This window comes from Lynx rufus, unplaced genomic scaffold, assembly GCF_022079265.1.
Source record: "Lynx rufus isolate CCGP_SWC_20201006 ecotype Redwood Valley unplaced genomic scaffold, mLynRuf1.p SCAF_17, whole genome shotgun sequence".
Classification (NCBI taxonomy): Eukaryota; Metazoa; Chordata; class Mammalia; order Carnivora; family Felidae; genus Lynx; species Lynx rufus.
The window spans coordinates 48,688,138-48,818,297 of NW_025814831.1; the positions used below are offsets into that span (position 1 = coordinate 48,688,138).

Genomic DNA, 130,160 nt, shown 5'->3' on the forward strand with positions numbered 1-130,160 from the left:
GTTTAGGTTTGGCTGCAAACCTAGATTGATTTGACCTGAAAGTCTGGTCTCTGTCAGTAGATCTATAATTCATCATTGCTGATCAATGTTCAACAACCAGCTCTCTGGTGTGGGAGGGGAGGTCTGCTTTTTGGTGTTTGCCAGTTTCCACTAGAACACACATTCAACTACCAGCTACCAGACTATCAACTACCAAATGTTCGAGCCACAAACATGATCTCACTGATCAGAGAGTTGGGAAGAAATACACAAAATCAACTGTCGCTGCTATCACCTGCCTCTAGCACACCACAACTTACCTTGTAGGTTATGTTGTCATCAAATACATTTTGGAGCCTGGAGCAAACCTGCGTCACTCACCATTTAGTGGCAAGGTCCACAGTCTTCCTACTCCTCATATTCCCACACACTTACTCTTGTAAGATGCCTTCTTGGAGCACTTCTCCTTGGTACTTGACCTGGCCAAGCACTGCCATAAAGGCTTCCCATGCATTTTCTTTCCCGCCCCCCCCCCCCCATGCATTTTCTTACCTTATTTTCTCTATGCCATTTTGAGGACACTGCTGTTGTCTTTATCTCACAAAATGGGGAACCAGAGGCTCAGAGAGTTTAAGTAATTCGGTGAAGCTCACACAGCTCACAAGTGAGTATAGATAGACTAAGGCTAGATGTGAGTCTGTGACTCCTGTAGATGATGAAGTTTTCGGGAAGAACTGGAAAATAAATAAAGGTGGGAGAGATGTATTATTAGCCAAGTAAGATTGGACATAAATGAAGTTTTTCTCTATCATGCCAAAAAATAAAAAATAAAATCTATGAGTCACTTGTATCTGGATGATAGTAAATATCAGAATGATTAATTGTGTTCTCAATTTTAAAAGTCTGGATAATTTGGGAAGAGCAGCTGTGGTACAGTGGAAAGAATGTGGAGGAATTGAAGGGTCTGGATTGAATTCTGTAGCCAGTGGATAGGTAGATGGATGATCTTGGACATATCCCTTGACCTTTCCTAGCTTTGACAATTTCATCTCTAAATTGGTTGAATGGACATCAACTGAGACAATTTAAATGAATGGTGTTAATCATCCAAATGTTTATTTAATATTAAGTTTTGGTGTTGAACAGACACGGCTGAATAAAAGGAACTTCTTTTCGTTCATAGCTTTTCAGCTGTCAGGGAAAATGTTAAAAATTGAGAAATATATCAATTATTGTGTAATTTGGGGTTGATGATAAAAAGTGACACATTATTTCGTAATCTTAAAGAACTTTCAAAAATGTGTCCAAAAAATTATTTTAATAGAACTAAAAAGGTATGAATTTACAGATGAATATCTAGAATCAGTCTTCTCTAGGAGAACTTGGTCCAGTTTTATTCTGTTTCTTAGACCTGTTGGTTCTTGCTGATTTTAAGCCTAGGATAGAAAACCCCTGAATCCAGATGGCCTAAATTGTTGTTCTAGTCCCTTTTTAGGGCTATCTCTCTAAATTCACTTTATATGGAAATTGGTAGGTGTATCTAGCCACAGGCAGTTTTCTCATACATTGATAACGTGCAAATTACCAGCAGTATTAAGACTTGATGCTTAAGGAATTAAATCCTCTACATTCTCTTTTGACCAGAAGGAATGTTGAGAAAGAAAAGTATAGCTCTGTTCCCCCATGGATGTGATAAAGTCTGAGCCTTGCAAAAGAGCTTAAATAGTACAACTTGTGTAAGAATTCTTTGGGTGTAGTTAGTATAAACAAAGGGTCCTTGGCACGAACAGAGAACTAAGCAGCTGCAAGAGATTTGCTTAAAAAACCAAAAGATTAAATACTCTTAGAGAGAGAGAGAGAGAGAGAGAGAGAGGGAGGGAGGGAGGGAGAGATGGAGGGAGGAAATACCTGCTAAGGTCTCTGATATTTCCTTTTTCTTTCCTACTTCTAATCTTCTAGGATTAAATAATGGCTATCTGTTGTTAAAAAGACCAAAAGAATCTTCTACTTAAGAATGACCATATTGTCAGCATTTTCCCTTTATCTCTCTCAATTTAAGCAAGCATAGGAGTCTAAGGTTAAGTCACAAGAAATAAATCATTTGCATTCCCTTGCCACCATATCTATTCTCTATGAGATCATCAATGAAAGGATACTGATAGTAATTTAACCCCCATGAGAATATTATGAGTTAGTGGGAGTGATTGATGCATAAGGGAATTGCCTTGAAATGAAATAATTAAAAGTACATACCAGAACCAGTTTGTTTATTATGGAAACCCCTGGTAAGCAGGGGTAATAAATTTTGTTGTAGTCTTGCTGTTCTTTATGATACAGCAGCTACTCATATACCAAGTTTCCTAAGACAGAAACATGAAATTGACTAGACTTTCTCATATTTCCACACAATTCAACTGGTCACATCTTTCTAAAACAGTCCTTATTGTTGCAGCATAATTCTCAATTCAAAGCTGGGAAATGTGCAGTGTATAATTTCATCAGGAAATTTGTACAACTTTAAAATTTATTCAAATATACTAGAAATAAAATTGCTATTACATTTGGAAGCACATGGAATTGTCAAAATGTGATTTTTTTTACATGAAAAACCAGAACGTTTTTGTGTTATTAGGAAAGAGAATATATTAAATGATTGAATAAAGCACATAATTGATTACCATGATGTGGAAGGCTCTCCAAGATTATTATTAAAGGATAAAAGCAAGTTTTCACACCATATATGTAAAATGCCACTGTTTTTGCACTTGTATGAAACTATACTATATACATAGCATAGCATATACATGGGAACTCTATGGAGGAATTATGCTAAGCTGTCAACAGTAGCTATAACTAGAAAGTAAAATTATTGAAGGAAACTTTGGTATTCAATATAACATATTTCTGTAACATTTTAATTTTTTAATAACAAGCGTGTATCATATTTGAAATCAGATGAAGAATATTTTTAAAAATCTGTATATACAGTTGGTAAGTAAGCATATGAAAAGCTCAACATCATTAATAGTTAAAGAAATATAAATTAAACCACAATGAACTGCCACTATACATATCATAATGGTTAAAGTGAGAAATAGTGGCAAAATCAAATGCTGGAGAGCACGCAGGAAAAAAAAAACAGATCATTGATACATTACTGGTGGGAATGTAAAATGTTACAACCATTCTGGGAGGCAGTTTGACAATGTTTTTAAGAAATAGGGAGCGTATGTATAAGGGGAGAAGGGCAGAGGGAGAGAGAGAGTGAGAGAGAGAGAAAGAGAATCTTAAGCAGGCTCTACACTGAGTGCAGAGCCTAATGCAGGGCTCAATCTCACCATCCTGAGATCATGACCTAAGCTGAAATCGAGTCAGATGCACAACCAACTGAGCCACCCAGGCGCCCCCCAGTTTGGCAATTTCTTATAAAGTTTAACATACACTTAGCATATGACTCAGCAATTGCACTCCTTGGGCAAGAGAAAGAAAAGTTATTTTAACGCAAACACCTGCACAGGAATGTTTGTAGCTGTCTTATTCATAATCATCAATATCTGAAGACAGCTTAGTGTCTTTCAACTGGTGAATGGATAAACAAACTGGTGTGTCAATAAAATGAACTACTAGAAAGCAGTGAAAAGAAACAAGCCATTAAGACATTTGACAACATAGATGAATCTCAAATGCGTTACGCTGAGTGAAAGAATAGCTGTATGATTCCACTTATGTGACATTCTGGAAAAGGCACAACTATAAGTTGCTATCCAGGGATTAGGGGTAGGGTGAGGAAAGTGGAATCGCCGGGCAGTGCTTTAGGGTGATGGCGTTTTCCTGTATCTTGATTGCAGTGGTGGTTATACAACCCTAAGCATTTGCAAAACTCATAAACTATACACCAAAAAAAATGAATTTTATTGTATGTAAATTTAAAAAATACTTTAAAAATGCTATTGAAAAAAGATCTAATTGATGTTTTATTTTAAAAAGTTGACAAGTATTGATTAATCTTATAAATTTTCTGGGTTAAGAGAAACTGCTTTAAAAAAGAGAGAGAGAGAGAGAGGCAGGGGGAGAGAGAGTGCACAAGCCAGGGAGAGGGGCAGAGAGAAAGAGACAATACGTGGAGCTCAATCCCACAACTCTGGGATCATGACCTGAGCCGAAATCAAGACTCTGACACTCAACAGACTGAGCCACCCAGGCGCCCCAAGAGAACCTGCTTTTAAATTGACAAAGGTAGTTGCCAATTGTAAATTAACTGATATTCTTGCTACCTAAGGAGAGATTGGGAGTTCAGAGCCATAGCCTGCAAAATCTCTGTATAAGTGCGAACTGTATGAAGTGTGGGTCAACAGTTATTCAGGAGCAGACTATACAGGTTGTGAATGCTGTCCATTAAGGCTTTAATCCCCTTCACACTGGAAGGTTGCCTTGCCCACCCATCAATTAGATGCAAAAAATTGTTTGATTATGTTTGTCTCATATTCCTATGCTCATTCTTCCTTTTATTCAGACCATGAGTAAAGAAGGCCCTTAAGTGCCAGAGGAAGCAAGGTTCTCTCTCCTCTAACAGTTTTGTGGACCCTGACTGCATATATCTGTGTGAGCTTGAAAATGTAAAATGCAATGCATGAGAATAATCTCTTTAGCAGTTAGCATGGTATATGGCCAAATAAAAGCACTTGTTTCTGAGTATATTTTTCCTTTAAGTTTGTGCATCTTACGGAGGGGTAATAAAATAAAATAAATTTAAAAAATTTTTTTAAAAGGTAAAAGAAGGAAAAGGAGAAAATAACACGATAAAATCTGCTGGCCTAAGGCTGGAAGCCTGAGCTCTCCTCAGTCACCTCCATTTTCCAGCTCAGCCTAGAAGGGAAGCCTACCCTTTGAGCATGGCTTATTAATGAGTCAGCCTTGACAAATTGGGTTTGTTAATAGGAGAGACCAAAACAGATTGTTCCATATAAATAAGTTTTTATTTTTATTTATTTTAATTTTTAATGTTTACATTTGAGAGACAGAGAGAGACAGAATGTGAGCAGGAGAAGGGCAGAGAGAGGGAGACAGAGAATCTGAAGCAGGCTTCAGGCTCTGAGCCGTCAGCAGAGCCTGATGCGAGGCTTGAACCCACGAACTGTGAGATCATGACCGGAGCTGAAGTTGGACGCTTAACCGACAGAGCCACCCAGGTGCTCCTCATATAAATAAGTCTTTAAAGTGCCACCCTGAATTTGGTAATGATGCACCAGATGTTCTTAGTGAAGTGACCACTTCGCATAACAGCATATACCTAAGACTCTAAACTGAAGGAAGTGCCCTCCCCCAAAGGCCTATCATTTTATTTCCCTTCATTTAATAGAACGCCTCCCCCTGCCCCTGCCAGAAAATAACGGTGGGAAACTAGCTTGCTGTCTATTTGATTCCATCTGTTATTCTGTTTACTATGGCTGCCAGCTGCTTCAAGTAGGTGCTAAAAGGGGATCTTTTCAACCCAAATCATCAAATTACTGGGTCTGTTAAGCCCTTCCTAGGTACCTTGTCTTTGGAAGGGTAACAGCCAGAAAGCTCAGGAAAGAAAGTGTCACCAGTGCTTGAAACTGATCTGACGGAGGATGCTTCTTCTCATCATCTCTGTTTATATCTGGCATGTCTGTTTATATCTGGGCAGCAAGGGCTGGAGCTTTGGCTCAATGATTGCTAGCGTGGGAACTAGGCTCGATTGTTCCTACTGGTGCTGTGATGTGTGACTGTAACTTTCTGAGTCAGAGTTTTGTCACACTAAAACAAGGAGATTAGATGATGGGATTTCCTGGGGCCCTCAGTTCTAAAGGCCATGAGTTTATGAACTAAGGGGGAAAAAATGAGATCAAATCAGTAATGGAGCTTAAGGATATATAATGATGACTGGGATTCTTTCTGAATGATTAACTCACCTGTGTGTCAGTTCACCACTCATTCAATATGTAGAATACAAAGTAAAGAAGTGGCAGTGGACACAAATGACACTATCAAAGGAGGACAATCTGGAAAGATTGGAGATTTTCCTAAAGTTCTAAGGGCACATGTCATAGCAAATGTTAGATACTCAGGTTTCTGAGTCCCCCTGCCCAGCTTCAAATGTTAGTCTTAGCACTTGGTAGCTGTGTATCCTTAGCCAGATTTCTTTCTTTTTTTTTTTTTTTAATTTTTTAACATTTATTCATTTTTGAGAGAGAGACAGAGTATGAGCAGGGGAGGGGCAGAGAGAGAGAGAGGGAGACACAGAATCCAAAGCAGACTCCAGTCTCTGAGCTGTCAGCATAGAACCAGACGTGGGGCTCGAACTCACCGAGCTCATGGACCATGAGATCATGACCTGAGCCGAAGTCAGTCGCTTAACCAACTGAGCCACCCAGGCACCCCTAGCCAGCTTTCTTTCTTTGGGCCTCTGTTCATCAGGTGTAAAAAGTGATAATAAAATTCTCCTCAAAGAGCTGCTCTGAGGATTAAATAAAATAATTCATGCTTGCCTGCATTGTGAAACATTGGAAGTCAATTACTAACACCACTTCTGTTGCCGCTGCTACATATAGTCTTGAGGGAATGATACACTCCAGAACACGGAGCCATGGATGGTGTTGGGGAAAGGGACGGCTGTGGTGGAGTGACTAAGCCGCCAGACTTGGCTTCTGAAGCCTAGGGTTTTAATTCCAGATAACACAGAGATCAAGAATGTGCCCACAAACAAATTCCACAGTATAAATTACATTAGGCATGTACTGTCACTTCCTAGCTGGGTGACTTTGGCCATGTCACCCAACCTCTCCGAGTCTGGGTGTCCCCATGAGGGTATTAATGCTTATCTCTTCAGGATGTTAAAATGAGCTCTGTGAGATAGTGCATGTGAAATCATGCACTGTAAACCACAAACTCTGCAAAGGCAAGCGTTGTTAGGAGCTAGCAAGATGATGAATGAAAACCGAGGATAGAAATCTTTCTGAAAGGATACATCCGTTTCTCTGACATGTTGAAATAAGTTGCAGTTTTTTTTCGATGACTCAGGGTTATCTTCCTGAACATCTATTACCGAGAAAACATACCTGTCTGTAGCGCTAACCATACCTGTCTATGGCGCTTTACCACTTTAACCTGCCGTCACCTACATAACTTCCTTCCGTTTCCACAGAAAGGTACATAGCTGTTTGTCCCCATCCTGACCCTGGGATATTAGTACCCGTCGGCATCTTTCCTTGCAGCTCCCATGGTCTGGCCGTGGCTCCCACTTCTTTTCTCTCACACCACATAGTTATTATTGGAAGCAGATGTAAGAATAATATCAAACACTCATGTTGAATGCTAGGTTAAGGGGAGCTTTTGAGTAAGGAACGGGCATATTCAGGTATTTTATAAAGCTTTCTTAGCAGCAGTTGATCTGATAGACCAGGAGATGGGGACTGGGATCAGGACAGAGGAGTGTTATTTACTGACAAGGAAAGATAGTAAGAGCTTGTACTTGGAGGATGGCAGGAGCAGAAGGAGGTAAAGACTAAAGAGACTAGGAGACAAGACAATAAGTCTATAGAACTTTATTCACTCAATAGAACCTTTGCCACGTGTCAGGTATTGCGCCAGGGACAGGAAATATATCAGTGAATAAAATAGGTAGAATCTTGATCTCTGTGAAATTATGGTCTGTTCCATTTGTCAAGTAATTGGATGTCAGTGAGAAGGGAAAGTGGGAAATCACACAGAAGTGACTGAACTTTCCAGCTTGAGCGTCTGGGGAAATGGGGGTGCAATTGACAGCAATAGAAGGCAGGAGATGGAGTGGGTTGGGGTGAAAGGTGACACATTCAGTGTTCATAACAATGAACTTGAAGAATTGTTAGCTAATTAAAATGCTTTCCTAAAGTGAAATGAGCTCTGGGTTTAACTCTTGGGTTTTGTGACTGGCACCAGCTGATCTAGGCAGAGTGGTACAGTTTCTCCGTGTCTAATTCAAGAGACATCCAGAATGGACTGGAGACACTCATTCCTGGTCCCAAATTTTAGGAGACATTTTTTTTTTATAAACCTTATATGAGAAAGTTCATTAACATAGATAATATCTATAATTATGGTTTCATAAAAAAGACTAAATGTCAAGTTCACTTTTCCCATAAAGACCTTCTATAAAAGTTGAGAGCATACAAGTAAATCTTCATCCAGTTGAGGGATTTTTTGGAGGCAGCAAGACAAAATAATCCAAGTGCATTTATTCATAATAATATTACTTACTACAGGGATGGAATATAGGGATGGACATATTCCTGTACGCTGTGTTTCAAATATCAGATGTCTCTTGGAAATTACTGCCATGGGCTGAATTTTAGTTAATTCCTCACCAACCTCTCTGCCTGGTACATAACACAGCAGTATTCAGTGTGGTTCATCAAAGAAAGCTCTGTAGGCCACAGATATATACCAACAAAGTAAACATGCTACTAAGAAAATTTAGAAGTCCTACTTTTTTATTCTTCCCCAGGCCAGAGATCATTCTGCTTCCTCTCAGAAGCGGGCCACAGAGATGGTAAGATCATTGTTTCTCCCCCCAACCCCTTTGTAAAAAAAGTATATTGAATCTGTTCATACTCCTAAAGGATTTGTTTAAACCCTACTTAGCTATGTACCATAGCTATGGAAGAGACCATTTTATCTTGAAAAAATGTTAAGAGTAGGTTCAAACACTCAGTGACTTATAAATAGATTTTCCTTAGGTCAAAGTGGCCAGCACGAGCTATTTATAAGGTGTCTGTAGAACAGTGGTTTTCAACCTTGGCTGTACTTTGAATCACCTTGAGAACCTTAAAACATACTGATACCTGAGTCTGACCCCAGGGGTTCTGTTTTAATTAGTCTTTGAGAGGGAAAAAAATTCCCAAGGTAATTCTCACATGCAGCTATTGTTAAGAACCATAGCTTTAAAACATGGGATTTGGACTAAGACCGTATCTCAGCAGGCCTTGCCAACATAAGCTGGCTAAAAAATAAGGTCCAAATAGAGGTACTTATTTACTATGACTGCATGTTAAGTTAGTGCCTTTCATTTTGATATACTTTACGTTGGCAGTAGAAATGCACCCTAGCCAATTCATGGAGTATCTTTATCAGGTTACATTTCCATGGTAAAAACAAAACAATAAAAAGGAGGGCAGCCATGGGACATAGCCCACTGTATATCATTTAGAATTTGAGAGCTTATTCTTACTCATGCTAAACTTGGTAGTGCTATTACAGTATAAACATGAGTAGCATCTGATATGGACATTCCTCTGCTTGATGTATCTATCAATATATTAATGGAATCGAGTATCGTGAAGATTTTGTAGCCTTCACATTTCTGTCTTTTCTTCATTTATTTGTTGTTTTTGTTATTTCTGATGTTTATGCTTGGAAGATTTCTGGCTCATTTTTGTGCTCATGGTCATTCTGGATGACTTATGTACCAAGTTCCTATCACCAGATGCAAGAAACACAGCCACATTTACATTTGATGTGACTGTTGGGGCCATCAGATCCTAGCTCAACTACTGCTAGTTGTTATAGCCTGAGCAAGTCAATTAAATTCTCAGAATCTCATTTTCCTTATCTTAGAGGGTTGTTGTAAGGATTGCAAATAATATATTATACTGTCTATTGCATAAGAAATGTTCAATAAATTAGAGCTGTTATTACCTCCAAATCTAGATTGCAAATGCCTTAAGGGTATTGGGCCATATTTCTCTATATAGTTTGGTATTTATAATTCCTTAATCATGCATGAGATGGTTTTCAATAAAGATAACACAATTCCAACTTTATAAATTATAGGGAATACTAGATAGAACTGATTACCTTTATCAGTCTTACAGAATTAAAGGTACTGTCTGTGACCAGGTTACTGAGCAAAGTGACTGGACTACCAGAGAATCAGATCCACAGTCTTAGGAGGTTAAAAGTTTGGGTCCTGGAGTCAGACCACCTGAGTTTGAATTCTGCTTCAATTCTTGTTGGCTGAATTTTTTATCAAGTTGCTTAATCCCTCTCAGCTCCTTTCTTTGTCTGCAAACTGGGTGTGTTGAATGGATTAATGAAACAATGTATATATAGTCCTTAACTAGAAGCTGGTACATTATAAAGGTTCAATTAAGGCTTGCTATTCTTATTTTTGGCATTATTAGCATTGTTCTGACTTATGCTCTAAGTTCTAGAGAAAGGGACAATGGCCAGCAGGCCACATGCAACAGAAACGAGGTGACTCAATTTGGTAAGACGCACAGGATGTCTAGGAAAGAAGCACAGATGAAGCCAAGGACAACAGCCTTTGGAAACACAACCACAGCCACAATGCAATGGAGACAGCACACACTGAGGTCACTCTTGGGCAGTCGCTCAACTCATTAGAAGTTGACCTGCCCGTATTTACTCAACATTGTGTCAGATAGTGTGGGAGTATTCAAGGAAGTGAAAAGTAGAACCTTTGAGGAACTTGTAGTCTGGTTGGGGAGAGAAGTCTTCAAGAAGAATGGATACTGGTGTTAAGAGCTAACTTGTGAGGTTTGGCCTCTGACTGCAGTGAAGTTACAAGAGGAGAGAGAACAATGTTGGCCTTTTTGTACCATTCTGTCTACAGGAAAATAATGCCATTATCCATCAAACCTTCAAATATAATTAGTAATGAAGGTATCTTGGCTACCAATATAAATGGCCACACCTTTTAATTCCTTCTATTCCACAATAACCCTGATTGTAACTAATATGTGAAGAATCTGGGAGTAGATTACTCATGGAAAAGTATGGGAGTTATGGAAGATATCTTTTTTTAAAAAATTTTTGTAAAGTTTATTTATTTTCAAGAGAGAGAGAGAGAGAGACAGAGCATGAGTGGGAGAGGGGCAAAGAGAGAGAGAGGGAGACACAGAATCTGAAGCAGCTCCTGACTCTGAGCTGTCAGTGCAGAGCCGGACCCGGGGCTCCAACTCACGAACCTTGAGATCATGACCTGAGCTGAAGTCGGATGCTCAACTGGCTGAGCCACCCAGGCGCCCTGATTTCTTTTTATTTCTTTACTTTTGGGGGAAGATTTCTTTACAATACTTTTTCCCAATTCAAGTCAACAATGGTTGGGGCCTCTGGGTGGCTCAATCGGTTAAGCGTCTGACTTCGGCTCAGGTCATGATCTCACAGTCTGTGAGTTCGAGCCCCACGTCAGGCTCTGTGCTGACAGCTCTCTCTTTCTCTCTCTCTCTCTCTCTCTCTCAAAAACAAAATTAAATAAACATTAAAAAAAAAAAAGAACTTAAAAAACAAGAAAACAAATCAACAATCGTTTACAAAACAGCCAGGAAGGATGTACCAGGTATTATGCTAGACCCATGATGTTTAGAATGAGGAAGATTGGTCCTGCCTTCAGGGAAGGATGGTTCACATTCTAATGGTCATGTGGGACTGTCAAGGCCTATCTCTTTTTCTGTGCTCAGGCTTGTGGTAAAAATGATCTGAAATAGATGTACTGAGTCCTTAAGAGTGCATAAGAAAAAAAGAAGATGAAAGAGCCATTAAATGAAAACTATCCCTGAGGCCCTTTTAACCAGTTGAAAGGACAGATACAAAGAGACCATTTCAGTATTTTTGGTGAGGACTTGAGACACGGGTGTGCCCAGGTGTTACAACCACTCAGGGTGGTTCTCTGCCAGAACTCTGTGAGGCTGCCGACGTGATGTCTGAACTAAATCCCGGAGGGAATGAGAGATCATCAGGAGATAGGAAGGGTGTTCCAAGCAAGGAATAGCACAAACAGAGGCGCACTGCCGTCAGGCTATCTGTGAGGATGGGGAACTACCAATGGTTCAATATTGCTAAAGGTGAAGGGAGGAAAAGGCAAGAGATGACAGATAGAGGCCAAGCCACTGAGCCTTTCCAGCTGAAGATTCAGCCTAAAAGTGAGGGAGAATCCACCAAAGGGTCCTAGACAGGAACGTGTGATGGTCAGATTTGTGGGTTTATTTATTTATTATTATTTTGTTTTGTTTTGTTTTGTTTTGTTTTGTTTTGTTTTGTTTTGTTTTGAGAGAGAGGGGGTGCAAGTGAGTGTGGGGCAGAGAGAGAGAGAGAGAGAATTCCAGGAGGGGCAAAGAGAGAGAAAGAGAGACAGAGAGAGAAGTGGGCTCGCCCGAAGTGAAGTGGGGCTCGTGCTCACCCGATGTAGGACTTGAACTCATGAACCTTGAGACCATGACCTGAGCTGAAGTCAGATGCTTAACGACCAAACCACCCAGGCGCCAAGATTTGTGTTTTAGATAGATGTAGAGAAAGGAGTTAGCAAGGTATCAGGATAGGTACTGCTGCATGTAACAGTGGCTTAAGCCAATGAGCGTTTGTTTTCTTACATAACAAAAAGTCTGGAGGTAGGCAGATACTCACTAAGACAGTCTTCTCCTCTCTGTCTTTTTGCTGCACCATGTTTTTGTCTTCATAGTTGTCCCTTTGTGGTCAGAAGAGGGCTGCCCAAGCTCAAACCAACACATCCATGTTTAAGGCAACAAATATGGAGAAAGATGCAACTGTTCCCTTTAATCACCAAGTAGAAGCCCTCCTGGAATCACCAGATTTTCGGCACACAGCTAGCTAGCTAGTCAGGACTGTACCAGATGGTGACTGTCACTGCAAGAGGAGCTGAGACAGCACTCATCTTCCATCTAGGGTGGATTCATGCAAGAGAGGAGGTTGGGAATAAGGGGTGGGAATAAGGGGTGAGATGATGAGGACGGGAAATAGGACAATGGTAATAAAGAAGGAGTGGCTATTGCTGCCCTTAACAAAAACTGAAAACTCAGAAATTCAGAGTAGTGGATCTAGTTCAAGAAGTGGCTTGGAAAAGGGTGCCTGGGCGGCTCAGTCGGTTGAGCATCCGACTTCAGCTCAGGTCATGATCTCGCCGTTCGTGAGTTCGAGCCCTGCTCGAGCGCTGAGCTGTGCTGCCAGCTCAGAGCCTGGAGCCTGCTTCAGATTCTGTGTACCCCCCTCTCTCTCTGCCCCACCCCTGCTTGTGCTCTGTCTTTCAAAAATGAATAAACATTAAAAAAAAGTAAAAAAAAAAAAAAGAAGTGGCTTGGATATGTGTCATCCCACCTGGGGAGGGATATAAATGAAAACCTCAAGTGAAAGTTGGGAGGTCATTAGAATGTAGGGATCCCACCAAATGTATCTCAAGCAGTACTCAGAATCTCTAAGTAGCACATGGTTTTTCTTAGGCCTAACAATTTCAATTAAGCCTAAGCCTGTGGAGACGTGCTAATTTGCACAGCCCTGTTTTTTTCCACATGCTAATATACTCACCCTGGAATTTAATGGACAGTAAAGTTATGCAAAGAATCAGTGTGTGCAACCCAGCACCAGGACATTTTCTGCCAAGCCCACCTCCAACACAAACACATACACATACCAGTCAGTGCTATACATAGAACTTTCTCTTGAATCCCGACATCTATTTGCCACACTGTGGAGCAAATGTGTTTCCATTCTCTTGATTAAAATAACAGGAAGTATCATCATTCTTGAAGTCTTGGTATTTATAACAGACATATAACCACACGCACACAAATATAACTGTGGAGACTCTTGCTGAGGTCTATTGGCAAGGCGTCTGGTACCGTTCCTGCAAAAGTCCTGCGTTTAAATAATCTCACCTCTCGAGCCATGCTCCCAGCTACTGTGAAGATGGGATCCAAGAGGACTAAAACGTCTACAGAAGAAGTCCTCTGTAACCGCCAACCCAGAAGGGGCCTCTGCCTCTTTAGCTGGTCTGGCAGGTCATGGAAATTCTACTCTGGAACTGGATACAAGAGAAATATTTCTTCACTATTTACTCTGACCAGTGAAATCACTATGACAGATTTTTTTCTTTTTCCCGAGACACAGAGTGACATTTTAAAGGAGAAACCACTCTTTGGGTGCCATAGTCTTCTAAAAAATTATATTAGAATAAGAGCTCAGAGGAATGTCTGCCCAGCACAACTGTCTATAGCCTCATATTTCAAGAAGAATGCGGCCACTCTAAGCAGACAGGAAGCCGGGACTGCCCAGGTCAGCTTCTTTCCTATTGGGTCGAATTCGTTGGACTCAGCATCAGATTCAAAACTAGTGACACCCTCCTGGTGCAACGGCTCTTTTTGCCTGCTTTGCTGCTAAATCCGTGCCACACTGCGGTGTTGCTGCTTTTTCATAGTTATACTTTGTTCTCCAGACCAGATCAAGAGCACCCTAAGGTCAGCGGTCACACCTTGTATTCCATTATGTCTTGCAGAGTTGTGTTTGTCATGGTAAACTAACAGGAAATTGTTGGATGGATGGATGAATAAAACAATGACAAAAACTGGAAAACAGCGAAAGGTGGGCTGGGCTGCTGTCTGGTAAAGCAGATTACGAAACTCAGGTCAGATGAGCAGGAAAGGTGGTGTAGGGGAAAGAATGTTTCATTTGAGTCAGCCCACATGGATCCTAGCCCCACGTTGGCTTTCTTGCTTTCACCCATTCAACAAACATTTTTCTAAGCTTGTGCCAAGGAGCCGGGCAAGCGTTGCGGCAAGCCCTGAATAGCAGTCCCTGCTCTCAAGGTGTGGTGGTGGTGAGGGGGACATGAGGCAATCGGGAATTGTGGGAGATATGGTGTGATTGACAGCATGATAACGACGGGCACAGGGCACATGGAGATTCTAAATCAGACTGTGGTTTTCAGGAAAGCTTCCTGAAGGAGAAGGATTTTTTTATTCTAGCGTTGAAGGATGAGTGACGGGTAGAGGAGACTGATTGGGAAGAGCATTCTGGGTAGAGGGACGAGCATGTGAAGATGTTCCAAACCATAAAATAGGAGGCTGTTAGGACTAAAGTCTCGGCTGAAATGGCAGCTGTGTGGCCAGAGCCGAAGTTAGAGAGGTAGGCTACAACTGTCTCACAAAGAAAGGGCCTTGTGGCAGTATGATTTAGTGCCTCGGCAGAGGTTTAGAAATCAGGCAGAACTGTGTTCAGATCCCAGCTCTGGTACTTCCCAGCCTCGTGACTAACTGAGTTTTTTTTTTTTTTTTTAATTTTTTTTTTTTCAACGTTTTTTATTTATTTTTGGGACAGAGAGAGACAGAGCATGAACGGGGGAGGGGCAGAGAGAGAGGGAGACACAGAATCGGAAACAGGCTCCAGGCTCTGAGCCATCAGCCCAGAGCCCGACGCGGGGCTCGAACTCCCGGACCGCGAGATCGTGACCTGGCTGAAGTCGGACGCTTAACCGACTGTGCCACCCAGGCGCCCCTAACTGAGTTTTTTAAACTCCTCTAAGTCTTTGTTTCCTTAACACAGTTTCTAGCTTTATCACTTCTCTAGTGCAGCATAAGACATTATCCCAAACCGTAACAGCATAAAACAACACACGTTTATTAAATTCTCACAGTTTCTATGTGTCCGGAACCTGGGCCCTGCTGAGTAGGGTCCTCTGCGTCAGGGTCTCCCACAAGGCTGCAAAGTGTCAGCCAGAGATGAGGTGTCATCTCAGACATGACTGGAGAAGGATCCATTTCCAAGTTCACTTACATGGTGATTGTTGGCAGAATTCAGTGCCTGGCTGGCTATTGGCCAGAGGCTGCCCTCAGTTCCTTGCCATGTGGGCCTCCCCAGCGTAACAGCTTGCTTCATCAGTCAGTGAGAGACGAGACGGTTACTGAAGTGACTTCTTGTCACTATTACCACATTCTGTAGGTGAAAAGTCACTAGGCCAGCCCATACTCTGGGAGGTTGGAGGGGGGAGGGATGGGATTATACAAGAGAATGAATACCATGAAATGGGGATTTTGGGGGGATTTAGGGAGGGCCTATAGCTAGTAGCTTATAGCTTATTACCTATTAACCTGTAGCTTATATTACCACCGAACAAATGTTATTTTTATTATGCTGAATTGAGAGATCTGGAAAACCTAGAGAAAGCTAGTGAAGGATTTTCTATCAAAGAGTAACTTTTGGCAATCTTGGCTAAATCAAATCACCTCATGTCTTTGAGCCTTTATTTCCTCCTCCGTCCAATGAAAATACCCATGTCCCAAAGAAATGAGAATGTACATGTGCAAGCACAAGTACATTTTAGTCACAACAAATATACAACTCTTCACAGTGGGAGGAAGCCGACTGCTTTGGGCCAGTTTTCCATTTTGTGTTGATTCTGTGAGTCTCACAGTCTGATCCCTTCAGAGTTTTCAGGGTTTGGCCCTGTGGGCCCAGAAGGATTTGTATAACTGCAATAAACACCCACAAGAAGAAATGTGTCTTTTGAACATCCCTTACTTAAGGCGTTTCCAAGGGTTTGCTTTTTTTCCTTCTTTTTAAATACCTTTGTTTCCAACGACCCCATGGTGCGGGGAGGGGGGGGGCGGGCAAAGAGAGAAAACAGACTATCTGGGAAATTTCAAGCTCCTGATAATAAAAGTGGTAATAAAATCTCGCTGGCTCCTGATTCGTCACAGAGGGGATATTTGTGGTGGATGGGGTTCCCCCACACCTAGCAGCTGGTTTCGAGGCTGTGCGGTTTCCAGTCCCAGGGACCGGCTCAGGTTACCACCTCCCTGCTCACGGGGTGAGAGACCCAGCGTACCCCCACCCTGGCGCCTCGCCCATTTCCGCTAGGTGCCCAAAGAGGATGCTTCATTCCATGCCCCAAATGGAGCCGATCACACACACAGTAGTGTTTCATGGCCTTCCCAGGTGCCGTTTTCCCCGGGGAAGGTAAACAGCGCGCTCTCTCTCCCACTCTCTTTTTAAACGGCGCCTCTTGACCCTGACGAGTGGGTAATTTCGGCCGTGCAGCCCAGTCTTCCCCGTCGGTGGCCTTTGGACGGGGGGTCGGAATTTAGGAATTACACCTCCCCCCGCCCCCGCCCCCGTTCATCTCCATACAAAGGCACGCTTCTCCGCAGGGCATCTCCGGGTGGAGCCACGGAGCTGTGGCTGCGACTATGCCTCGAGAACGAGGGGCGCCCGGGACCCCATCACCACCCCGTCGCCCTGCCAGCCTGCAGCTGCACACGCCACCGCGGGGTTCCCCCTTGGCGCTGAAGTCCTCTCCTGCGGCGCCGCTGCCCTCGGACTTGGAGGGCCATTTGGTCTTGGGGGAGGGGCTCGTAGGCCCCGCGGAGCAGCCCCTGCAGGAGGGCGGGAGCGAGCCCGGCCGCTCTCGGGTTGCGGAGGCGGAGCGGAGCCGAGCAGCACTCCCGGCAGCCCTGGCCGGAGGCTTCTACCTCGCCAGCCCCGCTGCTCCCGCGACCGCTGCCTTAGAAAACTTTTAACGAGAACCAGATGTGGCAGCCGCTGTCGAACTTTCCCCGAGCCGGCGATTGGTCCCCGACCGAGGGCCGCAGCCAGTCTGCGCGCAGCGAGGGCCCGGAGTCCCCGCCCGCCCGGGCGCCCGCGGGGATCCAGGTTGGAGGCTGGCGAGGCGCAACTAGCGGGCTGGCGGGCCGGGCCGGGACGCGCTCTGCGGCGGGGCAGCCCAGGAGCCGAGCCAGCATGCTGGGGGACCGGGCGTTGCCGCCGCCGCCGCCGCTGCTGCCGCTGCTGTTATTGCTGCTGCTGTCCCGGGCCGCGGCGCTGCGCCCGGACGAGCTCTTCCCCTACGGGCAGTCTTGGGGGGACCAGCTCCTGCAGGAGGGCGACGACGAAAGCTCAGCCGCGGTGAAGCTGGCGAGTCCCTTGCGCTTCTACGAAGCTCAGTTCAGCTACCTCTACGTAAGTTCAGCCCCCGCTTGGTGTGGGAACCGGCAGATGTCTCGCAGCTTCTTCCCAGGGGTCCGTGTGGTGTGGCTCTCACCGAACCCCTGCCTTCCGAGGGGGAGGAAATAGTCCGCACGCCCTGCTGTCCCCGAGCGCCCCTGGGGTGGGAGCTGGCTTTGCAGCGATGCTGCTGTCTGACTTGCTTTTCTCTACCTCGAGAGGAAGAGCAAGAATTCAGACCCACAAATTCGCAGCCACAGAAGCGTCCCAGGCGGAAAAGGAGGTGGGGATGCTGGGGCGGCCAGTGGGGTTTCCAGTAAGGACCTCGAGAAGGCTGTGCGCGGGTGCAGAGCTGGTGTATTCCCTCCTCGGACCCAGAGGTCTCCTCCAGCGTGGTGCGGAAAGTGAGAAGATACTTTAGGGCTCCTGGACCTATCGCACCCCTCCGTGGGGGTAGAGGGGGTTGGTGGGACAGCGGCTAAAGTTGCGCTGGTCGCCCTGAATCAGGAATCGGGCTCCCAGCCGGTGGGGAAGGGGAAGCTTAAAGCCCGGGCCGGTTCCCTTCCCTCCATGTGGAGCAGGGTGGGCGCACACATTTGGACCTTTGGTGGCCGCCCGTGGGCCTCCTGCCGCGTACGCGACCGTCACCTTTGTCCCCCTCCTCCCACAGGTGGGCACCAACGGTATCATCTCCACTCAGGACTTCCCTAGGGAAACCCAGTACGTGGACGATGATTTCCCCACAGACTTCCCGGCCATTGCTCCCTTCCTGGCAGACATCGACACGAGCCAAGGCAGGGGCCAGGTCCTGTACCGTGAGGACACGTCCCGGGCCGTGCTGGACCTGGCTGCCCGCTACGTGCGCTCAGGCTTCCCGCGCACCGCCGCGCACTTCACCCCCACCCACGCCTTCTTGGTCACCTGGAAGCAGGTGGGCGCCTACGAGGAGACCACACGCCGGGCGCCGCCCTCGGAAGAGGTAACTGAACCAGGAGTGCTGGGCCGCTGGGCCAATGGAGGGATGGGTTCGAATTCTGGGCTGGAGCTCAGGGACTGGCCTGGAGTTTCTTCTGAGTCTGCTCTCATGCTGAACCTGCTGTATCTTGTGGTGGCACTTGGGCTGGAGTGACTGGGAAGTGGAGAAGGCTTCTTTAGGCATCCTCTGAGGATCTGAGAGGTGGCTACAGAATTCTAGCAAAGGGATCGGAGGGCCCCAGGGCAGATGCGGAAGGCCCTCCGAACACAAGGCGGTTCACTGTTCGGTTGTTTATTTTTAGAATCACCTCTAAGTATACAAGAATTATTTCTAATTATATGTTCATTGAAGGAAAAACATCAGCAAATACAGGCAATTTAAAGAACAACCTCTCATTTTCCTAGCACTCAAAGATAATCACTGTTAAACATTTTCATTTATATCTTCCGGAGGTTTTTTTCCCCTATTAATATCTGTATTTATCTGTGACTGTCTATTAACAATAATGGGTTCACACTGCACACACTTTTGTAAACTATTTTTTCCACTACATAGTATATTGTCAATGTATTTCATTGTCACGAAATACATTTCTCCGACATCATTTATAATATCTGTATAATATTCCACACAGTGAATTGACCACTGTGTTCAGTGGTCATTAAGATTATTTCCAGTTTTTCATCATTATGAATAATTTGGTGAAGCACTTTTTTTTTTTTAGCTAAACTTTTTGCACATATCCTTACTGGATAGTCTAGGAAGTGGAATTGACGGGCAAGAAAGAATACACTTTTTCTATTTTTTATTTATTTATTTATTTATTTATTTATCTTAAAGTTTATTTTTGAAACAGAGAGAGAGTGTGGGGGGGGTGCAGAAAGAGAGGGAGAAAGAGAGAATCCCAGGCAATCTCCATGCTGCCAGCACAGAGCCCAACGGTGGGGCTTGAAACCACGAATCATAAGATCGTGACCTGAGCCGAAATCAAGAGTTGGGCCTTTAACCGACAGAGCCACAAGCGCCCCTATTTTTCTTTTTTTTATTTTTTAAGAAAGGTTATTTACTTTGAGAGAGTGTGTGTATGAGTGTGTGTGTGTGTGTGTGTGCGTGCGTGTGTGCACGCACGCACGCACAAGTTAGGTAGGGACAGAGAGCATGAGAGAGAGAATCCTAAGCAGGCTCTGTGCTGTCAGCACACAGTCCCTCACAGGGCTCCATCCCAGGAACCGTGAGATCATGACCTGAGTGAAATTAAGAGTCCGATGCTCAACCGACTGAGCTACCCAGGCGCCCTGGGAATACACTTCCCATAAGGTTCTTGATGGCTTTTGCCAAATTGCCCTGCAGATATTAGTTTACGTGCACCCTAGTTTACAGGGGACTGCCCTCCGTTTGCTTTATAGTGTCTACCTGAGCAACTAAAACAACCCAAGCGCTCAGTCTTTAGGCTTGGCAGCAAGATCTAAATACTCCAAATGGACCTCAGGTGGGCTCAGGGTAGCTTGGCAAATGGTGAACTGCCTCATTCTTAGAATAGGTAAGGGCTCCTGTGAAATTAGACCTAAATCTAAAATGGCATACTCGAAGGGCTGAAACTCTTATAATTTATCTCTATTTTAACTCATTATGTTTCTTAGCTGTGGAATGATGGCACACATCCTCCCTGAAAGATCAAGATCAAGTAGCTTGTCCACACTCCCTGAGTAGTTCAAGGTGGTGGCTATTCTTGTTTTGTGTTCTGTAAGAGAAATAGGCCCAGAAGGCTATTCTGAAAAGATCTAGAAAAAAGTGTTTGAATTTGTGGTGGTTTTTTTTTTTTGACATTTAATTTTTGTCAGGCAACATTTAGTTTTGTTCATTGAGTAATTTTTTTTTTTTTTTTACAGATGTGGGTTTGACATTTCAATTATTCAATTCAACAGAATACATTCAATTCAAACAAATATATTGAGCACTTTCTTAGTGCAGGGCATTGGGCTAGGTGGGGGGTTGGAGAAAGATGAATAAGGTAAGGCTCCCCATCATTATGTTGCACTCATTCATTCACTCATCCATTCGTTTTTGTATATCAGTTCAAAACACTTACCTGCAATTAAATATACCACACCTATAATAAAAAACATAGAAAATAAGAAAACAAATATTATTTACAATTTCAGTAACCAGAGGTTACCACTGCTAATACTTTGTGTTTTCTTCCAGTCTCTTTTTGTAAACATATGTCTTATATGTGGCAGATATGTATGTGTGTGTATAAGTAATTTATATTTAAATGTAGTTAAGATTTATTCATCCAACAAATTGTTTTTTGTACACTAACTATATTTCAGAACTGGTATAGACACAATGAAAGGAAACACTCTTTACTCCCAAAGACCTCATAGTTTTAGTGAGGACATTGATTATGTGTAATATAATATGATAAGTGTAATAGCATCTTCACTTAAGAAGACTAACGCTGACCCTTCCTGATTAGGGGACTCAATCTGGGAAGGTTTTTTTTTTTTTTTTTTAATTTTTAATTTTTAAAAAATGTTTTTTATTTATTTTTGAGAGAGAAAGAGAGAGAAAGAAAGAATATGAGCTGGAAAGGGGCAGAGAGAGAGGGAGATACAGAATCTGAAGCAGCCTCCAGGCTCTGAGCTGTCAGCATAGAGCCCGCAGGGCTGGAACCCGTGAACCACGAGATCATGACCTGAGCCGAAGTCAGATGCTTAACCGACTGAGCCATCCAGGTGCCCCTCAATCTGGGAAGGTTTTAATGAGGAAGTAGTTTTGAATCTGAGTTGAGCTTAGTGGAACAGTCTCAGAAGAAATAGCATGTGACATATAACCCATGTGCTGTAAAATATGTTGTGTTTTGGGCATTGCATGTGGTGCATTATTACTGAAGAAGAACGGTTGTTGGGCATGAGGATGAAAAGGCCATGGGGTGGGGACAGATCATGTTCTGCTGGGAGTTTGAACTTGGTTCTTTGGCAGTGGGAAGGGTTTTGAAGGATTTTAAGCAGGGGATTGATTTTTTTTTTTTAAAGTTCTTTTTGTCTGTATTGAGAGGGTAAGGGCTCAAAGGAAAGATTACTAAAACAATTACTATATATGTTGTTTATTCAAGCTATCTACTTAATTCTTAAAACAATTATTTTATCATACTGTCTTCCCACAACAGTCCTACAAGATAAGAATTATGTTTGCATTTCACAGATAATGGCAAATAGAAGATAATACAGTTGTCCAGAATTCTCCTCGTTAGGCAAAGGCAGGCTTAGAGGACACATTTCTTGATTCTTAGTTTTTTTAATTGCCTTTATTTTAAAGTAACCTCTACACCCAGTGAGGGTTTGAACTCACAACCCTGAGATCAAGAGTCGAATGCTCTACTGACTGAGCCAGCCAGGTGCCCCAGTTGTTTTTTTTGTTTTGTTTTGTTTTGTTTTGTTTTACTGCTTTTAACCCAGATTTTTCATGCAAGACCCATTTCCTTGGCTCGAGTGATGTTGGTGGACACAATAATAATTGTGCTTTTTCCACAGACTTCCAATAAATAAGGCTTGGTGTGATCTTAGTACCAAAAGAATGCTTGGAATCATATTTCATTCAAAGGAAGAATGAACTTGCAATGAAATTGACTGCCAAGGATGCTATTGATGCCTTATTACTTCTAAATTAGTATTCCAATGCTCTAAAGAGAATTCAGCTGCATCTGTCTTACTTTTCAGTAGAATAAAGACAGATGATGTTGAATTGAGTGAGGCTGAATCAGGGAGACGAACAGTTACACAGAAGTGCTGGTTCGGTGAAATCACAGTAGAGTTTTACAATTCCATTTTTATCAGAGCTCATTTGAAACCAAAAATTACAATACAGACAAGGTGAATTTGTTCATTATTTTTTCAGTTTCATCTGTAGCATAGGAATACTGCTCTCTCACCCAACTTTCAGGTGGTTGTCAAGACAATGACAATATAAAAACATCTTGAAAGAAGATGTGGATTATGAAGGGTTATCCAGTGACTTTGGAAGTAATGATTCAGCCTCATTCTTAGTTTTCTCACCTGTAAAATGTGGGAGCAATGCCTACCTTACAGGATTGTTGTGAGAATTAGCTAATGTGGCATTTTTTAAACATATTTTTAAATTCTATTTATTTATTTTAACAAAGAGAGAGAGAGAGAAGCAGAGAGAGAGGGAGAAACAGAAAATACCAAGGAGGCTCCATGATCAGCGCAGAGCCCGACACCATGACCGTGAGATCATGACCTGATCCGAAATCAAGAATTGGTCGCTTAACTGACTGAGCCACCCAGGCGCCCCTAACTAATGTGGCATTTTTAGGTAGGATGACATTTTTAAGTAGTCCTTATATCCCTCTAGACCTAGTGGGTATGGTTGCTCAGCCAATCTGTGTTCCTTTGTGTTGGCTTGATAGGACCAGATTCTAGTTTTTTAATTTTTCTATCTTGTAAGGACACTGTGATGTAAGCCCTTTTGCATAAGGATTCTTTAAATACTAGGTTTTCTGAATTGCAACTTTTGTCTGGTCTCTTTTGGGTGGGAAGTACAAGAAGATTTGTAGATTCCATCTCTCTTTTACTTTTCTATTTAAAATCATTCCTCAGACATCGCCATATGCTCATTTGGCTTTGGGATTTGTTTCATTTCGAAAGGAGATAAGGGTTCTTCTGTTTGGAGAGAGGATGTTTTTTTCAGTTACCCACATTGAAGGTTCTTCTGAATACTTTAAAGAGCCCTGTGATTTGAGTTCTTATTTTAATAGTTCTTTGGAGATAGGTTTTGGCAAGCAGTAATCTGCCTTGCCTGAAGCACTGTGTGAGTTCTGTGTGGCTTTCTTGAACCCTGACACGCTAACCTGATGTCACAGAGTTGCCGGAAACTTGAAGATATCAAAGGAATGGCATCTTTACCATGTAAAACAATTTCAGTTGTTGCTCTTTCTTTCCATGGATATTCATGGTGGGTATGACAGGACATGGTACCTGATGTTGCAGGAATGGCCAGGGGTGATTGCAACTAAAAAAAAAAAAAAGAAAGAAAAAAAATGAGTAGTGTTTATCAGTTCAGGTAATCTGAGATTCCTTGAACTGTCTTAGGTACCTCACAGGGCAAAGCAGTCATGGTATTGGCCTTCAAAGAACTTGTTGATGGAGGTAAAGAGGACTAGTGTTTACTTTAGCTATGGTTTTGGGGGGAGGGAGGTATTGTTTTGTTGTTGTTTGAGTGATGGGAGTTATGGAGAACTGGGTCACACAGATCTGTGTGACGTGGGGGGATGTTCTGTTGGAATTTAAGTTGGGCTGGAAAGACGGAAAGAATGGACCTTGAGAATAAGGCAGCAGGAGAAATTGTTCCAAGTGAGGCTTTTCCTGAGGCCGGAGAAATGGATGAAGGGATTGCACAAGATGGGCGGAAGGTTGCACTTCGGAGGCCTCACTGTGGGGACAAGGTGTGTTGACTTGTGTCACAGGATGATTGTGGTTGATGGAAGGGGTGGGTCCACAGAGAAAATGGGAGGTAAAAGCAGGACTTTTTTGTAGGTCACTGACTTCTGGAGCTGAAGTCCAGAAGAGGAGAAGTCTGAGGTTCTATCTGAAAGAGTTTAACCTGACTCTAAGATATAGTTGTGAAGATGTACTAAACAGAGACATGTATGGAAATTGGTTAATGAAATGCTGAAGTTTTGCTAAAGGCTAAGAGTCAGGAATGATGTCACGTTAGACTAGAGAATTTATCTCTGTAGGATTTAGGGCATAAAAATGAATGAAGGGAAGTCTTGTGTGTGACGGCAATGTATAGGTACTGGGAGATGGAGAAATCTGTTAAAGAGTGGAGATTAGTGCTTGCACCAAACACTGGAGGCCAGAAGTCAGTGATGCCACCGCTGTAGAGAACATGTGACCCTAAGGAAGACAGACAGGAAAGAGAATTTTGTGACACTTATAGGGAGTTATCCTACTTCTTAATTTTCATTTTTTTTAAAGATTTTGGTAAGTAAGTATGTATGTATGTATGTATGTATATATTTATTTTAAATGTTTATTTATTTTTGAGAGAGAGACAGAGCATGAACAGGGGAGGGGCAGAGAGAGAGGGAGACACAGAATCCGAAGCAGGCTCCAGGCTCTGAGCTGTCAGCACAGAGTCGGATGCAGGACTTGAACTCACAAACCATGAGATCATGACCTGAGCCGAAGTTGGACACTTAACCAACTGATCCACCCAGACACCCCGAGTTTTTTTAATTTATTTTTGAGAGAGAGAGAGAAGAGGGAGCAGGGGAGAGTCAGAAAGACAGAAAAACAGAGAGAGAATCCCAAGCAGGCTCCACACTGTTAGCACAGAGCTCGATGCAGGGCTCAAACCCATGAACCACAAGATCATGACCTGAGCACAAACCAAGAGTCAGACGCTTAACCCTGACTGAGCCACCCAGGTGCCCCTTTCATTGTAATTTTTGTAATTCACTATAGGCAAACTTGTTTGGGACAAGGCTGGCTGGCGCTGTTCTGATTTTTTGCCAGATGACCGAAATCAATTGCATGAATTGTAAACTCAGAAGTTTGTAGAAGGGCATGTTTTATATCTGCCAGCATGGCTCTGCTGAGCGTCAGCACTGATTGGTGATGTCCCATACCTGCAGGGGAGATTCAGACCCTGCCTGGTTTCTACTGATGACTCTGGCTTGTCTCTCTTTCTGATAACAAGATGGCAGAAACCTTGAAACAAGGCAGCCACTGGCCCTGATCCTTCCTGTGCTGCCCCTCTTCCCACAGAGGTCACTCTCTCCTCCCTGGGATCCTAAGGAAGTTGGGAACCAGTGACCCTTTTGTGGGGTTTGGCGGCCCATCTGAAGGTTTGTCTTCAGAGACAGAGCATGTGGGGTTCTTGCAAAGGCGCTAGTCTCCAGGAATGTGAAGACCCTTCCAGTCTGGAAGCCAGTCGAGGGGTACTTTGGGAGGAGGACCCCTTCAGGACTGCATGAAGTGTGCTCTTTAGCAATTAGGTGTAGAATTTTGTGGGGCCGAGACAGAGAACTTCAAAAGAGATCATTTGGTGTGTGGGTGGTTTTTGTACAGCCAACCTCTTTTGGCCTGTACTTTGGGATCATAAATTCTATCTAAAACCCTCCTATTGGCCTGTTTTAGTGGAGACAAGTGGATTAAATAAAGGCTTATCACCTGTCTAGTAAGCACTTGGCTCAGGGATGGCATATAAAAGGCACTGAATACATTTTCATTGGAATGAATTTATTGACTGATTGACTGAAAGAATGAATAAAATAAAGTGCTAAATTCCCAGGCCCTGCAGTAAAAGCCAGACACTCCCCTTCACAGCTCTGTTTACTTTCTCCCTCCCTTCTTCCCCCATTCCCTTCAGTTCCCTCGCAGTCTCTAGGACCCCCCTCCTCCTTATCTTACAAAATTTCTCTAAACTCAGAACCCGGATGCTTCCTTCCTCACATTTGCCATAGGTAATCAATGCCAGGAGCTTTGAAAGCTTAGATTATTACAACAGGTCTTTTCTCCTTCCTCGAGTACTTTTCTTTCCCTAGCCGAACTTTGTTGATTCTGACAAATGGGGTACTCTGAAGTTACGGAATCAACATTAATTGATGATGTAGTATGTATTATGTAGAGATATGATGCAGAGTAGGCTTTGTTGACATTCAGCAGAAGTTATGGTTTCCTAGCTTTGAGATGTTCTAGAAAGCATCCTCTGCCTTTTGTTTTCGGAACAGTCAAGTTTGCTAATGAAACGATCCACAACTACAAAAATAACAAGTACACTAGTGCCTCCCCCCCCCCCCCATTCCACCTCTGCCATCTTTAAGTGTGTGTGCTTAAAGAAAGCAAGAAAGCAAGCAGGGGTGCCTCGCTGGCTCGGTTGGTAGAGCATGTGACTCTCGATCTCAGGGCCCCATTTGGGTGTAGAGATTACTTAAAAATGAAATCTTTAAAGGGGTGCCTGGAGGGCACCTGGGTGGCTCAGTCAGTTGAGTGTCTGACCTCAGCTCAGGTCATGATCTCGCGGTCTGTGAGTTCGAGCCCCGCGTCAGGCTTTGTGCTGACAGCTCGGAAACTGGAGCCTGCTTCAGATTCTGTGCCTCCCTCTCTCTCTGCCCCAACCCACTCGCATTCTGTCTCTGTCTCTCTCAAAAATAAATAAACATTAAAAATAAATAAATAAATAAAGGCATGCCTGGGTGGCTCAGTAGGTTAAGCATCCAACGCTGATTTCGGCTCAGGTCATGATCTAGCAGTTAGCGAGTTCAAGCCCTGCATGAGGCTCTGTGCTGACAGTGTGGAGCCTGCTTGGGATTCTCTCTCTCTGCCCCTATCCCACTCTCTCTCTCTCTCTCTCTCTCTCTCTCTCTCTCTCTCAAAATAAATAAATAAACTTAAAAGGAAAATAAAATCTTTTAAAAAAAGGAAACAAAGCAAGGTAAGTTTTTCCATTAGAGAACAAAAAGAAAGGTTGTGTGCCTTCTTTTTTTCTTTAAAAGTGTTTTAACACCTGAATTGCTTTGTCCTATAAGCAAAACCTCAAAACTGTACTTTGAAATTAAGCTTGTGAAAGGAAGAGTAAACACTAGAAGAGTCTGAGCACCATATGGAGAAGGGCCATGGACAGAACGAAATGCAGGACACTTTCCTCTTGTTTCCTCTTTTATTTAGTAAGATGTGATGTTCTTCTCTCTGCCTGCTTTTATCTGTCTAGCAAAATGGAGAAATAATACTCCTTACCAGTAAATAAGAGTCACATTATTTAGGAAGTAGTGTTATTTAATTTTTTTTTTCAATGTTTTTATTTTATTTTTGGGACAGAGAGAGACAGAGCATGAATGGGGGAGGGGCAGAGAGAGAGGGAGACACAGAATCGGAAACAGGCTCCAGGCTCTGAGCCATCAGCCCAGAGCCTGACGTGGGGCTCGAACTCATGGACCGCGAGATCGTGACCTGGCTGAAGTCGGACGCTCAACCGACTGCGCCACCCAGGCGCCCCGGAAGTAGTGTTATTTATAAATACTTCCCAGTCCCCTACCAAATTGTAAAAGGAGGGGGATTTAGTGAGAGAAGCCTTCTTAGAGTCCTAAATATAACGTGTTTTTAAGATAAGGAAGTACCATTAACAGACCATTTGGGGTTGGGTGGAGATAGCCTTATGTAGGTAAAAGCAAAAAGTGTCTGGCTGAAAATACAAGAGTAAGATGAGCTTTAAGGAGTGATTCTATAAGGACGTGGGTGTTGGGTTTATGGCTAATTCAGTCTCTCACTCTGGTCTGCTTTGGCTCCTCCTGTGTTTATTAACATTCACAGGCTGCCTCTGTGATGCCTCCCCAGCCCAACCCTAAGGTCTCACACACCCTCCTCTGGCCTCTACTATCTTCTCCGCCAACTCTCCTGAATTCCAGTCATGGCCGTTCCTTCTCCGAAATAGTGAGAATATCCTGGGCAGAGTCTCCCTTCCTTTGTTTCTTCAGCACCAAGCATAATGTCTCGTGCTTTGTAGGCACATAGTAGGCACTTGGCTGAATTAATGTGCGAGTGGATTAATAATGGAGTTTACAAACACATAAACAGCTAACTAAGCAAGATGAGGTGAATGCTAACGAGAAATACCCACAAAGGTGTTGTGGATGGTCGGAGAACAGAAATAAATCTACAGGGAATCACAAAATGCCTCAGAAGGATAGCGTTGGAATGTTAGGAAGGTTTCCAGGCACGGGGAAACATGAGCAAAAATACAGAAGCAGTAAAATACATGACACAGATGGGGAATGTTACGTAGTCCGATGAAGATGCAGTGGATCTAAACCTGGGGAAAGAGTTTAGGGCACTTACAAACCGCCCTGAATGGCACACTAAGGAGTAGTTAGGGTGGCCTAGTGGCACAGGGCATAGACTCTGGAGCCGGCTGGCCTGCCATCACGTACTAGCTACCAGCCCTTAGGCAGATCTCTTAGCCCTCAAGTCTTGTTTCTGATCTGTGAAGTGAGGGTAGGCTAACTCGTGTGCTGGTGTGAAAAGGCGGCAGAAAGAGGAAAGAGAGCAAGGGTGTGAGAACAGTAAGGAGGCCTTTAGATCATCCACTGGCTAACACCATGCCTGCCCATCACGGGTATTCAGTAACAGATGAATGAATGAATGAATGAATGAATGAATGATCCACATGAGTGCCTGGGACAGTGAACTAAGCCAGTGGCTGTGGGAATATACAGGTTAATTTTGGTCCTTGCTCTTAGCTCTTAAAGAGGTTTGGATGAGAACAATATGAAACCTTAAAAACGTTATTTTTGTAACCTGTGTTTCTTACCTATGCACGTTTCAAGTGTTAATCTAAATGATAAAAAAAAAGAATTATAATAGTATAGCTTACAAAATTATAACTTGGAGAGGAAATTGAGAAGAATATAATGTACAAAAGCAATTTGGAGGAATCCTAAGAAGGGGGCAAACCCTTTGTGTTTTATGATGCTTTGTCTGCATTCTGTTTTGTTTTTCTTTTCTGTTTCTTTTATTAAAAATATTTCCTATTTTTTGTTTTTCATAGCGGAACACTTTCCAGGCAGTTTTGGTGTCTGATGAGTCTGATACCTACGCCCTCTTTCTTTACCCTGCCAATGGCCTTCAGTTCTTTGGAACCCGCCCCAAAGAGTCTTATAACGTCCAGCTCGAGCTTCCTGCCCGGGTGGGCTTCTGCCGAGGGGAGGTCGATGACCTGAAGAGAGAGGGTCCCTACTTCAGCTTGACAAGCACTGAACAGTCTGTGAAGAATCTCTACCAGTAAGTAACTCAGGGCATAAGCCCTTCCCTGTCTGATGTTGAGGACCCTTTGGAGCTACCCAAACTCAAACGGCCATAAGACCATTAAATAATATCTTGGGGGCTTCCACTGGAGGCATCAGGTCAAAACCAGGAACTAGATTAGACCCTAGGGGGAACAAATTCACCAAAATATAAAAGGCCCTTTATTTTTCCTGCCCTATTGGGTATAGATACCGGAAATAGAACAGTGTTTATGTGTTTGCACAGCCACTGAGGCTTGCTATGGAAAACATTGCTCTTGGAGCCACATAAAAATGTCCAGTAATATAACTGCCCAGACTGAGATTTTTCCAAGTTAATCATTTCACCGGAGGAGATGTTGTGATTTAGTCTTTTAGGCAGATACACGTTAAAAGTTAAATCAAGTATAGTGTAATTTGGGGAAAAGGGAAAACCAAACACATTGGTAGCATTTTAGAGGTCTCAGGGTTTCTGTATGGCTTCATTAACTGAAACCATACTGGTTGGTTTTCCATGAGGTCGCCAGAACTGAGCACATTCCTCAGTGCCATCAGAGGCTTCCTCTGCCAGTGCAATAATACGCCCTTGTGCTATGTGTCAGTCCGCATCAACACCGTATCTGGGTCGGCACCATTTCATAACTTACTAATTTCAGGGCTTGTAAAAACTATCTTTGCTTTTATTCCTTTCCCTAATACTGGGCTAGAATCCAGGCGGAATACACTGTTTACTTAGCCTTCCTTAACTGTGTCTCCCTTCCATTATGTTATTCCTGGGCACTGCAGTACATCACACTTTTACATGCCATCCGCTCTACTCAGCTATCAGAGAGCAGGCCCTACAACCAGATCTGGTTACTTAGTGCTGACATGTTTTGAGGGCTTATTAGTTGCCAAACATTGTGTAAAACACTTTCCAGAAGTTGTCTTAGTTAAAACTCACAGGAATCCTGGGAGGTAAGTTCTACTATCTTCTCAATTTGATAAATGGGCTTAGGGAAGTGAAATTATGACCTCAAAGTAATTAAGTGGCAAGGCCAAAACTCAAGCACAAGTCTGGAGTCCCCAACTCCTTTTTTTATGCTGAATCCCGCTCTGCTTTCCCAGTCTTCTGACCAACCTTGGGCATCTTTAGGTCTCCATCCAGGCTGCCTTTTAGTTCAGACGTGAGAAAATTTAGCTGCTTGCTTTCTCTTGTTTCACCTTCCTCTTCGTCTCTGGAGGCCACAGATTCTCTACTCCTCAGATGTTATTAAGAGTTCACAGTGGGCAAAGCACTTGAAATGCAAAGATGTTTGAGACAGCAGCCCTGTACACTAGCAACCAATACTCTGGTACACAGACAAATAAATGGGTAGAATTTCAGAGCACTGGAATGAGTGTTGACTCTACTCCTGGTACAGGAGGCGGTGGCCAAAAAGTCTGTAGGAAAAAGCAGTTGCGCTCCCCATCATGGTGATAAAAACCCTTTGGAACTAACACACATGCTTACACATGTGCACACACACATGCACACACACGTGCAAAGACTTGCACGTGCATACACACACACGCAGCACTCCCATTTACCTCCCTCTGTGCCTGCCCTCATTTGTGTCTTTGATGCTTCTTCTGAGTTCCTTGCTGAGAACAGAAGATAGGGGACTAACAGATTTTTCTGAAGTATAGCTCATACTTAATATAAAATATAAAGTACAAACACACGGAATAATGTGAAATAAAAGCACAAATTACCCATTATCACTGCTTCAAGCAATAACCAGTATTAGCAGTCATTCTAACTTAAGAATTATGCAAAAACTTTCTAAAACCAAAATGGTTCTTTTGCTATACATGTAGCATTTTCCCATTTATCAATGTCTTATAGGTATCATTCACTAAGATAATCTGTTCGTCTTATCGTTTTAAGGCTATCGAACATTGCATCATTTTTATACCACACTATTAAGATAAAAACTTACTGATGAATTTGTTTTTTTATCTTTCCTTTTAGAAATATCATTGCAGTACACAGCATAACACACATTGCTCAGATTCTTATTTCTGGTAAAGATAACTTCTTAAGAGTGGAATTGCTGAGAAAGGATAGATACAGTTTTAACGCTTTGATGTACATCAACAAACTGCCGTTCAGAAATGTGCAATTTCTGTGCTCACCAATAGTATAGAACTGTGATCAACAGCTTCTTGTTAATATTTGTGAATCTGGTAGGTATCAATTGCTATCCTCACTCTAATTTCTTTGATTAGATCCTTAGTCTCATTTCTTTGATTACACCTTTTCATAGGTGTAATAGCCATTTATCCATCTTTGTGACTTCTCTGCCCATGCCCTTTGCTATTTTCTACTGGGGTGTGCAGAGAGCTCTTATAAATAAGAAAAATTACAGCAAGAGTATTAATTCTCTCATAAAGCTGTAGGTTTAGTGTCGTCAAAGATAGTACTCTTTTCCTTTGTTATTCTTAGAAAGGCTTTCCCTACCTCCCCATTGTGGAAATGGTCCTCAGTTTAACCTTCTATTTTACTTTTCCGAATTTAAATTTTCAAAAATACACAGAAAAGTGGAGAAAATAGCTGAATGAATACCCAGAAGCTCATCAGTTAGATTTAGAAGCTGTTGACATTTTGCCATATTATTCATCATTTTTAAAACACTTAAGTATTTTAAGGTAAATCACAAACATCATGCTAATGCTAAATACTAAATACTTCAGTATGCATCTCTAAATAATAAAATTATCTTCCTAGTCAGTGGAATCTTTGTCTTCCTCAAACTTGTCTTATAATTGTGAACTTAAAGGTAATGAATTATCTAATCCACAGTGTATTTGGCATAACTCCTCTTCTGCAAATTTAAATGCGAATGTACACATTTGTGTTTTTTGAAATTATACTTTTCTGTCTCCTGAAAGACAGTAATTACTAAGTACTAATCGTGTGCAGGGCCTCATGCTAGGCATTTTATGTGGTGTTCTTACTTAATCCTCCTAACAGCCCAGGGAGGAAGGCACTGTCATCCCACTTTGTGGCCTTGTTTTCCTTTGTAGAAAATAAATTAGGGGCGCCTGGGTGGCGCAGTCGGTTAAGCGTCCGACTTCAGCCAGGTCACGATCTCGCGGTCCGTGAGTTCGAGCCCCGCGTCGGGCTCTGGGCTGATGGCTCAGAGCCTGGAGCCTGTTTCCGATTCTGTGTCTCCCTCTCTCTCTGCCCCTCCGCCGTTCATGCTCTGTCTCTCTCTGTCCCAAAAATAAATAAACGTTGGAAAAAAAAAAAAAACTTTAAAAAAAAAAAAAAAAAAAAAAAGAAAATAAATTAAATTTTCTCTATCTCTGAGCTTTCCAAATGACCTCGGATTTTAGGATAAACTCAAACTGGTTACTTTCCCATCACGCACAACAACAAAAACCAGGATACTGATTTATATTTCATTAGAGAGTTGTTTTATTTAGCTGTTTTCTGCCATAATTTGTATTTTCCTAGTCTTTGAAACTTTTATAGTTTTTCTAACTTCAAGAAGAAATTTCATAGCTGCAACACCTCTGATGCGATAATATAAACTAACTATCCTCAGATCCTCAGGATTCTCTCTTCTTACTTAAGCGTTCCTTATTTGCTTGCCGGAAAAACACCAACATGGAATCTTAGAACATACCAAGCATATATAGCATACTGCACAAGAGATCACAGTTTTGTTTTCTCTGCTCCTCTTTCCCTAAAGTAACTATGAGAGCAGCAGCAGAAACAATAACAACAACAACAACAACAACACACACACACACACACACACACACACACACACACACACACAAGATAGAGAGTGGGAGAGGGGAAGGTGGACAGGAGGAGAGGAAGAAAAGGGCAAGGGATGGGCAGACAAGGAGGGAAGGAGACATTCTTAGAATTGTACTGAAGTTATTATTGCTATGGAAATCCATGTGAACATGATGAGTTCCTACCCAAATGAGCAATGATTCTTATAATGATTCGATAAATTTGTTATTCTCTAAATTAGTCTTATGCCTCACTGACCCCCATAATTTTTTTGATTAAAGGGGGAGCTTTGAGCTTGGTATTTTGCACATACACCAGAGGAGTATAGAAACTGGTGCATTCAAGCTAGCCAGACCCTTGTTTGTTCAAGTTTTTGTTGTTGTTTGTTTTTGTTTTTAGTTTTTTAGAAGTCTTTTGTGTAGTTCTCTTTAGAATGTATCATTGACTAAAATAATGGATCCTTGGGGCATTGGGAAAACTGAGTGGGGTCCATGTTCTTTTCTAATAAAGAAAACACGTGAGCTCTCTGGTTCCAGATGTTTTTGAACACCTCTCACCTATAACCCATGGAATTTTGATTAAACTATTTTCTTTTTTTTTTCTTTTTTAAGGTTATTTATTTATTTTGAGAGAGAGAGAGAGAGAGAGAGTGCACGTGCACATGCGGGGGTGGAGGGACAGGAAGAGAGGGAGAGAGAGAGAATCCTAAGCAGGCTCTGCCCGGTCAGTGCTAAGCCTGATATGGGACTTGATCCCACTAACCGTGAGATCATGACCTGAGCTGAAATCAAGAGTTGCACGCTTAACAGACAGAGCCACTCAGGTGCCCCAAAACTACTTTCTGATATTCCCCTTAACTTTGTTCTGCGTTTGCTCAACATTTTTTACACTTGGGCATGTATATTTCTTTGAGTGTTTTTACATTGACTCACAATTCTATGTGAGTTAGTTTATTGATTAATCCATGTGATTAAACAGTGAAATGTTTGTAACATTCTGAAGACCAGTGATCATTCAGATGCCGATTGACTCTAGTATATTGGTTTTCTGACATAACGTAGATATTTAGAGCATGGGCTTTGGTGTTAGTGGTGAATTCGTGTCCAAGCTTTGCCAGTTATTAGTTGTATGACCTTAAGAAGATTGGTTAGCCTCTCTAAACTATTTTCACCTCTGTAAAATTGGGCATAATGACTGCCCCTACCTTGTAGATTGTACTGAAGAACATTAAGCACTTGGTATATCACTAAATCTCAAAAGTACGTAGTTGTCACTGTTTTAAGTGTTTAACAAAGTTGTATAAGCATACATTTTTCCGAGTGTGTTAAAAGTAGAGGACGTATAAAATATTCCTGCATTCTCTATTTGTTTTCAAATAGCCAGATTTTAGATAAAACATGTGAATTTTAGAGATTTTTTTTCTTTTTTAAAACGTTTATTTTTGAGGGAGAGCGGAGGAGGGGCAGGGAGAGAAGGAGAGAGAGAATCTCAAGCAGGTTCTGTACTGTCAGCGCAGAGCCTGATGCGGGGCTCAAACTCACAAACCGAGAGATCATGCCCTGAGCTGACAGCAAGAGTCAGAGGCCAAATTGACTGAGCCACCTGGGTGCCCCTTAAAGCAGATTTCTAATTTGATGGTCCAGCATTCTGAAAGCTGATGTTGAGTAAGAGGTAGTTTACATCAAAATTCCAGTATAATCCTTTTAGTTAGCATATAAGCCTGGTTTTATTTGGTTTTATACACTGATGAAAACTCTGAATCTGATCTTAACAGTGTTTCAGTTTTAAAATAAATTGCTCACCTTTGTTGGATGGTGGGCGAATGGACACTTTGGTCATGCACTGTTTCCTTTTTATTTAGACAAAGCAACCTGGGGGCTCCTGGAGTGTGGGCTTTTCATATCGGCAGCACCCCCCGACTGGACAATATCAGGCCAGCAACAGTTGGAGGGGACCTTTCCAAAGGCCACTCTGCAGCTACCCCCGAGCGTTCCTTCGGCCTCCCTGAGGTCCTGGAAAGTGACTACACTGAGGACAATTTGGATTATTATGATGAGAATGAGAATGAGGGGGGAGTCGAATACGCTCCGAGTGAACCAGAGGAAGCACTGAATGGCCACAGCAGTGTTGATGTTTCCTTCCAATCGAAAGCTGAGTCAAGACCCATGGGGGGTGGAATGTCTCCACCGAATTCTGATCTGGCCTCCCCTTTGCCACATCTGACCTCTAGTAACTGGCCATTCTACCCTGAAACGGAATCTGCCACTTTGAACCCTCAACCCAAAGAGGGGAGACATCCGTGGGGGATGGACACCCCAGATTTAAATGTCCGCGTTGAGTCTTCTGAACAGCCAGGGACCAGAGGCCCAGCTCCATCAGAAATAGAAGGAGAGTCACTGGATCCTTCCCAGGGGACCCTGCCTCCGTATCCTGAAAACAAAAGCATCAACCCCTACACATATGGAGGGGCACCACCATCAGAAGCGGATGTTCCTCCAGCCCTCCCTGAAGGAAAGGTCGTTCTTCTAAACTATCCCTTGCCAGCTCACAGTATACCACTGGGTCGAGGGAGGCAAGTGTTAGGGGTGGAAGATGTCATCACTTCCAACACTGAGGGTAAGTGCGTGAGAAAACCGGGCGCTGAGATTTCATTTTTAAAATGCTGGTTTTGCCCAGAGTTATGATTTTTCCCTCCAGGGAGTTGGTGAAACGTTCAGCAAAATGAAGATTGGAACTGACTTTTAAACCTACGTTTCAGGAGACGGAGTATCTTTCTTCTGCCAAGTAAATCTTGGCAGGCAAAGTCTGTTGGAATCTCTTGACCATTAATAATGTTTTTTTTTTTTTTTTTTTTAAATGGGCCTGACGAAGTAAGTGGGGAAGAACTAGGTTGTTCGTGCCGGCTGTGCTGTCATAGTGTAATGAAGTGTTTCGGTTTGAAAGTTCAGCAAAGGTGAGGCGCCTGGGTGGCTCAGTCAGTCGGTTGAACATCCGACTTCAGCTCAGGTCATGATCTCGCAGTTTGTGAGTTCGGGCCCCACGTCAGGCTCGTCGCTGACAGCTCGGAGCCTGGAGCCTGCTTCGGATTCTGTGTCTCCCTCGCTCTCTGCCCCTTCCCCGCTTACCATCTGTCTGTGTGTGTCTCTCTCTCACTTTCTGTCTCTCTCAAAAATAAACAAATATTAAAAAAAAAAGTTCAGCAAAGGTAAAGTGTTCTGAGGCTTCATATACATTATAGTGACGGAAGGGTGAAGGCTTTAGTTTCAAGTGGCTGGTTGTGCTGGCTCAGACGCACATTCCAGATTCTTGCTCTGTTATGGGATAATGCTTGTGCTCCCCTTAGTTAGAGATGCATTGGTGGTGTGTGGGAGGGGAGACCCCTGGGGAAAGAAAGTTGCTAACCACCTGTGCCCTGTCATTTCTGGTTCATGGCTGTGCGGCTGCGGTATTCACCTCCCTGCAGTCTTGTCCTCATTTTATGACTCACTGACCAGTGTGAGGGGGCCAGGAAAGAAATGCCAAGAGGAGGCCGTGGTTAATTAATACAGACATGGAGCCATGTTGCCTTCTCTTCCAAATAGAGTCTTGTCACATCAGCTCTTTCTTCCCAGTCAGGGACGTAAACACATGAGTGGGAAACCGAGCACAAATTCATTCCAGTTCCAGGGACTGCTCATCTGACCTCTAATAGGAGGCGAGAGGCCCGAGGTGAAAGCACTCTTCAGGACCTCTGCCCTGCCCCCTGCCCCACCTTTGCTGTTTCCCATTCCTTTTGTAGTAAAAATGTGTTGACCTAGCAGAGGGCCTTCTGGGTTCTTCTGCTGTGGTAGCGATCTCGAAGGACATGCTCAAAGAAGCGCTTATTTTAGGAGGAAAGAAGCTATTTTGTGACAAAAGTGGCATTGTGTAATGATTAGAGGGAGAACACTGGTGTCAGACTTAGGTTTGAATCCTAGCTGCCTTGCTTGCTTGCGCGCTCACTTGCTGGGTGACCTGAGGCAGCTCATGGAACCCTCAAGCCTCTGATTTCTCCTCAGTTTGCTGAGGGGACTATGTGAGATAACAAAGTTCTCAGTGTCTGCACTACCTGATCCTTAATAAATGGTGGCTGCTTTTACTAATGATGGAAGATTTAAGGCAGTAGGAATGAGGTGGGTGGGGGTTGGCTAGAGGTTAGGCAAGGGGCTTGTTAAGTCACTATGCCTCAATTTGTGCCTAAGGGCCACTTTTCTGTCAAATGGAAGATGTGAATTTTATTGGAAGCCTTTTCAGTGAAAACTCCATACATCTAAAGAATATTTAAAGCCACGTATCAAAGATTTTTAGGAAAGGGAATTTGGAGGTAAAGATGCAGTCCTAAAACGGTCTTTTCACTTGTGATTTCCTGCCCTGGGAAGAGGTTGGAATATTAAGAAGCCGATCTGTGGAAGTGATTGATTAAAGGGTGGAGAAGAAAGGGGCTGCCTAGCCTGCTTTGAGCTGTGAGAGGTTGAGCTTGCTGGAGCGAGGGGAGGAGGCTTAAGGAATATAGAGAACAGAGGCAGCAGCCATAACCCTTCTGGGGCACGAACTATGGTATTTAGCAGCTGCTGGAGGGCGTCTACTGACGTCTTAGAAATGGCAAAATGCATATGAAAAAGCTGATTAGTACACTGAGACATTTAGGAAAAAAAAAATATCTAACTAGAAATTTTTGAACCGTGAGGAGAAAAAAAATCGGCAACCTCAGAGAGCACAGATAAAACTTGAGAGCAGAGAGGGAAAATCAGTTCTGATTTTCAGGCTTTAGGAAGACTGTGTGGATTATAGAAACGTGCACTTAGTAGATCCTTTTTTTTTTTTTCAAATGGAAACATTGGCACCCCAGAGGTCCATCAAGCAGAAATGGACTTCCTCTGGGATAGCTGGTGGAGGGGGGTAAGCAGTGACTCACACGGAAAGTTGCCTGCAAGTGCCCAGCCGTGAGCCACCTGCCTGGCTGTTTCTACTGACGGAGTGGGGGAGCATGGATTTGGGTGTTGGGTGACCTGAGCTTGAGTCCCAGCTCTACTGTGTGGTTTGGGCTAAGACATATACTCTGGCCCTCGTTTTCCTCAGCTATTAAATGGAGAAAATGTAAACCTTGTGAAGTGGCTGTGAGGATTGAAATTGAGTATGGCAAGCACCATGCCCAGTGCATTTTAATTTCCCCTTTAAAACTTACAGGTCATCTTGCCGAACCAAAATATTAAGATTTAAAGAACCCCCAAATATCTCTTCCTCTCTTTTCAAAATTTTTTTTCCCTTAGAGACTCTTTTTATAGACTTTTCTTCTTGTTGAGAAATCTAGATTCTTTTCAGAACCTGTGTACTTCACTCATGAATGTCCCAATCATGCTCTGTTTTGTTTTTTTTTTTTTTCATTTATTTTGAGAGAGGGAGAGGGAGGGGCCCAAAAAGGAGGGAGAGGATCCCAAGCAGGCTCTGCACTATCAGCGCAGAGCCTGACACGGGGCTCCAACTCACGAGCCGTGAGATTGTGACCTGAGGTGCCATCAAGTTGGATGCTTAACCGACAGAGTCACCCAGGCGCTCCTCCCCCCCAGTCACACTCCAGTTCTGGCCTCAAATGCATTGTTTGCTTTGTTCTATTTTCAGAGACCACAGAGCCAGCACTATAATGGAAATGCAAGCATCTTCTTTTTTTTTTTTTTTTTTTTTTAATTTTTTTTTTTTTCAACGTTTATTTTTTGGGGACACAGAGAGACAGAGCATGAACGGGGGAGGGGCAGAGAGAGAGGGAGACACAGAATCGGAAACAGGCTCCAGGCTCTGAGCCATCAGCCCAGAGCCTGACGCGGGGCTCGAACTCACGGACTGCGAGATCGTGACCTGGCTGAAGTCGGACGCCCAACCGACTGCGCCACCCAGGCGCCCCAAGCATCTTCTATCTAAGGTGCCTTGTTTGTGCAGGGAGCTCCAGGAGCTGGTCGACAGAGCAGAGAGTTACCTGAGTGCCTGCCTCACGCCCTGCTCTGACCGAGGCACTAGTGGACTTTTTGGCTGGCATTTTTCACATACCCCCTGGGACTCTAGGTGGAAACTTGCTTTAGTTTGTGCTGTCACGATCAGTCTTCAAAACTGCCCTGTGAAGTGGAGATACTGTCATTCTTCCCATGTTACAGAGGAAGAAGTTGAAGCCTGGAAATACTGAGTGATTTATCTGAATAAGAGAGAAGGGAGCCACGGAAGGATTGGCACATGCTGTTAAGGTGACACAGTGGAGGGCAGACCCACACGTCCCTGCAGTCTGGGAAGTCTTTGCGAAGGAAGAGGGCCTTGAGCCAGACCATGGCATCAGAGTCTGAGCTTAGAGAGGGAAACTGGGGAAGTGGTCTGGACAGAGGACTGACGTGTGAAAATGGAGAGCGAGAGAGTGGATGGGGTGGGGGAGAGAGGTAAGGACTGACCAGGACCAGGACTGACTGTGAGGTGGGTAGTGGGCACGACGACTTACAGAGCTCTTAGGTGTTCCTGTACCTGCTGGGGTGGTGCTGTGAGCACCTTCATCTAGCCTCAGTCTGCATGATGAAACCTCAGCCATCCGTACTCCACCATGGGATCCTGGTGTCCCCACTTACATGGCAGTCGAGCCGGGAAAGCCCAGGGTGCCACAGGGATTTCCCTGTGGCTTCTAGTCCAACTCTCCTTTTGGCTTTGGGAAAGGCTGCAGGAATGTGTTACTCACGCAGCTTCCACCCTGGGATGAATCAGAGCAGGCTCTGCCTCCCCCTCCAGCATCTCTCCCAGGGACACGTCCAGGTTGCTGAGCATCTGCGAGCACAAAGGCTTCCCATACCTGTGGAGACCCCTGCTGGTGTCATGACAGTGGATGTAAACCACTGCCCATACCGACCCCCACGCCTCGACTCCTAATAACTATGTGCCCAATGGCATCACATACACACACACACACACACACACACACGCACACACACCCCAGAAGAAAACAAACTGAAAACTGGAGGGAAAAGTATACCACTGTTTTGTTTTGTTTTGTTTATTTTTGAGAGAGAGGCAGAGCGCAAGCGGGAGGGGGCAGAGAGGGAGACACAGAACCTGAAGCAGACTCCAGGCCTAACTCATGAGCTGCAAGATCATGACCTGAGCCCAGCCGGACGCCCAACTGACTGAGCCACCTAGGTGCCCCTATACCACTGTTTTTCATTACAGAGTTGGATGTGGTTTTTCTTACTAGTCAATCATTCTACAAGGCAGGGAAACTTAGGAAGATCTTTCCTGCGGTGAAAATGTGGGTCCTTTTCTTGAGCAGTAAAAGCTGTTGAAAGTAAAAAAAAAAAAAAAAAAAAAGTCACTCCAGGTGCCAGGGGCAGCCTCCTGCTGGAAGTCCTCCTTCCCCTCTGTGTCCTATCTGCCTGGAGCCAGCCGCCTTCCACCTTTCACGTGGCTGGGCCAGAGCCCTTAGGGAAGGAGGGCAGGCCCAAGGCTGAAGACCAGCGCTTACGTGCTGCCAGCAGAATGAAGACTGAAGGACAGATCAAATCTAGAGCAGAGAAGCTTTCTTTCTTTCTTTTTTTTTTTTTAATTTAGGCTTCACGCCCAGCAGGGAGCCTAGTGTGGGGCCTAGCACAAGGCTTGAACTCATGACCCTGAGATCAAAACCTGAGCTGAAATCAAGAGTCAGATGCTTAACCAACAGAGCCACCCAGGCACCCTTATTTTCAATTTTCTTTTTTTTTTTAGAGAAGTTTTCCATTTTTGTGAAGAACTCCCAATGAAGATGAATCTCAGGAACTTTGGCAGGTGCCTTTCCTTCTCTTATGTATCCCCATCCCACTTTTCTTTCCATGAAGGATCTGAGAAGAGTGAAAAAGCCTTAAAGGGGAAAAAGAAATGAGATTTGAAAGTCCTCATGTTAACAAAGCCTTTGTAAACTGAGCACATTCAAACCTGGCTGGCCTCTGCCCTCCTGCTGTGCCGGGCACAAGCCAGCCGACTTGTCTCTAATGTTTTTGACTCTGTGTGACAGGTGCGCCCAGGCAGAGAGTGGGTCCCAGGAGGGTCTGGAAGACAGCCTGTGGGTAAATGCAGGAGAGAAGAAGCCATGGAAGATGATTTCTCCAAGTGTGGTCTCTAGTCCCCTAGTGTCTGATTCATCTGGGGCCCTTGCTTAAAATGCCGATTTCCACACCCTTCCTCCACCTTCTGAGCCAGAATCTGCATTTTTTTTTTAAATTTTTTTTTCAACGTTTATTTATTTTTGAGACAGAGAGAGACAGAGCATGAACGGGGGAGGGTCAGAGAGAGAGGGAGACACAGAATCTGAAACAGGCTCCAGGCTCTGAGCTGTCAGCACAGAGCCCGACGCGGGGCTTGAACTCACGAACTGCGAGATCGTGACCTGGCTGAAGTCGGACGCTTAACCGACTGCGCCACCCAGGCGCCCCCAGAATCTGCATTTTTAAACTAGGTCCCCTGGTGATTCCAAAGTAATGGAAAGAACATAGGATTGAGAGCCAGAAGATCATATCACCTCCATGGGCCTCAGTTTCTCATCTGTAAAATGGAAACAATATCTCTTCCCCAGAATAGGAAGAAGTGGATGAAAATACATTCAAAACTCTGATGTAAAGAGCCATATAAATGATCACTGAAGAAGAAAATTGTCACTTGTTTTGGGATACACTCATGGCACATCTCATCCAGCTGGGATTCAGATGTTGATTCTATACTTTCCAGCAGCTCAGCATCTTTGGTTGTATCTGCAATTCTCCTAGAAATTTGAGAAGGCGCATGGGCCAGAAGTCTGGCTTTTCTTGCCTTGGATAGATAGCTGCATGTCGGAGCCTATTTCTAGATCCAGTTCTGCCTCTTCATCAGGGAGGGGATTTAGCCTCTGGGCTGGTGGATCTGGGCCCAAGCTGGCAGTAAGCACTGAGTCCTGCTGCTTACCTGGCCAGGAATTAATAGGAGGGCATTGCCTGAAATCCCGCCACCCCCAGGAGCTGCTGTCAGCTGAAATTCATTAACTATGCTAATGAGCATCCTCGAGCTCAGAAATGGAAAGTTTACAAATGGCCTGAAGGTCATCTTCAGTGGGCACAAGAACCACCTGGGGAGTGGTTCAGGTGATTCTGATGCAGTGGTTCCCCACAATCCATGGAGAAAGCTCTCCTTCTGAGTGGTTGAATGGTGCCCTCTGAGGGTCCTGTCGGAGGGGGAAAGAGCTTCCTTGATGCCTCCCAGCTGTTGCTGGAACGGATCCCTCGCAAACCTGCCCTTCCACAGTCTGTCTCAGGCGATGGCAGCTCACCAAGGTGTGAACGTCACCATGGGCTTCTGTCTTTCCTCTCACCTTCTCCCCATTTCTTCTCCCTTTCTGCGCTCCATCCAACCCATCAGCAAACGCCGTCGGCCCCATCTTCAAAACACTCCGTGTTTGTGCCCTTCTCTCCACCAGATCTTCCAGCTGCCAGGGCACACACTCATTGGCTCGTTCCTGAAGTATGGCAGGTCAGATCTTGTCACTCTCCTGCTCAAGATGCCCGAGTGGCTCCCCTTCTCACTCAGACTAAAGCTCAGCTCCTTCCTATGGGGGCCCTTTGACAACTGGCCAGTACCTCCCCGGCCTTCTCTCATTGCCCCTGTTCCTCCCACGTGCCCCTTGTGTCCTGCCTGCAGTGCCCCTGCCTCCAGGCCTCTGTCCAGAGGTCACCTTCTCCCAAGGTCCTCCTTGATCCTGATGTTTAAAAGAGCGAAGTCCGCACCCCCACTCTCAGCCCTCTTGACCTTCCCCGACTTAAGATTCTGCACAGCTCGTAACAACCATCTCTGTACTAAGTATTTGAGCTGTTTGTTCAGTGCTGCCTAGAAGAATGTAAGCTTCAGGACGGCGTGTTTGTCTGCTGTATCCTTAATTCCTAGATCAGAGCCAGGCCCATAGTGAGTGCTCACATTATTTGTTGAATTAATAAATGAAAAAAAAAGTGCAACAGGCATTTCTTTACCTTTCGCCTGACAAGCTGATATTGTATCCAGTGTGTGCATCTGTGTGCACGCCTGTGTGACGGCAGGCATACGAAGGGATCCTAAGGGGAGCCTGTGTTTGCTCCTTTTGGGAGCGAACTCCACCTCTTTCCCTGTGCAGCTGTCACGGGGCTGGAAGGCTGAGCTTCTATTTGTGGCCCAATAACCTCCATCCTGTGAATGCAGTAGTCTCCAAAAAAACTGCATACAAATATCCCTGAACCAGTTTACCAATAACCCGTCCTAATTATAGTTTGTCTCGTAATGGCCTTTCATGGGACCCTACCCATTATTATTTTTTTTTTTTTTAGAAAAATGCAGTCTGGGGGGCGCCTGAGAGGCTCAGTGAGTTAAGCATTCGACTCTTAGTATCTGCTGGAGTCTCGCTTGGGTCATGATCTCAGAGCTGGTGCCCCCTCCCCCTCCCCCACTTGCACTCACAAATCAGCTTAAAAAAAAAAAAAGAAAAATGCAGTCAGTGTGCCAGTCTGGTTAAACTTTTGCACGGTTGCCTTTGTAAGTTGCTGGCTGCATTGCTGAGCACCTCTCCTTTTACCCATAGGAAAGCCATGCCTGCGCCTTGCTTTTTAATGAACCTCAGCTCTCCAAATCTCCAGTCCTCCTGCATCCCATCTCCCCCTGTGTGATGACCCACTCTTGTAAGAGGGATTGGGTGCCAGAACAAGTATTCACCAGAGAAAGAGAGGGAATACAAGACAGACCCGCTTTTCTTTAATCCGGGAGAACACTGTTTAGGGTTTGGTTTTATTTTTACCCGATTTAACCTGAATATGACTACTCGTTAGACCTGTGTCACATTGCTTTTCTACCTTGGTCCTCTGAAGTACGTTCAGGAAAAAATGTGATTTCTGGCAATGGAGGTGTGAGAAGGGGTGTCACCCTGATTTCAGAGAGCATTTCTGTGGTTTGCACAGAGCCACCTGAGCCACAGTCAAGGTTGACTTCTAGAGGTTGGGGTCCTCCTGCCGTTCCCCCCCACCCCGTGTCCCTCCCACCTTGTTCCAGAGGAGAGTCCTGATGGCAGCCGTGCCCTGAGCACTTGCCAGTGTGCCAATCCCTCCAGGCACTGCTTCTTTACACTTAGCTGTCACCTTTGGAGCCAGAGAAACCCAGGCTGACAAGTTCCTTTTTGTTTTACTCAAACTGGGTCCTAACTTCTTAAATCAATGGACGGTGATGACATCGTTTTCTTCACAGCAGCCTCTATAATACCCAATCTAGATTTTGGGGCGGGGTGGGGAGAGGGGAGTTTGGAGGGGGTTGTGAGTTCTATGTCCCTGTCCTAGTCAAAAAAAAAACCCTGTTCAGGATTATGCCTAAATGTCTATGTTTATCAAACTGGAATTTCTCATCTGTGTCATCAAGGCCCTAAATACCAAGTCTTGAGTCACTGACTTCATTCTCACCATGTTCCCAGATATTTCACTTGAGTCCAGTCACCTGCCCTGCCAACCCTCAGCCTGCTGCTTTGTCAAGAGTCTGTAAGCAGCGGTCAAGTACGGCCCAGAAGTTAATGCTCCTGCTGCTGCCGCCACCTCTTACCTGTGCTCTTTCCCACAACACACCGTAATCCCCGTCCGGATCATCCCAGCTCCTCTTCCATCAGGCCCGATTTATAACGTGTGCGTCAAGTCTTACTTGCGGAAGCCTAGGCTGATCAACCCCAAGCAGCCGATCAGATCCTTAACCCAGCTCTCATGGCCTATGTACTTGGCTTCCACTGCAGTCCAGCTGGAGCCAGACCTCCAGGGTTCAAGTCCTATGGCCTGTGTGACTTCAGGAAATTCACTTTAATCTTTAGCTTGTTTATCTGCAGAGCAGGGATCAAAACAGTCCCTGCTTTTGTGCAAATTGAAGGTGTTAATAAAGTACATAGATGGGGCGCCTGGGTGGCTAGGTCGGTTAAGCATCCGACTTCGGCTCAGGTCATGATCTCACGGTCCGTGAGTTTGAGCCCCGCGTCGGGCTCTGTGCTGACAGCTCAGAGCCTGGAGCCTGCTTCGGATTCTGTGTCTCCCTCTCTCTCTGCCCCTCCCCTGTTCATGCTCTGTCTCTCTCCGTCTCAAAAACAAACAAACGTTAACAAAAAAAATTTAAAAAAAAGTGCATAGAATGGTATCTGCCATAGAGGAATGGCTATTTAAATGGTAACTTTGCTCTCTTTTTACCTGTGGATACAAGTCTCTGCCTGGCTATGTTTACTTACCTGGGGTACATCTCCCCTCCTTTGGTTCCTTTGTTTGCTCTTCTTCCCTGGAGTAGTGTGCGCATGTTAATCTTTCCATTTTTTCCTTACCCTTCAGTTTCCTCCTTCTCAGACCTAGGTCCGGAGCACAGCTGCCACCTAGGTTTGCCTAGGAGTCTTCCTCCGTCTTCCTCCGGAGCTGGCACCCCACAGCGGCAGAGTCCAGCGCTGGAGTTCCGTGCTGTCCCTGCTTGTCAGCGCTCCCCGAGTCTCCACCCAACTCCTAACCCTCCCGCCCCATGTGAAGGCCAGGTGTGCGCAGCCACTTTGCCTCCTGGTGGCCACGCTCGGGCTTAACATCATCCCTGGTGTCTGGAGAGAGCCCTCTCTTCTCTATTAGCTCCCCCCCACCAACCACACGCCACTCTCCTGGCCATTTCCTATATGGAAATGGAATCTGCTCCAATTCCTTTGTTTCTCTCTCTTTTTTTTTTTAACGTTTATTTATTTTGAGGGGGCGTGGGGGGGAGGGACCGAGAGGGAGAGAGAGAGAATCCCAAACAGGCTCTGCACTGCCAACGCAGAGCTTGACGTGGGGCTCGAACTCAAACCATGAGATGATGACCTGAGGCGAAACCAAGAGTGGGATGCTGAACCGACTGAGCCACCCAGGTGCCCCTGATGGCCCTCTTTTTTTAATGGGCAGAATAAGTGGAAGATGGAAGGAGCCACTACTGGTCCACTGTGGTTTCCTAGAAGAGCTGTAATCGTGGCCCCCTCTCTCCTACTGCATAGCAATCTCGCTTGTGCCATAGCCACCACCAGAAACCCCACAAAGGCACAGGGCATTTAACAGCTGAATCCTCTCCTTCCCCCTCCTCCCTTCCTCTCCATACATTCTCCTTAGGGGTGGGTGTGTTCTTTAAGGCCCTTCTCTATCAGAAGAAAACCTACCTCTCTGGGCAGATGAGACAAGCTGCAGGGTATTCTCTTTAGGTACAGGATCCCCTAGAAGCAAAGAGTGCTTGGACCTAAGACCACGTTTGTTATTTCTCTTTTCAGTCTTCCTCTCTCTCCAGGTCGTTACTCTCAGGTTGAGTCACATAAAATTGCTGCTATTTGACCATTTTAGACCCACAAAATGGCAGTTTTGTACAGTTCGGCCTCACGCATACTTACTGGTTAGCTTTTGTGTTCTGCGCTCACCCCACAGTGCTGCGGCCTCCCCGGAGCTCACCAGCTTTGCGGTGAGCCCAGATGGGAGCAGTCCGTGGTACTTCTTGCCAGAAGACAAAGCAAGTTAATTCCCCTGGGTTGAGTGTTGTTCCTGTCTCTTAAACATCAAAAACCCATTTGTTTATTACAAGCTAAACTGATTTTATGGAGCAGATGTGGTGTCCACGATGAAGCTTGGCAGGAACGATGCTGGAATCACTTAGTCCTTGTAATGCGAATTTGTTTTGACTTTCCAGTCTTCACGTATAATGCTGCCGACAAGGAAACCTGCGAACGCAACCACGGACAGTGCTCCCCACACGCCTTCTGCACTGACTACACAACTGGCTTTTGCTGCCACTGCCAGTCCAGGTTTTACGGAAATGGGAAGCACTGTCTGCCAGAAGGTAAGAGATGCTGGCTTGACGGGGCTGGGGGCTGCTCTGTGCAGATTTTTGCCACTTGCTTGTTTCCAGCCGCCGCTGTGACTCTGCTTATGGACCTCGAATCTCCGACTGCCTGAATCAAAGCACCGGCAACTTGCAGGTGCTTGATCGAGAGAAATGAGCGCATTTGGGCTGGTTTCCCAATTTGAGGATTAGCCAGAAATCTTTCCTCCTTTTTGCCAGCTCATTAGAGTCAGAGTGGATGGGAGAGTGGATGGGAGAAAATAAATCGAAGACAGGTCTGTTTTGTACTTAGATGGATAATGGGTTGGTTAGGAATCATGAAAATGGCTAAAAGACTGAGTTTTGGGGATTGTGAGCGGAATTACTTTCTGGGTACCCATCCCCAACCTGGACCGTGGTCACAGTTGTCCGGATCTGCTGTCTTTCAGGGGTACCGCATCGAGTCAACGGGAAAGTGAGTGGCCACCTCCGCGTGGGCCACACGCCTGTCCACTTCACTGACGTGGACCTACATGCTTACATCGTGGGCAATGACGGCAGAGCCTACACGGCCATCAGCCACATCCCACAGCCAGCGGCCCAAGCCCTTCTCCCACTCACGCCAATCGGAGGCCTATTTGGCTGGCTCTTTGCATTAGAAAAACCAGGCTGGGAGAATGGCTTCCGTCTCACAGGTGAGCAGCAGTGCCCTTTGAGGGGGCTGATGTCTCCTGGCCACCATGCTTTGGTTTTTATTCTGTGAAAGAGGATCTGTTTGCTCAGTATTCTACAGGTGTGTAGCTGGGCCTGGTTTGGTCTCACGGGACTGTTTTCTTCCACATGTTCTCCAAGTCATCCTGAGAAATGGGATGATTCCATTTGGACCATTTATGCCCTTTCACCAGAATTGCTTGAAGCTTGTTTGTTAGGTTGTGTTTACTTGAGTTGTTACACACAGATCTGACAAACAGAGATGCACAAATGGTGATTACAGGGCATCTGGAGAGGAGTTTGCTTGTGAGTAAACTTCCTCCTCTCCCACCCCCGCGACTCTGACCCATAATGGTACCGACCGGTGATTGCCTCTCACACTCTAACCTGCGCACAGATCACCTGTAGCCCTTGTGAAAAGGCAGATTCTGGCTCTGTGGGCCTGAGCTGGGGTCTGTGATTCTGTTTTCCTAGCAAGCTTCCAGGAGACGCAGATGCTGGTCTAAGGACCACCTTAGGTGGTGTAGAGGATCTTTTTTTTTTTGGCTCTTTCCTCCCAACCTGAAAAGGCCGGTTTCCTACTGGATTTATCACAGATCAAGTGCTGAGAGAAAAGTTCTTCCCGCACCTCTAGAGCTATCTTGTTTTCCATCAAGGTTTGGAGTTACAAGTAGGTGGAGTATATTCCGTCACATTTGAATTTCAGGTGAACAATGAATTATGTGAATAACTTAGTAAAAGTATGCCCTAAATATTGTAGAAGACGTATTATACTAAAAACATATTATCTGAAATTCAAATTTAACTGGGTGTCCTAAGATTTTTTGCTTGTTTTTCTACTAAGTCTGGCAACCTCAGAAAGAGAAAGGTCAGGATGTTCCTAGTAGCTTCTTACGGAAAACAAGCTGTTACAAAGAGAAGCAGCGTGAAATGAGGCAGGATGAAACCACACTGTTTAGTAGAAACTTGGGGGAACTGATGAAATCGGCAGCTGATGGTACTCAGTCTTGGATATCAGATGGTCTCCGTAGGTGCCGTCTCCAACAGCAGTAGGAATGAGGAAATGCACAGTGGTGATCGTTACTGGCAGACGCAACACCCCTTCTTAGCTCCATGCTGAAGTCTTTCTTCCTCTCCAGGTGCCACCTTTACCCATGACATGGAAGTTATTTTCTATCCGGGGGAAGAGAGGGTTCGCATCACTCAAACTGCCGAGGGACTTGACCCAGAGAACTATCTGAGCATTAAGACCAACATTCAAGGCCAGGTGCCTTACATCCCAGCAAATTTCACAGCCCACATAGCGCCCTACAAGGAGCTTTACCACTACACGGACTCAGGTATGTGTAACCCGTTTTGACATCTATAAAATGGGGAGAGTGCATATCTCCCAAGATAGTTGTGAGGATGATGAGTTGTTTTTTTTTTTAATTTTTTTTTAACATTTATTTATTTTTGAGACAGAGAGAGACAGAGCATGAGCAGAGGAGGGTCAGAGAGAGAGGGAGACACAGAATCTAAAGCAGGCTCCAGGCTCTGAGCTGTCAGCCCAGAGCCTGATGCGGGGCTCGAACTCACGGACCACGAGGTCGTGACCTGAGCCGAAGTCGGACGCCCAACCGACTGAGCCACCCAGGTGCCCCGAGGATGATGAGTTTTTATGTGGGATGTCCTTAGAATGGTGTGTGGTACATAAAAGGAGCTCAATATCATTTTAGTGCTCTTACTAAATATGTAGTGTAAGTGTTGGCTGCTACACAAATGAATACTAACATTCCTATCCCAGTACTTTCAAATAATAATGGAATCAATGGTAACCTTGTCTCTGGGGGTGGGTTAGGGTTGTATAATTATATACTGTTTTTAACCACCTGTGCTCTCTGGGCCACGGAAAAATATTGACTATTGGAATTTTTACTTGTCCTGTAACATTGTTTCAGCCCGTTTTAAAATGAGGTGTTACACAGTGTTGTACAACTAATGTTAGGTTTGGAGTCAGAGGATAGGAATTCACATCATGGACTTATAGTTTAAACTAGCTGAGGGCTAAGGTCACTTGCCACCTAAGCGCCTATTTTCTCATCTTGAGAATGAGCAGAAGAATGCCTTTTCTCTCTACCTTCCGTGGTTGTTATGTGTAAATTGTGCTGAGTTCTGTAAAACCACCTGAATGCAAGACGCTGGCGTAGTCACAGCAGTCGTCCTGCGTCACAGCAGTTTGCTTTGAGCCGTGCCTTTCCTGCTTCTGTGTTGTGAGTGTTGGAAGCTGGGCAGAGGGTGAACAGAGGAGAATGGGCAGGAGAAACCCAGATCGTGCACAGAACAGCTGATGGCCAGAACACTGGTGTGGGCTTCCAACTCCACATTCAGATTGAAAGAACGTCCCTTCCCTTTGTCCAGAACTCTTCGGACTTAAGTTGGAAGCTGTCACCTCTGTGCAATCTTGAACATGAAAACTTGGGGTAGAGAGTCGGGCTGCCTCGTGTCCCAGTTCCAGCTCTATCACATACACAAGGCTGGTATGTGATAGGCTACCTCTTCACCTCTGCAAGGCCCCCTGCCCGTGATCTCAGAGGCCACCCTGCTGGGTTGAGGTACTAACAAGGCAGTGCTTGTAGAGCACCTGGCGTGGCTGGCACATCGTGGCAGAATTTATTCTTTGCTAGTAATGATGGCAGTGATCGTCCCTCCTCCTCCTCTGCACATTGGCTTTGTGTCTACTCACATTCCTGGAATTGTCGGGCAGGTTTTCCATATTAACTCAGGAACTTCCCAAGGGAACACCCTCCAGGAATTAGATGAAAAACTGTGCAGAAAAATCTACCCCACATGAAAATCTCTGGTATCTTCAAAATTGACCGGTTTGGCTGAATAATGTCTGTTGCAGCTGTGACCTCCACAAGTTCCAGAGACTACTCACTCATCCTCGGTGGCATCAACCAAACACTGTCCTACCGCATCTACCAGAACATCACTTACCAGGCATGCAGGCACGCCCCCAGACACCGGGCCATCCCCAAAACCCAGCAGCTGAATGTGGACCGGGTCTTTGCCTTGTACACTGATGGGGAAGGAGTACTTAGATTTGCTGTGACCAATCAGCTTGGCCCAGTTGAAGGTATGTTTCCTTCTGTTGTTTTGGCAAAAAATCACATCCAGCTTTTAAAAATTCCTTTTTGGGTAGCCTCAGAATGATTCACGGAGGTTACTAAGGGTTACCGAGTACCAGGCTCTGTGTTAGGTGCTGGGCGTAAGGATGTGTAGAGCAGGGGCTTGTCTTTGAGGTGGAGACAGAGGTAGAAATGGAACTTGTAGAACAGTGTTCCTACCAAACTAAGGAATAGAGCACAATATGTGAGGCTGCTTGGTGTGCCAAGCACACACCCCATGTGTGTGCCAGTCTCTGCTGGGGAGACATCTGTGAACAAGGTGAGGCCAAGTTAGGAGGGGGACTGATGCTGACAGGTATTTATAATACTGATAAGAGCATGGCACTATGAGCCTAGTCTGGAAGTGTAGGGAAGAGGTACCCAAAAAGGGACATTTTAGCTAGAACTCAAAGGGTGAGCTGGATTTCACCAATTCAAATCAAATCAAACCAAGGTAAGACAAAGAGCCAGTGCCTGGAAGAACAAAAAGAGAGAAAAACACAAGTTGAATCGTACCCCATGAGGAAAGCCTCGATGCTTTCACTCTGAAGATGTCTGTTCCTGTCACTTCTGCTCAGCACTGCATCAGAAGTTTTAGCCAGGGCAATTAGGCAAGAAAATAAAAGGCATGCAGACTGGAAAGGAAGAAGTAAAATGATCTCTGTTCTCCTATGATGTGATCTTAATATGTAGAAAGTCTAATTCATTAAACTGTTAGAACTAATGTGTTCAGCAAAGTCGAAGGATATAATTTTTGTATATCAGTCTTCTATTTCTGTATAGTAACAATGAGCAAACTGAAAAGGAAACTTTAAAAACAATTCTGTTCCTAAAATATTTAGGAATAAAAAAATTTTTTTAAGTGTAACACTTCTACATTGAAACCTATAAAGCAGTTTTGAAAAAAAAAATTAAGACCTAAATAAATAGAAAATTAGACCTAATGGCATCTTTATGACTCAGAAGACTTATTAGCATAGCAGTGCTTCCTAGCATAGATTCAACACAATCCTATCAGCTATCAGCTGGTCTTTCTGCAAAAACTGAGAAGCTGATTCTACAATTGATGGAAATTTAAGGATCCCAGAATAGCCAAAACAAAATTGAAAAAGAACGGTTGGAGGATTTCCACTTTAATCGGGACCATGTAGTCCTGGCACAAGGATGGGTATAAAGATCAGTGGAATAGAAGTGAGAGTCCAGAAATAAACACTCACATCTACAATCAATTGATTTTGACAAGGTTGCCAAAACAATTCATTGAGGAGAGAGAGTAGTTTTTTTAACAAGTGGTTCTGGGAAAGTTGGGATATTTGCATGCTAAAAATGATTATGGACCCCTGTCTTCCATCATACACAAAAATTAACCAAAAATGGGTCATAGACCTTCATGTAATTTAGCTACACTTTAGAAAAAATAAAGGGGCAAATTTTTATGACTCTGAATTTGGCAATAGCTGCTGCTTTTTTTTAATGTTTATTTTTGAGAGCAGGGAGGGGCAGAGAGAGAGGGGGACAGAGGATCCAAGGCAGGCTCCACACTGACAGCAGAGCCTGATGTGGGGTTCGAACTCAAAAAGTGTGAGATCATGACCTGAGCTGAAGTTGGACACCCAACCAACTGAGCCACCCAGGCACCCCAGCAATAGCTTCTTTATATATGATACTGAAAGCGTAGGCAATCAAGAAAAAATTGGGTGTCATCAAAATTAAAAACTTGTGCTTCAGAGGTTATTACCAACAAAGTGAACATACAACCCACAGAAAGGTATAAAATGTTTGAAAATCATATATTTAATAAGAGGCTTTATCTAGAATATATGAAGAATTCTCACAAACACAGTAAAAAGAAACAATATAAAAAATTTGGATAGAACATTTCTCAGAAGATACACAAACTACCCAGTAGGCACATGAAAAGATGCTCAATATCATTAGTCATCAGGAAAATGCAAATACAGTCAAAGCCATAATGATACTACTTTACATGCATGTGGATCGCTGTATTAAAAAAACATAACAAGGGGCGCCTGGGTGGCGCAGTCGGTTAAGCGTCCGACTTCAGCCAGGTCACGATCTCGTGGTCCGGGAGTTCGAGCCCCGCGTCGGGCTCTGGGCTGATGGCTCAGAGCCTGGAGCCTGTTTCCGATTCTGTGTCTCCCTCTCTCTCTGCCCCTCCCCTGTTCATGCTCTGTCTCTCTCTGTCCCAAAAATAAATAAACGTTGAAAAAAAATTAAAAAAAAAAAAAACATAACAAGAGTTGGTGAAGTTGTGGAAAAATTGAAACCCTCCTACACTGCTAGTGGGAGTGTAAAATGGTACTTACTATGGGAAACAATCCAGTAGTTTTTCAAAGTTAAAGTTACCACTTGAGCAATTGTCTTTTTTTTGTAATTTTTTTTGACGTTTATTCATTTTTGAGAAACAGAGTGCAAGTGGGGAGTGGGGCAGAGAGAGAAGGAGACACAGAATCCGAAGCAGGCTCCAGTCTCTGAACTGTCAGCACAGAGCCCGACGTGGGGCTTGAACCCACAAACCACAAGATCACAACCTGAGCCGAAGTCGGATGCTCTACTGACTGAGCCACCCAGGTGCCCCACCACTTGAGCAATTATACTCGTAGCTCTATAACCAAGAGAAAAGAAAACTTATGTCCCCATAAAAACTTGTACATGAATATTCATAGAAGCATTATTCAGAATAGCCAAAAGGTAGAAAAAACCCAGATGTCCATCGATTGAGGAGTGGATTTTTAAAATGTCCTAATGCATACAATGGAATATGATCAAGACATAAAAAGGAATGAAGTACTGACACATGTTACAATATGAATGAATTTTGAAAACAAGCTGACTTGTGAAGGTAACTAGTCACAAAGGACAACCTACTGCTTGATTCTATTTATATGAAATATCCCAAAGAGGCAAATCTGCGAAGAGAGTAGATCAGTGGTTGCCTAGGGCTGGGGCATAAGAGGAGGATAGGGAGTGGATGGCCAGAGAGTACAAGTGTCTTTTGCAGGTGGGTATTAAAATGTGTTAAACTTGATTGTGGTGATAGTTGCATAACTGTAAATATACTAAAAAAATCTGTGTTCTTTAGATGCATGAATTATATGGTATGTGAGTTATGTCTTCACTGAAAAAAAAATAGTGGGGTAAAAATAAAAAAACAAAAAAACCCCAAAAAAACTAAACAACAAAAAAAAAGCCGTGTTTCTCAAACTTGAGTTGGAATTAACCACACCTGTGAAGCTTGGTAAACATGCAGATAAGAATGTTCTAGGCTTACTAAGGCACTAAAGGGCATGAGGAACCTTAAGTACATATTGCTAAGTGAAAGAAAGCCTGAAAAGGCTACATCTGTGTGATTCCAACTACAGTTGACCCTTGAACAACACAGGTTTGAACTGGGTGGTTTACTTATATGTGGCTTTTTTTTTATACAGTACTGTAAATGTATTTTCTCTTATGATTTCCTTTTTTTTTTTAACTTTTATTTAAATTCTAGTTAGTTAACATACAGTGCAATATTGGTTTCAGGAGTAGGATTCAGTGATTCATCACTTACATACAACCCCCAGTGCTCATCACAGGTGCCCTCCTTAATCTCTGTCATCCCTTTAGCTCATCTCCCACCCACCCCCCTCCATTGACCCTCAATTTGTTCTGTATCGTTAAGAGTTACCTATGGTTTGTTTCCCTCTTTTTTTCTCCCCTTCCCATATGCTCATCTGTTGTTTTTTTTTGTTGTTGTTGTTGTCGTTGTTAAATTCCACATGTGAGTGAAATCGTATGGTATTTATCTTTTTCTGACTGACTTATTTCACTTAGCATAATATACTTTAGCTCCACAGTGGGGTGCATGTACCCCTTCAGATCTCTATTTTTGTATCCCTTGGGTAAATTCCTAGTAGTGGAATTGCAGTGTCATAGGGTAGTTCTATTTTAGCTTTTTGAGGACGGTCCATACTGTTCGGTAGAGTGGCTGCACCAGTGTGCATTCACACCGGCAATGCAAGAGGGTTCCCCTTTCTCTGCATCCTTGCCAACACCTGTTGTTTCTTGTGTTAATTTTAGTCATTCTGACAGGTGTATCTCATTTTTTTGACTTTCATTTCCCAGGTGATGGGTGATGTTGAGCATCTTTTCATGTGTCTGTTAGCCATCCGATTGTCTTCTTTGGAAACGTGTCTATCCATGTCTTCTGCCCATTTCTTAGCTGGATTATTAGTTTTTTTGGGTATTGAGTTGGGTAAGTTCTTTATAGATTTTGGATACTAACCCTTTGTCAGGTATGTCATTAGCAAATATTTTCTCCCCATTCCGTAGGCTGCATTTTAGTTTTGTTGATTGTTTCCTTCACTGTGAAGAAGCATTTTATCTTGATGAAGTTCCATAGTTCATATTTGCTTTTGTTTCCCTGCCTCCAGAAACGTGTCTAGTAAGAAGTTGCTCTGGCCGAGGTCAAAGAGGTTGCTGCCTGTGTTCTCCTCTAGGATTTTGATGGTTTCCTGTCTCACATTTAGGCCTTTAATCCATGTTGAATTTATTTTTGTGTATGGTGTAAGAAAGTGGTCTAATTTCATTCTTCATGTTGCCATCCAGTTTTCCCAACACCATTTGTTGAAGAGACTGTCTTTTTTCCATTGGATATTCTTTCTTGCTTTGTTGAAGATTAGCTGACCATATAGTTCATGTCCATTTCTGGGCTTTCTGTTCTGTTCCATTGACCTATGTGTCTGTTTTTGTGCCAGTATCATACTGTCTTGATGACTACAACTTTGTAAAGCAGCTTGAAATCTGGGTTTGTGATGCCTCCAGCTTTTTTTTTTCTTTTTTAGGATTGCTTTGGCTATCTGGGGTCTTTTGTGGTTCCATGCAAATTTTAGGATTGTTTGTTCTAGCTCTGTAAAAAATGCTATTAGTATTTTTATAAGGATCGCATTAAATGTGTGGGTTGCTTTGGGTAGTATAGACATTTTAACAATGTTTGTGCTTCCAGTCCATGAGCATGGAATGTTTTTCCATTGCTTTGTGTACTCTTCAGTTTCTTTCATAAGTGTTCTATAGTTTTTGGAGTACAGATCTTTTTTTATTTTTTTATTTTTTTTTATTTAAAAAAAATTTTTTTTTTCAACGTTTATTTATTTTTGGGACAGAGAGAGACAGAGCATGAATGGGCGAGAGGCAGAGAGAGAGGGAGACACAGAATCGGAAACAGGCTCCAGGCTCTGAGCCATCAGCCCAGAGCCCGACGCGGGGCTCGAACTCACGGACCGCGAGATTGTGACCTGGCTGAAGTCGGACGCTTAACCGACTGCGCCACCCAGGTGCCCCTGGAGTACAGATCTTTTACCTCTTTGGTTAGGTTTATTCCTAGGTATCTTCTTGTTTTTGGTGCTCTCTTAGAATTTTCTTAATTTTTTCTTTTCTCTGGCTTAAATTTATTATTAAGAGTACAGTATATAATATATAAAATATGTATCAGATATTTCCTTATTGGTAAGGCTTTTGGTCAACAGTAAGCTGTTAGCTTTGGGGGAGTCAAAAGTTATATGCAGATTTTTCAGCTCTGCAGGGGATCAGGAAATTGTTCAAGGGTCAACTGCATGTAACAGTCTAGGAAAAATGAAACTATAGAGAATAAAAGTCAGTGGTTGCCAGGAGTTCAGGGGGAGGTGACTAGGGAGAGCACAGGGGGTTTTTAGGGCAGTGGAACTACTACTCTGTATGCTTCTATGATGGTGAATACATGTCATTATACATTTGCCCAAACCTATAGAACTGCATGACACAAAGAGTAAGCCCTAATAAACTGTAGACTTTAGGTAATAATATCAGTATTGGCTTATCGTTACAATGACTGTATCACACTAATATAAGAAGTTCATGAACTGCATATTGGGGGGGGCGCTATGAAACCTTTACTTTCTGCTCAATTTTTCTGTAAACCTAAAACTGTTCTTTAAAAAAAAAAAAAGTCTGTCGATTAAAAAAAATTTTTTTTTTTTGGTGAGCCAGAGGGCGAACCTGCAAAGTCCAGGAACCCTAACAGATAGGAAATTGTCAGATGAAAGGGACATTTTAGTTGTGAAAGCCAATAGCTAGTGTTTTCCCCTAGAATGCAAGGCGTACCTAAGGAGTAAAGAGAGGGTCTCCCGTGTTTTGCTCTGTATCGATACTGTTGAGGCCAGACTCCCCTCCAGAGGTGATTCTGTGACTCAGCAATGGAGAGGAGGGCTCCGTAAGCCTCCTCAGGCTCATGAGCATCACTTCAGCAATACGATAACGAGATGAAGGCAGGAGGGCTGGACTCTTCGAGGATGCGGAGGTGACTTGAAATGAGAATCCTGAGTTTGTTGGTGTGGCTGTGTGGGTGGTTTGGTTTTAGGAAACGTGCTTGGGAGTACAGGCATTGGGAACGCAAAGATTTTTTTAATAGCATGAAAACGTCAGTTGACTTTAGAGAGATGGACATCCCACAAGGGAAAAGATGATTGCCTATTTCTCAAGAAAAGAGTTGAACACAAACAGCTGAGGAAAACACCCTTCACTTTGCTGGGTGTCGGTGTCTGGTCTGTAAGAACAGTGATTAGCGAAGAGCCTCCCAGGCCGTGGAATCCCGCTCAGATTCTAGAATTACGTAGTGAAAAGATAAATCTCTGGGTGTGTTTTTCCCGGAGGCACACCAGATGAGAGTAACAAAAAGAATGCCGGCAAACTGACAGGTACCAAGTTGCTCATTTGTCTTTAGAACTTTATGTGATTTTCCCTTCCATGCCAGTCCAATATAATAGCAAAGGACGGTTTACTTGGCTCTAAGCACTGTCATAAGTACTTTCAGAAATGAACTCAGTCCTACAAAACCCCCTGCCCAACAGGGGGATCATCATCCCCCGTTTTACAGAGACTGAGGTATAGACATGAAGTAACTTGCTCCGTCACAACTAAAACGTGTCCAGCTGGGACCCAATCCTGGGCCCCAGCTCTAGAGCCGGTCTCGTAACCTTGCCCGGCGCTGCTTTTCCACATGGACTCCGCTGGCCTCAGGACTGCCTCATAATTTGGGCCAAATTTCAAGAGGGCGTGTGTGTTTTAACCCTGTGTGTTTGCACCCCGTTTCACCCACCCCTGGGGAAAACTGCAATACTGTTGTTTATACTCCCTGAATAGGAGAAAAATGGGGTGGGGGGGAGAGAAAACAACAAAGGAACAAATGACAAAACCTTCCCCACCCCCCCACCCCCCCCCCTCCACCCCGCAGTACACAACAGTATCCTCTCAAGTGTTCCGTTTCTCTGGAGGGACTGATGATCTGTTTGGAATGTCTGGGACACCCCTCAGCTGCCCCATCTAATGTGGGCACTTGTGGCTTCCCAGGGCTCGGGAGGTACTGTCGTCCAGTCTTCCCAGTGAGCGGTCAGAGCCTGGGGCCTGGCCCACTTCCCAGCTGCAGCCCCCAACCACCCTCCAAGTGTTTGAGCTTCAGGTCTGGGTTGGCTGTCCTTCGTGGGGTCCTTGAGCAGGACGCCGCTGGGCCTCCTGCCCTTGTGCCCACCTCAGGGCTCCTTCTGGCGGGTCGAGGAGACTGGGCAGAGGGCCATGCAGCGAAGCGGAACGGACTGTTCCTTGATGGAAAACTGCTCTTCTCCTCTTGATTAAATGAGTAAATTAGTTCCAGATCCCCTGTCAGAGAGTCAAGCCGTTTAAAAGGGTGGGGGCGAAATAGAATACATGGTAAGGAAGATAGTGTTGTTCTTGCTATAATAGGAGAAAGCTAACAAGCCGTGGAGAGTGAGTAGCCAAATGGTTTTAGAAATGTATTTTTAAAGCCGTGTTTTTGGAAACCAAGTTCAGTGAGCAGGGCCTGTGCTCAGAAGGGCTCTACACTTGGTTTGAGAGCTCTGCGGCTGTTGAAACTCTTAATTTGTGAACAGGGCCCCATGCTTTCATTTTGCACTGAGCTCTGTGAATTACATAGCCCGTCCTGTCAGTGTAGTATATTTTAAATCAGTGTCACGTAACTATGGACATTTTGCCCCCTCGGTTTCAGGTAGGCCAGTGTTTCCCGTCCAAGTTTGCAAGTCAGCTTTTGCACTGTGTTGTTTTTTGTTTTGTTTTGTTTCATGCCTAGCAGGGCGGTGAGCTCTTGATGTCTATGCATTCTCACTGATCTTTACCAGAATGTGCCACAGTGCAAATTTGATGCTGGAAAGTACTGAACGAGAAGGGTAAGCATTGGTATTTCTAAATTAAAACATTTCAGAGCTCGCTTCCCCCTTTGGCTGGGTAGACCACGCACGTTATACAGCATCTTCTCCTAAAATGGAGAAATGAGAAGGAATTGCCTTGCTCTCAGCTTTCAGCGAGGATGTGACCCTTCTCTTAACCATAACCATGCTGTGGACTGTCTCAGGAACTTGGTCTGTACTACCCTATAACCCCAGCGTTCTGCTTCCATCCCATTCACCAAGAGATCCAGAGGGAAGAACGAGGGACGCCCAAGGGTATCTTGCTTGATTTGCGGAGCTAGACGCACGCTGACAGACTTAAGTTCATCAGGTTTAAAAAGTGCTGGAGCCATTTGTTGGTCCTTTTTTTCTTGGCAAAGATTCTGTAACATACACCAGCCAACATCACTGAGGCAGACCAAGGATAAACCCATGGCCCTCCTTTATTTACTTGCTTGGCCATAATTTGGGACTAAGAATATTGCGTTGTAAGAACACAGAGTGGTGTTTCTTATAAAGTGATACGGGGAATTGACCAGAAGGCAGCGGGTCCTTTCAGAGACTCAGCCAAGGCATCCCTGCTCCTACCAGGCTGAGAAAACTGGAAGAGTCAGCATGGACAGTGGGCAAGCCCTGGGGAGGTAGCTGGATGTCCTGAAGGACTGCAAGGGGGTCCAGTCTGAGGCAGGTGATGGCAGCAAGTGTCACCTTGAGTCTAGACTAGGAGTTACTTTGGGCAAGGCCCACCCACCTGAGGTAAGGAGGGTGGGAGATGTGGGTGAGCCAGAGAGAAATGAGAGGGAATCTAGGGGGAGGTGGTGCCAGAAAGTTCAAGTAGGTGGTGTTGCCAGTGTATCCACCAATGCCAAGGTTCTGGTCCCTGGAGCAGTGGGAGCTGTCGTGATCCGGGCAGAACTTGGGGTGTACCGAGCTGGCTGTCAAGACAGGGACCAGGCACAGGCAGAAGTCCAAGGCAGCAGCTCCAGTTATGACTTAGACGAAGCCCTCTCGGTAGCAGGGATGGCTTGATGTAAAGCCTGGGAGGTTTGGATAAAGCTCTTGAAATCTTTTGGATCTAAGATTAGAATTAATTCTAGGAACTGAGACATAAAGCTGAAAGCATGTTGAGAGTAGTGGCCCCACTGAGGAAGAAAAGGGGGGAACAGAGTCACTAGGGACTGGGCGGGCCTGCCTGTGGGGAGAGAAATTGCCTTCCACGTACATTATGTCAGGTTTGCTTTATTTTCTTCAGTTTTAGCAGATCTAAGCATTGTCTTTATTCCCATTTTACACCTGAGGAATCAGAGAAGTAAACGAAAGTGCCCAGAGTTAATGGATTCCTTGTGTCTGGGGCTCTCTCCAACACCACTTCTGTGCCCTTGGCTTAGATGAGCCCAGTTTATGAAGTTCCTTCAGTGGTGTCTGTAGCCAAGTGGTGGAAAGCACAGACTGCCTGGCTTCTTGTCCCCACTCCATGCACCTTGTCTTATGACCTTGGGCAGGTTACTTGGCCTCTCCATACTGTAGTAAAAAATGAAGATATTAATGTCTTCTTCACAGTGCACTCATGAGGATTTAAAGGGATGCTATATGTAAAGGGTTTAGAACAGTGCCTGGCAAATAAGTGCTCGCTAAGCATTACTACTCTACTCTGTCTAGAAATAAAACTTTAGGGAAGATCTCAGATGTTAACAGTTCTCACTACCCAGTGGGTGGATGGATCTCTGGCAAGGTTAATCCTGAAGAGGAAATACTGCAAAAATCATTCCTCTTTAGTCTTCTAAATCTTATAAAAGCAAGATTTCCCATTAATGAAATTTTGACTTCTAAAATGGTGAATTTTAGTGAGGTCTTGCCCACTTTAGGGACAAAAATTGGGGGTATGCATTCCTGCTGTATCATTTCCTGGCTTTGTGAGCTGGGGCAATTTTTCCAATGTCACTCACTTACCTGCAAAGGGAATGGGGATGACAGCCAACCTCACAAAGTTCGGAGAATCACATGAGGTGATAGAGTGAAAGCACTTTAAAATAAAAGTTGGTCATGTTTTGGATGTTTTTATTCCCTGGACACAAGCCTAATGTAAGTAATAAAAGGTTAGGTGTCTGTAGAGTAGGGAAGAGGAAGCCATTCTGGAATTTAAAACTGTAGGTTGGATAATCCAGCCCAGTTTTGGGGATTAATAATTTAGTAAGGTCGCCTGGTGGGCCCCCAAACGGATGAGGATATAGTCAGTCCCATGGAGTCTCTTTTTTTTTTTTTTAGTTATTGTCAAGTTAGCTAACATACAGTGTATACAGCGTAGCCTTGGCTTTGGGAGTAGATTCCCTTGATTCATCACTTACATACAACACCCAGTGCTCATCCCAATAAGTGCCCTTTTCAGTGCCCATCTCCCATTTAGTGCCCATCTCCCATCTTCCCCACCCCTCTAACCACCCCCCCCATCAACCCTCAGTTTGTTCTCTGTATTTAAGAGTCTCTTATGGTTTGCCTCCCTCCCTCTCTGTAACTTATTTTTCCATCCCTTCCCCTATGGTCTTCTGTTGAGTTTCTCAAATTCCACATGAGTGAAAACACATGATATCTTTTTCTGACTGACTTATTTCACTTAGCATAATACCCTCCGGTTCCATCCATGTTGTTGCAAATGGCAAGATTTCATTCTTTTTCATCTCTGAGTTGTATTCCATTACATATATATATCACATCTTCTTTATACATTCAACAGTTGATGGACGTTGGGGCTTTTTCCTAATTTGGCCATTGTTGATAGTGCTGCTATAAACATTGGGTAAATGTGTCCCTACAAATCACTCCTGTATCCTTTAGATAAATTCCTAGTAGTGCTATTGCTGGGTTGTAGGGTAATTCTATTTTTAATTTTTTGAGGAACCCCCACACTGTTTCCCAGAGTGGCCGCACCGGTTTGCATTCCCACCAATAGTACAAGAGGGTTCCCCTTTCTTGACATCCTTACCTACATCCTTTGTTTCCTGAGTTGTTAATTTTAGCCACTCTGACCAGTGTGAGGTGGTGTTTCAATGTGGTTTTGATTTGTATTTCCCTGATGATGAACAATATTGAGTATCTTCTCATGTGTCTGTTAGCCTTCTGGATGTCTTCTTTGGAAAACTGTCTATTCATGTCTTCTGCCCATTTCTTCACTGGATTATTTGTTTTACAGGTGTTGAGTTTGGTAAGTTCTTTATAGATTTTGATACTAACCTTTATACGATAAGTCATTTGCAAATATCTTCTCACATTCCTTTGGTTGCCTTTTAGTTTTGTGGATTGTTTCCTTTGCTGTGCAGTTTTTTTATCTTGATGAGGTCCCAATAGTTCATTTTTGCTTTTATTTCCCTTGTCTTCAGAGACATGTCAAGTAAGAAGTTGCTGTGGCCGAGGTCAAAGAGGTTGTTGCCGTTTTCTCCTCTAGGATTCTGATGATTTCCTGTCTCACCTTTACGTCTTTCATCCATTTTGAATTTATTTTTGGGCCCCATGGAGTCTTTGATCTCCTTTCTGTGCCATTCTCTTTACAACAACCAGATTGTGCTAGTGTGGTTTATTCCCTCTCTGCTCATGCAGTGGACTCAACCCCCACCCCAGTGAATCCTTGCTTCGATGGGAGCCACACATGTGACACGAAAGCTCGGTGCCATCCAGGGACAGGTGTAGACTACACCTGCAAGTGTGCCTCCGGGTACCAGGGAGATGGACAGAGTTGTGTGGGTAAGTTGTATGCGCTGTGTTCTTTCACGGGGTCCTCCAGCCCTGTGTTTATAGAAGATAGGTGCGTCTGCTTTTATGATCTCCACTGATCAACAAGACAAGTTTAGCAGCTATTAACCTAAATGCTGTTATTTAAAAACTGAAGCATATTCTGGTTAGGTTTGAGAGGATAGTTTGGACGTGGGTGTTTGGGGCTGGGATTGGAGAAAGAAGACAACTGTTGCAGTTCCTGCATATTTTGAGTTCTTAAGTTTTGTCATTTTAATCCTGTATTAAGTATTTTCTTATATTTACTAAAACATGTGTTTTCAGGTTGTCTTCAGGTTTCAGACATTGTTTTTTTTCCCCTATTATATCCCCACAATCCACCAATCCACAGAAATTTCTTTACATTTCTAAAAGAAAAGTCATTAGTGTGTTTTTCTTTAAAATTTTTTTTTTCAACGTTTATTTATTTTTTTTGGGACAGAGAGAGACAGAGCATGAACGGGGGAGGGGCAGAGAGAGAGGGAGACACAGAATCGGAAACAGGCTCCAGGCTCTGAGCCATCAGCCCAGAGCCTGACGCAGGGCTCGAACTCATGGACCGCGAGATCGTGACCTGGCTGAAGTCGGACGCTTAACCGACTGCGCCACCCAGGCGCCCCAGTGTGTTTTTCTTTTAAATGTTGAGTGGTTTTTTTTTAAATAAAGTCTAAAGAATGCTTAGAATATTGAAATATTTCTCCCTCGGACTTATACTTGACTGACTGCAGATAAATATTATAATCTGCAACATGCATTCTGGTTGATGCTTAGAAATCTTACCTTTGGACTTCTGTTTAGTCCACAATTTATTTGTCCTGTTGAAGCTTCATAGTAGTGAGGAAACATCGAGTGTTCAGACCTTTCACTTGTGGAACCCTTGATTTAAGCCGCGCTTTTCTGTCGTTATTTCTTCTTAGATGTAAATGAATGTGCAACGGGCTTCCATCACTGTGGCCCCAACTCTGTGTGTACCAACTTGCCGGGCAGCTACAGCTGTGACTGCCGGAGTGGTTATGAGTTTGCAGACGACCACCACACTTGTATATGTGAGTGCTAAGCCATTTCTCTTTTTGGCCAAAATAGTGCTGAACCTTGCTCTTTGATTCATTAATGTTTCCGCTCTAACGTACAGAAGCTCTGCCATATGGTTTCTGAAAACACTTTGCGCTGAAATAACCCTATGGCCCAGTTCAGCCCTGGGTTTGTATGTTGCTTTCCTTTCGGTGTTGAGTTATTGAAGGGTGTTCACCCAGTTGGGATTCCTGCGTGTCTTGGTATCTGGCCCAATCATATAACAAGACTGTGAACCTCTAATACCACCGGTTCTGGACAGAAGTAAAATATTTCTCAAATTTAAATGAAACAGATTTATGATTCAAAGATGCTCGCCCCACTGGGCCAGCTATACAACTCCATCTGTAATAAATGTACTCTTTCAAGGGTAAAAAAAAAAAAAAAGAAAAAGAAACCTTTGGACCTAAAAGTGGATCCACAGGAACTAGGATCCCAAATTCATCCCATTGGTAAAGCCAGACGATGATAGAGAAAGTACACTTTTTAACCCAGTGGGATGAAAGAGTAGCAGTGATCATAGAAACTGTGTGTGTGTGTGTGTGTGTGTGTGTGTGTGTGTGTGTGTGTGTGTGTATAGTTCTGGTGAGTTATAAACTTTATCAAGCACTATTTTAATGACTGATCTTCATGTCTAGAGTTTTAACCACAAACCCAGACCAGCACTTCTGAAACTTTAATATGCATACAAGCCATCCAGGGATCTTGTTGAAAGTCAGATTCTGATTAACTGGCTCTGGGATAGGGCCTGAGAACCTATATGCCTTCTAAGCCCCTAGATGTCCTGATGCTATGGGTGTGTGAATCACACTGGGAGGAGCAGTCTCACCCATCTGCAGGTCTGAACTCTCAGATGTCCTTGCCTTCTTCTCTTTTCAGTGATCGCCCCACCTCCCAACCCCTGTGCGGATGGCAGTCATTCCTGTGCTCCTGCTGACCAGGCCCGGTGCATTTACCATGGGGGCAGCACGTTCAGCTGCACCTGCCTGCCTGGTTACACTGGCAGCGGGCACCAATGTACTGGTGAGTACCTGCGGGTCGTCAGCCTCAGTGACTCTGGAAAGTTGCCTTGTATGCAACATCCCCACGTAACCAGAACCTTTCTCAAAAGGACTTCTCCCTTCCTTGACTCACACAGCCTTGGAATTGTCCAAAGAGCAAGAGAAAAGCTGTCCTTTGAGTCAAAAAGCAGAGCAAAGGGTATTTTCCCTTGGATTAGATTGGTGAGCATATGGTGGGGATGTTCCCGGAGCACTAGGAAGCCACTGCGAGCTTGTAGCCAACCTTCTGTTCCTTAGAGCTGGCGTAGGCTGGAGGAACTTCGGGAAAGCCTATTCACCTGTTGGGAAGTCTCCATCCTTCCATCTATGGTCAGTGACTTAGTCTAGCACTTCCAGTTGTGCGTAACTTTGAGTTGCTTATGATACTGGTTGAAGGGGTATTTTAAGTAATCTCTAAACATACATGCAATTCTTTCTCATTTTTTCCCTCTCACCTCTCTCTCTGGAGAGAAGGGGAGGGGGTGGGGAGAGAGAGAACTCTGTCTTAAGAGGATAGTAATGCATACATAAATACCCAAAACTTTTTTTTTCCCCCAGAAATCTAACCACATTTAAGCTGGTTAAGACTTGGTACAGTATTTTATAAAATCACTAAACTGGAATGCAGGACTAACTGTTAAAATTTAACTCGGTTAAATAATAATAATGTTTGAGGTTGTTACTGAACTAGGTATAATTCTCTGGGTATAAATATTCATGAAACTGGGATTAGTAGTACTTTTAATATAGAGATTATTTAAGAAATCTACATAATCCACAAAAGGTTTTCAAAATATATCCAGTGACATGATGGAATTGAAACTCCATTTCATGCTGTCAGTAATGCGCACAAAGTTAGGGTAAAATGAGACACCGGCAATGAGAGAATGGTGGGAAAAGGGTCTGTGTGGGGATTATAAACCTGGAACACAGGGTTTCCCCCTCCCTTCAGACTGCTGCTCGCATTGGCTGGGCCACCACTGATGTGCTAGAACAGCCGTGTGACCCCTGGGAGCTTCACAGCAGATGAAACAACATGCCCGCCCCGCCTCCTTACCAGATGTTCGCTTCTCCTCCTGCTCCTGATTCCTCTTCCCTTCCCTCTCAGCGGAGAGGCTCCCGGACGAGCCCACTGACGCCGTCCGTTCTGGACAGAACACGTGTCAGGGCAGCACAGCCGTCCTCTCCTTCCTCGTTGTGCTGGGCCATTTGGTATTGTCTGAACTGGCTCTTTCATGTTTCCACTTCTGTTGTACAGAAGTTCTGCTGTATGCTTTTCTTAAAAACACAGTTTATACTGAAATGACCCAAAGCCGTGGCTCAGTTCAGCCCTGGTTTGTTTTGTTTTTTTCTCTACTAAAAATATCCCCAGTTTTAGACAGAGCTCAACTGCTTCCCAGTGAGAATGAGGTAGAGTTGGAATTCACAGATGCTTCTCCCACTTGACCAGCCCAAGAGTTCCATCGGTAATAGATACACTCTTGACACACAGAGGGTAGCCTCCACAGGTATGGGGGTCAGGATGTGAGGTGCACAAACTCCTCATGGTTCTGTTCTTCATGCGGGAATAATGTTTTGTCCACCCTTGTGGAGCTTTACCATTCAGTCCCTAATCCCGTATAGAATCATTCTCTCTTCCTTCTTTTAACTTCTCTTTGTCCTGTAAAACTTTGATTATCTTTGGGATCATGTTAAAATTGGTTACTTTTCCATGTTGGGAACTTGTGAGTAATGCCATTCATTGTTATTACTGCCCTCTTGCTGATTTCTGCCATTTTTAATTGTCCCTATTCAATCTTTGCTTCTCTGCATTTGGGATTTTCTCTGGAACTCACAAACTTAAAACCCATCAGTTGCTTCCCTTAGTGTATTAGTTACCTATTGCTGCATACCAAATTACCCCCAAAATACAGTAGCTTAAAACAATGCACATTTATTTTCTATAGGTCAAGGGCCTGGGAATGGCTTAGCTTGGTCCTCTGCTTAAAAAGATCCTCACAAAACTGCAACAAGGGGTCTGGTAGGCTTGGGGTCTCCTCTAAAGGCCTAACTGGGGAAACATCCTCACATGGTTATTGGCAGGATTCAATTCCTTGAGGCCTGAGAGCCTCAGGTCCTTGTTAGCTGTGGCCTGGAGATGACCTTCAGCTTCTTGACACGCAGACCTCCAACAAGGTAGCTTACTTCATCAAAGCCGGTGGCAGAAAGTCTTTTAGCAAATTGGAAGTTATAATCACAAAAATGACATCCCCTCAGTATTGCTTTCGTGTATTGATTAGATGCAAGTTACTCAAGGGAAGGGGATTACATAAGATTGCAAATGCTAGGAGGTAGGGATCTTTGGGGGTCCTTAGAGGCTGTCTCCCAGAATCCATTACCATGGGTTGCCTTCCAAGCTTTTCAGACTGTGGAGTAGAAGAGAATGAATAGTCCTTTTCCTAAAGACCTATGCCATGCCTAAATCCGACTGGGCTAGTCATGAAGGTGATTTGCAGGATAAGTACATACGTGTGTGTGGGTGTATGCACATGCATGCACATATTTAAAGACATGCCACAATGTGCATGTGTACCTGTGGCCATAGAGAGAAAATAGCAAAATAGAGAAAAATAGAGATAGAAGCTCTGTTTTGTGGAAAGTGCGCATTCTTGAAGCATGCATGTTATTCTTTACTCCATTAAACTAGCAATAAAAGGCGTGTGGGTTTTTCTCTAGCCAGTTTGTTAAAAACCAGGTTCCCTGGAGAGGCTGGACTTGGCTTTGGGTTCTCAGTCTAGTCTGAGTCACCAGCAGTTACTACTTTTATCCAAGTAGAGTTCAATCTTTTCCAGCTTCCCTCAATCAACCCCGATTGCAACGGTTTCAGGGTTGATGTCCACCTTGTGTTGGTATGAGCCAGTATTTCTCAGGCATGTTTGTCCTCATAGATCTTGGTAACTTTGCCAGGTGAAGCAGTGTGTCTTGAGTTGGGCCCTTTCCAGGAGAAGCGATTGAGTTACGGGTGGGACATCCCTCAGCACCATCACTGCTCAGGAGGGACGTGAGGAGAGGCACTTAGGTTATTCTGTCTCTGGTTTTCTGTTCTAAAAAGAGAGATGTTAAGTAGGGTACGGTAAAGTTGGTGAAGCCACAGGAGAAGAGAACAAGGTTTGCAAGGAAGGAGTTTATTATGCTCATGGGTCCCAGAGAGAGGGTCACCACATACCACACAGGGGCACACCCAGCAAGGTGCTTGACCGAATAGGTGGGGAGCTAGAACTTGTGGGCCGAAGCCTTTATTGGGGTCTGGAAATTTCACTGGATGGTCTGAAAGCAAAGGGGGTTGGGGGGGATGGGTTAAGGGTAGCTAGAATCTGGTAATCCGGTGGTTGGGTTTGTTTTGAAGGGACCTCGCCTGATTTGGGTATGGGCTCAGAATTACGGCAGTGAAAGCATTGAAACACCAAAGCATGAATTCAAAATGGAGGGTTTTAACAAATGTTCCATACAGGTGTTTTACCAGCTTAACAGAATAGAATGGAGAATTGTGCTGACATTGAGCCGTGTTTCATTACCTGAATGGCAAAGGAGTTCTGTGCCCCAAACATTGTCGTCTTGACCTCAGTGTTCTGACAGCCCCTAAAGACCCGTGACAGGGATTGTTAGGCATAAATGGCAGCTCCCAGCCTGAGCGTAGCAACAAGGAGTTTCTCCCTTCCCTAGGGGCTGAAAGTGTTCCATGCTTTCTGTCCTGACACTTGACATCCTGTGATAGAGGGAAGAGCTCCCCTTCATTACACAAAAGCCCCAGTTCCCCCCACACCCCTCAATGTTAGCACTCCTTGGGAGGAGCCATAGCCTGCTCTGAGCCCAGGCTCTGGAGTGGCTGACTGCACTCATTTTCTGTCATGGTGTGAGGTCTTCCAAGGAGGTATGGGGGACTGTGTTTCAGGGAGCTTTACCTCCTCCAGCTTCTAGGGGACGGGGGCTCCTCACTTGTGATGCTTTCTGTCCCTTCAAGGGCTTTCTCCTGCTGGTCATTTACAACCATTAGTGTCCCTCCCCCTGACTCTAGTATCTGTGGGAAGATGACTGGCTTTCAGTCTGATCACAATTCTTAGGTCGTAGGCTTTAAGAACATAAGGAACCTGGTAGCTCTGGGGAGTCCCCTCTCCCTTAGTTCAAAAACAATCTCAAGAAACTGATCCATGAGTTCTAGAAATAGGCCCTGTGTCTCAGGAATTCCTGCTTCCTGTCATTGCCTGGGGTTCCTGTTAGCATGAGAAGTCCTTTTAGCATATGTATTATGAATAGCTTCAATTTCCTGCATTTAATTTCCTGCTGGATGTTCAGTTTTACAGCTTTGGTTTTACAGCCAGTTTTATGGCCTCTTGCAGGCCCAAGGAACTGGATGGTCACTGGCTTTGCCCAGCTAGGTGTTGGAGTTGTCCTTGTCAAGAGACTGAGGGCCAGACTCAAAGATAATTAAATATGACAATATAGAACCTATTGATTAGATTGGAGATAGAGTTTTTGTTGTGATTAGTTTGGTTTCTTTTTGGTTGACTGAGGAGCTAACCAGAAAACCTTGTTTGTTTCTAACCTTGTACTTTCCTGCCTTTGTAGGTGGAAAGAAGGTAACTAGGGAGGCCAGTTCATCTGGGCAGAGCCTCTCTGGGTGGCATTAAACTCCGTTCTGTAAAGCATTCAGGATGGTTTTGGACTTAGGGGAGCTAATGTATGTTGACGAAACTTCCTTAAGACTGAGGATAAGCAGAATGTGAATTCGCTAATTACGACATAAGAGATTCCTCTCCCACGAACATGTCTGCTCACCGGCACCTGGGAGGGTGGCTCAGTGAGCACATGGTCATAGCAAGGCTGGTAGTCATAACCCTAGAAGAGATTTCACCTGGGGCACGGGAGGCCGGCTGAGGGGCCAACTCTGTCCCCAGCTGATCCATGTCAAATTCACGCTGTGGCTCTTGGGCTTCCTGGGTTCTATGTGTCTCTGCCATGGGCTACAGCAAATTGATGCAATTCACTTCTGGGACTCACATTATTCTATGTTTCACATTGATCATCCCAACCCACCTTTTTTCATCCATTTTTTAAATCATTTTTTGGGTGTTTTCGTGAAAGTGACGGCTTTCTTTTCAGTGGAGCCTTGATCAGACTTACACTCTTTATCCTCCTTTTACTCTGGAAGACTTCCTATCTCTGCAGAGAGCTTATCTCAACCACTAGCCATTGGTTTTAATAGTTTGACTCTCATAGGTTTTTTGGGGGGAAAGGGGACTGTCTTGCTATTGTCTGCATATGCTGATTGCAGTAAATAAAAGGACTATAAGCTGGCATGTAAGGTTCTAGGATGTTGTAACTTAAAAAAATTTTTTTAAGTTTATTTTGAGAGAGAGAGCAGGGGAGGGGAAGAGAGAGGGAGGGAGAGAGAATCCCAAGCAGGCTCCACACCAACAGCATGGAGCCTGATGTCGGGCTCAGACTCAGGAACCGCAAGATCATGACCTGAGCTGAAGTCAAGAGTTGGACACTGAACCGACTGAGCTACCCAGACACCCCTAGGATGTTGCAGTTTTGAGAAATATGAAATTTAATCCTTACAGTACCATGTGGAGAGTGGGAGGGCCTGAACTGTTTGTACTGATAAACCTGACAAATTTAGATGTTCTTTTTAAATTTTTTTTTAAATGTTTATTTATTATTGAGAGACAGAGGCAGAGCGTGAGCAGGGAGGGGCAGAGAGAGGGGGAGACACAGAATCTGAAGCAGGTTCCAGGCTCTGAGCTGGCAGCACAGAGCCCGACACGGGGCTCGAACTCACAACCTGCGAGATCGTGACCTGAGCCGAAGTCAGACACTTAACTGACTGAGCCACCCAGGCGCCCTTAGATGTTCTTTTGAATGTGTTGTTCCAAACTTCTGATAATATTTTTCTGACGCTTTTCTATTTCTTCTAAAGGTAGAAAGTAGAGAAAATTTCTGATTCCTTGGGCATTGTAGATGGTAGGACTCTGATTCCGGGAGACTGGATGTGCTTCCAGACTTAGTTGAAAAAGCATTTGGAGCCTCACCGGGCTTCTCCGGATCTGTAGATTGGTGTTATAGGGACATGGTGCCAACAGGGCAAGACCGAAACCATTGTTACATGTATTTACTGCTGTGGTACTGAAAGGAAGTGAGTGATTTACAGCCCAAAGGCTAGTTCAAAGGTAATAACTTCCTGGAATTCACTGTGGATGAAAGATACTCTAGAAATACACCGCAGGATATTTTTTTTTCTGGAAGTGACCACACATTTGATTTCTACACTGTACATTCTTAGTCTAATGGGTTCGCTCACGTGTCCCTCGACTTTGTATGTTTAGCCCGCCTTTAGCTGTCAGCATATTTCTGCTCATGCCCAGAGGTCTTCTAAGGTTGACCCCTTGGCATTGACCCACATGTACTAGGGCCGCGTAGTAGCCCCAGTTGGGTGCAGTGAAGTCATGCTGTTCCTCCCTGCCCCCCCCCCACCCCATCCCTGTTCCTGCCTCTGCAGATGTTGATGAATGCTCGGAAAACAGATGTCACCCCTCGGCCACCTGCTACAATACCCCTGGCTCGTTCTCCTGCCAATGCCTCCCTGGATATCATGGGGATGGATTTCAGTGCGCACCTGGTAAGGTCTTGAGGGCTGCCTGAGGCACAGAAAACTCCTGGTTCCTTCAGTGTATTTTTTCTACAGCCTTTAGCCTGTTCTTATCGGGACCAAGGCTTTTCTAGGCTCTAGATTTTCTTCCTGTTCCCTCCTTCTAGTTTACTTAGAAGTCCCTGGTTATTAGTAATCTGGGAGGCCAGGAGTGTGACCCCACCCATTGTCCTACCTAGTGGCAGCTGTGTTCAACTCCCATCATGATCTGCTTTGCCTTGGTAAGTGTCATTTAGATGAAGGACTGGGATAAGCTTACTAAATAGGAGCCATATGCACCTAGTGAGCTGGTAGTAAGCCCCCGCGGTGACACTCTAGGAGGTCTTGGCCAGCACTGTGTGACCTAGTGATTGCCATTGACCTGGAGCTTCTCAGACTTAGACTCTGGACTTGAGAGGATGAACAGAGGTTTACTTGTTTTCTCCCAAGTCTCTTGGGATGTTTGGACACAAGCTACGGGTTCTTCATTTTACCCTTAGGGCTGAGGGAGGGGCGATTTTACAGTAGGTACGGTCAGCTCAGGACTTAACAGGGTGAACTGTGAGAATTAGGGAGACATTAGGTAGATAGTGGCAGAACTAAAATAAGAATCCAGGAGTTCACAATCTCAGTGCCCGGCTATTTTTTTTCCCATGTTATGCCGTCTCCCAAGTATAGGGAGGGAAAAATAAGCAAAGAACATCACCTCAGACGAGAGACTTTGAAGTTAGCTGGTAAAAGTGGATGGGTTGCAATGTCTTTTATTCCTTCTTTGTACGTCTCCTCCACCCTGGTCTCCGAAGACCCCACATCAGGACTGAAACCCTGTGAACGCCAGCAGCGCAGTGCCCACGCTCAGCACACCTATCCTGGCTCCCGGGTGCACATCCCCCAGTGCGATGAGCAGGGCCACTTCCTGCCACTGCAGTGTCACGGGAGCACTGGCTTCTGCTGGTGCGTGGACCCCAATGGTCACGAAGTCCCCGGCACCCGGACTCCACCCGGCTCCACACCACCTCACTGCGGACCAGCAGGTGAGCCAGGCAGGAAGGAGCTTGTACCGACCTAGGCCCGGGGCTTGAGAAGCTGAATGGCGCAGCCTGTGGGGCAGATTATAACTCCTGCCCAGACCGTGCAGACTCGGGGCTGACTGCTGTCCTTTCATAGCCTCCTTCCTCCTAGGACCACTCAGATGATCTGTGCCCACCTGTGCACACATTCAGGTGACAGGGACATAGACTGACATCACTGTTACACATTGGACTCCAGCCTTAGACTTGCCCGGTACAAGACGGGACGTTGAGATGAATGGTGTAGGTCAGGCTGAGGCCACTGCCCGAGACCTGTTACGGCAGCTTAGGGAGGCCTTGGAGCTAACGGATCTTGCCAGACCAGCCTTCTGTCCAAAGAGAACTGCCTGCACATGTTCCTTTATATCACTACACTCTGCCTTCTGAATTTCAGGAAGCAGTATGAAGGCCAGTTTAGTATTAACAGGAAAAATAAGCAGACACCTGTGGGTGGATCCCACTAGTTTGCTCTAAGCTAATGACCCCCGCTGTCCCTAGGCAGGCCCGGCATATCAGTGGGGAACCCCCTTGCCCCAGCCACTGTCCGAAGAGATGCAGGGACCTGTTGTGTTAGCCCGTGCGGTCTGAGATGCTAATGGTGAGCGTGTCTGTAACCATCTGAGGGCTCTCCGTGCTCCCCGGGGGGGTGGGGCCTGGCTATCAAGTGCTCACATGTCCTGCCAGCCGCAGGTTGCCAAGGCAGATTGTATTCCTTGCTGAGTTGTTAAGAGTGGAAAGCACGTTTTTAAAACTACAGAAGAACTTTATTATGAAGAATGTAGGATTGATCTGATTCCATTTTAGCCAAAAATTCCTATAGCCATGAGCTTGCTATTTTTACTACTGGAAAAGATAAATCTTGGCTTTTAACGTGAGAGTAAGAAGAGCTGGTGAATTAGCACCAGTTTTGATCCTGTCAACAATATCGCAATGGCCGGGACATGAGTAGTTCTAAGATTCACACAGGTAAAAATTGGTAATGTTTGATCTAGATGTATACCTTTGTTTCCGCAGTGACATTCCTAGTTCCTCTTGTCCCTATTTTTAGGAAAAGATTTGACAGGTCCAAGGGGGAAAAAAAGGAAAGAAAAATCCTGTTTCACTCCTTTAAAAAGTCTTGGTTCTAACTCCATCTGGGATTTAAAGAAATCAGATGGTTGGGACCTGCCTTAGGGAATGGTTCAGAGTTCTATTTACTAAGACAAGCATTTAGTTTTAAGGACCGTGATTCAGAAGGGAGCCAAGAGAATGAGAAGTTAATGACTGAAGGGAGGGACACATTGTCTTGTGCAGACTCTCCCCCCAGTGGCCCAGGCTCCTCTCTTGGCACTGGTTTGGCCTTGGCTGCCTTTTCTGACTAGTCCCATCTGCATAATGGGGTTGGCTTGAAGGGAGAGAAAAAAGTCTGTGTCCAAGATTTCAAACTATTTAAAACCCTGCCAACCGAAACCAGAAATCAATCTGTGGTTGGATTAAGAAGTAGCTTCAAATAGTAAGGAATGAGAGGGATGCACACGTATCAGTGATGTGCCCACTTCCCAGAAGCTGAGTGAGCCGTGTGTCTCCATTCCAGACAGAGCCGTGCCTCATCAGGTGGTCCCCTGAGCTAAGAACACACCCTCTGAGTTTGCGGGGCGGACCTGGAGCCGTGTTGGGAACTTCTGCGGGGCATCCCACCTTGAGGTGGCTCGTTAGTGTTTGAAGAAGTGACCTTTCCCTGTCCAGATTCTTTGAGACACATTTGGGTGAGGAAGTCTCCTTCTCCATTGTGTCTTATAAAGAACTCTGCTTCCCAAGGGTTATGAACTATAGAGGCCACCTGAAGGGCATCTGTTGCCACCAGACCTGGTGAGTCTTGGAGTTGAGCTAGTTGGGTTTGAGCTCTGAGGATTTTGTTAACCATCCTCCCTCTTGTCCGGAGGAATCGTAGGTACTAGAACCGAATTGTAACGTTTCCAACTTTGTTCTTGGAGGCCAGTGGAGGTTTTGACCAAAGGAGTGACATGAAATGACTGTGTTCGAAGTATTTTTTTGCTTTTTAAAAAAATGTTTATTTTTGAGACGGAGTGAGGGAGAGAGAGAGAACACAAGTGGAGGAGGGGCGGAGAGAGAGGGAGACACAGAGAGAGGGAGAAGCAGGCTCCAGGCTCGGAGCTGTCAGCACAGAGCCCAATGCGGGGCTCGAACTCACAAGCCATGAGATCACGACCTGAGCCGAAGTCAGACGCGCAACTGACTCAGCCATCCAGGTGCCCCAGAAATGACGTTTTAAAGGGACTCTTCTGGCTGCTGGCTGTTTACATTGGGGGGCGGGAAAGAGGGTGGAAGCCAGGGACCAAGTGAGAAAGTTTTTGTAATATCCTAGCAGGAGACCATGAGGCTCCGACCAGGGTGACAGGGGTGGATATAGTGCGAAGTGAAGATTTTCTGAATGTATTTTGAAGGCACAGCTGACCTTTTTCTGACCTACCAGATGTGGAGAGCAAGAGACAGAAAGGAGTCAGGGATGATTGGGCCCACACAATGGAAAATGGAGGTGCTATTTACTGATAGGAAAAAGTCTAGGGGACAGCAGTGCTGATGGTGGAAAGCAGGGTCCCCGTTTTTGTTCTGAGATTAGTGGCATACACCCAGGTGGTGGTATCATGTAGGTACTTGGCTGTGTGATTCCACAGACCACAGGCTTCGAGTTACAGGAATTAAAGCAGCAGCAGCTTCTAACGAGCTCCTTTAGATACTCCTCTGATAGATGGGGGTACAAGTTACTTCCAAAGGCCGCAGCAGACTCCCTGCAGAGAACCGCCACGTTTGGGACAGAGCGACAGCCCTGTGGAAGCAAGCAGGGAGAAAACTGCAGCTAGAGAAGCTACTCTGCAAGAGCTCACAGGAGTGTAAGCCGGGTGGTGAGCCAGGAGGGCGAGCAGAGGGGAGGATGCTGGACAAGGGAGGGGCAGAGCTATGGGCAGGAAGCAGGAGCCCGGGAGAAATGTTCAGCTTTGAGCCAAAGGGCTTCCGGGAACTGGAGCGTCTAACAGTCAGTATGGAGCTGTTGGCCACCACGTCCTCCATGCGCAACCCTACTAATTACAGTGAGTCTTACTCCATATAGTTTTCCAGTGAGCAGAGCTGAGGGCCACATAAGTAGGGTAGGAATAGGAGGCAGGAATAGTTTGGCAGTAGGGCAAAGTAGGGCAGGCAGTAGGTCAGGACTAGTTTGTAAGACGCGTGGCCAGTGTCAAGATTGTCCTCTCAGGTGCAGGCCTGGAACTTGAACCAAGTGGGAAAGAATAAATACTGCCTTTAAGTATCATGTAGGCCCCTGAGTCCCCGAGGAGGGTCCCCACCAAGGGCTCTGTTAGCAGAGGTCCTGGGCCCTGGTGGAAGTGTCCCCATGGGCCGGGCCCGAGTGTGCCCTGCACCCCTGATCTTAACCTCCTCTTGCTCCCTGCTGACGTGGCTGGCCTTTGTGACAAATCCTCCTGTCCCAGGAGCTTTTCTCCGTTCTCCGGATGCCTGTGGAGAGCTTCTTAGAGCACTTGACTGGTCCAACGTCCAGGGGCTTGGCTGAGGCCTTGTTGGCGGATACTAGGAGGAGGGAGGCCAGGTGTGGGGATCTTCAGCCACATGCTGCATTCTGTCCTTGGCTCACGATCAAAGGCTTTTTGTCCCCATCTGCTCAGAGCCCACCCGGAGGCCCCGGACTGTCTGCGAGCGCTGGAGGGAAAACCTGCTGGAGCACTACGGTGGCACGCCCAGGGACGATCAGTATGTGCCTCAGTGCGATGACCTGGGCCACTTCACCCCCCTGCAGTGCCACGGGAAGAGTGACTTCTGCTGGTGCGTGGACAAAGATGGCAGAGAAGTGCAGGGCACCCGCTCCCAGCCAGGCACCACCCCTGCATGTAAGCACCCGGGGGTCAGCCCTCACCCCGCTCATCCACTCTGAGGGCTTTCTGTATGGAAACTGCCAGCTGTGAGTGAAGCTGGGGAAAGGGGGGGCCCATAGGTCCAGTGAAAGAAGTCGCTAAGATGCCGTGTTGATTTATCAGCTGGTCTGTGATCCAAATCCCTATTTGGATTTAACGTTTGGTTTTGTCATTAGCAGTTTCTGTAATTAGAACATCTGGAACTCAGTTCAACAAGCAGTTCTTCCTCCCCAGCCCAGGGTGAGAGGGGACACGTGTCACCCTGGGGGCCCAAAGAAAATCGGACACAATACTGTTTTTTTGCCCTTAAAAAGAAAAAAAAAGTTTTTGCTTTGTTCTGAGGGAAGTGTTTTGTTGTCTTCCTCCCTAGTAATTGGCAGTGTTTTACATAATCCTTGGGGGGGAAAAAACCCCTAGAAATTAGAATTTCTTTTAAGGAACATCTGGAATACATCTGTCTAGGGTAAAAACCTTTTGATGTTTTTGGAGGTTCTGGTATGTGGAAAGTAACTTCTTCCCCTGTCCCCACCCACCTTTGTGTTCTTTCCTCTCCATTCTTCATACCCTCCTCCTTCCCACGGCAGGTATACCCACCGTTGCGCCACCCACAGCCCGGCCCCTGCCCCGGCCTGATGTGACCCCTCCATCTGTGGGCACTTTCCTGCTCTACGCCCAGGGCCAGCAGATCGGTCACTTGCCCCTCAATGGTACCAGGCTCCAGAAGGACATGGCCAAGACCCTGCTGTCACTGCATGTAAAGTGGATTTCTCCCGTGGGGGTGGGACCGTACGGGGCGTTCAGATCTGGGCCAGGGCCTGAGGTAGAGGGAGGTCCTGTAGGATTTCTGGGCTGTGGTCCAACTCCATGAGTCTGACGCCGCTGCCACACAAAGTGAGGGCACTGTCTGCCGGGAGTCCTGTCTGACTGACCAAGGCTTTCTCCATTGGTTCATGGGGTTTCAGAGAAGTGGAAAGGGAAGTTCAGAGTTACCAGGATATGGAGGCAGTATGGTGAGCCAAGGGAAAATGGAAAGAAACTCAGCCCGAGTCCCCAGGGTTCTCTCCATGCCAGGCATCTCCACAGAGGGTCCAGGACTAGCTAAAGGGTGTGGTTTCTGTGGAAAGAAGTTAATGACTGCCTCGTTGTTGTAGCCCCCTCCCCTCCGTTTTGGTTCTGTTGATCAGTCTCCTATCTTCTCTAACTCCTTCACAGATGAAGATTTGGGTGGAGTGGGACGCTGGGAAAGGAGTGGACAAGCTTTCCATAGGAGATGCTTGTCGCTTTCTGAGCCAGCAGCCTCCCTCCATTTTGGAGGACAGCTTTCTTCTCTAAAATGGAGAAAAGAGAAGGGAGTTCGCCAGAAAGGCACTGATGGTTATTAAGGAAAGCCGTCTGATTCCATTTCTAAACTTCATGCAGCAGGTACTTGCCCATCTGATAGAAGAGTATAATGTCCGTGTTTCCCTTTACTTATGTTATCAAGCTAATTCTGTAACTTTTGGGATTCCAAAAAAAGCTTAGAAGCAGGCAGTATTCAGAGAAAGAGGTTTGTTTTTTAAGATTTAGGTTTTGGAGTTTTCGGTGTGTTGGCAACCACTAGCATACTATTCTGTAAGCTTCTCTAAGAGAAACTAAGAAATCGTCAACACCTCAGTCTAACTATCGTAGCCAAGGCTGATGGTTTTACTGCATTTCTGCGCTTGCCTCTCATTCGGGCAAGGTGGTGGTGGTGGTGGTGGTGGTGGTAGAACTGAGAGAATGGCACATGGGTTATGAGCACGTCTTGGGGAAATTTACTTAAACTGAGCCTCCTTCTTCGAAGAAACCCTAAAGTCAGTACATGGGTTAATGGATCCCATGATTCCCTAGGTTACTGGAAGCACATGGATGTCACTCCTGCCTGAGACAGATGACTCACTTTTCAAGTAAAACTGTTCTTGACCTTTAGATCCCTCTAAATCAACTGCCCATTTTTTCCACAGGAGTCAAATCCTGCTTTGTACAGTATTTTTTATATTGACTTCTCTCCCGGAGGCATGTCAGGCCAGCCCCAGGAGGCTTTGTTAGGCAAGCAGGGAGCTGGTATGACCTCAGGGACAGCCAGATGGCCCCTAGATGTTGGCTTTGTACATCTGTTGGGCTTCTCAGACCAGGAGTCTGGGTTGGAAACTGAATGAAGCAAGTACTGTGCAGAGTTTTGTAAAGAAATACCACAGACTCAGCATTTAAAAAAGACTTATTTATTTAGCAATAGGGAAGGGAAGACCTCCCTAACCAGCGGTTTGGTGACCACCAGTCTCCAGTTCCTTAACCCATCCTTCTGGAGACTTTCTTCTACATATGATTACAACCAAACCATTTGCTTTATATAAGAAGCAGAGATAGGGATAAGGGATTAAACCTCAGGGGAAAGATCTCATGATAGTTATAGGAAAAGGGAGAGTAAATTTTGTTGTTGTATGTTGAATTAAAAATTTTTTTTAATGTTTATTTTTGTGAGAGAGCACAGGTGTACATGCGTGCACAAGCAGGGGAGGGGCAGAGAGAGAGCGAGACACAGAATCTGAAGCAGGACCCAGGCTCGGAGCTGTCAGCACACAGCCCGACGTGGGGCTCGAACCCACGAACCGTGAGATCATGACCTAAGCCGAAGTCAGACGCTGAACTGACTGAGCCACCCAGGCACTCCTATGTTGGTGAATTTTAGAAAGGCTGTTTCAGAAGTGCTGATACCATTCAGAAGGAGTTCGTTTTCACCCAGTACTGTATTAAGGACTTACTTTGCTGAGACTAATGTTTGTTCTCTATTCACTCAAGGGGCTGATTTCATGAAATCATTTTATTACTGCTGACAGTAATTGTGCTTATTGAGCACTTGCTGTATACTAATGACCGATGAGGATACTTTACAAGAACTTTTGGTAGAATTTTTATAGCAGCACTATAAAGTAGGTACTAGTATCTTCATTTTGCAAATGAAGAAACCCAGGCATAGAGAGGTTAAATACCAGTCATAGCTAGTCAGTGGCCAAACCTGGCTGGGACCCCAGAAGTCAGCCTCTAAGCCACCTGTGTAATCCTGCTGCATAGCTGCCCTTAGGACTACTGTGAGTCGTTCACTACAGCCATGTGGGCAGCAGCTGAGCACAAGCTCTGGGGAAATGCATGGAGTCCTAACTCTTCCAATTTCATGTTTTGGTCCACAAAGGGCTCCATAGTCGTGGGAATTGACTACGACTGCCGCGAGAGGATGGTGTACTGGACAGATGTTGCTGGCCGGGCGATCAGCCGGGCCAGTCTGGAGCCAGGAGCAGAGCCTGAAACGATCATCAGCTCAGGTCAGCAGCTTCATCTGGAAGATGCTTTGTATTTCATTTGAGTCTCCTACGTTCACCAGGGGAGGTTAAGCGCCATTCAAGCCACTTCATCAAGCACTGCAATACCAGCCCCTCTGTAAACACACACTTATACTTAAGAAAGGAGGTAATTCTTACTGTGAGCCTGTTGAGAAATTGGAACTCTCAACAGAAATGGCTCACAGTGAGAACTCAGGGTGTGGCCCCAGTTGATGCTGCCTGGCCCCAACACTGTGCATGTCCGGTACCATCAGGCTGGTGGGTATGTAGTCTAGAAGGAAAACTAGAGGTGGCAGGACAAGTAACAAAGGATCCGTTCCTCAGTTAACCTGGTTCTTGAGGCCGAGAGCCTCTCGGGACTTTATGTTTTTTAAACTGTTCAAACATAGCAGATCTCTCTGCTTCGGGTTCCCTTTTCATGCCTGCAAATACTCCAGTCCTGCTGTTCTACTTCCAGGTCTGATAAGCCCTGAAGGACTTGCCATTGACCACTTCCGTAGAACAATGTATTGGACGGACAGCGGCTTGGACAAGATAGAGAGGGCCAGGCTGGACGGCTCTGAGCGGAAGGCCCTCTTCCACACAGACCTGGTGAATCCTCGAGCCATTGCTGTGGATCCAATCCGAGGGTCAGCTGGGCTTCCCTATTCTCCTGCTTCCTGCGGATCCTAATTTGGAGCCCTTGGATTTTAAATGCAGTGTGGGGAGGGTCAGAACAAGAGTGCAAAAGCTCCAAAGCATGGACTTAAAAACAGTATTTATATAGGATCTACTAGGCGTCAGACGCTGTTCTAGGCAAAGGGGACAAGGTCTGCTCTTTCGTGGAGCTCACATTCTGGGAGGAAGTAAGGTAGTAAACTAATGAATAAACTAGAAAATCATTAAGACGACAGTGCGATACAGAGAGAATTCAGAGTATGTGAGAGGCACTGGGGGGCCACCCGAGATCACTGACCAGGCAAGGCTGTTTAACACTTGAACTGGATGGGTGGGTCTCCTTCAGCAACACATTAGGAAACTCTAGTGCTGAAGCAACAGGGTTAAGTTCCTTAAATGGTGAGAGTAACCAAAACTCAGACACTGGTGTTTTATTTCTCTGGCCTCATTTTCGCTATTGCAAAAAATCTTTATTTAATTTATCCCACAGCAACTTGTACTGGACAGACTGGAATCGTGAGGCTCCCAAAATTGAAACGTCTTCTTTAGAAGGAGAAAACAGAAGAATCCTGGTGAATAAAGACATTGGACTACCTAATGGTTTAACCTTTGACCCCTTCTCCAAACTGCTCTGCTGGGCAGATGCAGGTATTACTGATGGCATGTACACACAGCACACTTCAGCACCATGGGTGCCAGCACTTAACCGCAGCTTTTACAACAAAACCAAATCCCAGTATGTAGAGCTTTTGGCTTCAATTTTCAACAGTACAGCCAGCACAGAATCTACTCCTTTGGTTGGTGTCTAAACTGTTAAAGAACACTTTTAGTCGATACTTCTAATCCTTCTTGAGGTTTTCGGTGGGAGGGGTTGTCTGTGACTTAGGCAATGATCTGAGGGCTGGAACTATTTTGTGCTACTAGCCCTTCCCCACACAAGCACTTGGTATACTTATTTTTTTTTTTTTTTTTAATGTTTATTTTTGAGAGACAGCGACAGTGCAAGCGGGGGAGGGGCAGAGAGAGAGACAGAATCTGAAGAGGCTCCAGGCTCTGAGCTATCAGCACAGAACCCAACACAGGACTCGAACTCATGAACTGTGAGATCACGTTCTGAGCCGAAATCGCATGCTTAACCGACTGAACCACCCAGGTGGCCTGTCCTGGTATACTTTTTAAAGAGAAATTTTATCCTCTGTTGGAACTGGCAAACTTAGATAAATGAACAAGAGGCTTTGTTTGTTTGTTTGTTTGCCAGTATCAGAACATTTTACAGTATGCTATTACGTGGAAGACATTTTTTGGAAAGTGATGTGGCAGGACGGCCCTTGGTAGTAAGTTAAGGTTGCCAATACCCAAGTTCTTTCTGTTGTGTGATCTCCTTATTAGAAAAATAGAAAAGATGCTATAGGTCTTCTTCTATACTAAAAAGAATATGAAAATGTCCATTCTTAAAGAATTTCTAATTTAATAAAAGGAACTATAAATGCAGATGGATCAATATTATAACCTGGTTGGCCCAAAACAAGTTATTTTTTTTAAGTTATATTTTTAAAAACTACCTGAAATTTAAATCCATGTTTCGTAAGACGCATGAAACTTGGAAACTCTTGACTTGTTTAGGTACTATAAAATTTTCAAGAGTGCTTCCTTTACACTGAAAAATATAAGCCATGTTGCCATTTTAGTTACTTTTAATTCCTATCTAGAAGATAAGTCTTTAAAATCCTTCAATATTTCTTAAGGGCCTTATGCACTGCTTACAAAGGGCAAGTGTTTATCTGATGTTTACGACAATTTATGAGGTGACACTTTAATTAGAACAAAGTTTATCTCTAATGTCCTACTTAGGGAGAAAAAAATGCAGTCCTCTCTTCCAAGAAGGGATCAAGAGTCTAAATTCTAAGAAACGAGAATGCTATTAAACTGAAGACTGGTAACAGAACAGAAAAATTGTAGTTTCTAATTTGCATCACTGCACTGGGAAGAAAATACCCTATTTCCTCGTCTACCTTTGTTTCCTTTCAGAAGGCCTCCACCTGCCACAATTATTTCTGGCAAATGACTTTTCTCCTGGTATGGAATGATTTCATTTTCTCTGGTGTTTTAAAAGGAACCAAGAAACTGGAGTGTACGCTACCTGATGGGACTGGACGGCGGGTCATTCAGAACCACCTCAACTACCCCTTCAGTATTGTCAGCTTTGCAGATCACTTCTACCACACAGACTGGAGGAGGTGAGCCGACGCACAATGGACGTGCCTCACGAGGCTGGGGTTCCGGAAGACGCGCCACCCATTTTACCTAATGTCACTAAGTGTCTTTAGTAAACTATGCCCTCTGCTGAAGTTTCCATTATCTGTTAGTAGGTAACATCATTCAAATGCTAATGCTTTTTAAGTCCTACTTAATGGCACTGCTCACATGTAGCTTAAAAGTGGCACAGCTTACACTGAACTATCCAAAAAGGAAGTACATGAATCCAAAACACTACCCCCTTAAGTGGTGCCATGTGATTTAAATTGATTTTTTTTAAAAATGGTATTATGGATACATTGTCCACCTGGGAGAAGGAAGAGTAGTGTAATTTACACTAGTGCCCCAAGGAGGAACTGGGGAACATTAAAAATACATATGGATGTCTAAGCCCTTCTACCCCATTCCTTGCAATCTTGATTTAATCGGTCTGGCGTGAAGCCTAGGCATCAGTATTTTAATAGATTTTCAAGTGATTCGTTGAACAAGGGTTGAGAACCATTGACTTGGACCAGTGGTTCTGAAAAGTTCTGTATGGCATCAGAAACATTCCAAGGGATTGTTAAAACCTATTGCTGGGTCCCAGCCCATAATTCCTGATGACTCAGTAGGTTGGAGTTGAGGCCATTTGTATTTCTAACAAGTTTCCAGATGATGCTGGTCTGGGGACCACTTTGAGAACCACTCATCTAGAAAATCTTCAAATCTAAAGGAGTCAAAACTCACTTGGTTAAATTAAAAAAATACATATTCTAGAAGGCTAGCAGAGATTCGCTATTGCAACTGAGTTTCTATCTAACCTTAAATCCCATGAATTTACTCTTCCTTTCTGTTACCAGGGATGGTGTTATATCAGTAAATAGAGATAGTGGCCAGTTTACTGATGAGTATCTCCCGGAGCAGCGATCTCATCTCTACGGGATAACTGCCGTCTACCCATACTGCCCAACAGGTAAACAAAATGTACAGGGTGCTCCTTTGGATCAGCAGGGTAGAGAAGGATATACCTGGTAACTGATGATCCTTGGCCCAGATGGCAGCTGCTGCCACTAACATCACCACCAGGGAGAGCCACTTTGAATAGAAAAGTTAATGGCCCATACACAAGGGTGACCAATCTTGACTACCCTAGCTTAACTATACACAAAAAAGGCCAGCCTATAAGGATATTTTCCCTTTAAAATGTTGTTGCAACTGGGTTATAAAATATTCACCCACTGTCTCTTCCACCTCCCCTCACAGGAAGAAAGTAAATATGGCATCACAAAGGATTTGGAGTTTACAATCAGAATCTGGACCCTAAAGAGCATTTACTATAAACACAGGCAAAGAAAGTGAAAAAGGAATTGGACCTACAAGATGAACATTTTCAGTACAAAAAGACTAAGTATATCTTGTGAAAATTTTATACCTCAATCTTTACTACTGTATTTTGAATAACAAAAGTTACTACAAGTTTTAAAAAAGTAATAGAATTTTAATTGCTTATTAAAGCAATTTTTAATAAGCATTTCCGTCATATTTAAAGGGTCAAACTCACTAGAATACATTAAGACCCTAAATCTAATTTTTGCTAAGGATTCTTTCTGACCAAGAAATTAAAGCATGGGTTGTCAGTACAAAGACACAACCCTAAAGACCATAAGCCTTGACCTAGAGAAGGCTATGTGGAACTGGTAGGGAAGTTTCCCAGTAAAAGTTCTAAGATTTTTTTTTTTTTTTTTTTTTTACCTCTGCATCATTGCATTTCTATTTATATTAAAAGGTGCTAGAATGTTTCAATTTGTATCTTCTGATCCTATAAGTCCCTCTATAGTTACCCACAGAAGTTACTACATTTATAAATACCAAAGATGTAACAATTCTCAAATTTTCTAGATTACTCCAATAAAATATTTTAAGTTTTCCCATGATTTGAGGATCTGTATTGTCTCTGTAACAGTGCTGGGGGCTGGCATGTACCTCACCCACAAAAGAGGATGATTATATAGATACACAAACATAACAGTCAAAAAAAAAATCCACTTTCCTGAACTTTATTAAAGAAAAAGCAATGATGGTAAATCTCAAGAACAGAGTCAATTTTCTAGGATTCTTCTCTTGAAAATGTGACATTTGATTTCCAAACACATGCCAGAGTGTACATGGTTCCCAGTTGTACTAAGTACGTGAGAAGCTGACATCCTAAAACGTTCATCTTCCAACTTTCCCCAGTCTGTGGTCTGTCTTTGGATCAGCAATAATTGCCTGAACAGCTACTATGGCTTCATTAATTTTTGTCTGTAGCTCTCTGAGCTCTTCTATATGCAGCAATCGCAGAATTTGAGCAGCTTCATTAAGAACTGCATCTATTTTATAAGAAACACTGCATTAATCCGTATTCAAGACCATTTACTTGCCCATTTCTTCCCCCAAATAATCACCTGGTCTCTAAAAATAAGAGTTTGGATTAAAACAAAATCACTTACCTCCTGTGTCAAAACCAAGAATGTGTTTGTCTAAAGCAACAGGTAAGCCCTTAAAGACAAAATAAAACTTTATAGTTAAAAATCATGTTCTTTTCTCATCTGTAACTGAAAATCTGCTATTTTATTAACCCTTTTAGCTGCAGTGGTGGGGGGCTGAGTGTTTTCTCTGTAGATTTGCCTTTTGATGAAATAATGGCCTCTACATGTAGTGGGAAGCTAGTTCTACCAACCATTCTCTCCTCTAAGACTAGGCATATAAAACACTAGCTCCTTTCACAGCTGTTCTGTCACTGATGCTGTGGAAGGACAGCTGAGCAGGGCTGCTGTTGTCCTATTTTAGCTACAATAAGCAGCACAGTACAGGGCAAATAGGTTTACTTTTAATATTTCTGAACACATTAGTTTTTATACAAAATCTAAAATCTATATTAACTTTTTTCCAGCTAGTGTGATGTTTACCACATTACCTTTATAGAATTTAACTTTCAATAATAGTTCATTTGGAAGTTATTCTGAAGTCCAGGAAAACAAATGAACTTTAAACCATTTAGTTAACTGGTCAGTACCTACATACACATATGCCAAACATGGGGACTATAATGCCAACCTCCATGGAGTTCAGAGTAGCAACAAGGACAGACAGTCCAGACTTTCTGATTATACTATATAAAATCTATACTTTCAATGTTACAAATGCTAGGATGTCACTACTCAATTCTTACCTAATCTATTAAAGCAAATCTATCTAGGCTCCAAATACTTTAAAATAGCTAAATACATTATACAGGTGAAGAAATGGATATGTAAATTTAGCAAGCAAAGCAAGAAAGTAGAATTACATTGAGTGGTTTTCTAGGCCAGTCTTATTTTCGTTTTCTCTGCCAACAGACCACCAAGGAACAGCTAAACCCCTCAAGATGACCATATGCCCCAAATGCTAATTATGGTTTATAAACAAGACTACTCACTATAAGAACCTCTCCACTGTATGTATACCTATAGCATGATACCTTCTGAGAGGACACTAAAGATTTGGAGCAATGAAAATAAAATTGTACTTTGCAAAAAAGAGTAAAAAGAGTTGACTATGCCCTCATTTGCACTGCCTCCAAACAGAAGACATAGTTTTGCTGAACGAATGAATGAATGATTTTATTATGGCGGAACAATTTACTGTCTGTTCTACAGTGTGGGTGAAATAAGCTGATCTTTAATCCAATTTCCAGTGGCCCAATTCATACATAATTAATAAGCAATAAAGAGCCTTTAAAACAAACAGTGTCTTTCAGAGAGAACTACACTGCCCTGGCATTAATAACCTTTTAACACTGCTGGGCCTTACTAAAGATGGGATCAGAGGACAAAAGACACTGGGGGATTAGGGGAGACAAAAAAAGGACAAGAATCTAGAATGTTTATTGTGCCCAAGGCATTCAGTGCAGTATCTGTTCATAGCAAGAGGCATTATCAGACACCTGCTACTGCTAACCCTGAGGACATTCTCTGCACTGTCCCATAGTCAATGAGACTAGGGATTTTGGATTTCTAGTACAATTTATCTAAAATATCTCAGAATTAAGGGAAAAATTGTCACGGTGTATAGTTTTCAGCCTACAAAGCAGGACTGAAAGAGGACAGCTGCAGTCACCTGAACCTTGAAACTTACACTCTAATACAGCCTCCACACCCCTATGCCAGAATTCTACTGGGCTGGCCAATGAGCTCATGCAGGCCTTCACACACTGACCTTTGTCCCCATCAACCGTTAAGAGCACTGGCTCTTGAATCAGACTATTTGAGCTCAACCGCTTACCAACTAGGTGGTCTTAGGTAAGTTACTTTCTCCTAAGTGATGCCAGGAAATATGAATAAAGTGAGAAAAGATTTCTCTGAAGAAACAAAAGAGCAAGGACAGGATTTACGTCAAAGAAGAAAATTAGTAACAAAGACAAGGTGTGTCCTGTTTTCCAGCAATTTGTCAAAATAACCTGGTAAATTTTACAAGGTAAATTCTTTTAAATAACTGGGCATGTGCAGTGGTTTCTACTGGTGGACTGTGGATATGCTATTGGTAGCTGCTTTAAGGTATGAAGTGAGGTAAATTTATTTTTCACTCAAAAATAGCTATAATTTGCTTAAGAAGCAAATTCAATCCCACTGAAATAACCTATCCTTTCTCTGGACAGTTCAACCATAGTTTATCTTAAGCAGATACAAAGTGTAAACTCCTGACAACACTAGAAGAACCTTTCATTAGTGATCAATTTAGAATTTATTAAAAAAAATAGTACATACCTCTCTTGTTTGATTTGCTTTAGCAACTGCATCCTGAGTCAGGCGCTCCTGAACCAAAATGCGAATTGCCTAAGAAACCGAAAAATATTTTTTACTTTTTATTGGCTGTTCATCTCTTCTTCTGACTCTAGAGAATAAGGACACCTAGAGACTAATCAAGTTAGAATTAAAATTCCCTAATAAATTAAACAAAAACAAACTGCTATTAGAATGAACATTTTCACTTTTAATACTTTATAATGTGGAAAGATGCTCACAAAAATTAAATTTTTTTGAATAGGTAATTCATGTGTGTGAAAAATAAATTTTTAAAAAGGATACATGTTAAAAAAAAGGGGGGGGGTTCTCCTTCCTACCCAAGCCTTAGCCATCCCTCCAGAAGACAATCAACGGAATGAACCAGACTGCTGTATATCCTTAAAAAGACTATTATAAGCATGCTCAAGCATAAATGCGCACACACACAAACTCTTGACAAAAAGAGTGGCATATCATACCTACTGTCCTTGATTTTTTAAATTATACTAAAACATTTTCAGATCTCTCATTCAAGGACTGGTTTTTTCCATCACCAAGGCATTTTATTATGGCAGACATAAGTGCACGCATGCCCTACATATGCTTAAAAAATAAGTTTTGGGGCGCCTGGGTGGCGCAGTCGGTTAAGCGTCCGACTTCAGCCAGGTCACGATCTCGCGGTCCGTGAGTTCGAGCCCTGCGTCGGGCTCTGGGCTGATGGCTCAGAGCCTGGAGCCTGTTTCCCATTCTGTGTCTCCCTCTCTCTCTGCCCCTCCCCCGTTCATGCTCTGTCTCTCTCTGTCCCAAAAATAAATAAAAAACGTTGAAAAAAAAAAATTTAAAAAAAAAAAAATAAGTTTTAAGTGGAATTCTAGTAGATGCCAATTGTGACTTAAATGCAAAAACTGAAAAATTATTAATAATATAACAAGCCAAACACTACATTTAGAAAGAATCATTAAATCAATCTTCAATAATCAGTCCAGTTGCCAGTCAATATAGTGATTCTCACACTTGGCAAACCTATGAAGATGTCTGCAATAGTGTCATGGATTATTTGAATGCTTCCAAACTTCCAAGACAAATAGGCAGCTTAGAATTTAAAAAGCTTTTGATTATAGCTGATTCATACTTTTTTGGGTTTTTAAAGTCTAATAAAAGCACCCCAAATATGCTAGTCTATTTGTCCTCTCATTCAGTTTATGATTAAAGGTGACATGACCACTGCAGAACTGTTCCAAAGCAATTTACATAATCGCCCAAGTAAGGAATAAAGAGCTAAATTTCAATAAAAACAACTTTTTGCCTTTTAGAGTTTTTATTTATGTATTCATTTAAGTAATCTCTACACCCAACATGGGGCTCGAACTCATGACCCCAACCAAGATCAGGAGTTGCATGCTCTGGGCGCCTGGGTGGCTCAGTTGGCTAAGCATCTAACTCTTGACCTCAACTCAAGTCATGATCTCAGTGGTTCGTGAGATCAAGCCCCACATCAGGTTCTGCACTGACAATGCAGTGCCTGCTTGGGATTTTCTCTCTCTCTCTCTTTCTCTCTCTCCCCCTCCCCTGCTCGCACATGCTCTCTCCTCTCAAAATAAATAAATACACATTAAAGAAAAATAAAAGAGTCACATGCTCGTCATAACCAACTGCGCCAGCCAGGTGCCCCAACGTTTTATCTCTTGGCAACCAATCTGAGTTGAGAAAATCTAAGTTAACGTTTAGATTCAGTAAAGAGAATTATAATAATGTAGAAATAGTTTTTCTCTTGTTGGAAGTGTCATTTAATACATACAGTTTTAAAAAGAATAAATTATGGCTTAATCTCTTATGCATACAACAGAATTTAATTATTCAATTTACTGCAAAGTAGAATAAGGTAATTTATATGTATTAGGTATAGTCAAAAGCTCTTTAATTTCTCATAAAATCAATAATAATTTCTAAAATAATTTCCAAGTCTGGAATGTTAAGTATCTTAAATACCACTCCCTTCCTCCCACCCCACCCCACTGTACTATCACAATTATAGGACCTAACTCTGCTGAAGTATATCTTTCCTCTTAGAAATAAGAGACCTCTTTTCAGATCACTGGGTTCCCTAACATGCAGGTATGAACTAAGTAGCCTACCTAGGATGGGGCACTGGGAAAAATAAAAACATTCATTCCTCAAAGAGATTCTGGGGCATATATTTTTGGCCAAATCCACCATTACCAATTTGGCATTTTCCATTATCTTAGTTGAGTACAGATCACAAATCTTTAAAAGGAATGATTAAGTAGAATTGGAAGATACAGGAAAAAGAATGGACCGCAAGGTCAGACCACAAGTGCCCAGATAAAATTCCTGGCTCTATCAATTTTTGTGTCATCTGGACATTATCTATTCTTTTGGTCTCAATTTCTTCATATACATATTAAAATTAAAGGATATCGGCATCTATCTCCAGGACGGTTGGGAGGACTGAATGAGATCTCTTTGCCAAGGATTTAGCACAGTGGCAGGCACAAAGTAAACACTCTTTGATGTTAGCTGCTATTAGATAACCTAAAACAGATGAAATCTGCTTTAAGTCCCAAGTTCCTGTTATTTAACCATATATTTAAATAACACAGTTAATTTTTAGAAAAAGAAATTTTTTTTTCTACATATAAGGTTTCTGTCAAGTATCAAGAATATGTGGGGCACCTGGGTAGCTCAGTGGGTTGGGTGTCCAACTTCAGCTCAGGTCATGATCTCATGGCTCATGGGTTTGAGCCCTGCATCTGGCTTTGTGCTGATAGCTCAGACCCTGGAGCCTGCTTCAGATTCTGTGTCTCCCTCTCTCTCTCTGCCCCTCCCCCGCTCATGCTCTGTCTCTCTCTTTTCAAAAATAAGTAAACATTAAGAAAATTTTTTTAAAGAATCAAGAATATGAAACTGACCTTAAGCATAACCAGGTAATCATCATGACGCTGAATCTGAAGAAGGTTAGCCAAAGCCATTACACCAGCCTTAAAATCTGGATTATTTACTGTAAAAGATAAAAAATGGAAACTTACAGCTCTATAAGCATGTTATTATAGATCTATGTGTAAGTATATAAACCTATAAAAAACATTTTTAATTTTCCAATAACAAAAAGCCTCTTAGTTTTTAAAAGTGCTGTTGATAAGAGCAGTGTAGGGACATCAACAATTAGGCTAACTGATGAGCTCAATGGGTTCTCTATTAATCAGCCACACTGAACAATCCAATAAATGACTAAATTAACTCCCGTTAGGTTTGTCCTGTAACATTTCCCAAAAGGCACACTTACTGTAGCAATTTTAAGAAACATTTCTTCCCAAAGCTATCAATTTTAAACTCAACTCCTTCAATTGATAATTTTCCCAAAACCTCTTCTCCAAGAAGCAGCTCTAGAGTCTGTCTAACCAGCTTATTAATTCATGAGTAGCTTGTGAATCATAGGTCACAATGAACCTGTCATGAATGAATACTTAAATTATTATAATGTAACTGGAATCTTCATACTTTTAAAAAGAAAATTTCTTAAAGGCACTTGGAATTTCAAATAATGAAAAATTTTAGTACTTGTCTCATGTCATTAGATTAGAAAAAATATTTTATGCATCCAGGAAGGCAAACAATCACCACCATGATTAAATACAAATCAAAACCTTCAAATTACTATGAACACATCAAAGAACAGCATTCTAACATTCAGCTATTCAACTGTAAGAGGAGGGAGAAAACACATTGTAAATGACAATAAAAAACATCATAGAAAATAAAGCATTCTTACTTTACTAAAACCAAGTAAACCCACACTTCTTCATTCGAGGAAGTAAAAAAACATTTATGGGACCAAAAATGCTGATGATCACTTTTATGCACTTATACACTTACCATCCAAATTGATCAATGGCTCTGCATTTTTAGCTGCATTGTCAGCATTTTTTGTATTATCAGGTACCAGGTCCTTGTATTTTTCAGCTGTAAACATAGGCAAAAATAGAATCTGTAGAACTGTTTTACTTAAGGTAAAACAAACACTGCTTACTGAATTTAAGCCAAACTGATTTATAAACATAACTCATCCAATCAAAATTATTTTTTTGCTATAAAATATCCATCAGAAGACAATGTGATGATAGCTTTCCGATTAAGCTAAAATGATTACTGGAATATCTATACAAATATCTTTTCATTAACATTTCCAAAAGTAACACAATTCACACACCATCTAAATCTAAGGAGAGAAAGTGCTTTTACAGCTTGCTGAGAAACTTAACAGGGGTAGAAGAATGGGAGGAGTAAGTATAGGTTACATGACATTAGATACCACCTCACTAAAAATCTCTTCCCTAAGTCTTTTGAATGTCATATGTGGAATTCCAAAACCTTGCTTTCTCAAAAAACCAGCACATCAAGTACACCATCATGTACAAACCTAAACTGATTTAATGGAGATGTGAAATTCAGAATTCCAAAGGCAGGTTTCATTACTCTCACTTGATAAATCATTAACAATACTTAAAAAGAATTTACAAATGTAAGTATTTAATAGTAATTCACTAAATAAGTCCAAAGTGCCATCTTTGGTTACAGTGCTTCTATGATCTGTTAATGAAGCAAGAGGGAAAATAGAAGCATTCAAATCTAAGTCATACAGGAGTTAGCTCAAAAAAGCTCCCACTGGCCAAATCTGGAACGTGTAAACATCACACAATGACAAAAAAAGATTATGACCCACTGAGTAAAATAAGAATCCACATTATCTACACTAATTTATATAAACAAACATAAATTGGAGAAAAAGGAAAGCTCCTTTTTCTTTACCGTAAAAAGCCAACAAATAAATGTAGAACAAATGATGGAATCAGAAACACACTTCTGGCACTTATCATCAACATAATAAATGACTCAGACAAGAAAAATCAAATGGAGACCAAAGGTAGAGGTGTAGGGGCGCCTGGGTGGCTCAGTGGGTTAAGCGTCTGCGCACTCAGGTCATGATCTCACAGTTTGTGAGTTTGAGCCCAGCAACAGGCTCTGTGCTGACAGCTCAGAACCTGGAGCCTGCTTTGGATTCTGTGTCTCCCCTCCACCTGCCCCTCACCCATTTGCGCACGCACTCTCAAAAGTAAACAGGAAAAAATTTTTTTAAAAATTAAAAAATAAAGGTAGAAGTGTAGTTTGAGGAGTAAAAGCATACTGACATCATCTCCCCACAAGACACACATTATACAGGGGAAAATATTAACTTTACAGTGGACAAACCTCATCCAAGTGAACAGAACGTGACCAGTATGTGACTAGTACTGAGGCATATCACTAACTTAAAAGAATATATCACTTCTGTGCTATTCTTTTTTTTTAATATTTATTTATTTTTGAGGGACAGAGACAGAGCGTGAGTGGGGGAGGGGGAGAGGGAGAGGGGGAGAGGGAGAGGGAGGGAGGGAAGGAGAGAGACAGAATCTGAATCAGGCTCTAGGCTCTGAGCTGGCAGCACAGAGCCCAACTCGAGGCTCGAACTCAAAAGCAGTGAGATCATGACCTGAGCCGAAGTTGGATGCTTAACCACTGAGCCACCCAGGCGCCCCTACTTCTGTGCTATTCTTAACAAAAGTACAAATCTTGAATCAACTTATGAAGAAATATCGAACAAACCCAAACTGAGTGACATTCTACAAAAAAATTGTCAGCGTCATGAAGCACAAAAGTGACTGAGTAAATGTTGCAGATTAGGGGCACCTGGGTGGTTCAGTCAGTTAAGCCTCTGACTCTTGATTTCAACTCAGGTCATGATCTCATAGTTTGTGGGTTGGAGCCCGCCTCGGGCTCTACGCTGTCACCATGCAGAGCCTGCTTGGGATTTTCTCTTTCTCTCTCTCTGCCCCTCCCCCGCTGGCAACATGTACGTGCAATCAAAATAAATAAATAAACTTAAAAAAGTTCCAGAGTATAGGAGGCTAAACAGAATAGCTGAATGCAACATATGGTCCAGGATTTTTTTTTTTTTTTGCTATAAAGAACACTACTGAGACAACTGGAAAAATATAACAACTGCATGTAACAGTACTGAATCAAAGTTAATTTCCTGATTTTGATAACTATACTGTAATTATTGAAGGCAGTCTTTTTTAGCAAATGTGCGTTAAAGTAACGTAAGGGGAAAAGAATCATTTACAACTTATCAAATGGCTTAGAAAAAAATTACATATGTGTATTTGGGTAGGTAGAAAAGGATAAGGCAAATGAAGTAAAATGCTAACATTTTTTACATATGGATATGGGAAAATCCTTTGTACTATTTTGCAACTTCTGTAAATCTGAAATTATGTCAAAGAAGAAGAATGCAACATATTAATGTAAAACAAAAGAACAACAGCACCCCCTACTGATAAGGGACAGTATTACTACTTTAACACTTTTCCAAAAATGGTCTGCAATTCTGAATTTTAAAATTAAACACTTGTTTTCTAGTTTAGACTTTTAATACACTTGATAAGTGTACTTAAAAGTTACAGTCAACTGTAGGACATTCACATGGCATCTACTGTTCTTGGGACCTACGTAACCTAAGTTGCAGTATTCTAAAAATGGGACAAATGAAATAAATAAGGGTAAAACAGAAATAAACAGATGTGACTACAATTTTACTTGGCAACAGCTGAGAAACACCTTGGAAAGGCTGGAGAAAATTTTGTCACAAATTAAGAGTTACTGTCAACCCAGAGCAGAACAGTTAAAGACTTTGCTAAAGACCCTAAAAATCAACTAATGCTACCAAGGCTTATGATTACATAAAGGGAGAGAATCACAAGTATTTTCTTCCTTTTTTTTTTTTTCAAAGTTTATTTATTTATTTTTTTTAGTAATCTCTACACCCAACGTGGGCTCAAACTCATGACCCTGAGATCAAGAGTCACACACTCTTCCTACTGAGCCAGCCAGGTGCCCCACAAGTATTTTCTTCCTAAACTAAAATTGAAAGTAAAGACTCTTAGAGATTTCCTTAAGACTTCTGCCATAAGGCTTTTGAAATGTAAGTCTGAGGAAGCAGCAAAAAACAGCTGGTTGATGCTCTGTAGCAGTATACGTAAATACTCGTAATTTGCCAAACATTAAAGTTAATAAGCACATCTACTGTCTCCAAGAAACTATGTCAGATACTGTGGCAGATAAAATCATGACTGTTTCCCTGCCTTCCCACCTCCTCCCCTGCCCCGGCCCCAAGATGTCAATATCCCAATTCCTAAACCTAGGAGTATGTTGGGTTACACGGCAAAAGGAACTTTACAGATGTGTTTCAATTAAGGACCTTGAAATGGGAGAATTATACTGGATTATCCAGGTGGGCTCAATATAATCATAGCATCCTTGTAAGAGGGAGGCAGGAAGATCAGAGTCAGAGAAGATGTGGCAATGGAAGAGTCACAGAGAGATTTGAAGATGCTATGCTGCTAAATTTGAAGATAAAGGAGCCAGAATCAAGGGATGCAGGCGGCCTCTGGAAAGTGAAAAAGGCAAAGAAATGAATCTTCCCATAAAGCCTCCAAAAGGAACCAGCCCTGTGGACAAACTGACTTTAGTAAGACAGATGTTGGACTTCTAGCCTCCAAAACTGTAAGATAATAAATTGTGTCTTAAGTCACTGAATTTGTGGTAATCTGGTACAGCAGCAATAGGACGCTAATAGAGGTACAATGTAGGAAACAAAGCTGAGTATCAGCTTATAATCTGGTGGGGCAAATAAGACATATAAACAAAATGGAAAGGGGCGAATGACATAAAAGGTACACAAAGCATGAAGGTAAACGCTATGAAGGTTGAAGGGTGCCTGGTTGGCTCAGTCAGTTGAGCGTCCTACTTTGGCTCAGGCCATGATGTCAACAGTTCATGGGTTTGAGCCCCGTGTCGGGCTCTGTGCTGACAGCTCAGAGCCTGGAGCCTGCTTTGGATTCTGTGTCTCCTTCTCTCTCTGCTCCTCCCCCGCTCACGCTCTCTCTCTCAAAAATAAATAAATGTAAACAAATTAAAAAAAAAAAGCTATGACAGTTGAGAGAAGGAAATATTCTTGCTAAGGTGGTAGTTGCGCTGGATCTTACAAGGATGAGTAGGATCTGGATGCATAGAGACAGACTGATATGGCATTCTGGTCAAGGAAGAGTGTAAGCAAAGAAATCTAAGGGAGAAAAAACAGATGTAAACAGGAAACAGCGCTCTTCTAGTTTGACTGGGATGTCAAGTATGTGAATACTAATTGGGTACCAGTTATCAAAGGCCTTGAATACCAGGCCAAGGGAACCTGGAGTTCCTTTTGTAGAAAATGGGAAAGCAATGGTGTTCCTGAATATATAATAGTAACTGTTCTTTAGAAACAGAGCAAAGCATTCTAAAACACTTAGGTTTCCAAAAGGAAGCCTGGTGGGTCATGAAGCTAATGGGAGAGGAGTCTGAAAGACACTACAATAATCTCAGCAGAAAGTGACAAGAGCCTGAGTCAGGGTTATAGCAGTGGGAATGGAAAAGAAAAGATCCACTGGACATCAGAAAAGGTGGATGGCGACAGGCTGGAAGGAAAAGGGAGACGACAGAGATCAAAAAGGCAAATGGAAGGACTGTAAGAGACAGTTGCATAAAAGAGAACAACATAAAATGCAGAGGATGGAGGTAAGGTAACTGGATGCTGCATTTAGATGTTGGTAGCCCTTTCAAAATGAAATGGTCTAATGAGAGGAAACAAATTTACTGGAATTTTTTTTTTTTTTTACTACAGATACTAATATTCAAAAGTTTCCAATAATGTAAATATATATAATAAAACAATATTAACAAAAGTAATAAACATATTACTACATAATAGGGCTACAGCACCTATTGGCATTAGATACATGTTTCAGTCTCTTGTGAAATTACCAGCTGCAAACAACAGTCTGAAATCCCATCAATTCTAGGATCTAACAACAATTTAACACAAAAGGCTAAGGTGCAGACTGTGAAAGACAGCAAATTTACCAAAGTAATGTTACTTTGGGAGAAGACAATTACCAGGAGACACCATTCTAAATTCTAAAAGAAAAAATCTAAATACCAATAAAAGCGGCATCTGGGTGATTCAGTTGGTTAAGCTCTGATTCTTGATTTTGGCTCAGGTCATGATCTCACAGTTCATGAGTTCGAGCCCTGCATCAGACTCTGCACTGGCAGCAGGGAGCCTGCCGGGGATTCTCTCTCTCCTCTCTGTGCCCCTCTCCTGCTCTCTCTAAATAAAGAAATCTTTTAAAAAGTACCAATGAAAGACAGTTGCTTTCAATGCTTTATGATAATGAAGAGACTGTAATTTTTTAAAAGAAAACTCTTTCCTAGATAATTTGGGAGTTGCAGGGGTAAGAGCTAGACACAGAAGAATGGTTTCAAAAAGTAAATTTTTGAAAAGATGATAAAAAGGGAAATGAGGATGCGTAAAACCTACAATGCACCAAAGGTAAAACAATATAAGACAACGAAACTCAACTGGTAAGTTCCCTACATTTTGACATTCCTTTTGCTCCCACCTTTCCTCTCCCTCTCTGTGAAACACACATTCCCCACAAAACATACCATTATCTCCATATTCAAGTCTAACAGCTAAGCCAAGAAGCCAGTCAATTGCTTCTTGTCGATCTTGAATCTTGAAAGGACAGTTAACATCTCTGAGATACTGTGAAGAAAAAAATACCTGGTTTCATTATTACTGTAACATAGCAGAATCAAAAAATGGTAGTTGAAAGAGATCTTAGTTTGGATCTCTACAAATATAAACAACGTTTATATTACTAAATTGTTGATACAATTACTTACCCCAAAGGATGGAAACATGTACACGTACTACTTAAAAAAAAAAAAAAAAAGTATTTCCATCTTGGTTTTCGCAATTTTTACTTTTGGAGATTCTAGGTAAAGCACCACTGGTCTAAAAACAACTTCCTTATTTTACAGATGAGGAAATATGGCCTAGATATTAACACCTGCTAGCAGTTACACGACTTAGATCTGGGACTTGAACCTAAACTTTCTGACTCCAGTTCTGAAAACACACAGTTTAAAAACAACAACAACAACAACAACAAAACCCCAAAAACACTTTAAAAAGTGAACACTGTCCTTCAAATGGGTCTCTTAAGAGCTCAACATCTAATTTCAGGAACAATGCTATTTAGCCAAAACTTCTGCAACTCCCTTTTGGAAATCTTTTCAGGGTACTTGACAAATCAGTATTTTTTCGCTAGAACTCATTTTCTAACCCAAAATTTTATCTCCCTGCTTTAAAGAAAACACTTCATTCACATGATTTTGTCATGATGCAAAAAACAAATCCACCTTAAAGTATAAAAAATTACCAGTATTAAAGATATTCAAAACACGTCTCATGATTTAAAAGTAATTCCAAAAGTTCTGAATATGTTTGAAACAATGACTTCATTATTCCAAAGAGACCAACTTGAAAGATAGTATCTGGATTGCAAGTTCCAACACACTTAAGTTATCTTACTTTACTGTCACTTCTAGGTGTTTTCCATTAGAAAAATTTTCATGTTCTTCAAATACCCTTCTGTGAAACTTTGTGTTGTCTTATACACATGAATGTGTCATGAGAGGTGATATATACAAATATAAAATCCTAACAACATATTTCCAAGTCTCAAACCTACCAAAAATTTCAAAAAAATAGTTTTTAAGAAAAAAGAAAATAGCAGTAGTAGCAATAATGCTAGGACAGGCAGGGGAAGTAATGAGCATACAGCACTTGCTATGGGCCAGTCACAGGTATATATCACTCACTAATAAGTGCCACTGCTATGGCATTGGCACTACGGTTATCCCTATTTATTAATGACAATATTGAGACACAGAAACCTTAACAAAATTTGCCTGTGGTCATAGAGCTAGTGTGTAACTTACACAATCCCTTAATACACAAAATCTCTGATTCTAAAGAGAAAAGTACCTAATCACTTTGCTGCGGCAAATGAAAAATTTACTTTTCATATTTTTAAAGGAAAATATCTTTTTCTTCAAGGTAATGAAGCTGATGAAAATGTTTAATGTAAGTAACGATACCAGGAAATATGATTTTTATTCTAATTTGGAAACAATTCCTTTTTCTACAAAAATGTTACTACGATTAAACTAAGTCAATAGGAAAACTATTCTAGCTGCAAAAATAAGATATACACAGACCTTGTCAGGAATGTTTATAATGTACACAACAATGAACATCTACTATGTACATTAAATATAAGCCCAAACAAGACATAATCTTAGTTTGCAAGTAAGTCAATGTCTTAACATAATAAGTGTGTTATTCCTACCTTTTTAGTCTAATGTAAAAATTCTAATTTTGGCCACTTTTACCATTTACAGAATACATGTCACATTAAGAAACCTCACAGTGTTTCCAGACAAAACTACTACTTTCTAATACTGAAAGTTTGGTAGGGAGAGATAATATAATTTGGTTTAAAAACAAACATGGAAAGAGAAAAGTTAAATCCTTGAAACCCAGCTTTCCTAATACTGATCATTATTATTTTTATTTATTTTAAAAGCACAAAGTAATTTAAGCTCAACTGTCTTCATATACGTTTTAGAAAAGCTCTCTGTACTTTTATTCACTTTCTAATTCATTACCTTTTCAAAGAACTTGGGCCAGTCACTGCTGTGGATGTTCCTTAAATTACCTCTGTCTTCAATCTTGTAGTGCCTGATTTTCTGGTCTTCAAGCCAAACAATAAAGTTTCTAAATTCTGTTTCATCTGCAACAAAGGTATTTCATAAATCACTAGAAGCATTAGGAAAAAGCACTTCTTTCTCTACAAATAATTTTTTGACTCCAAAATAAGAAGTTAACTGAGCTGCTTAAAGTACAAGTTGGAAGTGCAGGATTTGGATGAACTGATTAAAAAACTGTTCAAGCCCTGGCCTGCATTCATATTCTAGCTGCAGACACTTGGTTGTGTGAACTTGGGCTGATCACCTTAAATTTTCTGTGCCTCAGACTGAGTATCAAAATGTGTAATAACAGCACTTACATCTTGGGGTTGTTATGAAGATTAAATAAATATGGATAAAAACAGTGTCTGGCACATATTTTTGCTATTTGTTAGTTATTATTCCAGTTCCTTTCAGGGAGGAAAGTGAGGGAGGACTGGGCAAAGTTAAATTTATAGCAAAGTAATAATAAAGTACAAGAAACTAAATGACAAAACAGAAAAACAGAAGATACTGACCACTGTTGTCATTTACTGTCATAAGTGCATACAAGAGAAAGTTCAATACATTTCATTTAATCCTCTCACTTTTTTGCGAAGGTAATATCCCCAATTTACAGATGAGAAAATTGTCCGAAGTTTGAAATCTAGATCTAAGCTCTGTTGCCACTGATCTTTTTATTTTTTTATTTATTTTTTTTAAATTTTTTTTTTAACGTTTATTTATTTTTGAGACAGAGAGAGACAGAGCATGAACGGAGGAGGGTCAGAGAGAGGGAGACACAGAATCTGAAACAGGCTCCAGGTTCTGAGCTGTCAGCACAGAGCCCGACGCGGGGCTCGAACTCACGGACTGCGAGATCATGACCTGAGCCGAAGTCGGCCGCTTAACCGACTGAGCCACCCAGGCGCCCCGCCACTGATCTTTTTATTATTATTATTATTATTATTATTATTATTATTAAATAAAGGTAAAGAAAAAAAAACAAGATTCTATAAGTTTATATGATTCTACAGGAGATTAACAAAATACACGCATACTGCTCAGAAATAATTTTCAATCTCAAACTCAGGCTTCCATTATTAGTCTTGAGAATTATACAATGGTCTTAGTACCCCTGGGCGGGGGTTATACTCTATGCTTTCAAACTTTTTACTCGACCACAGGTCAAAAACTCTGGAAGACGTAAGGAGTGGTGGGTAGTAGTTGATAACAGTAGGTAGCAGTGTTAATCCTCTCTAAAATTTTAATGCTGTGAAATCCCAGATACCTTTCCGTTTTACAATCCAACCCCCCTGATCATCTGCTATTAACTTTTTTGCACAAATCCACAAGCTTGTTACGTGTTTACCGTAACTCTGTCAGTCCTGCACTTCACTGTGCACTCTCTCGGATCTCAAACTGCTGGGTGGGCTCCGACCGTTCCCCACCCTCACCCTTGAGTTCCCAGCGGGCAATGAACTAGTCTTCAACTTACCACCTAACACAGATTTCAGCACTCTGCTCACGGTATCGCCCAGTCACCCGGAGAACCATGGAGTTGAAGGGCTAAGTTAGAAAGCGAATACTCCCTAGCGTGCTGAGGGTGTGGGTGGGAGGTGGTGGTTGGAGTTTAGCAAGTGTACAAAGTGGCAATGCCCAGGCAGGAATGGGTGAGGGGGCTCCCAAGCCAAGCACAGGCGGCGGAAAACAGAGGTGCTTGGCGGCCGGGAAAAGAGGGGCCAGAGGACCCCGGGGGGAAACAAGGCCGCGGAGGGTCCGGGTGCGGGAACTGAGGGAGCGGCAGCCGGCGGGGTCACAGACGCGCGGTCGGCCTCGGGACGCCGCCTCACCTTTGCAGTTGAAGCCAGCCGGGTTGTGGTAGTCGAGGGCCGTCAGCTTGCGTCGGAACATGGTCCCCGCGTCTCGCTCTGGTCCCCCGGGCTTCGGCCGGGAGAGGAGAGGCGAGGAGGACCAGGCGGCACAGGCACCGGCGACGCGGCGAGAGGGCGGGAAGGCGCCGGGACGCTCCGAAATGACGGCTGCCCTCACCAATCAGAGCTTAGGAACGGCGGAGCCGGGGAATGCCCACCAATGGCGGCTCCGACTGGGTAGGCGGGGCCACGTCGGGGCACGTCGGCGCTCAAATAAACTTTATTGTCAGCTTCCTGGTTGTACAATAGGCAGAAAGCTTCTGAGTAGCCACTTAGTTCTCACTTGTTTTCAAAGCCAGTTTCCTCTTGTTTTTCTCTCTTTCTTGATACAGCAGGCAGATAATATTAAGTGTAGAATTTCTACTGTGGCCTCTCCTCTCATTGGGCCATAGAATTACTTTCAGTGCATTCATTCATTCATTATTATATACCTCCCATGTATTAGGTGCTCTCTTACACTGCTAATTCAAAGATTCAGCAAGGTCCCTTTCAGACCCACAAGTAAACGTACAACGGTAACACTGTGTGACGGTTCCAGACATCGTCACCACCAGCTACGGAATCTCTGAAGCCAGAAACTGGGAGTCATCCTTTACTACCTTTCACCCTCAGTCACAGCATCCAGCAGGTCATCCATTCCTGCTGTTCTCTCACTGTCTCCAATCCCTCACCTCCTCCCAACCCCACTAATGGTACCTCAAATCAGGCTTTCATCATTTTTGCTTACTCTAATGGTAAGATTTCTTAGGGTCAGTCTTGCCCTCTCCAGTCCATCCACACCCCACTCCCTACAGCAACCATAGTGATTTTCAAAAACAAAAACCTGTTGATAATTTTTTAATGTATCTTTTAGTGATTCTCTGTTGCCTTTGGAAATAATCAAAACTTCTTGTCTTTAAGACTGGTCCAGTCTCTATCTGCTTTCAGACACTGGGGAGACAGCAGTGAGCAAGACAGACCAGGCCCCCACTTTCATAAAGTTTAAAAGGCTAATGAGGGAAGACAAACAATAAACAGATAAACAAGTAGGAACTGTGGCTTGAAGATGGCAAGGAGTTTACCGGGCAGTCATTTGTCAGGAGGCAAATGAACAAAAGCAAGGAGTGAGCAGTAGCATGATCTGGAGGGTCTAGAACTTCTAGGGTCTGGAGGGTAGGAGAGAATGACAGCTGATATGACAGTGGAAAGAGGTGGGGGCCTGATCACGAAAGGCCTTTCATGCCATGCAAAGAGGACCTGTTGAAGTTCTTGGGGGGTAAGCCAACTATACATGTTTCATTTCATTTCAACATATTATTATTAAACACTGTATTAGCATTTGTGGGGCATACACATAAGATATTTTCAGGAAGTTTAATAGCCATGATAGACACGTAAATAAATACTTCTAATCTAGAGTTAGAAAGTGATACCTAATGGGAAATACAAAGTGTGCTGTCAGATTAAAAAACAGCTTTCCCTTGTTCCCTGAAAGTAGAGCGTTCCTATGAAAACTTTCATAAACTAGAAGTGGTATAAGCAAAGAAGCAATTACCATTAACTTATATGGAAAAATTGCAAGTGTCCCAGGCCCCAAATATGACCTCTCTCAGGCTTTTCTAATACCTTAAAGCGCATCTCGCTAATGAATGCACAAAATAAATCAAAATAAAGCACAGATGCTCACAGATACAGTTCAAAGCTCTGAGGCTTGATGCTGAGATGCTGAGTGTGGTTCCTGGGGAAGGGGGCTTGGCGGTGCTTTGCCTGCTGCTTCAGGGGCTGCTGCCTGTATAACGGCTTGCTGCAAAACGAATGTTGCACACTATTTTTGCTTTCCCCTTTCATTGTAAAAGCAAAAATCCTCTTCAGGCTTCTTTCAGTTAGCAAAAAGAGGTACCAATGGTTTTCTGGTTTGTTTGTTTGTTTGTTTTTTGAAAAGTCAAGTGGCATAATGCAAACTTTTAAAAAGCAGCAGATACCTGTACAGCTTTTTTTTTTTTAAACGTTTTTTATTTATTTTTGGGACAGAGCGAGACAGAGCATGAACGGGGGAGGGGCAGAGAGAGAGGGAGACACAGAATCGGAAACAGGCTCCAGGCTCTGGGCCATCAGCCCAGAGCCCGACGCGGGGCTTGAACCCACGGACCGTGAGATCGTGACCTGGCTGAAGTCGGACGCTTAACCGACTGCGCCACCCAGGCGCCCCACCTGTACAGCTTTAAGGAGGCACTGTGAGACAATCTATATTTTCCAATTAAGATGCTTCAAGAGTGAATCAAGAAACCCAGTTTCAAGAGTGTCTTGCCTTACATAAAATTTGATCAAAGCTGAAGCTATAAGTATATACTGTGGTGCATGCTAGGTGTATAATTAATGAAATACTAGAGAAAAAATAAGAAGAAAAAATTAACCAGACAAGGAAGGGAAAATAATAAAGGAATGGTTACATGCAGTTGCAAATAATGCATTCCTTTATTTTTTTTAATGTTTATTTATTTTTGAGAGAGACAGAGTGCATGTGCACAAGCGGGGAGGAGCCAAGAGAGAGGGAGACACAGAATCTGAAGCAGGCTCCAGGCTCTGAGCTGTCAGCACAGAGCCCAATGTGGGGCTCAAACCCATGAACTGTGAGATCACGACCTGAGACAAAGTTGGACGCCTAACCAACTGAGCCACCAGTTGCCCCTGTGTTTCTTTAAAAAGTGGAGAAAAGCAGCTCTTAAAATTTGTTTTCTGGAATTGACCCTTTAATGCAAAACAAACAAACAAACAAAGCCACTTGAACTTGTCTATTTAGGACCCTACGTTTCCAGCCATTTGGAACTGTCACTGGTCATCAGCCTCAGCCACCCCCAGGCATGGTTAGGTTGGAAGAGGATTCAGACTCACAGAATGCTGAAGGGACCCACCAGACTTGAAGTATGGGATAAAGCTAATCTTGGGAAGGAAGTATTATAGGTTATAAGCATTCAATCTCTTTTTCACAAAAATATCTTTTGTCTTTTTTTCCTGAATTGGAAGGCCTCCTTTGGCCATTCTTGAATGAAATGTCCAACAGGAAGTGAATTATAGACAATTTCATCTCTAAAGACTAAGTCCTCTATGCTTTAAGGAGAGACCAACTCTTCCCATCAAATGACCCAAACTCCAATCTAATAGGTGATCACAGCTTTGATGGGTCATGAATCCATCTGTTTAACTATTCAACAAAGCTGTTAAGTGTCACCTGTGTGCCTGGCTGTCTTCAGGCACTTTGGATGCATCTGTGAAGTTAAACGCAGAAACTTCTGCCCTCAGACAACTTGCCATCCAGCAAGGGAAGACAAACAATATTATTATAAATAATGACATTATTTAGTATTTTAGAAGGTGTAAGTCCTATGGGAAATCATAATGAGATAGGCGGAGTATGGGGTAAAGGTGGGAACTGGGGACCATAGGGGGAGTGGGGAATGATGCAGGTGGCAGTTTTAAACAGGATGGTCAGGTTAGGCCTCATTGAGAAAGTGAAATGCAGAGACTTGAAAGAGGTAAGGGAGTTAGCCACATGAGTAAATGGATGACGACAGTTCTAGATCAAGCATTTGGTACAAATGAGACATAAGAAGTGCTTATATATTTTTACATAGTTGAAAAATCAAAAGAAGAACAGTATTTCATGACACAGGGAAGTTACATGAAATTCAGATTTCAGTGTCCATAAATAAAGTGGTAATGGAACCCAGCCACACCCATTTGCTTACTGGCTGCTTAGGTGCTACAAGGGTAGAGTTAGGTAGTTGCAACAGAGAGCATATGGTCCACGGGCCCTAAAATATTTGCAAGAGTTTATATGGTTTCATCAATGCAGAGGTGACAGTGTCACCACTATTACCAGGCCAACACGTTATCAAGTAAGACGACAAATCAGAGATACAGGTTGTTCTTTGAAGATTATTTTCGCAACATTTCTTCACATCTTAGCTGTTTTACTAGACCCCTTTGTTCAAATTATTCTTCCAAAGACAGTGGGAGAACAAGTTGGTAACACTTAGGCATGCCTGCAGAAGTCTCTATATTGCATAGAAAACAAGATTGATGTTCTAATGAATGTTATCAATTTAACACCCCATTAAATCAGCTCTTTTTTAAGAAGTTGTAAACGTAGAGGGGTCTTTCTTCTTCAGAGCCTACTGAAGAAAAACATCTCCTCCATCTCTTTATGAGACCCTTTTTGTTAATTATGAAGACTTGCTTTTTTTTTTCTTCTTAATTTAGGTCAGGCACTGGAATTTCATGATGTAGCACAAAAAGCAACAAGCAAGCCAGTAGAGCTCGATTTTAATAGTAGAAACAGAATAGGAATAAATAGGAATTTCCTTAGTCATACAAGGATCATGAATAAAAGCTTCCATATTTGGTATAGTAGGGGAAAAGCTTGCTCTCTTGATAATGAAAACAACAAAGAGAAGGCAGAGCCAAGAGGTTGAGAAAGGCAATTTCTGAAAATGTCTTATGAGGCCCCAGACCCAGCTCTTCAGATATGTAAGCCAATAAATTCCTTTTGATACTTGAGCCAGGTTGTGTTGGGTTTTGTCACTTACAACTGAAATAGTCCCAGGGTGCCTGATTTGGTTCAGTCGGTAGAGCATGTGACTCTTGATCTCAGGGTTGTGAGCTTGAGCCCCACGTTGGGTACAGACATTACTTAAAAAGAAAATCTTAAAAAAACAAAACAAAACTGAAATAGTCCTGACACGAGGACAGATTCCAGAAAGAGTTAAAAGAAATGGTCCACAGAGTTGGTGGGACTCAAGGTGGAATAAGAAGGAGATGGATGGCTTAAAGGTGACCTTGGGAATGTCTCACATGAGAGATTTGAAGAACAGTGGCTGCAGACATAGAAACAGGAGCACTGGTAGCAGCGAACCAGATGGGGAGGCTCAGGAATCAAGTCCAGGAATCAAGTTCAATTGGAGTTTTAGGTGATGGTAGGTGTAGCTCATGTAGGAAACCCCCTAAATGCCACTTTGACATAAAACTTATTTTCAGCTGAAAGCAATTAGAAGCAGCAAACCTAGCAAAATCTCTCCCTTTTGGGACTAAAGACAGGGTGTGAGTCTTCCTTTTCCTAGAGATAGACTCTTACCAGCCCAGAGATGCATTGGAGGAATCTGCAAACGAACCTTATTCTGTTTGCTCTTCTCATATATTTACCTTCCCAGTTCTCTGCCCTTGGAGACTAAAACTCTTTGGTCATATCATTTAAAAATTTTTTTTTCAACGTTTATTTATTTTTGGGACAGAGAGAGACAGAGCATGAACGGGGCAGGGGCAGAGAGAGAGGGAGACACAGAATGGGAAACAGGCTCCAGGCTCTGAGCCATCAGCCCAGAGCCCGACGCGGGGCTCGAACTCACGGACCGCGAGATCGTGACCTGGCTGAAGTCGGACGCTTAACCGACTGCGCCACCCAGGCGCCCCATGGTCCTATCATTTCTTTACAAATGTATCGTTCTTTGTTAAAGATGCTACATCAGCTCAATTCTAAACCTCCATTTTGAGTTACTTCTGGTTTGGTTTTCTGCTGTGTGATGTGCACCACAGGCATGAATACAGGCGTATCTTGAAGGTATTGCACGTTCGGTTCCAGACTACAGCAGTAAAGCAAATATCACAACAAAGTGAATATCACAATAAAATGAGTCAAATGAATTTTTTTTATTTCCCAGTGCACGTATAAGTTATGTTTATACTATAGTCTATTATGTGGTAGCATTGTGTCTAAAACAATGTATAATCTTATTTAAAAAATATTTTATTGCTAAAAAAATGCTAACCACCAACTGAGCTTTCATTAAATCACACTTTTTTTTTTTTTTTTTTTTTTTTTTTTTTGCTAGTGTAGGGTCTTGCCTCAGCATTGATGGCTGCTGACTGATCAGGGTGGTAATTGGTGGCAATTTCTTAAAATAAGATGGCGGTGAACTTTGCTGCATTGACTGACTCTTCTTTCACAAATGATTTCTCCTGTAGCCTGCTTGCTGTTTGACAGCATTTTATCTACATTAGAACTTCTCTCAAAACTGCAGTCAGTCTTCTCAAACCCTGCTCCTGTTTTATCAACTAAGTTTATGTCATATTCTAAATCCTCTGTTATTTCCCCAATCTTCAAAGCGTCTTCACCAGGAATAGATTACAACCAGCCTCTGCTAGCTTCAAACGTTTCTTAGGCACTTCCTCACCTCTCTCGGCCTTCGTAGAGCTGAAGAGAGTGAGGGCCTTGCTCTGCATTAGGCTTTGGCTTAGGGGAATGTTGTGGCTGTTTGGATCTTCCATTCAGACCACTAAACCTCTCTCCCCATCAGCAACAAAACCGTTTTTGCTTTCTTACCATCCATGTGTTCACTGCAGTGGCACTTTTAATTTCCTTCAAGACCTTTTCCTTTGCATTCACAACTTGGCTAACTGGGGAGGGAGGCCTAGCTTTCAGCCCATCTCTGCTTTCAACATGCCTTCCTTCTCACTAAGCTTAACCATTTCCAGCTTTTGATTGAAAGTGGGAGATGTGCAACTCTTTCCTTTCACTGGAACACCGCGAGGCCATTGTGGGGTTATTTTTGGCCTAATTTTAATATCGTTGTTTCTCAGGGACTAGGGAGACCCGAGGAGAGGGAGAGAGACGGGCAAACAGCAGGTCGGTGGAACAGTCAGAACACAAACAGTGTTTATCAATTGAGTTTGCCCTCTTATATGGGCATAGTTCGTGGTGCCCCCAAACAATTAGTGACATCGGTGATCACTGACCACAGATCACCGTAACAAATATAATAGTAACTTTAAAATTTTTGAAATACTGTGAGAATTACCAGACTGTGACCCAGAGACATGAAGTGAACAAATGCAGTTGGTAAAAATCGTGCTGGTAGACTTGTTTGATGCAGGGTTTTCACAAACCTTCAATTTTGGTCAAAATGCAGTATCTGAGCAGCGCAGTAAAACAAGGTATCCCTGTAAACTGTTTTTCTCCTGTTAATCTCTCTTTTTTGTTACCGGGGTCTCGGCCAAGAACTCAGAAGGTACAGGGAAAAGTGGGTCTTCTCTCATGCACCTGTAAACATCCCGAGACTCAGGACTGAGTTTGAGTGAGTGGCCCAGACTAGAGATGTCAACAGGGAGCCACCTGCATCAAGGTCCTCTGGGTCAAGGTGTAGCTGAAACCACTAGGATGAGCTTCCTGAGAAGCCATGGAAAGAAAAGAGGGGTGATGACTGTGTCTCAGGAAACCCTGGTATTGCCATTTGAGTGGGTAGGAGAAGAGTCATGGAAACGTTTTCACGGAAAAGTGGTTGGAAGGATCAATGCAACAGGGAGTATCTTGTGTCCCAAAAGGCAGAGAGGAGAGGGTTTGGAGAGGCAGGGCAGGGGGGCAGGGCAATAGAGAACAACATTTGGGTGATAGAATTCTGTGGAGGCTTCTCCTAAAAATTATTAAAAAGTCCCCTTTGAGGGCTTGAAAGCAGGTAACAAAGGGAGAGATTATGAACGTATGTATTAACTCACATACAGTTGAATTTAGATAATCTGTTTTACAGACTCTTGTTGATACTCCTCTTCCCTCTCCTCACCACAGCGAGCCCTCAGGCAGATTTGCTAACCCTCTGAGACACCCACAAAGGCTGGGTGATTTCCCTTTTTTCAAATTTCTGAGAACTGGTCTTTGTCCAGGATGCTGGGAGTTGGCCCCGGGATCCTGGTAGTTTCTCAAAGGATCTGTGATCATCTTGTAGAAGGCATTGTCCTGTTGGGTAGGCTCCAAATACAGGCTTCACTTCGGGACCAGCCTTCCCAGGTACCTCCCCACACACCACCAGCACTGGAACTCAGCCTGCAAGCTATAAAGAAGGTGGGGGACAGTGAACTCCTCCAGATCTGCCCTGATCTCACACTGGCTCTCAGATATGAGGACATGTTAGGGAAAATTCTATTTTGATGCAGGAACACAGGAGTGTCTCCCTTTTGCTTCAAAGTGTCACAGAATTACTCTGTGCTCAAATGACATTCAGGTGCATAAGCCAGTAAATTCCTTTTGGTGCCTGAGCCAGGTTGGGTTGGATTTTGTCAAATTAAGGCAATTTAGGATGAAGTCAGTCCTGGGTGTGGGTCAAGAACATTCATTCATTCAGTAGATATTTATTGAGCACCTGTTATGTACCATGCTAGACGCTTGAGATATAGTGATGAAGACAGACCTGATGCTTGCTTCCATGGTGTTTACAGCCCAATAGGTAGTCGGGGGGGGGGGTTCTTGGAGGAGGTGTCATTTAGGCTAAGTCAGAGAATAGGAGCCATTATTAGATGTAACAGTGAGGGGGAAAACCAGAAACCAGTGTGAGCACAAAGGCCATTCGGTAGGAGGGTCACGATACTGTGCAACTGAAGGCACCCCAGAGTGTGGTAGGAAGGCAGTGAGCAGGGCGGGTGGGGGGTTGGTGTTCAGGGAGGAGGAAATGAGGACAGGGGAAGGGCAGGTGACAAATACTCTCTCTGTGGCTGCACTCTAGCCAGGGTGCTCAGAGTCGTCTTCTCGACTAGCCTTCACCCTTGGTCTGTAAAGACAAACACTAACCTAGCTTCTAACAGCTCACGGCCACAGATGACAACAGCTCTCCCTTAAAGTACCTGCCTGAGAAAACGCAAAGCTGTCAAAAAACTTTCCTGTTTATCCCTGAGCCATCACCTGAGGATCGGGCCCCCACCTCTCAGTTCCATGGGAGGATACAATCCTAATTTGGATCATGCCAGCTAGCAGACACAGCTGGCCTAATTACATTTATACCAAAAAGCTCTTTGCCATCTTTCACTTCCCTGACTGTCCTAAGACCCCGTTTGCTCCCTCTCCCTACTCCTTTATTGGCCCATTCACCTCTACGGATCCAGGTTAAGTTCAGTTCAGGATGGACTCTTGTTTCCTACTGTAGTAGTTATGGCTGGTCAAAATGTGTCCTTACCACTTTAACTAGTGTCCAGCATTGTTTGTCTTTGACTCAGGCCAGCAGGGCCTTGGAGGCCATGGTGAGAAGTCTGGGTTTTATTCTAAGTGCAACAAAAAGTCATTGAAGGCTTTAAACTGGGGGTGGCAAGCTGTGACTGGGGTTTTAAGATCCCTCTGGCTACTGTGTGAACAGAATATAGTTGGAAAAGAGTAAGGAAGCTGGAGGCCGCTTAGAAGGCCGCTTAGGAGGCTGCCGCGGGGGTGGGATGAATGTCGAAGCCGTGCACAGTATCTACTACATCATAAAGTATCGAGAGGGGATTCGCTGTTGCAAATTACCCTCTGCTCTCTTTCAGTCATCATTGTGGGTGACTGAGAGTCATCCCCATGAACTATCTGCTTTCATATCTTCTTATTACTTCGCATTGCTGGCAGAGCTCGATAGCCATTTGGGTAGTTTTTCAATTATAGAAAAATAAATTCTAAGGCTGAGAGAAAGAGAACATTAGAAAGAAAGGGAGAAATCCAGCCCGTGATCAGTCAGGAGACATATTTCCCAGCTCTTCCACTGTGACTCTTAATTCAAAGAGATTTTGCTATTTGCCAATGAGAGGCCGGTCCCAATTCCTCTCCTGCGCTCAGGAAAAGCACGGGAATTTCCCTCAACACTTTTTCTTTTACAAAGCTGCCTGGAAAATGTTGGAAATGTGCTACTACACTGGGGTTTAATAATGAAGATAAAGAGCAAAATGTTTCCTCTAACACTTGAACTCTCTTTATTTTTCACGTTTGCTGGGTCATTCCTTCTTTAGTTTTGGCAAATGAGAACAGCAGCCTCATGGGGATTTAGTGTTCAGTACCTAATATTCCATGCTGGGCACGGGTGTCAGCAAGAAAAAGCAATCTCTGCCATCCTTTCTTCTCTAGCTGAAATCAGGCAGTCTCCTGGACGGCCTTGCTGGAACCTGAGACCTGACCTCATTGGTCCCGCTAATGACTGTGTAGGAATAATTTAGGTTGTTAATGAGGGTCTGAGTTATTTCCCCCGTGAGCCCAGCTTTCTGGCAGCGGCTGTCATTTTCACACCCTCACAACACAGTCAGGAAATCTTTGGAATTTCATTTTCATAAAAACCATAGATTTGCTTTTGATGTGGGTCTCTTCAAGGGTGCCCCTGGGAAAAAAAGCAGGTCCCAGCTTGTCCACTCCAAGCACCGCTAGAGAAAGTGAAATAAAAATAGTCCACAAATGTGAACCTGATTTCTGCTTTGCGCCTCCTTCCTACACATGGGAGAAGCTAAGTCACAGTCAGGGACGATCTCTTTCTCTAGGAATTGCACCTAACTTTGGGGGGAAATTCTGAAATGCCAAGGAATGAGTGGCAGGTGGCAGATGGGTGCAGTGTCCTTATTGACCTCCCCTGGCATCCCCTGGCATGTTCTCATTTCTGTCCAGTCTTTGTTGGTGCACAGGTCACTGCTGTGCCTGCCTCATGCCCACTGCCGGGTGGGTCTCCAGGTTCTCGGTGCTGCCCTCAGTTATTCGGGAACACGCCATGGCTTCTGCATCGTCCAAGTGACAGAAACTCCATTTCCATGGCCTCTGGGACCCCTGGGACTGCAGCACTGATCCCCTGCCACAGCCTATGAAACAGAGCAACGCAGCCCTATCTTCCTACATTGAAGATTACAGTTGGTGGTGCACGTGCAGCCCTCAGATGGGTTTTGTTTGATATGTACTAATTGATGAAAAAGATTAAAAATTAGAGCCATCATATTAATCAGAAAATTTTGCATATTTCAGATCCTTCTCCCATCCTTTTCTGTCTCTCTGCTTTCTCTGAGCCTACAAATAGGCTTAAAACACTTTAAAACAAAAACAGGGGCGCCTGGGTGGCTCAGTCGGTTAAGCCTCCGACTTCAGCTCAGGTCACGATCTCACGGTCCGTGAGTTCGAGCCCCACGTCGGGCTCTGGGCTGATGGCTCAGAGCCTGGAGCCTGCTTCCGATTCTGTGTCTCCCTCTCTCTCTGCCCCTCCCCCGTTCATGCTCTGTCTCTCTCTGTCTCAAAAATAAATAAACGTTAAAAAAAATTTTTTTAAAACAAAAACAAAAACATTCCTGGGGCACCTGATGGCTCATTTGACTGAGCATCTGACTTCAGCTCAGGTCATGATCTCGTGGTTCCTGAGTTCAAGCCCCACCTCAGGCTCTGTGCTGAAGCTTGGAGCCTGCTTCAGATTCTCTGTCTCCCTCTCTCTCTGCCCCTCCTCTGCTCGCACTCTGCCTCTCTCTTAAAAATAGACAAACATTAAAAAAAAAATTCCCCACAATATGCCTCAATGTACCACTTCAAGCTTACTTTTCCAGTTCTGCTTCACATGTTACACCGTATGGCACTAAAGACTCAACACTTCCTAAACCCTAGTGTTTCTCAAACTATGGTGAAGGACCAACTTTTAAATTTCCAATCTATCCCAGATCAATACTTTTGTAAAATAAAAATGTAACCCAGAAAACTGACATTAAAAACATACAAATACAAGCTCAATTGATGATTCTTAGTTTGATCAGAAATAAAATTATTGTATAAGCTTATTTATTTTTTGAGTTTATTTCCTTTTATTTATTTTTTAAATATATTTATTTATTTTGGGGAAAGCACAAGCAGGGGAGAAGCAAAGAGAGGGGGACAGAGGATCCCAACCAGGCTCTGTGCTGACAGGCTGACAACAGCAAGCTGGACATGGGGCTTGAACTTACAAACCATGAGATCATGACCTGAGCTGAAGTTGGATGTTCAACTGACTGAGCCACACAGGTGCCCCCAAATTTGTTTATTTTGGAGAGAGACAGACAGAGAGAGAGTGAGTATGAGTGGTGGAGGCGGGGGGAGGGGCGGAGAGAAAGAATCCCAAGCAGGCTCTGCACCAGTGTGGAGCCTGACGCAGGGCTCAAACCTACGAACCATGAGGTCATGACCTGAGCCAAAATTAAGGGTCAGACACTTAACTGACTGAGCCACCCAGATGCTTCTATATAAGCTTTTTAAATGCTTACTCTCAGTTGCAGTACCTCCTCCACTGTGGATCAACGATAATTGTAAGCACGGCCCTAAATAATTCCCAGAATTCTCTGCTTCTGTGCCTTTGCTTATGCTGTTCCATCCACCAAGACGCTGTGCTTGCTGCCCACCTTCCCTTCCTTACCTCCCCTCATTATGTTCATCTTCGGAAGACCTTTTGATCTTTCAAGGCCGTTCAGATGCAACTCTTTTTTTTTTTTTTTAATTTTTTTTTAACGTTTATTTATTTTTGAGGTAGAGAGAGAGCATGAACGGGGGAGGGTCAGAGAGAGAGAGGGAGACACAGCATCCGAAACAGGCTCCAGGCTCTGAGCTGTCAGCACAGAGCCCGACGCGGGGCTTGAACTCACGAACCGCAAGATCATGACCTGAGCCGAAGTCGGACGCTTAACCGACTGAGCCACCCAGGTGCCCCAAGATGCAACTCTTAATACAACAAGTTAAGGACCTATCTTACCTGCTCGGTGAGGCCCCATGGGACACAGATCGACTGTCATCCTCTTGGCATTGTATAATGATCACTGTATCTGTGCCATCATACCCCTACCTGATGTTAAACTTCCTCAGCTCAAGGACTTTCCCATGAGTTTCCCAGTGGTTTCCCAAGGCTAACCCAGAGCCTTATAGTAAGCTTTCAACACACAATTGCCGAGTTGAAGTACTTCAATTAAAAAAAAAAAAAAAAAAAAAGCAAGGATACCATTGGATTGGCTACACGGTGTTCCTGGCAAAGGTGGGAACAAAACTCAGGGCTTTGGGCTCTTAGTTTAAGTGATTGTTATGGATTCTCACAAGTTTAGCCCTAAAAGTGGGGTAAGTCAGACAGAGAGAGAAAAATACTGGATGGTATCACTTACATTGGAATCTCAAAATGCCAAACTCATATACGGAAAGTAGAACGGTGGTTACCAGGGGGTGGGGGTGGGGAAGTTAGGGAGATGTTGTTTTTTTTTTTTTTTTTTTAATTTTTTTTTTCAACGTTTATTTATTTTTGGGACAGAGAGAGACAGAGCATGAACGGGCGAGGGGCAGAGAGAGAGGGAGACACAGAATCGGAAACAGGCTCCAGGCTCTGAGCCATCAGCCCAGAGCCCGACGCGGGGCTCGAACTCACGGACCGCGAGATCGTGACCTGGCTGAAGTCGGACGCTTAACCGACTGCGCCACCCAGGCGCCCCTAGGGAGATGTTGTTTAAGGGTGCAAACTGCAGCTAGTCGATAAGGGTACAATCTGCAGCTAGGAGATAAATTAGCTCTGGAGATTTAATGCACAGAATAGTGAATGTATTTAATAATACCGTATTATAAACTTCAAAGTTGCTACGAGGCTAGATCTTAATTGTTCTCACTACAAAAAAAGAACTAATAATTATGTGACATGATAGAGGTGTTTACTCATCATATTGCAATATATAAATGCACCAAACCAACATATCCTATACACCTGAAGCCAGGATCCATCTTGTCCTTACAGATGGAGGAATTAACACGGGGGTCTTATCTGCCCCAGGCACAAGGAACCTGTAGGAATTGCAACCCCACAAGCTTACAAGTTATTAACCAGCACATTACCCTAGTGATATCATCACCAAGTGTACCTAATGAGTTCTCTAACATAAAGAACAGAGACGTTTTTTCAGATTTCAAGTCTCTTGAGATGGAAGAGACCTCAAGGGACCAGACGAAGCCGTACCAGAGCACCTGCTAGCATGACATCATGAGCATCCAATCAACAGCATCCACCTTCTCAAAAGATCCCTGTCCAAACTTAGCCCTTTAAAACCCTCAGTTTGCAAGCCATCAGGGAGTTCAGGACTTTTGACCATTAGCCCCCTCTTCTCCTGGGTGATGCCATACCCATAAACATGTTGTCTTTCTTCCCGGCAAAAGATCAGTGTCAGTTTTTACTGGCACGCTGCATATCAGGTAGACAAAGTCTCCTTTGGTTCAGTTACACATCTTAAATTTACACGATGTTATATATCATATCTCAGTTTTAAAAGCAAAAGCAAGGGGCACCTGCGGGGGGTCGGCTCAGTTGGTTAAACGTCCAACTCTTGATTTTGGCTCAGGTCATGATCTCACACTCGTGAGATCAAGCCCTGTGTAGGGCTCTGTGTTGAGCATGGAGCCTGCTTGGGATTCTCTCTCTCCCCCGTCTCTATCTGCCCCTCCCCCACTCATTCATTTTCTCTCTCTCTCTCAAAATATATGCATAAACATTTAAAAACAAAACAAAAATCCCCTTGAGCTCTATATTATAGAGAATCACGGAAAAATCTGATTAATAAAAGAAAACCACAGCTCTATTTATTGTTGCCAAATTTCATTTGGCAGTCTGAGTGTCTTACCTGAATTATAATGAATGCTCAGACATCTTGAACGAGCAAATGAAAAAGCCCTTGAATTAGAATTCACATGTTCTTTGACCTTGGTACATTTTTACCCAAGAATTGATAATTCCTGATACTTATTCTGGCTTAAAAAGGGGGGGAGGGGTGGGGAGAGGGACCCAAGAGAATCCAGAGATCCAAAAGGTGTGTTACTCAGGGGAGTGCTAGAGGGAGGTCATCCAGCCTCAAAGAGAGGATTCTTGGAAGAGAACACCTCTCAGGACTGGAGCAGTGAAGGAATCAGCCATTTGGGAGGGATATTGAGGACACATTTAAAACCCCGACTCCCCATTCAGGGCCTCTCTGAAATCGAGGGAAGTCAGACCTTTTCCAGTTTTTGAGGTTTTAGGTTTATTTTGAAAATCAAGGAATGCAAAGCCTTGTAAAATTTGTGGTACATATTAAATGTTTAACATATTCCAAATTAACACTTTTCTCTCCCTCTCTCACTACATATGTATCCTAACGTGGAAATTTAAAAGTATGTTTGTGAGAGGCTGTTTTGAGATTCAGCCAAGATATGGGGGTTCATGTTATTTGTGGCTGATGTTCCCTTCTTTATGCCCCCCAAATTTGGAATATTTGCCTCCTAGTTTGTCTTGGGAATTATTTGCAGCCATTTTCCCTCTATGGTCAAACATTCCCCGGCACTCTTATTCATACCTATGGTTTTAATTGCCATACATTTGTTTATTCTCAAATATCCTCAGGTCTGGGAAAATTATTAAAATTTCCATGCCTCAGTTTCTGGATCTGTTAAATGGGAATAATAATGGCACTTGCCTCATAGGCTTGTAAAGATTAAATTTTAATCAATATATGCACCAATGTATATTATACATATATTATACATGCATACACGTACATATGTGTATACATGTAATGCACATGAATTTGTATGCAGCAACAGACCTATATCACACATACTTTATGTGTATACACATGTACACATGTACATAATTCACATGTACATATACATATGAATATACAAAGAATGCATGTGTGTATACATGTATATAGAGTGCTTGCACCGGTGCCTGGCACACAGTACACATTGTATTATTTTCTTATCACTGCTTCTCACGCTCAGTGCTTGAACCACACTGAACCAACATTAGTTTCCTCTCTTCTCTTCTCCTTTGCATTCATTCCTCTTTCAGCCTAGAGTAGCCTCCTATCCTTCCCCCACTGGGTGTCCTCCTGACTCAGATCACCAACTTGGGGGAGCCTTGGATCACCTTCTCTCCAGTTGGTGGGGTTAGGTGTCCCTTCCACACGTGTAACTTCCCTCACCATATCACCATTCCATGTAATTACTTCTTATCTGTCCCCGTCACTAGACGGTGAACTCCTTGAGGGTAGCGTTTGTGTCTTACTGCTTTTGAATCCTCCTTAGTTAGCACAGTGTTTGGGCACAGAGCAGGACTCATGAAATATTTGCTGAACAAGTGCAATCTAAAAAATATAGGCAGGGCTTGTATATGCCTATGTAAGTGTGGGCCAATGAGCCCTGTGGAGAGCTTGGGTCATCTACAGGAGAGGAAGGAGGGCCCAGGGCAGGTACAATGGGAAAAGCCCCTTTATTTCCTGGGTGGTGGAGGAAGGGAACAGGGTTAACACAAATATGGACAGCTGTCCCTGTGAGTGCCCTGGCAACATTTTGCTGTTCTTTGCAATGCTGTAGGTTCCAGTCGCAGCTTTGCCCCTAATTTGACTGTGATCTTGGAAAACAAGTGCTCTTAACTTCATCTGTAAAACAGGGACCCAACTGACAACTCTACCTGGGATAACATTTAGCTGCATTCGCCTCTATGGCAGAACTGACTGCTTTTGGCCGTGACCGTTCTGATTGGGCAGTATCCGTGCCCTTCTGGTTAACTTCGAACGTCCACCCTGACCTCTAGCTACGTGGTAAGTACAAATGTAAAATTGCTTTCTTTTCAGTCTCATAGTTAGTAAATATTAGTCATTTGCATACCACTTTCTGAATTTTCCTGTATTATTTTTACCTACACTACTTCTTTAACATTTTTATTTAAATTGGTCACGTTTCATTTATGCCCACTTTAGCCTTGTTCTAAGCAAAAATATTCTTAAATTCACGAATTTGATATGCAAGTGGTACTTTTTTAAAAATAAAGTTCATGTATTTATTTTGAGATAGAGAGTGCACACAAGCAGGAGAGGGGCAAAGAGAGTGAGAGAGAGAGAATCCCAACCAGGTTTCTTGCTATCAGCGAGGGGCCCAATGCAGGTCATGATCTCACAGTTTGTGAGCTGAAATCAAGAGTCAGACACTTAACCCACTAAGCCACCCAGGTGCCCCACAAGTGGTACTTTTGAATACACATGAAAATATATTTTATATGCATAACTGTTACGTTATATTCATCTGTGGGCTTTCTACAATCATCTTGAGTGATGGCATGTTCATCACCCTTTGGGGAATCTCATATACTAGTGGTTCTCAAAGGGGGATCCCCAGGCCAACAGCATCAGCATCACCTGGGAACTTGTTAAGAATGCAGTTCTCCAGCCCCACTCCAGACTTAGGGTCTCTGAGACTGAGGGTGGGGCCAGCAATCTGTGTTTTAACAAGCCCCAGAGATGACGTGCTCAAGACTGAGAGCAGCTGTCCTTGAACGTGTTGCACTCCTGTGAGCTGACCTCCTCTGCGCAGGAGTTTCTAACTCAGACTTTCCCCTGCCTCCCTGCAAGACCATTTGTTCTGGTTCAGCCACCGAGACCTGAGCAACAGCGAGGCACAGCTCCTTTTCCTGAAGCAGGCACAACTGGATCCCCACAGAGGCTGCCTTCCTTTGAACAATTTCCTTTCCACTTTATCGTCTCCCAATCTTTCAGGCATTGAGTTGATTAAATTCAGAGGAAGAAATAGGTCAAATCCTCCATTCCATAAAAACTAATTACCTTCTCTGTCCTCCTCTATCTGTCCTGTGAGGTGGGGTAGTCTGTTTCCTTCCTTTTTCTCAGCATGGTCTTCTGCGTTGTCAAGGCCCTCTCCACTGGGCAGGTGGCATGAGGTCCTCAGATGTGTGCAGGTGCCCTAAGAGGCTTCTCTGGTCCTCTGGAAAGAACTGCCATCCCTGCAGGGAGAGGCATAGGAACGTGTAAACAGTCTCGCTTGGCTCAGCCATTGACATTTCAGCATAGGTATTGATGCCAGCAGGCCAAGTCCAAGGACCCAGAGGGGGTGCCCACAGGACCAGCCAAGAGGGTCCTTGGCTTTGTGCAGGATGGAAAGCAAACAGGAGCCAGCAGGAGGTGAAGGGAGAGTTTACTGAAGATATATACAGAGAGACATACAGACACAGCATCTGGGACACTTGGAAAGGAAAAGAGTTTCATGCTTGCTTGGGCTCTGGGGTTTTTTAGTGATGATTGTGGTCTGGTGCACGTGTCCTCTCAGGCATCCAGAAACTGGGCAGGATGAGGACAAGGTCCAGGTGTCCATTGTAAGTCACTTATTCCCTGAAGCCAGAGATCTTGACTTCGTGAAGATGTCTTAGCACCAGCAGTCTGAAATATGCATGATAGCTTCTTTCCTCTGGCCATTCTCACCTGGTCCTTCCTTAGATGTATTCCACCCTAGAGAAATGATTCACTCCTGTCCCTTACAAAGAGGACAAATGCTATTTACATTATAAGGCATGGCTAGAGTGGGGTGGGGGTGCAGGTCCTGGCTAGAATACAAGCTGGAAAAGAGGCAAAGGGGAAAAAATAGCTTTTCCTCTAATGGGGTCCCTTCAGGTTTCCTGTCCAGTATCACCGTTTTCCTTCTGGGGGCGTCATCTCTTCTCCACTTACACTGACAACTATGCAGATTTCAGCTATTTCATGCTTCAGCTTCCTACCCGCCTAGGCAGCCTAACTATCCGTTCCATCCCTGCCTCTCAGAAGAGCTCTACTTTTGCATTTCCTGGGCTAGCCCCCGCCTCTGTACCTCTTAGCCAGCATGTCCAAAGCTGAACAGATCACCTTTGGTAGGAGAGAAAAACAATTTTCCCTCTACCCTTCTAAATTCTTGGCTGGGGTCCCCTGTTACAAAAGACAGATTAACAAGAGAAAAATGAACAGGTTTTTAGCATGTATATCTCATGTATACATGGGACACACCCAGGGTAAAATGAGAAACTCTCCAAGAGTTAGCTTAGAATTCAGACCTAAATACGACCATCAGCTAAGAACAAAAAAGGGTTTGGGGAAGGCCAATTGTAGGGGGGTCGACCAGGAAAAGTTTGGTCGATAAGAGTAAGGCTTATTTTTTTTAATTTTTAAAAAAGTTTATTTTGAGAGTGTGTGTGCCAACGCACACGTGCACATGAGTGGGGGAGAGACAAAGAGAGAGAGAGAGAGAGAGAGAGAGAGAGAGAGAGAGAGAGAGAGAGAATCCCAAGCAAACTCAATGCTGTCAGCTCAGAGCCCAATGTGGGGCTGGAATCCACAAACTGTGAGATCACGGCCTGAGCCAAAACCGAGTGAGACACTTAACCAACTGAGCCACCCAGGTGCCCAGAGAGTAAGGTTTATTACACAGATTTAAGTCAGTGGCTTCTCCACTGATGAGAGTTTCTTAGGATTCACTCATCTCTCTCTGGAAGAGACACCCTCACAAATGTAGATTTCTTTTCTAAATGTAAATTTCCCTTACAAAAGGGTAACTTCTACTCTGTTTTCAGAGCTCCTCCTCTGTTCTTTCTTAAAATAATCTTTATGCTAAAGGGGCTTATTTGGGGGATGGCAAATTCTCACCCTTCACCTTCCATAATAACCCACTTGTTTCCCTGAATGTCCTATCTCAGCCGATTGCTGTATCATCCAAGCCAGAAACCCTTCCCTCTTCCTCGTACACATTCGGTGGGTCAGCAAGGCACGGTGATTCTGCCCTTTGCTCCTGAATCTTTCCCCCTTGCACCCTCAAAACCACGTTTTTAGAGAAGGCCCTCAGTCTATTGCAACAGCCCCTTCTAGGCTGGTCAGTCCTTTCTGCACCTGCCCGCCGCTGCTCTGCAGCTGAAGTAGATTTTAAATAACAAATCAAATCATGGTGCTTCACCGCAAAAACTTTTTCAGCTACCACCCACCCTGGATAAAGTTCACTTTTGCAAACCATGCCCTTGAGCACCTGGCCCCAGACTTCTTCCCTGCATTGTTGCCAAAGCACACTGGAGTCCAAATACACAGAACCATTTGCCATTCCCAGAGCACGGGAGTTTCCTGTCTCTGGGCCTGGGAGGCCTGCCCCCACCTCCCACCCCCACCTCGGCCCCTCCTTTCCAAGTTTGAGGAGTTCCCACCAGCCCATGAATCTCAGCTCTAGTGTCAACTCTGCAGGTTTCCTTGACTTCTCCCCACATCGAGCCAGGCCTGGGTCCTGTCCCCTGTGCACCTTCAGTAACTCTGAAGTGAGGACCTCTGTGGAGCCCCTCCGTGCTAGGCCCCCTCGGGGCCCAATGCAGACACTTACATGACTAACCAACACTGCAGCAGCCTATGGAGATCAATTCTTTTCCTGGCAGGTGCTGGAGAGAACAAAGTTTTTCTCTATGCTCTTAGCATCCCTGGCTGGGTCTGAAAATTAAGCTGAAGGACAGATGAACAGGAGAAAAGCATACACCTTTTTCTTTTTTATGTTTATTTTTATTCTGAGATAGAGTACAAGCAGGGGAGAGGGGAAGAGAGAGAATCCCAAGCAGGCTCTCAGCACGGAGCCTGACTTGGGCCTCGTTCCCATGACCCTGAGATCATGGCCTGAGCTGAAATCAAGAGTTAGAAGCTTGACAGACTGAGCCACCCAGACACCCCAAAGCATACACATTTTTAAAAATATTTACATGTACATGAGAATCTTTACAAGAGAGTAAAGTGACCAGATCGGGAAGCTTTTATATCATTTAGACAAAGAAACAGTAAATTTGTGAAGAATTGACAAGACAAAGGGATTTGGGCTAGGGGTAATCCAACTAGGGCTAGGTAGTCCTTGGAAGATAAGGGCTGGTTTAATAAGATTTGTTTGCAAATTCCTCCGATGCCATGGCAAGGCTGATGGGAGTGTGACTCCAGAAAAAGAAGAATTTATTTCCTGCTGATAGTCCAGAAAAGAGGGAATTTTTCCCCAGGGTTTGCTTTCAACTCAAAATAATTTTTATGTCAAAGAGGCATATTTTAGGATGACATATTCTGGTTTCCTTCATGGGCTACCTCGTATCCACAGAGTCCCGTATCTAAACATGAAAAGTTGTTACCAGAACTCTATCTCTACCTCAAAATAAATAAACATAAAAAAGAAAAACCCTAACCAATCTGGAAGCCCAGAGCTGGCCCAACATTTTGTGTCAAGTCACCGGGGCACTGGCTTCGCGCATATCCCTTCCATGCTGGGCTTCTTAGACAACAGTCCCCATCTTGAGAAGCTGAGAGCCCAAACCACCTATCCCAAGCCCCACAGTTTATTGTCTACATTAAGGTGCCCTCACTGTTCTATGACCTTCATTAGCATAACTTTACTAGCACAGACTCTTACCTTGGAAAAGCAAAGTTGCAAAACTTGGTTTCACTGGTGAAATTGTGGAAAGTCTTGTCAAATCATCAGCAGATGGTTTACATTCTTAGATTTGCCTTACTTATCTTGTTGTGTCCCCTAGTTGTAAATTGTTAAACCGTAATCCTTACCCAGTCCTAACCAAACCTCCTTCCCATCACATTAAAAGATCTACATTAGGGGCACCTGCTGGCTTAGTCGGTAGAACATGTGACTCTTGATCTTGGGGGTTGAAATTTGAGCCCATGTTGGGTGTAGAGATTACTTAAAACACACACACACACACTTAAAAAAAAATCTACCTAAAAGCAGACCTCAAAGTCTTAATCAGAACTTCCCCTTTTCCTATTGAGACCCTATCAGTCTTCCTTATGGGGGTTAAGTAATAAACTCAGCTTTGCCTTATTGACAGGTTGTTTGGGAAGCCAATGGTCAACAAGACTTTGTGTTCCCCAGGCTTCTCTATCTAACTAGGAGATTGTTAGTGTGCATTCAAAAGGAGTTTTATTCTCTCACCAAGTTCGACAGTGGAATTCTCTATCTTCAGATGTTAATGGCCGTGTGCTGTGAAAAACCTGCCTTTGGCTTTTTCCTGGTGGCAAAACCCACCTGCAGACGCGATGACGTGGTGCTTTCTGAGAAGTGACCAGCAGAGGGTGCTCTTGAAAAAGAATTATTTGGAAGCTTCTTGTCAGGGACTGGAAAATTCCCACACAGGAGGCACCACTTAATTTTCATTATTGTAATTAATGGTAAATGCAAGTGGAGCTTCCACAGGACATAAAACAGAAGAGGAACAGAGTGATAGTGGTGCCCACGGCAGGAAACCCAGCGGAGAACCTTCCCAAAGTGACACTCAGATGACAACTTAAAGCTTCTAGTGGAGTTTACCCTCTCACCAAGACTCCTGCGATAACAGAACTACCCCCTACCCCCTGCAACCAAATAATTCTGAAACCTGCCACATTTAGCTCATGTCATGTAGAAGTCCAGAACTACTTACTTTGGGGTTCCTGAGAAATTATTCTCAACATTCATGTAGAAAGTCACTCTAAGCTAGGAGTTAGCAAACTTTTGGTAAGAATAGGTATTTTTACTTTTGCAGGGCCATGCAGTTTCTGTCATAACTTCCCAAATCTGCTGTTGTAGCTCAAAAGCAGGCACAAAAAATGGCTGCACAAAAAATGGCACAAAACGAATGGCTGTGACTATTTTCTAATGAAACTTAATTTGGGGGCCCTGAAATTTTGAATTTTGTATAACTTTCACAGTCACACATAGCCTTCTTCTTTTGACTTTTCCCAACCATCTAAAAATGTAAAACCCATTAAAAATTTTTTTAAATGTTTACTTACTTTTGAGAAAGAGAGACAGAGTGTGAGCGGGGGAGGAGCAGAGAGAGAGGGAGACACAGAATCTGAAGCAGGCTCCAGGCTCTGAACTCAGCACTGACCCTATGCGGGGCTCGAAATCACAAACCGCGAGATCATGACCTGAGCCGAAGTCAGACGCTCAACTGACTGAGCTACCCAGGCATTCCTAAAAACCATTTTTAATTTGTAGGCCATACAAAGACCAGATTTGGCCCATAGCCTGGGGTTTTCCAAACTCCGGCTCTAAGCCATCTGTCACCCCAAACTTTTTACTCCATCTGTAATTTCTACACCTCTCTGAGAGAATATCTTTGTAAAATTTTCTCTCTGATACCATCTGGGAATAGCCTCCAAAAAAGATGAAGGAAACAAAACATCTCTTTGAGGTCCTACTATTACTGAGCAGAGAATTGTTGAAAATTCTGGACTGAGTTCAGGGGTTAATAAAAACCCATGACTTTTGAGGGTCAACACAACTAATTGCCTTTTCTGGTGTGAATATTTACTGCAAAATGCCTGTTTTGCCAGGGAGGCTCTGCCGGATCAGCCCTGAACTAGGAGAGAGAGTGAAGGCGAAGCCAGATACACCAGGGTTTGACTCCTGAGTCTTACTGAGAGAGGTCTTGGACATGTAGGCGACTTCACTTCTTCAACTGCTCTTATCTGTAAAATGAGGGGATAACATTACCTACTGATGGGGCTTTAAGGAGGATACACAGTAGGCAATAAATGGATGGTAGCTTTTATTACCTAGAAGATAGAAATGAACCGAAGAATTACTTCGTCAGTGTATGAAAACCAGCACAGTCTCCAACTTCAGTAATGGGTTACATAGCGTCTTGGTCCACTTGGGCTGTTATATCACAGAATACAGTAGTCCATATGGCTGGATACCATAGACTGGGTAGATTAGAAATAACAGAAATTTATTGTTCACAGTTCTGAAGGCTGGGAAGTCCAAGATCAAGGTGCTGGGAGATCGGGTGTCTGGTGAGGACCTGCTTCCCGGTTCATAGACAGCTGTCTTTTCTCTGTGTCCTCACATGGTGGAAGGAATGAGGAATCGCTCTGAAGTCTCTCTTATAAAGGCACTAATCCCATTCATAAGGGCTCACTCTCATCACCAAATCACCTTTTAAAGTCCCTGCCGTCAAATACCATCACGTTGTGGGGGTTAAGATTTCAACATGTGGATTTGGGGGGACACAAACATTCAGTGTATAGAAAGAATAGGGTAACACAAATGGATTGTGAGATCTCAAGAGCAGGGCACACACTGAGTTCCTCTTTTTCTGACTCCCTAAGTTGAGTCAGTGCCTGGCACCTAAATAGGGCCTCAGTTGTGGGGAAACACCTGTTCCGGGATGGAAAGCTATGCATTGCTCAGGGCACACTCTTCCTAGTTGTCTGGTTCCATTTCCATGGGGGCTCGGCACCTTTTCTTGCCTTTGAGCTGTTTTATAACTCTGTGAGTTACAGATAACTGAGAGCTATGTGAAATACTTCCCACTTTAGACAGGCAACTACATTCTGTCTAGTGGAGGTTCAGTTGGCTTCTCTCTCCCCATGTAAAAGAAGACAGTTTTATACCATTTGCAAATTCATTTCAGTGTTCCTGTTCTATAAATGTGTCTGCTTTTTGACCTCTGTTTTGAACCAGTTGTAACATCTACCTGATTTCCTTAACAATAAGGAATTAAATAAAATCTCCAACATGTGCTTATTTTACACCTGTGAGAGAACCATGATTTTTTTTTAACCTTTTTTTAGCGGAAAATGATCTCTTAAGACAGTCATTGTGAAACTGAATTCAGGAATGTCTTTTTAGAAAACATTTGAACAGTCTCCTAGGGGACAACCTAAAACATTTCTGTCTTGCCCTTTAGAGTCATCTTTTCTTATGTTCTACTCATGACTCTGACACTAAATAGCTATAAGATTTTGAATGACACATTTCCCCATCTGCAAAATAGGGGGTGGAAGAGAAAACTGTTCACAAAGCAGTTTTCAAACTTTAGGACCTAAGTTTCCACTTTGAAAATTATTGAGAACACCCTTGGGGCACCTGGGTGGCTCAGTCAATTAAGCAGCTGACTTCGGCTCAGGTCATGGTCTCTTGGCTTAATGAGTTCGAGCCCTGCGTCGGGCTCTGTGCTGACAGCTTGGAGCCTGGAGCCTGCTTTGGATTCTGTGTTTCCCTCTCTCTCTACCCTTCCCCTGCTCATGCTCCATCTCTCTCTCAAAAATAAATAAGCATTAAAAAAAAATAAAAATAAAATAAAATTATTGAGAACACCTTCAAATTATTAAGGCTTTGGCTTATGTGGGTTATATCTATTGCTATTTGTCGTATTGGAAATCGAAACAAATTTTTTAAAATATGCACTTATTAATTCGTTGAAGTAACAGCACACCCATTACATGTTAATATAAATAACATATTTTTATAAAATATAACTATGTGTTCCCAAACCAAAAAATACACGGAGGCAAGTGGCATTGTTTTACGTTTTTGTAAATTCTCTTACTGTTGGGCTTAACAAGAGAGTGCTGGGCTCTCATGTGCATTTGCATCCAATCTGCTGTGACATCAGTCGTCAGTATCACTATCATGTAGGCACTAGAAGCTCCACTGCAAGCTCAGGAGAGAATGAAAGTAGAAAAGGCAAATTATACCACAGCATTATTATGAAAATAGTTTTGAGCTAGCAGACCCTCGGAAAGGATCTTAGGACCCTCAAGAGTTCTGGAATACTCTTTGAGACCCGCTGTTGTAAAGTAAACCAACATAGCCCACAGGTAGGAGCAGTGATTTTTGTCCCAGGAAGGGACGCACCAGGGAGTCATGCTGACCCCTTTCTTAAAGCGACAGTTTGCTTTTGCAGACAGTTTGGAACAGCAAGCTTTTTCTCCTGTGTGTGCTTATGCAAATGCAGCAGTATCTGTTGCTCTGTGTGACAAGCTCCAGTGGGATATTGCATATTTCTGAAGGAGGGACAGGAAATGGGATGGGGGGTGTGGTGGGGAAAGGAAATGAGCACCATTCTTATCTCTTTCCAAGAAGTTCTGGGTGAAATCTTGAAGCTGCATTTGCAAGGGCCTTTGTCCTGAGATTCTCATCCTTTCCTCAGATCAATGCTTTTGGAACAAAGTCGCTGGAAACCTCCGCTGCCACCCAGACCCTGCTTCTGACCCTTGGAGGGTCACTGGACCCTGAGGTTACAGGGAAGCAGTTGTTAGAAGAGCAGTTGGAAAGGGAGGGGATTTTCCCCTCCTTGCACAGGCTCCTCGATACCAGGAAATATTTTTTGTGCAAGTGAACACTTTCTAGGTACCAAGTGACCACAGTGAAGGAAAGAAAGAGTTCACAGATTTCTTCATTCCAGAAAAGCAACTCAGAGGTTTGAAGTTTACAAACAATCTACTTATTCTACAAATGAGAACAGATTCAAAACTTGCTTTCTTGGGTTTGTGTGTTTTTTTTTCAAGTTTGTTTATTTTTGAGAGAGAGTGCAAGCAGAGGAGGGGCAGAGAGAGGGAGACAGAGGATCTGAAGCAGGCTCCGCGAGGCAGAGAGCCCAATGTGGGGCTCACACTCACAAACCATGAAATCCTGACCTGAGCTGAAGTCCTCAGATGTTCAATCGACTGAACCACCCCAGGCGCCCGCTGATTCAGAACTTTCTAATCGTCTCCTTCTCAAGTACTCACGTTCAAATTTGCATAAGATAGTAGTTAAGGGTTAAATTTTGCAATCAAGACAGATGTAGTTCTTATCCTTGATCTCCACTTCATAGCAAGGGGAACTTGGGGAAATGTCAACGTTTCCAAATCTCTAATTCCTGGGCCATAAAATGGAGGGGAATTCATTTGAATGTCCCCCCAAAGCAGAGCCTGGGTCTAGGCCTTGGATGAATGTAGTTTCATGGTGGTGAGGGTGAGCTCAGAAAGTGGAAATGTAGTAAGAAAAAAAAAAGTGAGGCAGGGAGGAAAAATCAATACAGTGTATTCCTGCGCTGGTTACTATTCTGGACAATTGAGGCTCAGTTCTGACAGAGACCCTCTAAGAAACCATATGAAATGTACCGCAGAATTATCCCCTGGAGGGTGGGTGCCTGTAACATTAATCCAGACTCTCATCTCTCATTGGTTGAGGATTGCCCCCGGGGGGAATGAATTTCCCTGGGGAAGAATAAAACCCCTGCAAGTGTGGCTGAAATCAAAGTGATATGACGCATATATGATATCTGCTACAGGAGATAAAGGACATCCATGCCATAGAGTTGTTGTGAGCATTGACCCCACTGGTGCCTTAAAATGTTCAGCATTGTGCCTGGCACATAGTTTAGTGCTTAATAAGTGTTCTCTTGATCATTGTCGCTGCCACTGCTATTACGGCTATCATCATCATGATGATTATTTTTTTATTGCTTAATTTACATCCAAGTCAGTTAGCATAGGGTGCAACAATGATTTCAGGAGTAGATTCTTTAATGCTCATCATCATGATTATTATAATTTCACTTTCTTGAATGAGAGAGATGGACGTAAAGGTATGGCTTAGGAGACTCTAGGAATGCTACCTAATCCACAGCCTATCCCTTCTGTATAGTTTACCACGACCTATGACCAATTGTGGTGATTATCATAGTACTTTTATTTTCTCCCTTTTTGTTCAGATGTGTGTGTCTTTTGCCAAAATTTGGGCGCATAGATAAGGCACATTCTGCTAGTTGTATGGCGTGGGATAAAGGTTGCTGACCATAGCTCTTGAGCAACACTGTCTAATAGCATTTTCTGGCAACAAGAGAAATGTTCTAGATCTCTGCTCTCCCATACAGTAGCCGCTAGCTGCACGTGGCTATCAGACGCTTGAAATACGGCTAGTGTAGCGGAGGAACTGAATTTTTAATTTTACTCAATTCTAGTTAATTTCTGTCTAAATTGAAATAGCCACGTGTAGACACAGTAACTTAAAGATGGTGTTCCCAGTGGAGAGTGGAAAAGACCCTTCCCCTGGGGCTAAAATTAAGGCAATGCGGGCCGCGGGGTGTAATTCATCTGGCTCCTGGGCCCTCTGGTGCCCACTAGATCTCACTCCTGGTTTGGAGAGTGCTGCTGTCACTGGGGCCAAGGGGCTGCTGACTGAGGAGAAGGAAGCCCTGGGGACGCTAGTTGGCACCAGTTGGCACAGTTTAGTCCACCGTTCTGTGCACAGAGCCAACTGCTGACCGTTGTGCGGCAGGGAGCTGCTTTCTCAGCTCTCAAGCTCGCAAGCCCAGCTTTTACTAGTCACGCCTCTGCCACGTCCCATTTCTCTCTGCAGACCTGTGTGCTATGCCGAATCCATCAATAATCACTGTTGAATACTTACCGTGTTCCCAAGTGCTGTGCTAGGCACCGAGGCCTGCCTAACTGGTGTTTTCTACTCCCAAGGAAGTTAGTTTACCCTGAGAGACAAGATTTTCATATAATAAGCCATGGATTCCAGCCTCACCCCTTCTTCTCTCCTCCCCTTAGCTCCCTGTGGTTTACACCTTCTCATTCTGATTGGTAATTGACTATTTCCTGGTCTCCTTCCTCCACTAAAACCACAAAGTCCATGAAGGACGTAGTGTCTACCCCAGCCTCACCTACAGTCAAATACTAAATTATTTGAGGCTGATGACAAGGGCAATAGGAGTTGAGAGGAAAGAGGTATTTCCTGAAGTCATTCACAGACAATATGGAATTCAGACTAGGTTTGAAAGGCGAGCGAGATTTATTTACTTGAGTTGAGCAATGGCATTCCAGAGGAATAACATCATAAACAAAGACGTGGGGTTAGGTTTGAAAATGCAAACTGCAGGATGAACCACAAGAAAGCTTAGAAAACAAGGTGGAATTGGTAGGGTGGGGCTCGACTCCTCAGGGCCTGGCCAGCCAGGCAGCTGAGTGTGGCTTCTAATGGGTTGGTAAGAGCATCATGGGCCAGAGCACTCTGGGTTCTGTGCAGAAACTGGAGGTTACATGCATGAATCTGGCAAGATGTGGTTTGCATCAGTCCTTTTTTTTTTTTTTTAAGTTTATTTATTTTGAGAGACAGAGAGACAGCCCATGCATGTCAGCAGGGGAGGGGCAGGAGGGGGAGGTGGGGGAGAATCCCAAGCAGGATCCATGCCCAGTGCAGAGCCCAAAGGGATGCTTGATCCCATGAACCACAAGATCATGACCTGAGCTGAAATCAGGAGTTGGACACAACCGACTTGAGCCACCCAGGCACACCGGCATCAGTGTTTTTGACTTTAACCTTCTTTTTCTAGTGGGAGCACTTCAATTTCCTTTAGATCTGCTATTTTG

General features: G+C 43.6%; 2 protein-coding genes across 2 annotated transcripts; one reads left to right on the forward strand and one right to left on the reverse strand.

The window, feature by feature from the left end:
* Positions 1-17,229: 17,229 nt before the first annotated feature.
* On the forward strand, positions 17,230-84,927 carry NID2 (nidogen 2). Its single transcript, XM_047079657.1, has 21 exons — positions 17,230-17,739; positions 18,395-18,703; positions 29,273-29,505; positions 35,141-35,895; positions 46,984-47,133; positions 47,565-47,810; positions 48,966-49,166; positions 50,714-50,944; positions 62,801-62,944; positions 63,889-64,017; positions 64,922-65,065; positions 71,621-71,740; positions 72,553-72,783; positions 76,500-76,721; positions 77,330-77,499; positions 79,954-80,083; positions 80,559-80,730; positions 81,249-81,406; positions 82,872-82,995; positions 83,854-83,966; positions 84,257-84,927. The coding sequence occupies exons 1-21, from the start codon at positions 17,311-17,313 to the stop codon at positions 84,265-84,267; spliced, it is 4,422 nt and encodes a 1,473-aa protein (XP_046935613.1). The 5' UTR covers positions 17,230-17,310; the 3' UTR covers positions 84,268-84,927.
* Positions 84,928-85,034: 107 nt separating this feature from the next.
* On the reverse strand, positions 85,035-101,517 carry RTRAF (RNA transcription, translation and transport factor). Its single transcript, XM_047079658.1, has 8 exons — positions 101,376-101,517; positions 99,463-99,587; positions 97,393-97,492; positions 91,690-91,776; positions 90,726-90,814; positions 87,778-87,846; positions 85,483-85,531; positions 85,035-85,362 (listed from the first exon to the last, which is right to left on the reverse strand). The coding sequence occupies exons 1-8, from the start codon at positions 101,434-101,436 to the stop codon at positions 85,208-85,210; spliced, it is 735 nt and encodes a 244-aa protein (XP_046935614.1). The 5' UTR covers positions 101,437-101,517; the 3' UTR covers positions 85,035-85,207.
* Positions 101,518-130,160: the final 28,643 nt, after the last annotated feature.

Bases quoted from the DNA above. Each gene is read 5' to 3' on its own strand.
- NID2 (XM_047079657.1), top strand. From the start codon at position 17,311: ATGTGGCAGCCGCTGTCGAACTTTCCCCGAGCCGGCGATTGGTCCCCG. The intron at 62,945-63,888 runs GTAAGTTGTATG...ATTTCTTCTTAG, and splicing joins AGATGGACAGAGTTGTGTGG to ATGTAAATGAATGTGCAACG. The intron at 64,018-64,921 runs GTGAGTGCTAAG...TTCTCTTTTCAG, and splicing joins CGACCACCACACTTGTATAT to TGATCGCCCCACCTCCCAAC.
- RTRAF (XM_047079658.1), bottom strand. From the start codon at position 101,436: ATGTTCCGACGCAAGCTGACGGCCCTCGACTACCACAACCCGGCTGGC. The intron at 99,588-101,375 runs GTGAGGCGGCGT...CCTTTGTTGCAG, and splicing joins GGCTGGCTTCAACTGCAAAG to ATGAAACAGAATTTAGAAAC. The intron at 85,532-87,777 runs GTATGTACTATT...TTTGTCTTTAAG, and splicing joins AAGCAAATCAAACAAGAGAG to GGCTTACCTGTTGCTTTAGA.